The following is a 144179-nucleotide window of genomic DNA, read 5'->3' as shown; positions in this document are numbered from 1 at the left end:
TGACAAAGCACAGGATGACAGTGTCTCAAGTCAGCCTTCCAACATGGAGGGCATGTAGATAAAGTGAAGGGAAAGACAGAAGTTGGAATAAAGACCTGAAAAATGTAATATTGGAAGAAGCTTTGTGGATATCTGGAGTTGAATCATTCTCTTTTATTCATACAAAAACACAGTGAATAAAACATTGCTAAAGAATACTTGACCAAGTAGTAGGAAACTTGAATTAGAAGGCCAGCCTTCCTCCTGACTGTTGTGTAAATAGAGTAAAATCAACTGGAATTATCTGTTCTCAATCTTGTCTACAACATCAAGGGATTAGACAAAGACTTTTCTGCCTTTGTGATTCTATGTTGATCTATGCCTACGTGGAAGAGTAAATCTTTAGACTTTTATCATCAATAACATTCCGTACTTGAGAATCTACTCTAAGATCACTCCCTTGGATAAAATGGTCAATTCTCACCAATGCTACCTCATCAAAGGCTGTTATCCCACACTGATTTATTATTTCTCATTGTACTTATGGCAATCTGAAAAAATATATATATTTTTTATTATTTCCCTCAGTAGAATGTAGGCTTCACGAGGGCAGGAATTTTGTGTCTTTTTCACTTGCACATTTCTAGCAACCAACAATAGTGCCTCACAGATAGTAGGCTCAAACTTGTTGAATTAGTTATTGTTTAATTATGAAGACACTTGATATGTCAGCTTTCCTACTGAGATGCATGCCTACCTACTTAGAACCCATTTTCAAGTCAAGTAGATTCTAAGAACATTTCTTACTTGTAATTTAAATATCATCCATATCCTGATTTAGAGGCATTTTGTTAAGACAATGTCATTTTAATCACGTTTCTCACTAAAAGAAAAAAAGAATAAAATAAATTAGTTATGTTATTGTACTGCTCTCATTGCTTCAAACTATTTTTAAAGGCTCTTTTTTTTTTAAACAAAGATTCATTTATTTATTTGAGAGAGAGAGAGCAAACAGGGGGAGGGACAGAGGGAGAGAATCTCAAGCAGACTCCCTGCTGAGCTCGAAGACCAACTCAGGGCTCAATCTCACCACCCTGAGATCATGACCTGAACAGAAATCAAAAGTCTGACGCTTAACCTACTGAGCTATCCAGGGTCCCCTCAAACTATTTTTTTAAATTTGCTAATCTTTAAAAAAATGTATCTGTTTAAATGAGTTGACATGAGGTGGAAAACCAGGTTGAATATCCTTGATAATCTAATGACATAATATATTATTTTGGGGGATGTTTAAGATAGTGAATAAGGAATTGCTTTTAACCAACTACTTATATTCACATTTTTCTTCCCTCAGGGAAACACCAGTTTATTGATTTTGATAATTAATCTGAATTAACAGATGTCTTCTTCATTAATTGTAATAACATTATCATTTTTTAATATGTCTTCAGCTGTTGAAATGGAATCGATTTTTTAAACTTTCCAATAGCATGACCAAAAAACTAAATAAAATAGAAGTATACAAACAAAAATAAAAATTGGGGCAGACAATAGAGTTTATGGTCAAGCGTATTAAGTTCTGAACTGTGTAATTTGAATCCAGTCTGACACTAACTCATGATCTTAGATGAGTTGTTTAACTGCTAGGAACTTGACTTTCACCACATGTAAAAACTGCGTTAATAGTAGTACCAACCATTTGGACTATTAAAAGCTAAAAGAGATAACAGTTGGAAAGCATTTATCACAGTATCTGGCAGGCAGTAAATTTTCACTAAATCTTTGCTATTATTACCATTTTAAACTTCAATTGGCTAAACATCTTTATCAAAGTATCTTTTGGTAAGTGTAAGTCTTTTAATCAATATCCCACATGGGTTTACCAAGAATCTACTAAGCTAGCAATATCATAAATATTCATTATGTTGCTGATATAGCCTATCTTAGGGTCATTCCCTAGAAACAGAGCCCAGGCAAAAGCAGATGTGCTAATGTTTTATTGAGGAATGCTATCCAGAAACATAGGCATGAGGGAAAAAGGGTGGGAGATCAAATACAAGTGATGCTGGACAGAGTTTCCTGATGAGCTGATTGCTCATTTTCACAAGATATCTTCAGTATGCATTTATGAAGCTACTTAGTCTCTAAACAGGATTTTTATGATGGAGAAAGAGAGTAAAATTTATCTACAAGCCCTTTCATTGTTCAAAACTTGCCCCAAGGGCATTATCAACACTTGTAAGTTGCACACGCTTGGGTTCCCAGTGGATACCCTAGTATCTTGCTCCTCAGATAGGGAAGCCACAGGCTAGAGCAAGAGGTGTTCAGTGAGGAGGGTGAGCTGATGTTTTAGGGGCGTGCCCCTCAACAACATGAGGAAATAGGGAGCAGCTACCACAGTAAGCTTATAGAAGCAGGGATGCCTCCCATCAGACATCAAGGCAAGTGCATGGAATTGGAACGGTGAGTAAACTGACTCTGATATACACTGCAGCTAAAGGAGCTCAGAGTTAAGGGAAATAGGACTGAGAATTCCTAGACAAATCAAATCATATCTCTTTCTCTTCTAAATTAGTTGGGTCTGGGGTATATCAAGTGTCTCTGAATATCTAAAGCACTCACAAACAACTCTATATGAGCATCTCTGTTAGACTCCAAGAAACCTGGTACTGTAATTGATCTTCAGGTTTTTTCAAATGCCATTTCATTCTCTGGCGAGTAAATGAGCAAAAAAGTCAAACACCAACCAAAAAAAAAAAAAATTAACTGAAACAATAACAGTGCAGTTGAAAAACATGCTACACATGAAGAAAAGAACCTCATCAATTGTTTTCAAAAGCTATGCTAAACATTGCTCATATTAAATAATTTGTAGACAAAAGTTTATTTACGGCTCCTGTACAAGTTAATATTTGGCATATATTTTACCCAGATACTATGACCTCAAGATACAAACCAGAGCGATTTTGGGGTACATCATATAACTAAAACTTATTTACTCTACCTCAAAGAAAATGTAAAATAATGGGAAAGCTTTGAGAAGTATTCTGGTTAACTTTGAATGAAAAAAGAAGTTGGGGTGAAAAATATGAAGATTTTTAGAAGATGATGCTTAGCCCAGAGGGATTCTGCCTTAATCTGTTAGATCAGCTTCAACCAAAGGTAGATAAGTTGCCACTGTAGTAAGGTAAGTTTGACCATAAAATAGACAAAAATAACATCAGTTTTAGAAATTAGAAAGACTTGGGGCGCCTGGGTGGCTCAGTCGTTAAGCATCTGCCTTCGGCTCAGGTCATGATCTCAGGGTCCTGGGATCGAGCCCCGCATCGGCCTCCCTGCTCGGCGGGAAGCCTGCTTCTCCCTCTCCCACTCCCCCTGCTTGTGTTCCCTCTCTTGCTGTGTCTCTCTCTGTCAAATAAATAAAATCTTTAAAAAAAAAAAAAAAAGAAATTAGAAAGACTTAAAGGGACAGTGATAGACTAGGTCATTTGGAGTAGTTCTCTGCTATGTATTAGAAAAGGTGAACAAAACGTATAAAACATCTTCTTTAAGGCATAGGGGAGCTAACCTATTAGTGAAAAGTTGCTAGTTTGGGATCTTGAGGTACAAAAGAGAACCAGAAAAGTGTGCCCAGCTTTGTAACCACTTTTCACCTTTTCTTTTTTTTTTTTTTAATTTGAAAGAGGAAGAATGAGAGAGTGAGTGGTGCCTTTGATAGAACAGAAACAGTCCAGAGTCTGCCAAAGGGAGTTCCCAGTTCAGTCCCTTACCTTGGGCTGGAACTCTGGAGGACTGTTCATTCAGATGGTAAGGGTGAAGGACAAGGATAACAATGAAGTGTAGTGCACAGCACTTGTAGGAACTACAGCTCAGCTTAAAATCATCTCAATACATGAAGTTGGATTAAGATGATCCCCAATCTCACTCATGCACCCAGATGCTTGGAAATCCTCTCTGGAAATTATAACACTGTCTTCTTTTCTAGAATATTTTTAAGGGAAATCTGTAAACACATTATCTGGGGGTGAAGGTTCGGGGGAAAGCAGACATAGAAAAGTAATGCTACTGAAAAATAGCAAAAACAAACAGTAGAAACAGACAAACAGGAACTCCAAATTTGGAGTTAATACTCTGCTCAAGGACATAAAAGATAAGGGTTTAAACTTTAGCAAAGAGCTGAAATCTATTTCTTAAAATAGAAATTCCAGAACAATCAAAAAACTAATTACCAAAACTAAAATCTCAATGAACAGGTCTTACAATAAATTAAAAATAATTGAAGAGAGAATTAGCAAACAGATACAGGTCAGAAGAAAATGATCAGAATGAAGCATGTTGAGACCAAAGAATGAAAAATACAGGAAAGAAAATAAGAATTTTACAAAGATAGAGTGTAAAAGCCTAACATAGAGATGCTTGGGTGGCTCAGTCAGTTAAGCGTCTGACTTGATTTCGGCTCAGGTCATGATCTCAGGGTTGCGAGATTGAGCCCTGCCTAGGGCCCTGCACTAAGCATGGAGCCTGCAAAAGATTCTGTCTCTCCCTCGCCCTCTGTTTCTCTCCCCTTCCCCTCCCACTGCTCACATATGCACGCCCTCTCTCTCTTTCTCAAAAAAAAGCCTAACATAAATATAATGGGGATCCCAAAAGAACAGAAAGAAAATGGAATAGCAGTTATATTTAAAGAGAAAATGGCTAAGGGCTTAAGGGTGCCTGGGTGGCAGAGTCGGTTAAGTGTCTGACTCTTGGTTTCAGCTCACGTTGTGATCTCAGGGTCATAAGATCAAGTCCCATGTCAGGCTCTGCTTAAGGGGAGTCTGCTTAAGAGTCTCTTCTCCATCTGCCCCTCCCCCACCATGCAGTGCTCTCTCTAAAATAAGTAAATAAATCTTTTTAAAAAAATAAAGAGAAAATGGCTGAGAATGAAACCAAATTGATGGAAAAAAGCCACATACTCAAGAAGACATATAAAGCACAAGTAGAAAAGACTAAAAAGAAATCAACACCTGCTCACATTATGGTTACACTGGTGTTGAAAACCATGCTGAAAACCAATCCAAAGAGAAAATCAACAGCAATTAACAGAAAAAAGATCAGAATACTTTCATACAGACAATAGTTAGACTGACATCTGACTCCTCAACACAAACAACATAAGCAAAAATTAAAACAAAACCCAAAAAAGATCCAGAAAGCTATATATATTTAAAGCTATATTGAAAGTATTTAAATAAAATAATGATTTAAGTTAGAATTATATGCATAGCAAAAATATCCTCCAAAAACCAAGACGAAATTAATATATTTTTTCAGAGAAAAAAAAACTGAGAGAATTCACCTCCAGCAGACTTGCATTTAAAATATTTTTGGGGCTGAATGAAATTTATCCCTAAGGGAACTCAGAAATTTAAGGAATAATAAAAAATATGGTAGATATGTGTGTGAATCTAAATAAATAAAGTATCTGATAAAAGACTTCTACAGCGAAGGTCTCTGTGATGTTGCTATCCAAGGACTGGAACATAAAGGTATATATCAATTTCAAATGTGCCTCCAAGCTAGCATGCCATAATTATAAGTTCAGCTTTCTCACTTTATAGCTCTGCTGTATAATATGGTAGCGACTAGCCACATGTGGCTATTGAGCAGCGGAAATATGGCTAGTCTAAATTAAGATATGTTGTAAATATGAAGGACACATTGGATTTAAGGAACTTAATTTTTTTAAATATATAAATATTTTATTAATACTTCCTACTGATTAAATATTAGAATAATATTATGGATGTATTGGGTTAAGTAAAATCATATTAAAATTAATTTCATCTGCTTTTTTTTTTTTTTACTTGTTCTAATGTAGCTATTAGACTACTACAAATTTAAAAATTACATATAGGGCTCTCGTTCTATTTTTATTGGATGGTGCTCCCTTAGAGCATGAATTCCATTACCTCAAAATGGAAAGTTCCATGTTTGATATCCACCCTCTGAAATCACTGAATCACTGAAATCATATAGAGTTTATTAACAGCAGAAACAATAGTAATTCACCAACACTACGTCTTCTTCTCTTTAAGATGGTTTCTTAAATTTAATTATCGCTTTGAGAGTTACGTCTGTCCTTCAAACAAAAGTCCTTTAAAAACTAGATCTACTTTTAAGGATATAGTTGGACATTAAAATGCAGATTTTCAATTGTAGGAGCAGCCTTGCACTCCACACATTCTCACCATGGAATCACTTTCCTGGTACAAGCTTGTCATATCAGTGCAAGTGGAAGTTGAAGTACCTCTGGAATTATAAAACATTCAATTACCAGAAAAGGCAGTTATGGCATAGAGATGGTTCATGTTTGTTATTTATTACAGTACCTCGGTAAATACTTCAAGGTTTTGACTCGTGACCAGCACTGTGAACAGCACATGGGAAATGAAATGACACACCAAGACCAGCCCATACACTGTGAATGTGAATGTCCACGAGCAGACATACATGATGATACCACAGAGCACAGAGAGACACTAGGCAGAAAGCATGACGTGGATGTACGTCGGTATATGTGATATGTATATGCCGAATTCTCCCCCTCTTGAGCCCAAAGGGACATTTACTGTGCTCTTCCTCCAGAATATTCAGTAACCAGATATTTGGAAGACAAAATTTGTTCTGTGACATTATCTTTTATCTTCGTTCCAGTTCCTGGTACCTTGTGGGTCAGTGTGCCTGAGATAAAGAAGTGATGCTATAGAAACTGTACCAACTATTTGTGAGAACAAAGTAATTCAACACTTCTTTCTCCTCCCAAACATGAAGCCAAGAATAGGATCCAGTTGGTACATTGCCACCTAAACCTGGTACAGGAAGACGTGGCGAGGGGATAAATACTTGAGAAAATACTTTTAAGGTGTCCACAAATTAACCCCTTGAAGTATTCCAATGTCATTTCTTCAGATTATCAGCCCTAATATTTATGCTTCTATTTTGTATATTAAGGTCCTTCACACCCTCACTCATGCCAGCCATTCCAGCATCATCTCACGCTACTCTCACGCATGCCCTTCGCACTCCAGAAAGACCAACTTTCTTATACTTTCCTCAACATGCCGTCTTCTTTCCCACTTACACTTCTTCCCACATGCTTTCACTTCTATCTGGAGGGTTCTTCCTCACTTCCTCTGGTTGCTTAATTCTATTTATTCTTTATAACAAAGCTTATATGTCACACCTCAGTGAACCTTCGCCTCCTAAAAAAATGATTTGTGAAATCCAGTTTAAAACATTTTCAGACCAGTCTGTGAAAAACATGGGAAAATAATGTAATTTAATCTAGAGCAATTTCAAGGATTTCATTAACAATTACTCACATGTAACGATTGTGTAAAAACTTAGACTCTACACACACATACATATCTGTGAAGAGATAACGTACTTTTGTAACTGCCGTCTGCAGACAGTATGAGGAATTCTACATACGTAGGTGCACATCAATATATGCACATGCAATATTTATGTTAACCAAAAAGAAAATGTTGCCACTGTATTTGCAATGTTTTGGAAACAAAATCATCTTTTAATAGTAACTGGAGATACATGAACCGGTATTTTGTTGTTAGAATATTTCCTCACCAAAATGACTAAAAAATGTTAGCTTATGATGAAAAAATAAACTACACGATATGCAAAGGGATACCAAATTACAATTTCAACTTCAGTCAAGACAACAAAAACATGTTTCTCTTCAAATTTAATTTCCACGAGAAACTATTCTAAATTAAAACCTTCCAGTGCAGTGTCCTTCCATTTTTTGCATTTTTACTACCTAAAGATCAAACAGTTTGACACAGCAAAAATTCTGGTAAGTTAGGAAGAAATGCTGATTGGTTTGTTGGCTGGTGGCCGGGGGAATGTTATGACCGAGTAATTATGTGTTCTGGACAGATGCATTAACCAGGCTTGGGGCTGGAGCCACTGGATATTATTTTAGTCATGAGGCTAGAGGAACTGAATCATTTTCAAAGCGTTGGCTGGCTGACATTGCCTTACTGATGCCTGTTCCAATGACTCTTTGGCAGTAACTTCCAACGCTGCACTTATGACATGGTAAACAAAAACTACATTAAAGGTTTGCTTTTTAATCATGACGGAGTTCAACATTTCCACTAAGCTCTCTTGCTATTCATCAAGTCACATTGAAGGCTATTGCAGATTTTCATAGTCCCGTCTTCCGACCGATGAATTGTAGCAACCTAACAGGCAGAGAGGCTTGAATTTTTTTACAGCGATGAAAAGGCACATGATCAAAAATCAAAATGACAATACATCTTTACAATTGCTCTTAACTAGCAAATAAACTGAAAGTTGACAGTGTCTCTTACCTTTTACCGAGGACTTATTTCAATTCATAAAATGCCATGCTTTATAAAGTATGCATGTTTAATGATCAGATAAAAATACACATGATAATAAAATAATACAGTCGGCAAGATGGCTTTTGTCCAGGAAGACAGTAAGTCGCATAATAATCAATTGGTTAGCTTCAGGTAACTTTTCCTTTTGTGCCATTTAGACTTGAAGTTTTACTTTGACATCCGGTATTAATCATAAATTTAATAATAATTTAATTGGAACCATGCTTAGTTATTGCAAATATTTTTATACTGGTTATTAAAAAACCTAAATAATCATTTTAATATGGTTTAAAATAAAAGCATTCTTACTCTTGTAATGCTTTTGAACTATGAGGGTACAGTGACATTTCTCGCAAATGTAGCACTGTTAAAGTTAAATGCAAATAATAAAGTCAAGCTTCAGGACATGGAAGACTTGAATAGTTTTTTCATAACAGCAAAGGATTGATTTTGATGGCTACCAAGGTAGGTGATGGAAAGATAATGAAATTTCTAAGAAAAATACTTTATGAGATGATTATAAATTAGTAATGAAATACGTTAATATGATCGTTAAAATCATTACAACTGTCTTACTATTTTTATTAACAAAGCTCACTATTTTAAAAAATTTAAAAAAAGAATTTTTAATGAGCTCTAAATGCTATTCCCTTGTAGTAAAGAGTTACCGAAAGTCTGAAGGGGTCAGTTAATTGGAAGGCACTTAATGAACTTGTTAGGAAATATGTGGAAAACTCCCTCCTAAACCATCAAGCAGCTCCTAAAACAATAGAAACTGACACTTTATGCAATGTGAAAGAACAATCTACTGAGAGGAAACCTTAAAATATATCTGAAAAGCAAAAGCTTAATAAATGAGACCACAATGGTAAAAATGATGGAAAATGTCTTTCCCAGACAATGGGGAATGCAGAAACAGGAGAAAATCAGGGGGAAAAGGAGGCAGAGCAGAAATAACAATTTACTCGTCTTCAGGCAACATTGTGTCATGTTTTAAGAAGTGGTTGTTTATGATTCCACAATACAGGATATATTGAAATTCACTATGTTAAGAATTGTTAACCAATCTAAATAGATCAAAATATTGAAATATATAATAAAATATATTGATACTATATTATAATTATACTGTAATGAGACATTTTAGCCCATTAGAATTTAACACATAAACTATATAGAAAACTATAACAGAAAAGAAAGCTTTGACAGGAAAAGTATGTGCTGTATTTCAACACTGAAGACACACTGTAAAAACCTCTCATTTTAAATTTCTCTTTTTTCCTTTGCACTTGGGACTCAGATATTTTCACAAAATAATTTTTTTCTTACTTTAATCATTTTAACAAACTTACTTTGCTCTAAATCGTTACTAATTCCACTAATAGCATTCCCTGGTGGAACTAATTTATTGCCATTTAAACCAATGGATAAATGAATGGAATACGAATTCATGCTATTTCATCCTATGTGGTGTATTTAATTCCTTTCTGAAAAACAAGAAATTACAATAGTTGATAGTGTTTTTAGGTTGTAAAATTAAAATATTTAATGCAACATCTGCCAATAACGTATTTACAAAATATCATGAAGAAATAAATTTTTCTAAATAAATGGATTTGTTTTTGTTTACAAATTCTAGCATTCAGTGTTCGTTTCACTCCCTTATCTTCCCCCATGCATTGTTTTCATTCAGTATATATATATATATATGTATATATATATATATATCAGTTATAATAATTCCCTGTTTAAATGTAAGAAATTCTAGGACTCATTTTCTCCAAATGTTTTCATAAGCTGCATTTTGATTTTTGAAAACAATTCTATTCAATCAGATGTTCATTTTACTGAAGTACCAAAAAAAAAAAAAAAAAAAGGTGGAAGGGAAAAAAAAAAGTCTTTGAATGAGAAACGTGTAAAATAAGGTGAAAATATTGAAAGGTATTTTGTTACCATAAGGTGTAGTAAGTGTGAATTTAGCGTGGAGTGGCCTACATTAAATACAGACACGTGTACAAGATTTTCAATGATGGACCTAATGAGAATACATTTCAAGCAAGCTTAAAAACAAGAGTACAAACAAAAGAATGCAGGTTAATGTGAAATGATCCTCCACTAATGATTTTCTTAAAAAAAAAAAAAAGAAGAAGAAAGAAACTTTCTATAAACCCTGAACAAGGCAGAAAAGACGCACAGACACACATCTGTCAAATGTTTGCTGCTTTATAGTTACTGCTTTAAGAAAGGATGTGAGTTATGAAGTGAGTCCTTTTGTAAACATTCTAATAAAGTCTGGGTACGATATACAAGACATCAGAGCCCTTCAAGCTGCTGCTCTCTAAATAATACTACGAATTATGAGAGTCTCCAAGTTCCTTGTATAAATTGCTACACCGACTCAAAACGCTAGGCTGCTTTGCCATTTTGTAAGTCCTTTTAGAAAAACCTCTGTTACTCCTCCACTTTGCAGAGAGGTGGGGAATCTATATTCTGTAAGATACCCATGCTTTTTGGAGGAAGGAGCCAGTACATTCAACTGATGAGCCCTGATTTTGTTTTTCCTCCTAAAATCTCAAATCATTAGCTCCATGAGGGTACCAGGGATGGCATGAGCAAGAGCACATTCTAAGCGTTCATTCTTAAGAAAGACATCGGTGAAGGGGACACAGAAAAGCCAATTCACCTCTGATCACTTTATCAACTGTTATCTTTAAAATCTAAAATGAAGACAATAGATTTTAGTAGAAAATCGTAGAACAAACAGTAGAATGTCTCCTCTTGTTCTCCCCTGTCTTTTCTCCTAAATATTTTTGAATCCAGTGATTTAAATACTTTGTGATTAACTTCCACAAAGACTGTTTAAATAACTTAAATTCCTTCCTGTCTTCAGACTGTAGCATTGCTACTTCGACCCTACTCCTAGGGAATCCTCCTGACTTTTAATAGCTTATTTTCATTATTCCATTCTAAACTGAAACCAACTCCTGAAAAGGGAAATGTTAAAAATCCTAGAAATGTATTCCACTGGTTAAAGAAAAAAATATTTTTGCTTGGTTTCTAAAGATACTTAAATAGAAGGAAAATGTTACTATCGTGCGAAAATCTGAAGCTAAGTAAAAAAATAAACGTAACTCAAATTAACAAGTTGCTGTCAGAGTACTGATTGTTACCAAGCTTCAATTGTTTAATGACTATTTACAGTGTTACCAGTTGGGAGCAACAAAGAAATACAAACAAAATGACAGAAAAAAATAAATTAAAACCCAAAACCTAACAGTATAGATTATGTGTATTGGCTCATGTAGAGTGGGGAACTATAATCAACTTCTTAAGACTCTCTGATTAGTGTTTACTATTATCTCCTAAGGATTTATGTCCCTTAAATTTAATATTAAATTTAGTCTGTGAATCTAACATCAGGAATTTATTTTATTTTTCTACAATACGAATCACTTAAGGACAAGAGTGGCTACTGCAAAATCAGACGTGAAAAAAAGAAAAATAGAGCAAAGCGTTTGAGATAATAAAAGTTAAAAAGATATTTTAATTCTTACTTGCCTCTCTGCTTACAACACCCAGCAAACCCTGGGACTCTCACCCTCCTTAACTGATGCTATATAATATTTATGCATGCATGACAACAAAATATGTTTCAATAAAAATATATTTGAACTAGCAGAGCAAAATTGCTTTAAGCTTTTGATCTGTCTCATAGCTCACATCTCTGAAAGTCTTTTCCTTTCAACAGTTACATTCAAAAAGTCAAAGATATACAGCTGACGATTCAAGCTGAATGACACCACGATAAACTATGGTTTCTCCTGAAGATAAAATACATCATAAATCGGCGCAACACTTACCTCATTTTAAATATTACTGTCTCCTTTTATCAGGTAACACTAGATGACCTCCCCTTACCTCCCTTCTTCCCATATTTTACATGGGATTTTAATTCTATACAATGATCACAACCAGAATTTTTTTTTAATTAAAATTGGATATATGGCTTTAAAGGCTTAGGTTATCTGATAGATTTAATTTAAGAAAAATAATGAGGACAGACTGACTTCTGATGCCCTGTATAACATGGCAATAATGGAATTATATCTATTTTTAAACTGCAATAACTTTTTATACTTAGCTGCAGTTTATCACATGATATAAAATGATAGGCAACACGGTTTCATAAAAATGGAAATGCATTCACAACTAAATGGCACAGAGATATTTTCCAGGGAGTGTATGACAACATAATGTGTAGCTTTTACTCATTAAAATATCTATGCATGAACTACAGCGGCCCCCATCAACACTGTATTTCCAGTGAACTGCTTGATTTATACCGCCCAGCATCTAGCCAGAAGTTACTCTTTTTCTGGATACTCAAATCTGGATTACACTCCCCAAACTATTAAACGCGTTAAATGTCCTAGTATAAATCCTGATTATCATCTGCACAGCTTTGGATGCCTTCATCTTCCCTGGCCTGTTGAGAGGCAGGCTTTCTTCTTTGGCTGAAGTAAAGAGGAAGAAGGGGTTCGCTGGTCAGGGGAGCAGATGTCAGGGAGGTGCCCCCGGGCAGCAGACGGCCAGTAACCTGGCTGCCTGTCTGTCCTTTTCCTTCAAGGTCTGCCCCAGAGCCAACACCAGTGTGGCCCTTCCAGATACATCAGTCTTGTCTATCACGGGGGAACATCAGTCACCAAGGCTTTCTCCCATTTCACAGTTGCTTTTCTTGGAAACTGGGGCTGGGAATAGAAACCTGTGGACTCAGCCTCCTGACTCGGGCCCCCAAATCACTCCATCTTCTGAGTTCTTATCCTTCCAAGATACCTCAGACAGAAGCCACCTAATGCACTCCTAACCCTATCCTTTCATTGGCGGCGGGGGGGGGGGGGGGAACCTTGCCACCATACTGTGACAATTATATCTCGCAAATTTAGGGAGGTTCCCAAGCCAGCTGAAAATCTCTTTATGGACTCAATCCATCCTTTTTAAAAATTATTCTTTTTTACTATACCAAGACTGCCTACTATGTGAGAGGTTTACAGACATGAGTAAATAATAGAACTTATTTTCATATAATATGAGAAAAGAAATAAAATGCCTCTTATACAATCCTATTGATTTTAAAAGTTCCCACTTAGGGCATGTTTTGTGAGGGTTTTCAATTAGTGGTAAAAGATTTGTGCTGACATATACCAAACCATTTCACCACCCCAGGCTCTGTGGACGTACGCCTTCCATTCACCAGACCTCTGCCTTGAGTTGACATGGGGTTAATAGTGCGGTCTAGAACCCTGAAACAGAATGAAGCCAGTTCATCTCAGCATACTCCCCCAATGGCGATTCCAAACCCATATTCCTGAAGCTCCGACTATACTCAAAGGGTGAAGTACCCAGGCTTGAATACTGTCTGCTTTCTTCCTCCCAACCTCTAAACAGTATTCCCTCTATACTACAGTTTTCTTTTCTCCCTTCTTGCTGCAAAAAAAAAACATGTCCTTCTTTTCCACAAGTAAACTGCTCCACCTGGGCTTCATTCCCTCTCCTTTCACCTCCCCAAGGACTTTGCCTCATCAATTACCTGCTCTTGTCCTCATCATGGACTCTTTCCAATCTGCCTTCAAAGACACATGGATCCAGTTGGAAAAAAAAAAGAAAAAAAATCACTTCATGTGTCCCTACCACTTTCTTCCAGCTATTTTTCCATTTCTATCCTTCTTTTCATTGCTGTAAACATCCCCAGCACCCAGTCCTCTCCTTCTGTGACAGATAAGCCACTCATCTTAATTTCCTGTTTCATGTTTATATTCACAAGAGATCTATAAAGCCCATAGAGGCAGAGATTAAGTCGTCTTATTCCAGACTGTATCCTCAATGCCTAATACGTTTGCTGACACATAGTAAACATTCAAACAATACTGATTATACAGGATTATTTAATTTTAATAAGTGTTTCCTTTTTTTCTTACCACTTTCACCATTACTCGTACCCCTCTATTCTCACGAAAATGTACACTCATCAAAGATATATGGTCTATACTTTCTCAATAACTACTTACAAATCAGTAAATAAAATAACATTTCCTTAGCCCTCATTCTTAAGAATCAGATGCTGATGAGGACACTCTCTTTGGGGACCCTCTGGCTCTCTCCTCTCTCCTCACACTCCAATCACTGTGACTTTGTCCCAGTCTCTTTGCTTTGACCTTTACAAACTAACCCTAACACTTACACCCCAGCCTCCTTGCCTGGAATGTTATATTAGACTCCAATATCTCCCATCTCAGTTCACACAAAACATTAATCAGAGACCTGTTCAAAAAATGTCCAAAGCTTTTTGCTGTTTATATTATTAAGTCTAAGCTCCTCATCTTGGCATTCAAGGACCTTCATAATCTGCACCTTAATCTTTCGCCATAGTCTGCCTGATCTACCTACCAAGACCACAAGAGTCTTACATTTTCCTCCTCAGGGCTTCTGCTTAATGGAATGCTTCCTCCTCATTTCAGTCTATTCAAATAGTATCCATCTATTAATATGCAGGCCAGATTACTATTTCTTCATTAAGGCCCAACAAAAAATTCCAAGTATAATGGTGTCCACTTGAACCATTATTTCAGAAATTGACCATGAGCTTACTTACTTTCTTTTATTTTGTTAGTTTTGATACAGTTTTGTAATACATTCTTGGTGTTCAAAAAGCAAGGGGTGCAAAAGCATATTTAAAAAAAAGATGTCTCTCTCCCAACCCCATCCTTCAGCCAGCTAGGTTTCCTCTTGGAAACAACCACTGTTATCAGCTTCTTGTGTATCCTTCTAGAGATATTTTATTAGAAGCAAATAAAATGTACTGCCTTTTAATATGCTTAGCATTTTGTACCAAGCAAATATGTAGCTATTTATCTCCTTTATAGTTATTTAAGATTTTAAGTACTTACATATTATCTTCCCACTTATGGAGACTGTGTGCCTTGGCTTCTTTATAGAAATGTCTGTCACACAAACATTCCTTGATTGATTGTGCAATTCTTTCTTTCAAGTTTGGGATAGACTATTCAATGGTAAGACTGGATCTCCACCACCTTCCTCCTCAATTAAGAAGGATAAAAAAGTAAGAAGTGGGTTTTTTCAAACACTTCCTCCCCAAACACAGCCATTAAAGGAAAATTAAAGCATGACTAATCACATATGCAGATGTGCATTGTTTTACTGCAAAAGTTTAATGTGTTCCAGATACAAGCACATATTACCATATTTCCTTTGGTTCTGATACATCTGCTGATACAAAGATTAACAGAATCACTGATTTGTAATGGATGATTCTGTTTCATTTTAGAAATCTCCCATTCCTACAGCAGTCCAAGTTCACTGAAGGTACGTTTGCACTCAAATTTTTGTTTCATCATTGTATCCACCCCATTTCACGTTGCACATATTAGAAATGACAATAGAGCCCACCCACCTTGTTACTGCTTTCTAAATGCCCTACAGCTCCTATTATTTTCAACATGTATACCAAACTGGGAAAAAAATAAAGTCCCCAAATACTTTCTATATAAAGCTATAAAATAATACTTAGGGGTCAAGGACTGGATTCAAAGTAAGTTTCATTCATAACTAAACATTATACTTAGCAATACTAATTCAAAGCATTACCCAGTACATAATATTTCTAATCAAATGGTTTGCTGGGTCAGTAGAAAGTCAAAGCAGATAAGGAAGGATCCTTCAAAATCTATTAAAGGGTCTTAACTGTCAAACTGGCTGGATCAAACTAATTAGGTAGGTACCACGTATCCCCCTTAGTTCACACTATACAAAACAGAACTTTAATGTATACTCCACACATACTCCTTCAATTGGCATATTTCTAACTAATCTTGTATTTAAATCAATGTTCAAGGTTTAAATATTAATTATAAAGGCCCAAATTTTCTTAGGAAATAGTATCTTGAACCAATAAGTAAAATTCTAGTTTTAAAAAGTTTATCTAAATTATTTTATCCATATCAGCACCGATGCTTTTAAAAATTTGCATTGCTTTCCTCAGAACGCTCTGGAAAATACTAGTATTTTAGTCTTAAGAATTTAGTAACTCATTAAATCACCAAAACTGCAATAGAGTCCTGGTGTATGCTATTTTTCTCAATGGCATATTTCCTTCCCAACTAAACATACACATACAAAGTTATCATAAGCTTACTTTTATTTCTATGGGCCTCTCAGCTAGAAGAGTTTCACAAGTATAAAATTTGTAGCAAGTTACAAAATCTTCAAGAGTGAGGGAGCTTAAATGGGATTCAATAATTCTGATTCATCACAAAGATGGATTTTATTCTTTATCCTCAATTTTGGTAAATTTTGTTTTGGATTTTATTTCAGACTGTGGGTATATATTATCACCAATGGTTTGAAAATTTACCAGCGAAGAAATTCAGTAAAATGTAACAGTCAAACCTACTGCTCAAGTGAAATGGGAAGACACTGTTAAGGTAGGTTGGAAGCACTTAGTTTTGATAGGCATGATATATAGCTAGGGAAGTAGGTGTACCCAAATAATTATGCTGTCTTTGAAAGAGTGGTCTATTTATAGGTGGACTAGCCAATGAGACTGAGGTAGCAGTTGTCAGATTTCCAGGAAGTAATTAAAGAAGCAGAGATTCTCTCCTTTTTACTGGCTGTTTCTGGATTACATAGAGATTATGAGGAAAGACAAGAAAAGTGACAGGGCAGCCCGAACAGCCTGTCAAACTCTCTACTATGAAAATTGTTTTTCTCCAAGAATAAACTTCCTCATTAACAAACACTTATTGTTTTCATTTTGTACTCTGTGATGGCACTTTTGCACACAAAAATATTTGATTTCTACATTTTAGCCCAAACCCAGGGATGTGTATTCCCCAAAGGACTGGTTCCGTGTTTCACCAGCATTTTGTAATCCTCTTCATCCCCAATTCCTTTGGTTGGTTGCCATCTGGCATTGTGCCTTTGATTTTATGAATAAGGTCCCCAATCGTTTCTGCAGCTGTTATCAGTACAGTCTGACCTGTGGCGAATGGGGATAACAGAAAAATATCTCCACAACTTTCACAGCGTTTCATTCCCGTGGCTCTCTTCCCAGACCTTGCCTTGTGATTTTCTCGTGTACGTTCCTCAACCCAGATGGTGACATTACGAGACCCTTGGTTCAAGGGAGATATAAAAGTGAACCCTTTCCAGTAATCATTGTTTATAAATATATTTATGAATCTATGTATGAATATGGGAATCTATTAATTCTGCACACAATACATACATATATGTGATGGTCCTCACTCATGGCCTCTGATAATGCTTTTTATACAATTTCTCTCTACTTCCAACTGGTTGTTTCTTCTGTCTACAGCGATGTGTACATTTTCCAGATTGGCCTCATGCAAAATAATGATTTTCAAACTGGACTTCCAAGAAGTGAAAGAGACAGAGGTGCTGGGTTGCTACTAGCCTAATTTTGGGGTTATAAATCCATCACCATCTTATCAACCGAGGCAGTTCTTTTTTAATTTCTTTCACCCATTGGACTTCCAAGTAAAATTCCTTTCGGAGAAGGGGTTTTGCTACTAATTTAGAGAGTAACACTCTCTGCTCACTACTAGAGGTGGCTCCGGGCCGTGGAGCCAAAGATAGATAAGAAACTATTGTAGTTGAAAGGGCCTTTATTAGCAACCTCCCCACAAATATCTCTCCTTGTGACAAAGCCGCCTAGAATGTCCACTTCTGGTCCCACCTCTTTTTAAGGCATTGAAAACATCAGTTTTAGGAGAACTATAATAGCCTGGACAGGAGAACACATTAAGCCATCCATTAGCACTTCCATATGAATAAGTTTATCTATCAACTCTTGGTACCTAATGGGGCCTGGAGAAAACCTAGTAAGTTTTGGTGGGGGAGGGGACAGAGGAATGTTTCCTAAGTCACCACTTCAGGGAACTATAAGTTACTCTGTGGCTGGGGAGTGGAGAGGACAAGAAGAAAAGGAATGGAATCCTGAGCAACAGAGGACAGGGAACCCAGGCTCTCGAAGTTGAGGCTTGTGAGTCAAGAGAGTAGGGGGGCTGATGTCTAGTAAAGGGTGGGGGGCACTCCTCACCTGAACCTCCCCTTTGTCAGCAGAGTATCCCACCTTCAGATCAACAGAAATTTTCTTTTCTGGTATGAGTACTTTATTCTTCTGATCATGTCAACAATAAGTATTTTTGTTTTAACTGAAGTTTACTCTAAAAGGCTTCTGTCGTCACCGATACCGATAATAATGCCTAACATATATTCCTCCTGAGTTCTGTTTCTTTCATAAAGTATGTCCATTCTTCCCCAAATTCAGGTAAGAAAGTCGTCAAATCTGTGCACAAAATTTTTTATACACACTGACATTTTGTGCCCCTCTTTTTGCATTGAAAGTTGCTGATAAAGGCTCTTCTAGGGTACAAAGGTAAAAAGTAATGCCATACACTCCCTGATTGTATTCCCCCTCCCTGCGGCAAGGGAGAGGCAGAATATTTATTTAACTTCCACCATCTGTAAAAAGAAGGGAGAAAAAAAGCCTACCGGGTCTAATTTTTACATGACATTAAAGTAAAATGGAGTTAGAGCGATGACTCACTACGGGCAAATTATTACTCCTCATCTTCAGGCCTGCGTTGGAGGAAGTTTCCTTAAAGCATACCTCTGCACACACAGGAATTCCGTGCTTCTGAATGGAGGGTGAGCCTTGTCTAACTCTAAAGCCAAGTTTGCAGGCAGCTTACCTTTACAAAGGGAGAAAGCAACAAGACTGTATGTGATGACTAGTGTGTAAGGTTTCTGTAAATGTCAACTTCGGGAGCGAGTGGGAGCGAAAGGAGAGGTGGCAGGGAATACTAATGAAATGAAACGGGAACTCTGCCGAGGATTTTCTTACCGATTGTCCCCACATTTGTTTATGAAATTTTCAGCTGCACACAGTGATAATGCAACCTAATCCCTTTACAGTTGAAGAGGGGCTTTCACAGGCTTGTCCCCTTTTCTGCAGGCTGTGATGCCTGAACACTCTCGGGGACCAGGAAGCTCTCTGAGGCTGAAGAATAAATAGCCCTCCGGGCCCCCGCGGTCTTCAGGCACCACCTCTCTGGCAGAGGCCACGGCCGGCGCGCCCCCTGGGCGGGAGCTCCCTGCTCTGTAGGAGCGTTCGCGCGCCGCCGCGGTCTCTACTGCATGTGGCGTGGTCCAGGCACAGGGAACAGCTGTGACTTCCCGCAGGTAAGAGCCTTTGTTTTGCACCATCTACTGTCTGTCACGTTCAGAGAAAGCCACACGGAAATGCGAACACCTTTCCAAAGGTCTCAGCGCTACCTAGGACGCAGACATCAATGCCTTGCTGATTTATCCATTCCTTTGATGATCAAATAAAATTAAGCCCAGCTCCCCCGCTGTTTGATGTACGACTCCATCCAGGCTCTTAGGGCTGTCCGAGTCCGGAGGGGTGGGGGGGGGGGCGTCCGCGATGACTCACTCACTCCCCACTTCCCAGTCCCCGCGCCTCTGCGAAGGTACGACGGTCGCTGGTCGCGGCAGGCTTTTCCTGCGCATTCTGTTTCTTGTTCTAAAGCTCTATTTACGCAAATTACTTCTTCCTTTCATTAAGTAACCAGGCTTTATTTTCTTTGCTCTACGTCAACATGCACACATTCAGTGCTGGAGAACCAGTCAACGTTTTGTGTTATTTTTATTTCTGATGAGGCAGGTTCAAATCAAACAGCAAAGTCAGAGAAAATAATCAAACAGGTCGCCGTGCGCTTTTTGTCTTTTTCTTTTTCTTTTTTTTTTTTTTTGTATTCGAGTTTTTCTTGGAGGATCGTTTTTAATTCTCTGCTTCATCAATGGGGCAGTTAAATCAATATCCTTGCGCGCAGCGCGAGGGCAGGAGGCCAGGCCGTAACACTCAGGCCCTGAAAGCTTCCTTGTCCTGGTATTAAAAAGGCAACTTTCCTCCCCACGGAAAGGAGGGGAGGCTTTCAGCTGAGAAAGAGCGAGGGACTGAAAGACCTTCCAGCAAAATCAGTCACTGTCTGCAGAAACCTGGCCAGTTCTGGCTGCCATTGAGAAGCTGCTAATTCTATGTCCCCTGAGGGGAGGAGGAGAGTGAGATCCCAGGTGGGTAGAGGATCCAAACACGGATGCTGATGAAGAGAGAAAATCCCCTCTCTCACTGAGGAAAATGGCCTGCTTTTTGTTTTGAAGTTGGCCTGGGGTCACTGAAGATTCATGGGGCCAAGATTCCTTAGGGGATACTAAAATTATTGAATTGTTGACTCCATGTCTTGAATAATGGCCAACACTAGTTGAGAGTGGCAGGCAGTACCCCTCTCCCCAGCACCTCACACAGGGAAATGGGCTCGGTGAGGGGCAAGAGGTGGAGTGTTACCTGCTCTTTAGTGCATCAGGTACATTGTAGAAAGACTGGGAAGGCAATGTGATTGAAACACACATAATAAAGAAACCTCTTAGGTGACAAGAAGAGAGGATTCAACCGAGTGGCTGGGACTGTGCCTTATGCTTTTATTTAAAACCACATTCTCTCAGGGTCCAACCCAAAGTGAGTTCTAATGTAAACTTAATCCTCCCTGCTAGAGTGGCAGCTCTAGGAAAGGTTTTTGTTCTTTTTTAATTGCTGTGTCCCCATCGCCTAGACCAGTAGGCTTTCAATAACTACTTGTTAATTGAATGATAGAACATTATAAGTCCTCCCCGCCTACACACAGGCCTACACATACACACCACGACCACCACCACCACCACCACCACCACCAGTGAACAAAGGGATTTGCAAATCAAGACTAGTGAAAGAAAGGACTGGCTACCCAGGAGAATAAATTCTGACTCAACAACATCTCTACCTTCTCTTTATAATAAAGAGAAGCAAAATCACACGTGGGATGCGGAGGGGAATGAGTGCTTCTAAAGATCCTTCCTTGGGTTCTTAGATCCTGCGAACTGGGAGCTCAGACGGAAGGCGGCATAAACATCAGCTTTGTAAAATTAGACTTATAAACGCAAAACTGCAGAACTTTCAAACTACTGTCTAAGTAAAAGAAATCTACTCATTCAAAATACAGCTGATAAATGGGTTTTGGGAACGGCTCTAGTGAAGGAATTGTTGATCTTGCACCTTCCGGTTGGGACTCATTCGGCTTCCCTCCTCGGGGTGCTTACGTAAAGGGAATGCCCCGTGGCGAACTTCCGCGTTCTCTGGGTCACCCGCAGACCAGACTAGACAGTGGGCTCTCTCACCGCAGCCCCATAGGAGATGCGGGGGTTTGGTGCCGGCGGCCCCGTCCACGCCCCCACCCCCCGCCGGGTGATCACACCCCCGTCCTGGCTACTGACGGAGGCCACGTGCAGCTCAGCTGCCATAATGTGTATAAAAGAATCTCGGCCAGACGTTGGTTTCCTCTGTTCTTGGAATGCTTTTGGCAGATCCTCCACGGTTTCCAGGTCTCTTGGGAGGCTGAACATACATTTTCTTTATATCCGACTAGATTCCAAAGTGTTAACTAGATTGTGAACTTCCTACTACCTAGGGTCCTCCCAGCCGAGCGCTCGTCCTTTCCAGCCGTCGGGGAGCAGGAGCGTGCGCTCTGGCAAACGGCCGCCTTTCCCATGGTCCGCGGGCCCAACCTCTTTCAGAACTAGGGCGGTTCAAAGCGCCCCTAGGTTGTGTGCTGCCTGACACTGAAGAGGCTGGTCTGGACAAATTAAGAGATGCCACGGACACCAGCTTTGACCGTCCCCAGGAGGGCCGGCTCCTTGGGGGCGCGCTTATGTCGCAGCGCGTCCAGGCTTCCGGACCGTGGTCTCGCCTTTTTTAGAGCCAACAAAAGCAACAAAAGCATCCCTTCATTGGATTTCAACCCTTCTACCGATGGGGAGAGGAGCGGGTGAAGCAGGGCCCGAGTTGAGGGTGGGGGGACTGGGGGAGAGGAGTCGGAAAATGGGAGAACGCGTCTGCTGACCTTGGGATATTCGCCTTCGGTATTAATCGGGAGAGAAGTTGGGTGGTTTCGGCCCCGCAACTCACAACTCACTGGGTCAGGCTGATCCTGGAGCTAGTTACGGGTGTTAAACTGGTACGCGGGTGGGGCAATTCATTAGGCAAGAAATGGATTAGTTGTTTATTATCTATAAACATTCCAACCACAGCAACCAATCATAAAACCGCGGAAGGGCCTATAAAGTCAAGCGGTGGCGAAGCCTCCGTGTGGGCAGTGAGGGTTTTGCAATTGTTCTAGTGGTAAAGGGTCGGTTAGAGAAGGAGAGAGAAAGCAGAAGAGGGTGAGAGTCAACCATATAAAGCGATTTGTCGGGGAAATAATTTCCCAGATTAAGAGTCACGATTTCTCAAAGTTGAATGGGGTGGGGGGAAAACTGGGGTGCCTTGGAAGCGGATGATGAGAGAAAGGAAGAAATGAGGAGTAGCGGGGCAACAGTGGGTCATTAGTGAGGTTGATACCAGCCATAAAAGCTATTGATTAAGTGGGGGCAGCAATTTCGTCTTTGGTTCTTGGTGAAATACTTAATCACCAACCATGAAAGCAGCCTCATAATATTTTAGGGAGGGAAAACAAGTATAAAACTGGCATCTTTCGGGCAGGAATTCCCTTTTGAGTATGGGTGAAATGCTTTTTAATTCTCATTTGGGATAAAACATTTTCTAACAGGAGTTATTCTCAAACAGTTAAATACTGTTTTAAAATACGAAGTCTGGTTGTCGTTGCTGTGAACCAATTAGCTATTTTATTTCTTTAGGTATTTTCTTAAAACAAGCCTAAACTTTCATTGTTTCTTTGATATTTTAATATATTAAGAACAATAATCCAATATTTATACTGGCTGCCAAAGGACTAATTCAGTACTGTTGTCAATTTGATTCAGAACCTATTGCTTAGAAATCAACTTTTTGGTAAATATATTGGTTTGGAAACTTTTTAGGAATAAGTCTTAGAAGATAGTGACATTCACACACATCAAAGGTTTCCTATTTCTCAGATTTTAAAAACATTTTTATTGAAGTATAACAATTCCCAAAGGGATACAAATCATAAGTAATGGGCTTGGAAAATATTTTTTAAAAATACTTCTCATGTAACTGCCTAAATAAAAAAAAGGGGAGGCGGGCAAGGGGGGATTACCAGTACCTCAGAGGTCCCCCTCATTTTAAAAAAAATCCATTTATCAGATTTTTATTTGGGGATATGTTGTTTTTAAATTGTTGCTTATCAAATGCTCAGATTTCTTTTCAGTTCCAGTATTGTGGATTTTTTTTTTTCCCCCTGGGGATTATTTTATGGAAAATAAAAATAAAGTGCTTTGAGCTTTCCTGTGTTGAGGAGGGAACAAAAACAGGCTCTAAATTCATTTTCCCCCCTCTGGCAACAGGCACCCCTTCCCCCAGCTTTTCTTAGTCCACGCTGAGAGACATAACAAACAAACGATTACATGTCGAAAAACACATCTGAAAACAGAAAGGTCACGTTACTACCGAGTCCTGGGGAACATTAATCTGGTGTTTGGAAAACAGTTGACAGTTGAAGGCTGAGGTTTCTCTTTTCTACTCTTGCACTGGGAGGCGGAGACAGAGACAGAGACAGAGAGACAGAGAGAATTTGAATGTGAAGAACAAGGAAGAGACCACTACCTTTGTGGCCTCTTCAGAAATAAATGCTTTGGGAGCTACCAACATTCTAACCGAGATTTTTAAAAATAAACAAATAAAGGAGACTGGACAAAGAGAGAATCCGAAATGGGTCGTGTTCTCCTCTACTCAAAGCGTGGAGGGGTGTGTGTGTGTTTTCCTAAAATAATTAATGTGAATAGTGAGAAATAATCATGATAACGTCAAGCCCTGAACGCCTGAGGGTGCCGTTTGCTGGACGAAAACCAGTCCCTTTTCACATAGCTACGAGAAGGTGAAAGTTGATTGCCTGCCCACTTGCCTCACTGCAGCATTTCTCTAAGCCCGCGCCCACCCTCCCCGACCCTCATTTCCCCTAGTCCTCCGGCTGGGCGCGGAATTCCTTCCCAGACAGAGATGGGTGCCGGTAACCCTTCGCCCACAGGCCCAAGAGTCCGGGAGGTGCCCTGGGTGTCTAGCACCCAGATATCTGTCTGAGATTGCCTGACATTCCTCTTATCTGAATTTGTGAGGTAGAAGAAGAAAAGATCTCAAGTACAATCGTGGGACGGTAACTGGAGATATCACAATGAAAATTATCCTGATAATTTGCCATGACGGTAACTAGTGAATCCTTCTTCACAGGCATCCTTAGATCTGTCATCTCTAAAACAGAATGAATTGGAGAGGCGGGACGGTGGAGGGGGTCACGCAGTGAGAGCGGGAATCAAGAGACTTAGGATCAAGCAGCAGTTTTATTACAGCTTTGTGTGTCCTTGAAAACGTTACTTCAATCTTGCACAAAATGAGATCTGATGATGTGCTCTTGCGTGCTCTGATTGTTGAACAATCATCTGGCCATCGCGAGCAGACGCGATCTATTGCTAGAACCTTCTCCCCCAGCGCCTTTTGCGTGTCTGTGCAAAGCGCGTATTTGGAGCCAAGGTGACAGGGCTGGAAAGATTGGGGGCAAAACTCTGGGTCCGGAAATTTCGCGCGGAGCGCCCGGCAGTTAACGTGCCTCGGGCCGGGGTGGCCAGGGCATGCGCGATTGCTCTGCACCCTCCATCCGGGCTGACAGTGATTTATGCGCTGGTGACACAAGTCGGCCGTAAACCTGGATCGTTAGACTGTATTTGGGAGCTGCGGCGGAGTTAACGCAGGACTGCTCAGCCCAGGGGAAGGATACTTCAACCTACACACCTTTCCCCAACCTCTCCACCCGGTGCTCTACAGTTCCAGGGCGAGGAGATTGCAGCTTTTCCTGCTGGTCGGATTCAATTTCAAACCCCTCGGTTAACTGAAAGTATATCCATTCCTAGACCTGTCTGGCCCGCGGGCCCCTAGGCTGGTGGGGGGGAGGGGGGGTTCCTGGAGGCCGCGCGCCCGCAGAGCTCCGCGCGCAGGCGGCAGAGAAGCCACCGCGCGTCCAAGTTCCGCACGCGGTCGGTGGGAACCGAACGCCCTAGAGTTCAATGCGGATTGCCTTGATAGCTGGGTGGGGGACGGGCCGTCTGCCTTGGGAAAGAGTTATCCCTGTTCATTTATTTTAAGACGTGAACTTCTCCAGAACCCACCAGCGACTGCGCCCATAGCCCCAGCGCCAGGCAAGCGGCCAAACTGCGCTCTCGAAGAAGGAGAGAAACTGGTTCCATCCGGTTACAAATATCCTTTTTTTGTTTTTTTTTAAGCAATCAGATCCTGAAGCCCTTCTCTCACCATTCACAATTCTCAGCAGGCTGCCTCCCCCAAGCTTGAGCCGCTCGAGCAGACGCCTCCGCCGGGCAGGCCTCGGGTGAAGGCCACGAGAACTCTAACATGGACAGTGAACGCTGAGTCGACCTTTCCAGGTTCCTTCCTCTTTGTTTCTCAGCCCAGCAGTTCAAAAATTCATTTTATAACTATCGCCAAACAAAAACACACAACTAAGAAAGATGCCTAAGAATTAAACTGGCACCAATGTTTTGGATTTTCTCTTGGAGACGGACACGGAGGGACTCTCCCTCCCCCTCTGCAGTTCGCGCTACTTCTTCCAACTTTCGGATCGACTTGGTTCGCGAAAGCTACGCGGACGTGGCCTTGAAACGGTTTGGGACGCAGCAGGTTTCTGCCATTCCCTTTAGTGTTAAGCCCCCGGACCCCATCTCCACCCCCACCCCCGCCATGGGAGCAGAGACGCGGGAAAAGCTGCCAGACTCCGGGCACCAGGCCCGGCGGTAGGAAGACCATGAGATAAGGAAGGCTTTAAGTGCTCCTCGGAGATAAGGTCCCAGAATCTTGGAGGTATTTGGCCGTGCTTCCCTCCCTACTTGCCTCTTGTTTCTATCGCCCCGTTCCCGCCCACTTCCCCTCACACACTCCCCCTCCCACACACCTGTAGGCAGAACCAGTGGCTTGGAGAGTTAGTTGCACAAGACGTGCATCCCCTCGCCACCCCCACCCCACCCCCACCATCAGAATCTTCTAAGGCCACACAATCCGCTTAGGTCTGGTGGAGGTCAATTAAGAGGCTAAGAAGATCTATCAACGGTTCGGCGCAAAAAAGATGGAAAGGCGACAACCCTCCCTTCTTCATAAATATTACTCCAATTGTGTCAAAGACTTTAAGTGATTTTTTTATTCCGTTTGGAACCTCCGGTAGTACACTGAAGATGCAGAAAAAGATTGGGTATGGTTTGTGCAAGTCACACTCCAACACACCGTTAAAGTGAAAGGAAAAAGGAACTTTAAAGTTTTTAGAAGGACACACGTAACATTTAAGATAACTATATACAAGATGCTCACATAATTTTTATGAGTTATATGAATAGTTACAATGATGAAATTACATTTTTTATGTATTTAATAACATTTATTTTAGTCGTTTGCACAGATTTCCTACATTGATGATGCTTGGTTATAAAACTTTATTTTGCAGAAAAAATACTGCTTCCCTATAAAGTTATAACACCATGGCAGCAAATAGTATATTGGACTTTTAAACATACACGGTTATCTTGAAATGAAATGTTTTGACTGCCTGGCACATACACAAATCACTAAAAACTTGATTATATTTTAGAAATTATTATAATACATTCTCCTCAATGAAATAAAAATTTACCCCACTTAAACCAAGAAAAAACAACTAACTCTTTGGGTTAAACAATCTTTTCTTCTTAGTTCCTAGACGTGGATTGGCAAGTAATAAATGAATATTTGCAAGAAATCACTAAAAATCAAGATTAAAATGCTGTATAATCTTCCTTGTAAAACATAACTTACATACATTTCATATCTGACCATATGAAACTCATTTATAAATTTTACACTTTTATGGAATATAATTGTGTTATATTTATTTTGCAGCAGAAAGGAAAGCCTTATTGTTTAGTTTAAGCAAATACTATAATATCACTTCTGTTGGTTTACTTTTACTTTTAAAAACCTCCCTCCCAAAAGAGGGATGCTTTTGTTTAAACAGCAAATTTCATCGAAATATAAAATCTAAAGAAATTAATTATTTGAAAGTATTTTGAAAACTTTAGAGATTATATCTGTTGGGTTTTTCTCTTCTCTCTGTCTCTCTGTCTTTCATAATTTAGAAGTGTGAATAATTGGGTGACCTTCACTGTCTTTTCCCTTGACCTTTCCAGGTTCCTTCCCATTTGTTTCTCAACCCAGCAGGTCAAAGATTCATTTTATAACTGTCTCCAAACAAAAACACACAACTAAGAAAGACTGCATTTAGTTAGGAATCCTGCACGTTAGGCAAGAAAATTAATTTTGAAACTCCTACTTATTTAAAAAGTTACATATCCTTGTGAGGTGAGTAAACTAAATGTAGAATTTCTTTTTAGTCACAATGGTAGAGCAAATATAAGCGGTACTATATTGTTGCTGTTAAAAGGCAAAACCTCTCAGCCTGTAAAAATCACCCACCTACCTTCTACTGATGTTTAAAAAAATGTCCGTTGAATTCTTTGGACAGGCTCTCTATACAATCTGTGTCCTCAATAGCTTTTATCATAAATATTAATACTGAAATTCTAGAGGTAGCTTTATTCCAATTAAAGAGAGCTTATGAACTGCACAAGCATAAAAGGAAAAGACATCTTTCCTATATACTCACACCCTAAACTTCCTATCCCCAATGTAGCAGGAATAATCCTTTTATTCCATTAAAATGGTCACTAACCTTTTAATGATAAAAGAATGTTTTAGTCTTTTACCTGCAGGAGTCTTGTCAGTGTAACAGGAACTGAAATTGGGACCTGGCCATGTTGTCTATTACAGTCCAGGGCTCTGTACTGTTTTGCCTTCATGAAGGCTGAAGTAACAATGTCTGACTATTGCCTCCTGGGACCCTTAGGAAAATAAGATAGATAGCTGGTTCAAATACATGCGATAGACCTTGACCTGGGATATAGCTGAGAAAAGCAAAAGATTCCACATATATTAAAAAATAATTAAAATGTTATTCTAAACTTTGTTTTTCTTGTGCATGTTATTTATGTGCATATGAATGTTATACTCAATTACACAGATATGTGAGAAATGATTGTACTTACAAAAATGTTACTTAAGCCTTTTTTTTCTCAGAAGGGCAAAAATACCTTAGAAAGCAATTGCATTGTAACTTCCATTTTCAAAGTCTTTGATACTTGAGTATTTTAATTCATAAGTTATATCTTTATCATTCTAAAAAAATTTAGGCTTCTTCAAAGCTGTTATTCTAACATGTCTTGTGTGGTAGGCTATGTATGTAAGGTTGCATTTCCTATTGACTGGGTCAGAATAAAACCATTGCTCTGGATATAATATTTATTTGGATGTGTGTGCATATTTGTTTAAAACTATGAACCCTGGAGAGTTTTAATTCTATGCAACATAAATGAGTTTTATATAAGGAATATAGAGTTTCAGCTAAAAAAAGATTTGTATCCTAACAATATATTATTGTGTTAGGATATTGTCAGTCTAAGATCAGCTTGATTTGAAAACAAAATGATTAAGTTCTTTTAATGAACTACTAACATACTGCCATATGTTATATGTATACATATTTTGCTGTTTTAGAATGGAATATAATCCTCCTGAGAAAGAAATTTGAGGTAGATTACCTAATGATTTTTTTCTGGTCCAAATTTTAAGATGTTAAAACATAGGCATATGTTTTGCTGTTTAAAATATTTCCAAAAGAAAGTCTCAAAATCAAAATGATATTAGGGGAATACTCTATTTAAAAATTCTGATCATTAAAAATAAATAAATAAATAAAAATTATGATCATTATTCTGTTTTTTAAAAGCACCAGCCTTTATGCCAGGAGAAATATATTTAAGAGTCACTAACACTTTAGGCTCATTGAAGTAGAAACATGGAATGTTATTTTGAAAAAGAAATAACATATATATATGTATATATTCATATGTATACATATGTATTCTTTTTAAAAAGAGAGCTAGAAGGGCTTCATAATTTGGGGGAGCAGAAAAAGGGAATAGCAAACATCACAGCCCAAAGCAAGAAGAAAGCCAGCCATGGTTTTTAGACAAGAAAGAAAGGGCATTTTCCAGGCTAGATTTAGTTTTATTTGGAGCAGTTGGGGTGAAAGAGAGGTAGGTTCTCACCATCTAAAAATTAAATTTTCTGGATTATCTGTCTACATAGAACAATGATGACATCTCCTGTTCCTAATGAGCTATGTAGATATATCTCTAACTCAACAACATAGAACCCACCACTTACTTTGGAAATAATTTGGAACTTTCCATTTAGTTAGGAAGCACATTTAGCCAATATCATACTGTAACTATATTTTTGATTACATTCTCCATAAGAATAGTCTTTAAATGAAGTTACCTCCAATTATTTATTGATTATCCACCAAGTACCAGGCACTGTTCTAGGAGCACCAATGAACAAAACAAACAAAAATCCTTGCCTTAAGTTGTTGGGCCATTCCTTTCTGAAGAGTAGGGAAATCAAGGGGGTGCGGGGGAGTCCTGTAGTTTTCATGTTGTCCACTAGGTGGCAAAGTGTGAAAAACTGACCACTTGGAGCAAAATTTGGTGCAAAGAATAACCTATTTCTATGAAAATTTCCACCATATTTTGCTTAAAATGTCTCTTTTTGAGCATTGCAGCTAATAGCTAATGGTAAGAATACATTCTGTTTTCAGTTTACAAAGCATTCCTGGCTAGGGGCTCATTATTTCAAGGAAAGAATACAGCCAGCTGCATTCCACAGAAGTCTGTCTACAAGATCCCCTAGCTTATTTTAAGAAATTTTGCTTTTTTCCTTCCCATATTTCTCTGTACTCTCAGGTGTGTGAATTATAGAAATTTATCTAAGGGTCTGAGCATAAGGTCCCTCAAACCTTTGGGTCAATTTTATTCAAATTTACAGAGATAAATTTAGGTATCACACTGTGATTTCAAATTTGGGGAGTTATCATCCAAAACCTTAACATATTGGAATAACATCCATGTCTATAAGCAGTCAAACACATATGCCAATGTATACATACATGCAATCATGCATATGTTTTGTTTTCAGAGACCCCTTAAATGAGACTCACACTCATCATGAAGAAATAAAATAACTTCATTTAATCAGATCTCTTCTTTGGGATAAAATGACGATATTATTCCCAAGTGAAATTGGACTTTTATTCATCTTTATATCTCCTAAAGAGATAAAAATAATTTTCTTATTAGAAAAAATGGTTTATACACCATGTAGAAATACTTCTAGTGTTGTTTAAACATAGAGTTGGAGGTTTTCCTGTGCTTATTTACTACATGAAGTTAGAATCTTTGTTTCCAGATGAGTGTTCTTTAAATATGAAAGCGAGATGTTAAAGTATTTGTCTATGTGAAGATGCTCTCTCCTACACACAAGGTAAGTCTCTGTCTTCTTTTCCTAAGGATGGAATTAGTAGAACGTTAACATATTAATATGCACAACTGAAAATTTTCTCATTACATTTTCCCTTTGGCCATGGTAATTCTCGATACATTTGAAATGCATGGATCACACTTTGGGCATGAGGTTTGACAACAGTTGCAAATAATCAAAAAAAGAGAGAGAGAGAGAGAATATTTTAATACATAAATTAGAAATATGGGTGAGTTTTCTGGGAGATGTAATTGTTTTAGAGTTATCTGAATTCTAGGGTAACTATTGTTTGATGGAAAGTGAAAACATTTATGTGGAGCTTAGCGCTTTCAATACACAATTGGGCACCAAGGGGGCCCTCCAGTGTAGTTGATTTGTAATAACTTTATTGACTGATAACAATGATTACTTCATGCAGAAATCGTTTGTATAAAATTTATTTGTAGCTCTTAATGTAGTCAAGACAAGGTGTGGCATGGTATTCCTAGTGAAGGATCTATTCTTTTTTTAAATATATATTAAAAAAAAGTGGGGAGCCTGATGTGGAACTCGATCCCAGGACCTGAGCCAAAGGCAGATGCTTAACCGACTGAGACATCCAGGGGCCCCACAATGTATTCTTAATATAATTTTAATTGTAAGAGAATTTCTCTGCATGAACAGAAGAAGGAACAATTACAAGGGATTCAGGTATATAAAGTGCTCTTAAACTGAAGATGGCAGCTAGTTGTTATTCCTACTGACAGCGAAATAAGAAAAATCTTCAAAGTTAAGCAGAGGGAGACTTGGGGAACTTATGTTAGAAAAAAGTGGAAGAATTTTAAGGAAATTAGAGTTAAAAGTATGGAGTGGATTATAATGGGAGCTCATGGAATCTCCTTCTCTTCAGGTCTTAACCAGTAGAATTTTATATCAATAATCTGAGTTTGATTTTATTTATTTATTTATTTATTTATTTATTTATTTATTTATTTTTTGTTCTCTACCTCTCTTCCTTCTCCCTCGACCCCTCATTACTTCTGCTCTGGATGTTAAGACCTCAGAATACAGCTTTTAGTGGTTTTAAAGTAATCCCATTATAAAATTCTTTAATGAATTTAGTATAATGAAATTGTATTCTGGGTTGCATTCATTTTAGGCTTTTTTTATGGACTTACTGTTTGGGTTTTTTCTTAACCAGAATTTTACTTTTATAATATAATAATAAGCAGAGTAAAACTTTAAACTAAAATTTTTAAAAACCACAAAATCCCCAATAAATCAAAATTTTCATTCAACCATATTTTCTACTTATGTCTTTCAGTACACAAACATCTTTTTTTCACAGTTGTAATTACGTATACAATTTGTAGGGGTTTCTTTTTAGTTAACATTTTATCATAAAGAGTTCCCTAATTCTTAGCTAGTTTTTATATTTTTCTAATTGATAAACTCCTTTGGATTTCTTCTCTAAACATACTCCTTCCCAATGTTCCACATCTCAAGTGAATGGCACCATCATCTACCCAGTTTTTAAAGCCAAAACCTTAGCAGCATCCAGTTCTTAAGATCCCTCTGGCCGCCATCCTTTTCCAAGCCTCCTTGGCTTTCGTTTGTCCAATCTCAGAAGCCTGAGAAAACTGGTCTCCTTACTTCCATTCTTGCTCCAGCCAGTTATCCATTCCTCACGCAGCAGTCAAAGCATTATTTCAAAAACATAAATTGCACCACATCACTCCCCTATTTAAATCCTTCTGTACCTTTCCACGACACTTGAATAAGATCCAAATGCCTTACCACCACCTACCAGGCCAGGCAAGATAGGACCTCTGCCTTCTTCTCAAAACCCGCCTTCCTTCCTGAATGAATCCGCTCGTTCATTCACTCCTGCATGCGTTCTCCAAATCTTTATTGATGTTTTCTTGTTTAAGGTGCTTGGAATAGACAAGTGAATGAAACGGTGTCTTGTTTTCTGAAGCTTACATTCTATTGTACATGAATGCTTGTGCCTCATAGCTTTTGTATTTGCTGCTCCCTCTGCTTTGGAATATTCTTGTGCAGATCTTCTCAGCGATGGTTGTGTTTAGACAGATACAGAGAGGCATGTTCATATATATTACTAGAGCCAGTATGTGGTGACCTCTGAAGTCACGTTTATCTTCTGAGTGTACTTGTGAAGGCAAATGACTTGAAGAATACAAAGCCCTTAGCAGAGTAATTGTGATAGAGCAGTAAGATAAAAGTTCTCTGTAATTTTGATTTCGTCATCAGTATTGTCAGTTAAATATTTCCTCAATCATCCCGGAGATTTCTGAGACTCAGTTCCTTATAGTGTTGACCAAACTACAAAATGAGCTTCTCTACAAGAATCCTAAGTCACAAAATACATTTCCAAGATGCTGAGAGGCTATTTCCTTCCAGAGCCGGGGCTCTGCTGTGCAGCATGGTACAAATATCCCCAGCCTAATGGTATGGTTTTTACCATGGATGCCAATTGGAAAATAATTTAGAGATGTTCTTGATTGGAAACAAATTTTGACACTTTGGTGCATTACATTCACAATGTTTCCACTGAAAAGTGTTTAAACTTTTATTATTGCATTTATCACGTTGTATTATAGTCATGGGTAGGGTGACCATACTTCCTAGTTTATGCCTGGTGTCTTGAAGTACCATCTGGTTTAGCATTTTAGTACTCTCAAAAGTGTCCTGGTTTAGACAATAAACTCTGTAGTCCCCCAAGTTATGAGGCAGGTGCCTGGCTGGAGAGGCTGAGGAGCACTGGGGTGGTCCCGAGCCGAGTGTGGGCCTGCTGGAGAAATTGGTGAGGCTGGTGAGGCAGAGATGTCTGGCCGATTTGCACGCTGAGAAGGGCTTTGGGGGGAAAGTTAGCCTCTGGTGGCTAAAGGCAGAAGCAGTGCAGGAGTCAGGAGGGCCTCAAAGACTGTGGCTAAGTCCCCGTGAGGGGGGGACTCCTCCTCCTCCCCCCCCACCACGTTTCTGCTAAGAAGACACTTATTCTAAGACAGTGAGGACTGCAGAGAACAGAACCATTCTGGCTCTGTGAGAGCTTGCAGTTATAAATGTATTAGCGGGCAGTATCCTGATGAAGAAATGAGGGCAATGAGACATAACGTAGGAGAAGCTTTGTAACCCTTAACCACAGTGAGGTGTGAAAACAATTAACCAGAGTTTCTAGGCATTCTGAGAAATATTCAGGTGGGGGGTAGGGGCAGATTTGCATGGGTCTTAGTTAACAGGGCAAGATTTAATTTGCTTTAGGATAATTTTAGTTTTGAGTATTCCAATTATAGGATCAATTACAGTCTATCAACTTACAAAGAATAGTTGATAAGTAGAACACCTCATGTCCAAGAGGAATATTTTCTGAACAGACAGTACCTTGGTTATTTAGTTCTAAAATTGTACTGTGAAAGATTTTTAAATTGAAACAGGATGAACTTTTTATATCCAAGCCATGTTAGAAATTTTTGGATATGTGGTTTGAGAAGACTTATCAATGTGTTCATTCAACAACTATTTCTTTAGACCCTACAATTTTTCATGCACTGTGCTAATTAGTCATGACAATATACGTATCTCCTCTGCTATTTCTTCTACATTTTTATGCTAAGGACTCTCCCAAAATGTTATCTCAGCTTTCATCTCTAATCTTTGCATTATTATACATTTCTAAACTAACTGCTGAATAATATTCATGTAATTGTCCTTTACATCTAACTGAAAAAAGGGAGCTCATTCTCTCCTTCTAATCACCACCTTACACTCAACCCAAGCAAACTTGCCCTTCAGTTGTGTCCCTCTATTGTGTTGTAATGGCAACATTGTCTTCAGACTATTTGGAGTAATTTTTAACCCCTTCCTCTTTATATCCAACAGCCCATAGTTTGCCAAGACGGTTTACTTCCAAAATATCTTCCGGATCTTTCCTCCATTTCCACGCCCGGTATTGATGCTGAAGGTCAAGCTTTCCATATTTTGCTTGTGTAAGTACAGGGGCCTCTTCACTGATTTCCTTGAATGCACTACATTCTGTTGCATTTCGACTTCATGTTTTAGATGGGCTTTAGAAAGATCTTCCTGAGTCACAGATCAGAAATGACAGCATTCTTCATGAAACTTTCCAATTGCCTACACAACTAAAGTACCAACTCTATTTCAGCTTACTTTCTCCAATCTATATTTTCTGGTCATCTCTTCCACTAACTCATTGCTCACACCTTATCCTCCAGTTCTAGCAGATTAGGGACCATTCCACGCCCCTCCTCGGTGCTGTTGCCATGCCTTAGATCACGCACGCTGTTCCCCCGAACCAGTAATACACCTATTGAAATAATATTCATCCTTCACAATCAGCTGGTGAGTGTTTTGTTTTTGTTTTGTTTTTTAAAGATTATTTATTTATTTATTTGTCAGAGAGAGAGAGAGAGAGAGCACAGCAGGGGAAGCGGCAGGCAGAGGGAGAAGCAGGCTCCGCTGAGCAAGGAGCCTGATACGGGGCTTGATCCCAGGACCCTGGGATCATGACCTGAGCTGAAGGCAACTGCTTAACCGACTGAGCCACCAAGGCACCCCTCAGCTAGTTGAGTGTTAATTGTTCACTCTTTCTAAGATGCTGGTTGTCTTTTTCTTTATTAAGATCTTTTAGCACATTTTCTTATGCTGTTCATTAAGGTTAGTAATATACAAAATGTACTTTGGGAGTCAGCCTCTCTTGATCCCTATAGATGTTCATGTCAGCCTCCAAAAGTCACATAACTTCTCCAGACCTCTGCAAAATTGTGGTGTTATATATAAAGTATTATAGAACTGTATGGATTATGGTTGCCTTCCTCCCACTGAAACCTTTGATAGTAAGGGACAATTTTCTTCCTTTTTGTCTCTTCATAGCCCCTGATTAATTCCTTCTTCCCAAAAAATGAGCCATCTTTAAATGCTTATTTGAATACTTAAGTTAAAACATCACTATATTGTAAAAAAAAAAAAAAAAAGTCCTAAATTTATGCCATGTTATAGGTACTTGGGGGGTATAGTGAACTTGAATATGTGAGAAATGAGATTTCCCTTAAATAGTGAGAAAAGCACAAAATGCATGAGAATGGCTTTAGGGAGCAGGCCATGCCTGTAATGTGATCTACTATATTAAGGTTTTAAAGAAATTAATGTAATAATAATTGAAAGCCTTAGAAAATAAATTCTACACTTGAAACTAATATTACACTGTGTGTTAACTAACTGACATTTAAATAAAAACTTGGGGAAAAAAAGGATTAGAAACGCTTTGAGTCAATGAAAAGGGAAACCGGTGAGGAGGGGAAAGGCAAAGCATTGTTTCACTTAACGGTATAAAATAAAAAGAAATATGGGGCGCCTGGGTGGCTCAGTCGGTTAAGCGTCTGCCTTCCACTCAGGTCACGATCCCAGAGTCCTGGGATCGAGCCCCAAGTCAGGCTCCCTGCTCAGTGGGGAGTCTGCTTCTCCCTCTGCCCTTCCTCCTGCTCATGCTCTTTCTCTCTTTTTCAAAAATAAATAAATCTTTAAAAAAAATAAAAAGAAATATGAAGCCAAATCCTGGCCATACCTAGTGCAAAGGGACTTCGGCTATCAAACTCTAAATGTGCAAAAATCATCTCTATTGAGAGTGTGATGCATTTGGTTATGCTGTTTGATACAAAATATAAACATGCTGTTTGATTCTGGTAACTTCCCTTGCTCTGACTCCATGATTATCCATCGACTTTCTGAAGGCTGGTAAAGACTGAGGATGTACTGATCACACTCAGTAAGTTATTGTAACATAACCTTCAGTTCTAGATTTAAAAATCAATGCCGTGAAAAACACACTGCTTAAGGGCTATTGACAAAACCAGATTTTGAGGCTGAGAACCAGACCCAGAACCAACAAATTCATCATGGTAATAAATGCTACCCTGGGAACAGTGTTCCAAGGGCATTGGATTTCACCTAATCTAAACTGAGCTTGGCCTCACTCAAGAGAGTTTCATTTTTCTGGCTTATTATTGACAATGGCCATAATCTTTTTGGGGTGGCATTTTGGAAAATACTATGCATTATTTTCTTTGTTCCAAGATTAACTAAGGGAAGGAGAAAATATGTATATTTATTTTGAGTTACGTAGTAAAAACAAGTATCTCCAAAGTAAAATAAAATGAGTAACTGAATCCCTTCATAAACATGATTACCTACATTGAATACTGCAGTCCATTTTTGGGGGAGGGGGAACATGTAACGAAGCAGCTAGATTGCAACACTAAAATTGATACTTATTAAAAATAGTGTGTATAATTTTTGAGAGTTTTAGAGATACAATCAACGATTTGATGGCCTCAGGATGGAAAATGACATTTGCCTTGACAGAAACTCACTGCAAGGCAATGTGATGGTTGAGGATGAGCTGGTATATACCCAGAGCTACTCTATTTTGCTCCTTTTATTGTCCTCTCAGTAAGAGCAGTGGCCTTGATCAACTTTTCTAGACGTTTCCACTTTCCTGTGCTTTTCACAGGCTGTCTCCAGCAGAAGCACAAGCAGATTCATTGGAAGTCTGGTCCTGGTAGAGGGTCTGTCTCCTTGGGTTGCATACATTCACCGTTCAGAATGGTAGAGTGAACAAAACATGAACAAAGAAATTGTTTAACATGAAAGCATTCTTTGTTCATGTTTTGTTTGGATAAAAATTGGCAAATATTCGTTCTCTTAAACTTCTACAAAGGTAGTCTTCAGATGTCTTATCATATCCTCAAACCTTCACTACCATTTTGTTGGAAGAAATTCCTTTTGCCTGAACTCTTTCAGACAGGCTTTTAAAGAAGATGATCAACACTGGTATCGTTTTCTTTTGCAGTTTTACACCAAAGCCAGAAACACATATTGCTTTAACCATCCATAACTAACCATATTCAGTAATTTGGTTTTAGCTAATCACATTGATTAGTTTTAAACTTAAGTGCACAAATAAGCATAAAAGGGTGTGTTAAGTCAGATCACCTTTCAGCTTAATTTAAAAACTTGATAATAAAACTGGGTCATGCTGATGGCTAAGACGTGTTTTCAAAAGTGAAAAATGATTTCACTTTCTAAGAATGCTTCACCTTAATTCTTAAAAAAAAAAAAAGCAGAAAGTAACCTGAGATCCTTGAATCCTCGTTTATTTTAACTTTTAAAATAAATTAGGGAGGAGAGACATTAGTAAAGATTTTGGCTTTACATAGTTTCCTTTGGAAAGCATCAACAACTTAAATATTTTTTCTTTTTTTTTTTTTTGCCACTGAAATATTTAAAAAGTGATTAGCTACTTGCAAAGAGAGTGAAAACATTATCTTAGGTATGTGTATCCCCGAAACTTACATATTTCTGATTCAGACCTTTAAACTGTCGATACCCAGGAGACAATGCCATTGACATGTACCTGGCACTACTTCTGCCAGTTAATTTTCTCCCCGGAGAGTGGTTTTGGGCGACAGAGTGGCGTCCGGGCTCCCTGGGTTGTTGCACTGACAAACTGCAGTGGTGGTAAAGTCAAGGAGCCTGACAAAATCTCATTAATCATTTTAAATTAAATCCAACCTTCCTGTCCAACCGCGCCAAGAAGAAAGACATTTTTTTTTTTTTTTAACAAATGAAAATTTCCTCAGTAAAGACTTGGTATCTTTCTCTTGTTGGTCTTTAATTCGATGAGACAAAAATAATATAAAACAATCCACTTTTTGAGGCTTGAAAACAAAACATTTGTCCAGAAATGATTTAACAGATTAACCAAGTGTCTTTTAAAAATAAAACAAATTTTGAATAAAAATACACGGAAACATTCTGAGGGGAAACTATACTGGTTAATTTAGGGACACCATTTATCTTTATTTTCTGAATAGTTCGGGGAATTTACTTGGTTCTATCTAAAATATATGATCCTTAATAATATTTGAAAGAGGAAATAAGATCATTATCCATATCTTGGTATATTTTACTCTAGTGTCTGTTTTCCGATCAGGTTTTTGCAGTGTTTTACATAGTAATTGTAACGTGTGTGTACGTGCACACATACACATATATACATATATGCATAATTTCATATCCTTTTGGCTTTCATCATGATTTGTAACTGCTTTCCCGTATTATTTATAAACATCATAGCTTCGCGGTAATACATGATAAGGATGTCTTTTGGTCTACTTTCTGGTACATAGTGTGTACTCAAATATCTGCTAGTTATTTGTTTGTACAGCCCCAAGTTTTGGGCATTCCAGTTATATCCTTTTTTTTTTTTTTTTTTAAATACCTTGGATTAAAAACAATTGCAAAACTAATGATGTAAGTACTGCCTTTTGCCTATTCTGGATTATTTCCTTAGGTTGGCTTCTCACAGTGGACATATTCAGTTATGAATGCTTAAAAAGAAACTAGGCAGTTAGCAGTATGATATTTAAGAAGTTCATTTTAAACACAGGAAAACAGACTCAAATTACAATAAACAAGTTGTTATCTTAAATGTTAAGAGTTCTGAATAAGCTTACTCTCATCAAGCACCATATTAATCATATTGTAAAAAATGTAAGTAAAAGATCAATTTAAGATCAACTTAAACTCTTGAAATTAAAAAAAAAGACAGTCTTAAAGTAGTGATTCATCCAAATATTTAAAATCAGAAGTCCTCTAGAGACGAATTCATATCAAGAATAATACACACGTTGAATTTGTTTTTAAATATTTTTAAGAAGTTAAATCTAATATGTGCCAATTTATAAATTGTGTACAACTGAAAGCTCCAAATATATTTTTAAAAAATGGACACAGTAAAGCCATCTTCCTATGTGCTTATGTACAAACTAAACCAGATCTAAAATAATTCAGTTGGCCAAGGTCTATGTTAGGTACTGAGGGAGATATAAGAATAAAATTTCTACCTGAAAGAATTGGAACAGTTACCCTGGAGAGGAATGAATCTAAGAGGACTTTGAAGGGCGAATAACATTTCAACAGGTAAATGTGAGGGAGAGGTTACAAGCTTTCCAAAAAAAAAAAAGAAAAAAGAAAAAAAGAAAAATTAATGGAAGGATGAAAATACAGGGTTCATTGAGATTATGGAGTATTAGTTTTAACAAATGTACTTAGGGAAAATCCTGCTGATGATAAATCTGGAGAACTCAAAGTTTTTGAGCACTTTTTTTCTTTGCCTTTTCTTAAAAAGAAAACTAAACAAACCTGTATATTAGAAAACATAACTGGTAATTGTGTATAAGAAAAATGCACTAGAAGTACCCAGTTGGTATGGTTATGTTCTGGCCTTGAAATAGCACAGCCCTTCGTCCTTCGTGGGGATGGAAGGTGTAGACAGGCCTGAGTTGCGATGGACCGTAAGTACCCTTGTGGGTTTCAGTAGAGCTCAGATTACGCACTGGGTAAGAGAATATTTGGTCAGACAATATAAAAGCCATTAGCACTACTGTAACTAAAGTACTCAGCCTTAAGTGGAAAAGGTAGTCTCAAAGAAGCTTGAGTGTAGATGGGAAAAAAACTACTTGTTGAGCTGCACCAAATGCAAGCTCAGCCAGCATCCTTCTTGAAACTCCACTTCTCTAGCTCTCAGGACCCCATTCTTCTCCGGTCCTTCTATAGTCTTCACAAACTCTCTTTTTCTCTACCAAAACCTAAAATGCTGTGTTTCCCAAACATTTCTTTTTACTTAACAAACTTCCTAGAGCAGCTTTCTCCAGTGCTTCACTTAACAAAACACCTTTTAAATACTAATAAGACCCCCAAAGTTACATATCCAGCGCTGATTTTTTCTAGCCTTATTCTCTAGCTGCAACCAATGTTCTATTGATACTTTCAAATTAAAAATATCCGAAAGTTGGGATCTTATTTGTTCCATATCACTCCACTGGTTGCTTCTCTTAGTAGCTACCTTTGATAGTAGGACAACCAGATCCTTACATCAAACACCTTACTTCAAAATCATTAAATCCCATCAATTTTCAGTTTTTGTTTTTCATTCGTTCCTCCTCTCTAAGTCCTCTGCCACTTACCTAGTTCAGGCCTTATAATAGAAAGGCAGTCTTTGAAAGCTTTGCTAAATAAGCTATATTTGAGGTGGATCTTAGATGATGAGCAGGGGAACTTTAGATCTAGAAAGGAGAGCAGGATATCACAGGAAGACCAGCTTGTACAAGTCAAAGACAGATCAGATCACATTTGAGGAATGCTGGAGATGAGGCTTTAAAGGAAGATAAGCTGAGGCCAGATTGTATAACCTTTTTTGTTTGTTTTTAAAAATTTATTTATTTCAGAGAGAGAGTGTGTGTGCACGGGTGGGGAGGGGCAGAGGAAGAGGGGAAGCAGACTCCCTGCTGAGCATGCAGCCTGACTCGGGGCTCAATTCCAGGACTCTGAGATCATGACCTGAGCCGAAATCAAGAGTCAGATGCTCAACCAAGCCACCCAGGTGCCCCCAGATTGTACAGCCTTAAATGCCATGCTAAGGAGGCTTAATTTTGTAGAAAGGGAGCTATTGAGGACTTTAAACAGATGTGTCAAAAGGAGCTTGTGTTTTAGAAAGATAAATTTGTTTTATCAGAAAGAAGGTCCACTAGTTCCAAACTTCAGGCATTTGGAAACATGTGGGGACATTATTTATACGTCACAATAACTGAGGGATGCTACTGGCATCTAGCAAGCAAAATCCAGGCATCCTGATGTCCTCTACTGTAGGGAGCGGTCTCCCCACAATGAACATCCTTCCCCAAAAGCCAGTGGGACCTCCACTGGAAAACACTGAATTTCTAATTAAGCATTCAGTAAATGTTTATGATGATGGGGTTTTAAAAAATAAACATTTAAATTTATACACACCTAGTTTTTAAAATGCCAGGAATAAATCCCGATTCAGTAAGCTTAGAAAGTAGTAAAAAGAATACTGCCCAATTAAAGAGGGTTCTACTTCAGATCCTTGAACAGATAAAACCACAAACACTGGACAAAGTATAGAAATGGAAAGCAACCCAATAAAGGCTGACCCAATAATATTTTTCAGGCTGACACTGAAGAGAATACTTGGAAGAAAAAGCTAGAGAGTTGGATGAATTTCCCATTTTATAGTTTTTGCCTGAGGGCAGCCCCCAGTCTGCATCACTGGAGCCTTTAGTTTTACTGACTTGAAGAACCATAGAGCAGAGTCTGGGGGCAATAGTAGCTGCAAGAAAATGAAGAAAGAAATAATGGCAAGAAAAGAAGAGTGAGCACCCTAATTTCTGTGTATGAACTGTGCCCCAAACTCTGGCTTCTCTCTGAGGTATGTACACACAGAAAAGATTCCAGGTTAAAGAAGTGAACTGACATTTGAGCTACTTCAGGGCAGCAAGAGATTGCAACTGAGTTCTGCCAGTTAACTTCCAGCTTTAAAAAGAAAAAAAAAAAGTCTTTGGAGAAACTATCATAATACAGGGTTTCTACATATTTTACTTGCTGTGTCTAGGACGAAGTCTAAATTACTAACATATGAAGAAACAGGAAAATATAATCTATTCTCAAAAGAAGAGACAATCGAAGAAGATGAAATGAGCAGATAAAGACTTAAAGCAGTATTTAACTATGTTCAAGGTTGTAAGGGAAAATGTGCTTACAGTAAATGAAGATAGGAAATCTCAGCAGCACAGAAATATAAATTATAAAAATGAAGGAATTTCTAGAATCAAAAAGTATAGTAATTAAAAAATTTCATTGAATGAGCTTAAAAGAAGAACAATTACAGAAGAGTAATGTCCTAGAACAGAGATCAAGAGAAATAATCCAACTGAAGAAAAGAGGAAAAAAAGATTAAAAAAAAAAAAAAAGATCTGTAAGATGATATCAAAAGTTTTAGCACATGTGTAAAAGAGACTGAAAAATATCTGACAAAAGAAAACTGTCAGAGGAAAATGGGATTTTATACACACAGGGAGAAAACAATTTGAATATACCGACTTCTTACTGGAAACAATGGAGGCCAGAAAACAGTGGAGGAGTATCTTTAAAGTGTGAAAGGGGGGAAGAAACTGTCAATGCAGAATTATATATGCAGCAAAAGTACTCTTCAAAAAGGAAAACAAAATAAAGACATTTTCATGTAAAAGGAAACTAGGATAATTAATTGCTAGCAGACCTGAACTGTCATAGATGTTAATATTTTTCAGGCTGACATGAATGATACTACAAGGAAACTGGGATTTTCAGAAAGGAATAAAAGCATTAGAAGTGATAATGTGGGTCAATATAAACGAGGGTTTTTTCCCCCTTGTTTAAAGTCTATACAACTACTCAAAGCAAATTATTACCGTGTGGAGTTTGTAATGTATGCTATCTGTAACTCATATGACAACTATAAAATAACAAACGGAGGAAGTGGGTAAACACTCCTGTATGGTTACAAGGCTTCTATATTTTATGTGAAGTGGTACAAATATTAACTGTAAATAGGTTGTATCAAGTCGTATATCTTGATATGGGCTTGGTTTACTCAAGTGTATGTATTTATTAAGATTCATCGATTAGTATACTTCACATTTATGTATTTCACTGAATGCAAATTTTACCTATACAGAAAAAAACATTTAAAAAAGTGGATCTCTAGCTAACAATATACAAGTTGAATTCTATAGGAAGAAAGAGTATTCTGAGGTCCGAAACCTGTGTTACCTGTATTAAAACAATAAGATAGGTTGACTGATGGACAGAGGGATGGATAAATATGAGCTAAAGTGAATGCAGTAATATTTTAATTGTAAAATCTACATAGTGGTTATATACGTATTCTCTGTAAAATATTTTAATTTTTATATGTTTGAAAATTTTCATAAGAAAATGTTAAAAAAAAGAATACTGCCAATCTACATTTATAATCAGGTCAGGGTGAAAAAAATAAAACAGGAAAAAGGGGGAAAACTGAAATGGAGCGCTGTGAATTGTGTAAGACTGTTGAATCACAGACCTGTACCTCTGAAACAAATAATACATTACATATTAAAAAGAAAAAAAAAGAAGAAGATAGCAGGAAGGGAAGAATGAAAGGGGAGGAAATAGGAGGGGGAAACGAACCATGAGAGACTATGGACTCTGAGAAACAAACTGAGGGTTCTAGAGGGCAGGGGGGTGGGGGATGGGTTAGCCTGGTGATGGGTATTAAAGAGGGCACGTATTGAATGGAGCACTGGGTGTTATGCGCAAACAATGAATCATGGAACACTACATCAAAAACTAATGATGTAATGTATGGTGATTAACATAACATAGTAATAAAAAATAAAATAAAAAAAAAAGAAGGAAAGAAAAGAGTAAAGCTAAAACAGGGGTAGAAAGAACCCAATGGTAAGGGAGAGATAGGGATAGAAAAAAAAAAAAAGAAAAAAGAAAAGGAGATAGAGAGGGCAAGATGCCTGCCATTCATGGGAAAACAGAAACGATAAAATGTTATCATTACTGTTGGTCTTCTGAAACTTTCCAATAAATTAGTTTTGAAGTTAAAAATTACAAAGAAGCATTTTGTCATGGAATTCAAAATTATGCACATGTGAAAATTTAGGTATTTTCCTCAAGATCTGAGAACTTGTTTACTTCCAGGCTAAAAGTCCCTTTGACTTCTGAAATTGTCTGATTATCTTATGTCTTGTCATTGAAAATTCTATAGGATATCACTTGTAGTTATATTACCAACCACTATTTACTTAGGACCAGATCTGGAAAGAAGCTGGGACTGTGCACTTCCAGGAAAAAGTTTCTAATCCTCCAAGTTCCACCCCCTAAACTAGCAGCTCTACTCATCACATAGTGTCTCATTTCAAAGCTGATGCTTTTCGCTTAGCAGTATTCCCAAGAAACTTCTGACTTACCATATAAATGTACTGTTCTTTATCATTTCAGTGCTAAGTGTTTCATAATTAAATAATTGTTAATTAAGCTATGCTTTCTACATTTGCTCTCCAAGGAGCAGTATTTTTCCTTTTGTTACCAATCATGTAACATCTATGAAGGCAGGGCCCACGTCTAGGTATCGCTACTACCTAGCACAGTGTCTAGTACACTGAAGGTCCTTGGTAAATATTTTTGAATGAATGAATAAAGAAAATTTGTTCATTCACAATACTCCTTTCTCAACTGATTCTAAACAGAAATTTTCAAGTTAAAAGAGAATGGTAAATTTTGACTAATTACAAGAGATACAAGTTTTAATAACATTCTGTTCCTAGGTGTGGGAATCCTAGATTTTAACATATTTTGCTATCTCAAATAGTTTAAAGGACTTATTGAGAAATGACTAACCCAGAACTTTTAAAAATGGAAAGTCAAGTGATGAATTTATATTATAAAAATAAGTGCCTGTTTTGCTTATTACTAGTAATAAATTAATATTCTTTTCAAAGTTCAAAGGAAAGAGAAACTGGTATTGGTTTTTATCCAAGTCAGATCCAACTTTTATGAAGACAGTCATAAGCTCAGATCAGAATCAAATAAATTTCAGAACTCAGTTTGAGAGAAAAAGGAAAGGCTTTAGTTAAAATCTTTACAATAAAATAATTATGATTATAAATCTCTTTAGTTAAATATGTACACATTAAATGGTATTTTAAAAAAGAATGAAAATGAGTAGTTTTTCAAGCAAATCTAATGCACAAATATACCATCGTTAGAGTGTAATGTCAGTGTAACATTCTTAAACGGCTGTGTGAGACAATGGCTCTGCTTTGTGCAAAACATGATAAGCAAAATTAAGAAAAATTCTGCAAAATTATGTAGTTCCCCAAGGAAATTACTAAAAAAGAAAATAGTAAAAGAAAAAGAAGGTATACACTCGAGCTTGATTGTATACAGAGGCTAGAATGACCAGCACTAATGTAACCCCCATATCTGCTAAATAAGTCCTTGGGTAACTTCAGTTTGAAGGTAAGAGTTGAAGTCCTAGCAATTGTGCTTTTATGCAGCCACATGGCCAATAAGGTAGATGTTGTCATAAAGGTGCCCTACAAAATCTTCACTAATGTTTTGAGCAGCACGACGGGTATTTCGAATAAATTCTCTTTTTGACATTTTATTCTTCACATGAGGGCTAGTGAGGTCAATGGAAAGTAGAATCAAAGAGTAGCACAGGACATAGACAGCATCTGGAATTAAAAAGAAACACCTCAAATTATTAGGTGGTTTGAAAAATGTGGTCCCAAAGGCATTATCTAATGCAAAAATTTTCATAATTTAAAGAAATTGAGATTCGATCATAACTAAACAGAGAATGGCCAACTCATCCCAGTTTGCCTGGGCCTCTTCCAGTTTTAGCACTGAAAATCCCGTGTCCTGCGGAACTCTTCAGTCCTGGACAAATAGGGATGGTTGATCATCCTAACTGACCACCAATTCGTGAGTATTTCCTTCAACTCATAAAGCATTTTAGAATAATTTAGGAATTTATAGTGAAAGCTCATTCTAAATATAAAAATTTCAGAATTGGCTTTATTTTCATCTTTGCTTTCAAATGTGATACTCCCACTCAACTATCCATAAAATACACCTGTACTGTTAGTATATTTATCTTCCCATTCAAAAAAAAAAAAAAAAAAAAACCCAAAAACCCACATATATATTTACATAGAATGTTTTTTATAAAAATCTAATTGGAAAATATTTAATGACAAAGACATATATTAACAGTCCTTGAAAATAAAATGTAAACAACTTATAAGATTATTAAATTAATATTCTTGTTTGAGATATGTATTTTTAAGGTCCATGGAATTTACGTATGAATTTCAGAAGTAAATTTTTAGGGAAAAGATTGCTAAACCTGAGCAGCATGCAACAACAACAACAAAATGTCTTTATATTTGCCCAAAGCAATACCTGATGTTTACTATCAAAATAGTAACAAACCTCAAGATACTTATTATTATATGCTACAACTACTTGCTACTACTATGGGGTTTTTATTTCAGAATCCTGCAGTCTTAATAAAGCAAAGTCAAATATTATGTTTTATAAAAGCATTTTCAACAAATTTCATATGATGGGTAAATGTTTTGTAACCACCACTAAATCAACACAATATAATTTTTGAGATGAAGAGATAAGTAAAGCTCTGTCAAATGAAAAAATACATAGAATACTCACGTTATATTGCACGTACATAGATATATACTCATACACACAAATTATAAAAATTAGTTGTATTAAAAATAAATTTTTTAGTAGAAAAATTCTAGGTGTTACCTATGTAATATGTGGACTATGAAAAGCTTTAAAAATAATTTCTCAAGTTTTTAGTTAAATTAGTAATATCCAATTCTCAATCAAGAATAATTTTAATAAATTTATAGCTAAGTCTAACTTTCTTCCTAAAACAGTGTTTACTACATATAAATGACAGCTATGATAAACTATTCTAAGCTCACATAAATGTTGTATTCTATAGAATTAGTCATTGCTGTAAGTAGTAAGAGAAGTATTTGTAATTACTGAAAGCACGTTTCCCCGTGGTGAGAAAAAAATGTCTCATATACTACTATTTTTACCTGGAGGTGGGAAGGGGGCTGGAAGGAATTCACTATATATATTCTTACCAGGACTAAGGCCAAGTTCTCGCATTAAATCGGGGTTACAAGCACAGAATCTATGTGAGAACTTTGTTATGAGAGTTTCAAGATACTCCCCACGCTCTTCAGGGGCATGGATATGACGAAAAAATTCTCTCAGTGCATTGGGCAAAAATTGATTTCTAAAATTATGCAACGTTACAAGGTCATCCAAGACATCCCTCCTAGTGGAAAAAGAAAAAGACACAGCTTTAGTTAACATTTCTCTACTAAAAAATGATAAGGACTCAAATTATGTTTTGGATGAAAATACTTTATTATTGATTCTCAGATCAGCTAATCCTACAAAGTATACATAATCCTTAAAATTAAAAAATCCAACTCTGATTATTTAAGACATTAAATAATTTTTAAATTTTTTGTGAATAGGTTATAACAAAGCAAGGTGAAACTAGTAATTCTAATTATAAAATGAAGAAAAAATAAATTTTGCAATATTAAAAGTGTCAGCTTCTTTTCAAGTGTTTTTTTGGCTAAATTCAAATAGCAACAGAATTCTTTGTTTTTAACTCTGAAAATAAGAGTTTTCACTTTCCACAGCAATCCACACCACCAGAGGTAACAACTATTTATGTAGACTTTAAAAAGTGTCAACATATAGTATATGTTTTTCCTAGTATTTGCTTTTCTTATTTCATATGGTATATTGTGAACAGCTTTCTATGTCTTTACACACAGATCTAAATCATTCTTTTTAATGACTCAACAGTATTCCGTCTTATGGAGGTAACAATTCTACTTATGTACATTTGGATTATTTACAATTATATAAATATTTGTGTAAGTATATGTGTATGTGTATACATATTTTTTATCAATGGCAATCTAATCAATAGTCATCGTTTGTAATACTATGCTTCAATTCTTGCTGAACTCAACCATGATTATATGATCATATCTTTAATTTCTATCAATTGTTGGCGGCTGGCCGGTTAGCTCAGTTGGTTAGAGCGTGGTGCTGATAATTTCTATCAATTGTTTATGGTAGGGATAGGCAAATTATAGCTAGTGTGCCAAATATGGCCCACTCCCTATTTTTGTAAATAAAATTTTATTAGAACACAGCCATACTCATTTGTTTACATACTGTTTGTCTGCCTTCAGGCTACAATGGTAGTTATAAATAGCTGTGAGAAAAATTTCTCAACTAGATGACTGCTATGTGGTATAGTTTTAAAAGTAAAGCTTAACTCATTAAAAGCATTACTTAACTCATTTCTGATGAAAACTTAAATTTTTTTTTTACCTTTCATCAAGATAGATTCTCAGTTTTTTCCAATTTAGTGTTCTTGTACAGAAGATAAACTTTGCTATTTCCTTTGGTGAATCATCTAGGATACCCTTGGACATAAAGTAGTTCACTCCCTAAGACAGAAAGACAAGTCTACATAAATAAAGTCAGTCTTTATTTATAAATTTTAACAATTAGGCGATAGCGGAACAATAGCCATAAATTCTGTCCAGCATTAATAGACTTTTTATAGCTTTAACATGCAAAATACAAGCTAGAACTTGAGCTGAAACTATTACTTGTGGTTGATAGTTTACATGCAATGAAAAGTAGGAAATTCAAAGTTAAAACTCCTAAGGAAATCCTAATTCAATTTTCTGGCTCATGTCAGTTAAAACTAACTATGTAGAAATATGGCTTATATGGTGCTGGTGGTTGGCAGGGGGAGGGGAAACTACTATGTAGACTTTAAAATAAGCCTTGTACCAAACACTTCCATTGCCTAATAGAAAACTTGATCTCTTAGACATATTCTAATACACTATTCAAGGAAAAAGCTTCTTGAGGAAAAAAAGATTCTCCAAATCAAATATCAACAATTTTATTCTGTAAAGAAAAATAATTAAATTATTTAACTTAAAGTAAAGTAGGCACAGTTCCAGGTGGGTTTATGGTCTGTACACACTTTGGCTTTAAGCATCACTACATTCAATAAGAATTTAGCTTCAATATATAGTGAGGCAAAATATAATAAGACAAAACAATTTCAGTGTTTTTTCATAGGATTTATCTTTGAATTTCCTTCTCCCTGCATGCAAAGTTTTCCAGAGAAGCATTATCCACAGTTTGTACCTATTTTAGATTTAAATCAACAACAACAAAACATCAACAAAAAAATTGAACACTGAAACCAACGTTTTCTCATGTATATGGAGGTCACATTCAAATAAATACCTTATGTGGATTTGAATGTGCAGTTATTGAAATAAAAGGCAGGTGTGTTTATTTCAACTCGTAGTTATCCAGATACATGCGTTCCCATGAATACTTATGTCTGGATAATAGCACACTGTGTGTAGTTAATTAGTAGAGAAAATGATGTATTATATACACGCAACATACTGTTTTCACACATAAATTCCTTCAGCATTTCTTCCCTTTTACAAACACATATAGTACTCAGAAATATTGCACTCATTAAGAATTCAAAAAGTTGGAAGAATTTTTATGAAAGACTCTTCAAGATAAAAAAGTCTCATAAAATTTTTGTATTAAAAAATTTAAAAAAGCAATTTGGTACCATGAGGTAATGCCTTTGAAAGGTTATAATTATCTGTAAATTATAATTCAAAGATAAGATTTTTTAACATAAAACTAATTTTATGAGCCATGAGGATAATGTCCTAAAGACAATGTTATCAGTTTCTCATGTGAATCTTAATAGTACAAAAGCAGTACTAAAGCACTGGATTAAAAAATGTGTCTGAGAAGAGCAGAATGTGATAATATGAAATGTTCTTGTCAACTCAATTGTAAGCTGTATTTCAGACTGCATCCTGGATAAAAGGTTAGGAAATGTAACATGTTCAAGATGGAAAGCCAAAGAATTTGTTTGGAATGAGGCTCTCAGCAACTGAGGGGGCAGGAACTAAAGAAACAGTAATCCTTGTTCCATCCTTTCCTCCATTAGTTTGAATAATCGAGAGTTGACTGTATGTTTTAATTCATCTACTTAGTAAAAATTGTCAGGTTTGATTTTTTCCAAAATTCCTCCATTTAAAAGAATAACAATATTTCAGAAGCATTTGCAGCACTCAATTTTAAATCTAAGCTATTCAAACCCCAAGGAATGTCAACTAAATATTATTTAATAGGTTCTTTATCTATACCTACTTGTAAATCAATATTTAAGAGATGTAAAACTAAATCTAATCAATTTTTAAAATTATACAAAATAGTAAAAAAACACTAAATGATCCATTAAATAGTACATAATTCTCTAATTATATGACATATGCATTTTAATATCATTTGATGCTCCTTAGTTACAAATTAGCATTGGTATTTGCCTCATGTAAGCATTCCTAAAATATGTTGTTGATAATTTCCTTTTTTAAGGAATACATGTTTTAAGAATTTAATCTCTCGCCTACTTTGAAGACTCCATAATCAATCATATACAGAGGAGTAAGCAAGAACACAAACAGCTTTAAACCCAGTCCTGAAAACGAGGAACACAGCTTGAAATTAGCCAACTCTGTTGGTTTTATGAGGAAAGGAGGCATTAGCTTTCATGTCTGGGATTTCTCTGGAAAGGAAGATTACTTCAGAAGGGCTGTCAAAGTGATGGGTCGAGGGGTGTGAAATAGGAAAAGGCATGAAATCAGATTATAATTTTCTTCAATAAGCAAGCTGACAATCGTCCGAATTCCTATCTTGTTAGGTAAGCAATGAACTACTAAAGAAAACATAGTATGAGATTGGTTGAATAACTCTACATTTGTTTAATAATTGGTATAAGTTTTCATTTTTAATATAGTTTTAGAAGAATGGTACAGAGAGATGCCCAGGCCACATAGCATGTGACTAATCAGGACTAGAGCTCTCAGCAGAGTGAGAGTAAGCATGTAGTGTCTCACAGACAAAGGAAATCATGAACATTAATATTAGTCTATGCTAACATAGTTTCCAGAAAAAGGGAAGGCAGTAGCTCACTATTGTCCACATAATTCACTACAAAAGTGTCAGATTCTGGATGGCAGATTTTGTGGGGCATATTGACAAACTAGAATTTATCTGCATAAAGGAAATCAGGACCTGATTAGATTGTTGAAGGGTCAATCCCTGTTAGATAAGGAAGACTTGAAGGATGTACTGATATTAGGGCTAAAGAAGATACTTAGGAAAGAAGATTAAGACTTTAAGACATCTGAAAAGCTTTATCATAAGGAAAAAGAACAGACATTGTGTGTGGTTTTAGTGAAGATCTTAAGCTGATGAAAACTATAGAACTTCTTCCCAGAATAATGCACATACACATTTTTTAAATATGCATTAAGTGCCTGAAGCCCATCTAAGGACTGCAGGTTAGGAATCCCTATTCTAGATGATGTAGGAGTATGGCTTCTGAGTGTCCGTAATAGGGAGGGAGGTTAGTGCCATGTAAGGAAGGCTACACTTGCAATTACAGCTGAGTTGTTCAAGGCCAATGGTTTGTCATTTGCCTGATTCAAATTTTCTTTTTTTTTACATTTCCAAAATAAACCTAATCTTCAAATTATTACTACTTAAGTTTATTTGATTGCTTAATCCATATACATGTTAACTCCATTATGCAAACTCTACACGGTTCAACTTGCAGAATTATCTGAATTGTTACCACCATAGTGTAGTTCCTTTTCTTTCACATGGGAATAATTCTAAGACATTTTTGTCATGTGACTTGAAGATAAATCATGATGGTGTCAGTCCTATAATGAATTGGCTCCATAGCATAAAGGGAAGTTTTTGTCATCTGGAAGAAGACTATTGACCAAAATGGATTTCATTAAAAAAAAAAATAGTTCTAAAGGAAAGTTATATTGGGATAAATGAAATTCGTATCATGAAAATTGATTTGGTATATATATTATGATTCATATTTCTCTCATAAGAGTAAATAATATTCATATTACAAATCCTAAATTCCTTACTAATGTGATTTCTTTTAAGAGAGAGAGAGAGAGGGAGGGCATGTGCCTGAGCATGGGTGGGGTAGAGAGAGAATCAAGCAAGCTCCACGCTCAGTGCATACTAGGGGCTTGACCTCACAACCCTGAGATCATGACCTGAGCCGTGATCAATAGTCAGATGCTTAACCAACTGAGCCACCCACGTGCCCCAGAAAGAGATATTCTTATAAATAATCATAAATATTAGTTTGGGAAAAAAATCTAAAATTTTAAAATCCACTCTATAACTAGACAAATGGGTTAGTCTTTCTAGCTGCTAACAGGATAGGTGCCCCAGTACTGTGATTTTTAAAAGAAGTATCCATTTAACTTCAGATTTAAATATAAAGATGAACACCCAAAGACTAGTTTGTAAAGTAGATATATGTATATCTGTGCATATGTGTGTATATATGTATAGATAGGTATGTAGGTACGTATCTGCTTTATTTTTTTTTTTAAAGATTTTATTTATTTATTTGACAGAGAGAGACACAGCAAGAGAGGGAACACAAGCAGGGGGAGTGGGAGAGGGAGAAGCAGGCTTCCTGCTGAGCAGGGAGCCCGATGCGGGACTTGATACCAGGACCCTGGGATCATGACCTGACCTGAAGGCAGACGCTTAATGACTGAGCCACCCAGGCACCCCTGTATCTGCTTTAAAAGCATTTCTGAAACATTGAGTCAAAACAAATATATTAAAATTATCTACATCTTCATTTAAAATGTATTAAGTGCAAGGGATATATGCAAGGTATTTAGTGACAGACACTGAGAAGTATAAAACATTTTTGCTCTAAGAAAATCTAAAGTTTATCTGGGGAGATGAGACAGGGACACAAGTAGAATACGCATATGTGACAAATCAACGACACAAGGCAGTTAAATAGGGCCTAAATGAACAGGTATGAAAAATAAGCATTTCAGTAGTTCAGTGGAAGGAAAAATCACTGTGAGACAGGACATTTAGATAAGTTTTTCTGGAATATCTACTTTGAAAGAATCATAGTGGTTTAAATAGCTCAGAATGAGGGGAACACTGGAGATGAATATTTTAGTCAATGTTGTATTATATAAGCAAAAGCATTATAAGATAAAAAATCAGGCAATTTTCAGGAAAATAGGGGAACTATCTTGGGTTTGAGAGCCAAGTCTGGAACTAGACTATAACAGGAATAGCAGTGAATGTTAAGGTAAGGAGTTTATCTTCTCCCTTATATGTAATTGGAAGCCTCTGAAGGCTTTTTAACATAATGAAGCAATGGCCTGATATATATATTTGACAGTAATATAAAGAGAAATAATAAAAGGGAAATTAGACAGTAGGCTACTATAGTTGTCCAGGCTTAAAGCAACAGAAATGCAAAGGAAATAATCTATCCTAAAAACATATGAAAAACCCCACATATGCTACGTATGTATATGAAAATATGAAGCAAGAGCACATTTTACCATGCTGGCTATCATGCCAAGGAATAATGAAAAGTGAAAGATTAAGTTAACTGATGTTTCTGGCTTAGACGAAAAGGGAAATGACTGACAGGGGGGAAAACTCACAGGTTATAGAGGGTGTTGATTTAAAGAAAACAGTAATGAGTTTGGACTTCAAAATGTTGACCTTCAGGTGATGATAGATAAAACTAGAAAGGCAAAATAGGCAGCTGACAATGTAATAAGATATAAAAAAACAAGTGCGGGTTGAAGGTACAGACTAAGGATCCTGAATAAGAAGAATCGGTAAAGGAGTAAGCAGAGATGGAAGAATGGAGGGACAGAATAATGTCCCAGAGGCTAAAAGTCTTTGAACTGTAAAGAAAAGGGTATACAATGCAATTATCTAGTATAGTTGAAAGAGCATAATTTTTACAAGGACCAAATCATGGCTGTGTGATTTTGTGAACATAATTTACTCAAACTTTCCAAACCTTAGTTTCTTAATCAGTAAAAATCTTATTTAAGTGGCTACTGTGAAGTTATGAAAGTGTCTAGCATGGAACATGGCTAGTTTCCTTTTTCCTTTAGGTAGCTCAAGGAGATGAAAATGGGAAAGAAGGTAATGGATTTGGTGACTGGGAGAAAAGAAAGTAGTGCCTTTCAAGGGGTCTCTTTCCACAGAGTGATGGGGACTCAAGTCTAGGAAGAAAGCTAAGGAATGAGCTCAAGGTAAGGAAACTGATAGCCCAGTTGCTTGAAAAATTTATTAGTACAAAGGAGGGAAAAATATTAAAGAACATTAGAGGTCAAAAAGAGAAACAACTGTTTTTTCAAGACAATTCTGACCCATGCACATCAGAAGACGCAAGAAAGAAAATCAACAGGGAGAGGAAAAGATTGACAAAGGAACAATAAGAGATAATGAGAGCAGCAAGGTAGACAAAGGGGAGCAGGGGAAAGACTGAAAATACAAGTGGAATTAGAACTCGTCACACTCTGGCCAGGGTACAGACACTCTCCACTGCAGGCAAGGAGAAACCCTGCAGAGGACTGCCCTGAGGGATAGAGCAGCCAAAACACAGTGGCGGAGTGCACACAGCATACACCAGAGACACTTCCTGAAGCGCCAAGCCCTGGAGAGTATATGATCTCTTCTTTATAAAGCCATCACTCTCAGGAGCAGGAAACATAACTGGCCTTCCCAACACAAAGACAGAGACCTAGACAAAATGCTAAGATGGAGAAATTCATCCCAAAAGAAAGAACAAGAAAAGGTCACGGCCAGGGATCTAATCAAATCAGATAAGTAATATGCCTGATCCAAACTTTAAAGCAACAATCATAAGGATACTATCTGGGCTTGAGAAACGCATAGAAGACACCAAGGGAGTCTCTTACTGCAGGGATAAAAGAGCTTAAAACCAATCAGGCCAAAATGAAAAATGCAATAACCGAGACTTGAAGCCAACTGGATGAAATGACCACAAGGATGGAAGAAGCAGAGGAACGAATTAAGTGATATAGAAGATAGAATTATGGAAACTAATGAAGCTGATCAAAAGAGGGAAGGAAAAATCTTGGATCATGAACGTAGACTTAAGGAGTTCGTAATGCTTTCTGAGACTGGAGGACAGGACAGTAGTGCTGGTTCAGAGATAGGTATATTAAGAAACTGATAAAGGCAGAAAAGAGAGTGCATATTGATTTTCTTCTTAGGGTGCATAAACCATCTAGGAAGAGTTGGAAAAGAGCTGAATTGGATCCCACAGTGAAGTGGTAAAGATTTCTATCAACAATGGGAATCTACTAGGAATAAATTCCTATTCCCCGTTCTTAAATTCCACATATGCTACATTGGGAATCCACTAGGAATAAACAAAAGGAGTGCCAAGCAGCAGGGAGAACCCAGGTGATGTTAATGTAAATTCATCCCATCTCATTTTAAGTTTTCTTTAATAGAACAGATGTTTGCAGTAATTAAAAAAAATTAAGAAATTTTGTAAGGTAGACTCCATAGAGTATGTTACTAAAAACTTATGCAAACAATAGCCCCAAGACTTACACAATCAAATTAGAGTGGTGAACTGTTTTGATGTAATTTGTTTAGGAGGGAAACAAATAATTCAAGAAATCATGAAAGGATGGCTTACACCAATATTAAGAAGTAATTTATTTTTTATTTTTATTTTTATTTTTTTTTAAGATTTTATTTATTTATTTGACAGAGACAGAGATAGCGAGAGCAGGAACACAAGCAGGGGGAGTGGGAGAGGGAGAAGCAGGCTTCCCGCGGAGCAGGGAGCCCGATGTGGGACTCGATCCCAGGACCCAGGGATCATGACCCAAGCTGAAGGCAGATGCTTATATGACTGAGCCACCCAGGCACCCAAGAAGGAATTTAGAATGAAGAAAAAAATGTTTTGGATAAAGAAGATGTGGTGTATATATATACAATGGAATATTACTCAGCCATAAAAAAAAAAATGGAATCTTACCATCTGCAATGACATGGATGGACCTAGAGGGTATTATGCTAAGCAAGGTAAGTCATTCAGAGAAAGACAATTATCATATGATTTCACTCAGATGTGGAATTAAAGAAACAAAACAGAGGATCAGAGGGGAAGGGTGGGAAAAATAAAATAAGAAATCAGAGAGAGAGACAAACTCTAAGAGACTCCTAACTATAGGAAACAAACTGAGGGCTGCTGGAGGGGAGTGGGGGGCTGGGTGATGGACATTAAGGAGGGCACGTGATGTAATGAGAACTGGGTGTTATATACAACTTATGAATCATTAAATTACCTCTGAAACTAATGCTACACTATATGTTAATTAATTGATTTAAACTTAAAAAATAAAAAGAAGAAATGTATTAGGTGTTAGTCATGTATTTTTTTATTATTGTAAGAATGGCCCTTTTCACACAATTCATGTTTTAAGATACATCCACTTTGTTTCATTTCTTCTATTACATCAATACCCACATTTTCTCTCCCCTTTTAATAAAGCCTTATTTCTTTGATTCAAGTCATTATTATCCACAGTGTGGTTCAAAAGCAAAATCTACCATACATATGTTCAGGACCAGAAATTATACAGGTAGCAAAGTGAATTCTAGAAAACTAGGTATGCAAAACCAAATGAAAAAGAAGCAACTGTTGTTGCAAACCTAAAACTGACTTAAAAAATATACATTCTTAATTAAAAAAAAAAAACCCACTAACCACTGTTACTGAAAGTACTGGCTATTGGCACAGACAGTTGGCAGAAACATTATGTAGCCGTTTGTATCTATAACAGAAATCACTATGAAAACAAAATTGGTGGTACCCTTGTTTTCCTACAGAACAGAATAATAAAGATATTTAGAAAAAAACTTGGTTTAACTAATTTTGTTCAAATTTGCCTTTGTACACAATGTGAAATCCAGAACCATGGTTATACTATTTTTCAGGAAATGAATCTATCCTTAGAGCATTATATAATAGAAAGCAAACTGGACACTACATTTTTAAAGGACATTTGAAGACTTTTAAAATAATAATCCTTAAATTTTAACAATAAATATTTATAAAACAGAGTTCAATCTAGATTTCTACCTTTTCTTTCAGTGAGAAGTAATACAATAATATTCAAATAAGTATTTTAGCCACAGTGAAATGAACAACTGAAATGTCATCTTTTCACATTAAAAAATGTAAAAATTAAGAGACACAAAAAATGTTATGGATATTTGTTTTCTGGATAGTAGAAAATAATTAGACCATCACAGAGAGGGCAGCCTTCTATAGGTCAAATGGAGCGTTCTCATTGTCTTGTTTGAAAATAGCACCGATGGTGATACTATTTCTTCTTTTTTTATAGTGCTTTCAGAATCACTTAAGCAAAATGTAAAATCTATTAATTTTTGTTCAGTCGGCAGTTGTCACTCTCCCTATTTAATCAGAGAATATGTATTCTACAGTTAAGGGAAAAAAACACATAGAAGTTGAACAGGTGAAATCCATTTGGGGATATATATACTGTGCAAGTAATAAATTAACACCTTCTTTTTAGTTGCAGCAAAGTAAATGCAGAAGATTATTTAATGAGCAAGTTGTAAGACTAAGTATGGAAGTTTTTGTTCTGTCCTTTCATTTCATTTCATTCTACCCACTAACTTTTGCAGGGTTTTCTTCTGTAAATTTCTATACCACTCTTCTCTGTTGTAACACTGACCTTCAGCATAGACTTTAGAAATGTCACACATTGCTTTTTTTTCATGCTAATTTAAGCTGTTTATACATAGTATAATTGTTATTCCTAATCTAGTCACTAGAGTCCAAGACTAAAGTAAAAACTATGCCAAGGCTTTTAAAGTTGTCCTATATAAAGAGATTATAAGATTGACCAGAAACATTCTCCTCTTATGAGGTGCCTATAAGTAGGCTATTTATTCAATGGAAGCCTCTGTGTGACGTAGTTATAATTAAGAGGAAAGGACATCATGAAAATTGGGACAGAAATGTGAAGATGATTTTGATGTCAGTTTGAAATCTGACCTGCAGATTCCAGTCTTGCCTGTTCCCTAGGAAGAACAGAGAGCACACACTGTCCATGCTTATGTGGGGGAAGTGACAGTTGTGAAGAGACGTGCTGATATACTGCCGCCAATTCCTTCTTTTTTTGTTTTTGTTTTTTTTTTTTTGATTAATAGATTTTATTTACTAGAGCAGTTTTCAGTTTTGCAGAAAGAGTGAACAAAAGTATAGACAGTTCCCATTTTGGCTCTACCCCCCCAATTTGTCCATCCCATTCAGTTTCCCCTATTATAAACATCTTGCATTGGTGCATTGGTCAGTCAATTCCTTCTTACACCGTTACTGAAAGTAGTCAGAATTAAACATTCTGGAGGATAATGAAGAATCATACTATTCAGTTTTGAGTATGAAATACGGAATGAAGTCAGCTCATTTACAGACCTTGTTTGAAGTGGCAAGGATTTCAGCTTTCCAAAAGAATTTTCCATACATCAGGGTGTACAATGTAGATGAACTGCTAAGAATAGTCACACATACACCCTAAATTATTTTTAGCCAGAAGATGTCAATGGGAAATCTCGCATACAGGAGGGATAGTTCAAAGAAAATCTAAAGAAAAATGGAAAATCTTTCTAATGGAGTCCAGGGGAAATGCAGGAGAAATGTAAGAAGATCATTGTGCTTCTTTTTCATAGGAGAGAAAGCAATGACATCAGACAAAATCACATAAATGTCATTATCTAGGTTTTAAATAACAAATAAAAGTTAGTTCCTATTAGTTAATTTTAATAGACTCAAACAGAAGAAGAGTCACACTTTGACTTCTAATAGTCCCCAAAAGTGTCACTCTGCTGACTGGGATAGATCAAGAAGATGATAAGATGAAGAACATGAAGGTAATTCTTAATGATAAATTACTACTACTAATATTATTGACAAGTTGCTGGTAGCTAAAGCAAGCTTCTTGGAAAGGCCCCTTCTTCTCTAAACTGTCTGTAAATTAGAAAAAGAAAGCATTCTAGTCAAAGTCTGGAAATAAAACTCTATTAGGTTAAGGTACAATTAAAAATAATTCAAACTAATGAGAAAGTGACACATTTGAATATAATATTGGCTAATACAGAATTTCTGCTTGTAAAAATCACATGCAAATAGATTTAAATGAACAACTTTGCTTTGATAAATAAAAATTAGTTTTCTCATATAACCTAGATTCTAAAATGTACATTTGTAAATATAGTTTAACAGCTCTGAAACAATTTTGAAATAAACAACATTAAGAAAAACTCCAAATCTTAATGGTAGACAAACAGAGAAGCAAGCTGGGATTTAAATAGTAGTTTCACTGCTAGCACATGTGTATACTCATTCATGTAATTAAAGTATCTGTTCATCCTACCACCATCAGCCACGACGCAGGTTTGAATTTGAACGTAGTTTTGGAAACCTAATTACTGTTTAAAATGTCCTCAAAAAGATTATACTAAGCATCACCACTGACACAAAAAGTTATATGCAAAAGATTGTTCATCACATGCTAGAAAATGAAATTAAAGGCAAAGGGTATCATCATTTAAAGCTAGCAGATGTTGGTGTGACTGATACATACATTATGAAGGAACATTACTCAGGTGTCAAATATTTACCTACAGGAATCCAAAAGTTCCAAGAGAGGATGAAGCCCAACGCCTACAGCAGTGCTTGGCTCTTGATAGTCTAAGTTGTTATAGTTGTACCTCTAGTATAAATATAAAGCTACATTTTGGGGAGTACTTAGAGGCACTAACAATATGTTAGTGTGAATATTAATTCATAATATTTAGTGTGAATGTTAGTGTGTTAGTGTTAGTGTGTTAGTGTGAATGTTAGTTCATATTCGCACTAACATATTGTGTATCACAAATATTATTGTCCCCATTTTTATAGATGGGGAAACTGAAGCCCAGAAGTTAAATAATTTACAAGGTCTAAGTCATATAATTAGTAAGTGGAGAGATACTTAATAAATACTTGTTGAATGCATGTTTAAGTCTGTACAAAGCCTCCAGGTGGCTTTCAAGAGAAGCTATTGACTTTTAAGGATTATATAATTAAACTAAGGGGTAAAAAATGAACAGAACAGAACCACAACAAAAACCTATGAGTTGGATCAAAACTCTAGTATACTTTGAAATGCCTCAAATTATAAATTCTCAAAACTTGGAGTCACCAGTACAAACAATAAAAAGCAACAGGTCAGTCTGATGTTATCTTTACCTGCTAATGGCCAAAAGTGGTTCACAAAGATCTTAATATTTTTATTATAAGAAGGCATCTTCAAAATCTTTATGACATGAGAGAAAATGTTATATAATATTAGGGATATATGTATACTACAGTTAGTGGGTAAAAAATTTGTATTTAATGTAGTGTTTCCTACATACTTCCATATTTCAAAAGCTGCAGTTAATCTGATGGATGCTTGACAACTGATGACATCCAAGAACTGAGGAAATATTTTTCAGATTTCTGATAAAGAATTCATCTTTTACAGTGACATTCACTGTGACATTGGTATTTGCAATTGCTACATTCAGACAAGATGTGTAGGAGAGAAAACTACCTTGGACATTAAAATTGAGAACTTAGGTCTAGAAAGTGCTGTCAAGTTTCACTGAAACTGTGGTCACATCAGATAACAAAGAACATGGACGTATTAAGATGGTCAGGATATGGTAAGGAAATAAAAGGCAAACAGATTTTTCTTTGAAATGTACTTAGAATATTAACACAATATTGTAAACTCACCAGGTATCTTTATCTAAATTGGCAACAAAAGTAAAATTCAAGCAAAGAAAAAATCTTGGTCATTTCAGCCCTGCACATTTTTAAAATTTGTAGTATGGGTGGCTGTGGTGCTCAAATATTCCAACTTTATTCTTTCTTATAGTTGAAAGTCCTAGATTAATACATTGTCCACTAATTTCTGTTTATATTTACCCTAGATAATTCACACTAAATGAGATAACAGTATCTCCCATGATGTACGAGGGAAAACAAAAGCAAAATGCATCAGATGGCTTGACTGATGAATAAGCTATACAATATTCTCGGTCTGAATCTCTTTTTCAATTAGATTAAGACAAAAGAGGGCCTGGGAATTTGTTTCCCTTTGAAGCTTCTAAAAGGTTTGCCCTGAGTCCACATACTTCTGTGGAGTCATTGTATTGGAATGACTCGGTGACAAGGGAAGGGGAGGGTAGTCAAGATCTATTATGGTCAGGGCAGTATGAAGAGCAGGCAGAAGTTGATCTGAAAGACACAGGATAAAGTTACCTACTTAAACATAAAATTAACACATGATGGATCAAATTAAAAAGAGATAAGATATATCCACACACACCCATACACCTACCATGTTGCCCTCAAAAAAGTGAATGGCCTCCAGTTTGGTATGACCTGACTGTTGTAACCAGACTGAAAATATTAAATTATGTAGCCAGAGGATAATATTCAGTGTCTGAGAGGCATAGTTTTTCACTTTGACTCTAATACTAATCAAGGGAAGGGGTTTTGCCAATTAACTTGAGTATTTTAGCTCTTTCGGGTAAATAATTCCAATAGAGAAGAAAGCTTTTTAAGCTATACACAGTGAGGGATTCCTCTTAGCATCAACTAGCTCCTTTGCTCTGACTAGATTCTCATCAGCAAATTGGGGATAAAATTACTTTGCTAATGAAAATTAGCACTGTTCTTATAAAAAATAATTTGTGTTCAGGATTACATATCAAATTCTTAATGAGTTTGGGTAATAATGATGATGGTGATGATGATGCATCAGGATGCTCTTGACTGCAAACAACAGGAACCCTATTCAAGAAAGTAAAGGGATTTTATTTTCTTACATAACAAGAAATTTCAAAGTATTTTGGCTCCAGGCATGTTAGGCTCATGGACCCAATTCTTTCTTCCCAATGTTCTACCTGCCCTGTGTTATTAATAGCCCTCATGGGTGCAAGATGGCTGCATCTGTTCCCATCATTATATGCTCATACATTAGTCCCAGAAGTATACACATGTACGCATGTGTACGCATACACATAGATACTCACAGTACTACCTTCTTTTGTCTCTTTCTGAAACTTAAAATTTTCTCTGCACATGTTCCTCCAATCTTACAGGTCAGAACTGGATTGCATGGATGCTAAGCCAAGAGGAATAATATTAGCATGATTATCTTGGAATAAACTGTGTAGAACTCCTGAGGCTGGGAATGGAGCTACCCTTTCAGCTGTTTGAAGTTCTTTATCTAGTGAGTAGCTAAGTGATGTGATTTAAACCCTGCCCATACAGGGCTACGTGACTTTTTTTTAAATTACTTCTATGATAGGATATAGTGGTATTAGAAGTACCTCGAAGACATCTCCTGAGTTCCACTTCTATCCTTCTGTTTTCCCCACTTTGTTACTTCGTTACTTCAACCACAGCATAATTACTGACACTCATCCATTGTGTGCCCCCCCCCTTTTTTTTTTGGTCATTTTTGCTCAGTGGCAGGAGGACCTAAAACCACAAGTAGGGAGTCTCAGCAACCAATCTGAATTGTTGTGCCACTTATCAATATTCCTCCTTTGGGTACTAAGGCTTCTAAACCAGTACAGCCCAGAAATAAGAGAAGCAGAAAAACAAATTTTCTAAGTGGCTCACTAGTCAAACTAGAGTTGCAGACGCTTGGGCCTGCCTCAAAGCCATTTCACTCTTTTCATTGCTTTTAGCATGTCAGTCACAGTTGCTAAATCATGATAACTCTAAGCCAATCTGGTAATCCCTTCTATTCTGTTCTCAATAGGTCTAGGAATGGTCATGTGATTCAGTCTGTCCATTAGAAATCAGAAGTAGTGCACTGAAGGCTCCAGAAAAGATATTTACTTCCTAATAAGCATAAGGAATTCGAGGAGAGTTTCTTTGTTTTGCCCCCTATCTTTGTGCTGAGGATACTTTCATATGAGGATGTGATATTTTGAGTGGTGGTGGCCAACTTACTATCAAAAGAAGGCAGAAGTCAACACACCTTGAGAGTCTTTGATGAGATCAGTCTATCACTGAAATAACTCTGGGATACCCACCTCTGTGTCTCTTTGGAGGTAAATAAATATATATGGTTAAGCCACTATTAAACTGTCTGATCGTTCCAGCCCAAACACCCTATGTGATACATACAGGGAAAAGTGGGCAGTACATTTGCCAAACTTAAAAGCATCTTAATGGCCTGTCAGCCTTCGCTGAAAATACCCGTGTTGCAAGAGATAACAGTTAGTATGAGAATGAGATATCAAGGATGAAATGATAAATGAGCTGTATAAATTATTTGATATGAATACTTGTATCAATGTCTAAAGGTAATTATTTGAATTCAATATTTCTATCAGATTTTATTTTACAAAGTAACATTTTCCTTAACAAATTAGATGATAATCAAAATATAGAACATTCATAAATCTCTCAGTCTTTCAAGGTACAACTCTCAGTTTTAATTTTTTTAAAATACTATCAGACAAAAGGAAAGAGAACAAATATAAATTCATAGACTTTCAAAAGAAAAAGGATTACTGGTAAAATAGACATCAGATAACTGTCAGTGAAGAAGACGGTAGTCAAGCTAGCTGTCTATCCATTTAGGAACACATTTATTTACACATAGTTAAGATACAGATAATCCATACTAGCATATCACAGAACGTGTCCCCTGGAATGTTACTTTACCAAAGGAAAAAACAAAAGAAAAAGACACTGTCAAATAAATTTAACACTTTATCAAATAAATTTGAATGATACTACATACAACACATACAATGTGCATCAGTGTATTAAAGACTTTGAAAAGTTATTCTTTAAATAAGCCAACTAATCATAACCTATCATGGTCAAATTTATTAGACTTGGGAACTCCTTTGACTATGTCCTTTATCCTGTGGAATAATTATTCCAAAGAACACATTTGGAAAATGATTATCTGTACATTCTGATGATACCAATCAGGGTTTTCTATCCCTAGGAATAAAAGTAAAAGTTTTTTTCATCACTGTTGCTATGCTATGAAGTAATGGTAATGAACATTTTGCTGCTGTATACTGGAGCAGAAAGTCAGTAAGATTTAATATCTGAGTATAAACTCCTGAGGTCCTTTTTAAAATGGAGAACTACAAATTTCCCATTTATATTTTAGCTGGTCCAACAACAAAAAGATTACAGTATCACAAAAATAAATTGTTTATGCATTTCCATCTAAAATGTGTGCACAGGTCCAATTTAAAATATTTCTCATAATAGATTCTATCCCAGATCAATCTAATAATTATGCATAAAATTGTATGCATGTATGGGGGTCTTTCTTTATGAAGGCAAGAAAATTGTGCTTATATAGTTAAAGACTGCTTTTACTGACCCACATGGGAATATTATTATTTTTTTAAAGATTTATTTGTTTATTTGAGAGAGAGAGAGCACACGAACACGGTGCGGGGGTGGGGCAGAGGAAGACTCTCCAGCAGACTCCCTGCTGAGGGGCTCAATCCCATAGAGCCTGAGATCATGACCTGAGCTGAAACCAAGAGTCCGATGCTCAACTGACTGAGCCACCCAGGCCTCCCAAGAATATTATTCAATAACATTTTTTTAAACATATTTACACAAACAAAAATAAAACCTATAACATATTGAAATTAAACCATGTCTTGTCCCAATTTTTTAGACTCCAAGTTTAAAAATAACTAAGTCGAGAAAATGTTTAATACTAAATGGAGTTCAGGGAATATAGCTAGTCGGTTGAGAAGTTAAATTACTTTATTACAATACGGCTAGCAGAATAAAATCAACACACGTAAGTTGTACATGCAGGGGAAATACAGCCTAACGTAAAGAGATGGTTTTTAGCACATTCCTCGACTAGAATGTGGTCACCTGCCACAAAGTACACAAGCTCATGCACAAGATCAAGACTTGACATACAGCTGAGATCACAAGATCATGCAGATAACAACAGCGTGCTAGAGAATCGTACCACAAGCTGTGCGGAAGTTCTCCCCCACCCCATGAGCCATTGCCAGCAGCCGCTGTGGAGCTTGGTTACCCATATCCGTGACATGAACGGTGTCCTTTGGAGAATCTTGTTCCCTGTGGCTGTAAGTATTCTCATTTTTATAATATTTTAATGATGCTTGCTATCAAAATGATAAGTACAGAACTAGAAATTATGGAAAAGTAGACTTTTTATAATACTGAACAATTATACACATCTGACCTCAGGTAGTTACAATAAATGACACTTACATTTACACATATCATCAAAACTAATTTACTTCTCAGGCTTAAATGGACCCAAAATAACACATCTGATGATAGTGCTTCAATGGGGTGGGGTGGAAATATCAACCTCCAAAAAGTACTTCCTGATTTCTAGTGCTCAAAAATCTTGGCAAGAGTCATTCTAAGACCTGGCTAAAGTATGACTCATACAGATAAGTTCTATATAAAAACATCTATTAGGATAACTCTTTCAATTACATGATTTAATTCTGAAGGCTTGACTTGGATAAACAACCAAGTTGCTATTATTTATATTAGTCAATGAAATAAAATATAGAATATAGTTGTTAAAATACTTTCCCTCATTTCTCTGCATCTACAAGTATTTATTTCAATGTCCTTCTTTGCGTATTTATAACCTAGGTGCATTCTGGTAAAGATAGGATTCTATTTTGCTATCAGATCACACTTGCTAAGCTACTGATGTTCATAAAAGCATAGAATCAGAATTCTGGAACCACAAGTCACTCTGAAAGGTTCAGTTCTATGCCTCTTGACAGCACTGTGTGCCCCTTTCAGAATAGTGAATTCAACACTTCTGGAATGCTCTAGGATATCTTTAAGTTAGGCAAGGGAGTGAGTAAGAAGAAAATACAGCCAACTCTCAGTAACAATGGAAGGTAGGATGGATAAGTAAAATCTGAAAATCTAAAAATCTTATTTTAATTAATAACTTCAATCCCCTCTCTTAGAAAACATTCAAGTTAAAAATTTTTTTAAAAGTTTTGTTAGATAAGAAGAGGTCTTTTAATTTTATCTTTTTTCTCTGCCCACCCCTCCAAACACAGTAGAGGAGGTGTAACAAGAAGTCTATAGTCTGATATGTGTAGCAAAGATGGAAACATATTTTGACATCTAGCTTTTCCAATTTAGACATTTAAAACTATCCATATCATATTCTAGTATAAGAGGGCCTATCTGTGGTTTCATCTTTGCATAAAAATGATGGCTTTATAATTTGTTTTAAAAACTGGTACTCTTTTAGCAAGGAATGACTACTTACCATAATCAATATCAGCAGTTACATCCAACTTTTCTGACTTGGTAAATCTACAACTCAGTACTTACCAAGTTATACTTTCCTTAGAATGTAACATTTGTAAGTGATATGAATTAAAGATGACAGTTTTGCTCATTATCAGTATAATTCATGACAGGAACCAGAATGCCTTGATAAATTGGGCATAATAAGACTGGGGCTTGTAATAGCTGCCTTTCCTTATGTATCTAAAGTAATATACTGTACTAGGTTCTCCAGTAATCATCATTAGACTAATGCAATTTATGTATCTTATTATAAAGTTATTATGAAGTTTGTCATATGAACTGTTTTAATTAGCTACAAGCAATGTCAAATTCTAATAAACAGAATAATGAAGTCTTTGAAACCATGCCATTCTTCAAACATGTAAGTGTAGAAGAATCTCTTGTACAGAGTAGCTATGCCGTAGTGCAAGATCAAAGTGACACGCTTACTGTTGCTATATATTTAGAAGGAACAGAACTTGGATTTGACCAAAAATAAAGTAAAAACAAGTGTATTTTATAATAAAATGCATCAGAAAAAACTTACAATCAAGGGATAAGTTACAAAACCTAAATCTGACAGTTTATTCATTTGCCTTCTAAATTAAGTATCAGTCCTCTATTCAATCTGAACATCAAAACTCTTATTAAACAGTAGTGAGAGAACAAATTTCTTAGTTTAAATATTTATACCAGGCTTTATAATATATATATTTTGTTATATTTGTGGGGCTAAGGCTTAACTGATAATGGATGGTATATCAGTAAAGCTTTGCAATGGTGTTATATTTCTTCACTGTATACAAGGAAAAGTTAAGAAATCATATGTAATAAGTAAAAATCAATTTAATTTTTAAAATGTCATTTGTATTACATGCATATTTTTAAAATCAGTATTTGTTTAATATTCAAATATTTTACATGGGGGAAACAGGTTTTTAATTATAACATAGCAAAAGTTAAGATATTTAAAAAAAATATTTGACTGCATAATTTAAATAGTCCTTAATACCTCTACAACAAATGAAAAAAAGTTGGTTTTTGAAAATTAAATTAAAATAACTGCCAGTTAAATTTTTCCACAGAAAAGAATTCACCTAGAAGTAGTAGTTCTAAGTGCTGTATTAGGTTTCTAAGAATAAGCCTAGCAGACATTTAAACATTTCTGAGGAAAAAAAAAAAACATTTCTGAGAATCTGTACCTTTCTAGGATATATATAAAAATGAGAATAGGGAAAATAAAATAGTGAAAGAATGGTCTTCATATTTTGATTTTTTGATAAAATTATTCAGTTTTATGACAATCTATAAGCAGTTCCTAGGGCAACATGGACTGTTAAAGGCATTACGAAGACAACATTTTATGTATCACAAATGAACAATGTCCTCTGTGATTGTCTCTGATAAAAGTAGCATCGTTACTAAATAGAAAAATAAAACAGGAAGAAAATGCTGCAGATAAAATTTGATGACCATATTCTGTGCTCTCCACATACAATGTAGTCATATTTTAATCAGGTCCAGTAGAGGACTGCATATATGTCATGGAAGCTGCCACACAACATGAGCAGGTGGAAAGATTTAAAATGTGAGCTGGTAAGGTAAAGAGAAATGACTGTTATATAGCATTAACTTTACTTAGCGGGCTTCTCAGTGATTTCTTCATTGAAAAGGAATATTCAACGACTTGTTACTTTACTTGCAAGTTTATTATAACAGAAAACTGCAGTAAGATAGTAACAAAGTTCAACTATTTCAAATATTCACATTCTTCACTTACCTCCTCTGGGTTAGCATTAAAGGTGAGGCTGCCTTCATCCAGCTGCATATACAATTTTCTGAAAGAAAATCCTAGAGGTGGGTTCTTATTATATATGGAACAGTGACCCCAAGTGGATTTACATAACCTATAAAAGATAAAATCAGACAAGAAAACATTACTATATTTAATTTCCTAAGTTAAACATGTATACACATGATAAAATAGTAACATGAAATTTATAGCTCAAAAGTTGAAAATGTTTAATTCCGTACTTGTTTTTTATTTGTTTACTAGAGTATGATCGACAAATGCTTTCAATTTAGCAATTCTGATAGTACTTAATAAACACGAGTTGAAGATTAATAATATTCATGAGTACTATTTGAAGTTAAATAGAAAATATTACTAATAATAAATAGAAAATATTACTAATATAACTAATAATACTAATAATAATTACTAATATTACTAATAAGTTAAATAGAAAATATTACTAATAATATTACTACTAATAATAGCAATGATAGCTATTAACGTATAACATTTACCCAGTGCTTACTAGATGTTAGGCACTATTTAAAACATTATACTAGTATTAACTTGCTTTTAATCTTTACAACAATGCTATGATGTTGGTGCTGAAGATAAAGAGACACAGACACAGTAAAAGATAAAAGAGTTGACCTGAACCCAAGGAGTCTTACTCCAGAACTAGAAATCTTAACCAAGAAGCTAAACAGGATTAAGTAACTATGATCTATTGCAAAGTAAAGTTGAATGGGGGCAAAGATTGCTAGGTAGGGGGAGAACTTTTTTTTTTTTTTTAACAATATACATATTGATAACAGGCAAAATAAACATAGAAATTATGCTATTAACTTCAGGACATACATCAAAAGCTGCATATGACATTAAGAGTAGCTGTTTTAAGATGCTGCTTCAAAACACTGTTTTTTTTTTTTTTTACCATCACAGTGATACATGATTGTTTAAAAATTCTGTGAAACCTAAAATGCTAATAGTTCATATAAAACATACTGAAATCAGAGGGGGAGATGAACCATGAGAGACTATGGACTCTGAGAAACAAACTGAGGGTTCTAGAGGGGAGGGGGGTGGGAGGATGGGTTAGCCTGGTGATGGGTATTAAAGAGGGCACGTACTGAATGGAGCACTGGGTGTCATACGCAAACAATGAATCATGGAGCACTACATCAAAAACTAATGATGTAATGTATGGGGATTAACATAATAAAAAAAATACTGATTTTTGCAGTTTGGGATAGTTGTGTCCAACTCTCTACAAAGGCATTAGCTACTGGTTATTATTTGAAAGCTAAAGTTTTATCTCATTTTATCTTATTATAATGCCTAGAAATTCTGGATCATTAGACCATAGATCATTAAATATAAGTGCATTACTCTAGAGATACAGAGAATACTGCAATTATATTTTAGTACACTTTTAATGACTATCTCAAAATTATCTGATTTGTGTGTTCACAAACACCTACTTGTAGTGATACTAAAATAGTTTCATTTTCTGATATTAATTATTGATTTTTGACTCAAATTTCATGTCACACACATACAGTGTATAGGGTAACAAGAAAGTTACTGTCTCAGCCTGTAACATCAAAAACTGTGAGGATAGTGGGTAAAATATGTAATTTAATGAGAATATCTTCTTAATATTTATATCCTTGCATTATTTTTACCAACCAAATGAAATCCCTGATTCTAAAATAGTGGGTTTAGGAGTTTGTTTAGAAAATTATCAGTATTTTAGCAGAACCTTCAGTCCTCCTATAGCTTTTGACTTTTATTACTGAGCTATGTGAAAATAACAGAACTTCTCAACATTAAAAAGTATTTGACACATCTAAAGTTAAAATAAAAACTAAGCTGGCCTTCCATTTAAAATAGAAGCAATTTATCACTAAGGAAAAAAAAAAACAAGTGTCATAAAAATAGGCATAATTATGTGGTAACAATAAGGGAAGCATTTCTTTCAGAAATACACACCCAGATTTAAATCCCAGATAAAGAGGACATTCTGATTGAGTTCAGATAACTTAGAAATAAACTTTTTTTCTCAGAGTTCAAATATAGGATTACAAATTAAGTTTTCTGGTAATACTAAAATGCAGAAATTTTAAATAAATAATGAGCCAGTGTTAAAGTATTTTTATTTCTTCTTTTACCAATTAAGAAATTAATAACCATAAACACTACTAAGTTCCTCTCACTTTCACAGTACCTTCACTATAACAAGACAATGAGAGAGTAACAGGGTCATGCTTATGATTTTTATTTATTTAGATGTTGAGAAATTAACTATATATTTAATACTGTAATTCTGTAGCATCAGAAAGCCTGCATTAGAAATATTATTGTTGGTAATACATTTTTACTAAAGTTTGGTTATTTGGATAATTTATGAATTCTCTCAATTAGATTTTCATTTAGAAATTATTTAAAGTCACAAAAAGACCTTTGTTTTTAGACATGTTTTAAATCACTAGAAATGAGATTTAAATAAACCTTAGATACTACAAAGTTCAAGATCCAAAGATTCTTCTAAGTTTGGTAACATATTTACAACTCAAGTATATGATGCTATTTAAGGAGTACCTGAAGTTACATGGATTCTATTCCAAACATTCCTAAATTTATAGGTTAAATTTAAACTGATAGAATCGCTGCAACAATTTCTATAGTCTACTTTCACTTCAGCAGGCAGATTATCTCCTTGCATTCTACTATTTTCCTACTTCATTGATGAAATGTTGGTTAGAAAAAATAAAAAGTAGATGAAACATTCACCACAGTTTATATTAACAAGCACCTCTGTGATAGAAGTATATAAATTAGTAAGCACACAATCTTCACTTGGGAAGCACAAACTACCAGGGGTGTGAACACTTTAAGTTTTGGATTATAAATTCTCACTTGTATGTTTTTTTAAATATTTTATTATTTTTTTAGGTAATCTCTACATCTAATGTGCGGCTCGAACTTACAACCCTGAGATCAAGAGTTAGTTGCATGCTCTACCGACTGAGGCAGGCAGGCACCCCAACAACTTGTATTTCTAGAATAAACTGGCACCTCTTCATTGGTAACTCCTCTTCTAACTGTAAAGTCATTTTCCTTTATACTGTCCTTCTTTTCCCAATATCAAATTTGACTGTGATGATGACTCATTATCTTTCCGGGTTTTAATAAAGAACAAGTCAAAATACAAACCAAGGTTAAAAAGAAATACATCATAATACATTTATATACATATACATGATATATATATTATATATATTATATATATCATGTATATTATATATATCATGTATATATATATTATAAAAATAACATTTAAGCATGATTGTGTTTAGAGATATCTGAATTAAAGATGTTACGATGAACTTACCCTTGCCAGAGAAGTTCATCATTTGCAAGGTCCTGCCAAACACATGAAGCTAAGCAGAGGTCAGTTGCATTCAGGTAGGACAAGATGGTAAAGCTTAGCTCAGGGGGCAACATTTCCAAATTAATGAATCCTTCTTGTTCTTTAGATTTCCGTGCCTTCAAAAGATGATATATATCAATGCCTCCTTGGACTTGTTTACGATGACTGGTGTTAGAAATGTTGTTGGCAGCCATCCTCCTGCTCTGCTCTCTGCTGAGGTAGCCTTGCTCACTATAACCTTCTTGCTGTAGCTGCTGGTTTCTGGCCACTCTCCACAGCCCCTGACCCATCTGCAAGCCTGGGAGAAAGCCAGAATGTAGTAAGGTCAACTGTGACACGAAGCATTAATTTACCAGAATTAACATTCCTCATTAAAGTACATTAAAAGGAGTGGTATAGGGCGCCTGGGTGGCTCAGCTGGTTAAGCGACTGCCTTCAGCTCAGGTCATGATCCTGGGGTCCCTGGATCGAGTCCCGCATCGAGTCCCACATCGGGCTCCCTGCTCGGCAGGGAGTCTGCTTCTCCCTCTGACCCTCCCGACCCTCCCCCCCTCATGTGCTCTCTCTCTCAGTCTCTCTCTCTCAAATAAATAAATAAAATCTTTAAAAAAAAAAAAAAAGGAGTGGTATATTACAAAGAATAGCTGGAACATCCTAAGTACAAAACTTGGACAGAGAAAGTTGCAGAAATCTTTGATTTGATCATCACCTTTATCCCAGTTTGCTAACTACTTTTAGAGTCCACAGGTGACATAATCATTTTTCACATGGTAAGATTTAAAAGTTACTGATGTCCTAAAGACTCTTACAAGTTATAATTATGTGGACTTATGGGCCAGTATTAAATACAGCTCTGATCAGAGCACAGGACTTTAGTTAAAAGGCCTCTAGACCCTGCTTTTTATCACAACTCAGGCTAAGCTAAGCTAGCCCCTTTTAACCAAACTCCCAGATGCATAACAGCTGTGAAACAGGCTTTTCCTTTAATTCTTGCCAGTCTACACTTAAGTTGTAGACTGTAATAAAATGTAACATAGGCCCTGAAGTCTAATTCAGAAACCTTATAAATTAGACACCTAGAACTCCATGATAAATAGCTTAGTAATGACTATTTGGTTTTGTTGTTGCTTTAAATAAAAATCATAATTTAGACTAATTTTCCAGTTCTTCTCCATATAGCCCTGTGGATTCCTCAGAGGTACCTGTGAAAAGGTAGAAAAGAGCATACTCCAGTCTCCTCTACCTTCATTTGACCTCCAACCAGAGCGGCTCTACATTTATCTGTTAAGAAATGTTGGACTGCCTAGTATAGAAATATTAGGAAACTACTGGCCTAGACTTCCTATTTGATCTTGGCTTTTTTTTTTTTTAAAGGATTTTATTTATTTATTTGACAGAGAGAGAGAGAGACGGCGTGAGAGGGAACACAAGCAGGGGGAGCGGGAGAGGGAGAAGCAGGCTTCCCACTGAGCAGGGAGCCTGATGCAGGGCTCGATCCCAGGACCCTGGGATCATGACCTGAGCCGAAGGCAGACGCTTAACGACTGAGCCACCCAGGTGCCCCTGATCTTGGCTTTAAAATAAGTAACTTTTCCTAGGCAAATAAATTCATAGAGAAACATGAAATCAGGAAGAGCTATTAACTAATATAGATACTTCCATGATCTCTTTTCCAAACAAAATATTCTTGTTTTATAAATCTGAGTTGACTATTAATATGTGTGTGCATGTAATTTAAAAATGGGGGGATTGATTTTCATATAAAATCATTAAAATAAATTTCATAGCATGGGCTATCTATAAAATAGTTTTAATTAACTGTTTATAATGAGAACTAACAAAAAAAGAAAGGAAAAAAAAACTCCAGAGGTGACTAGAAATTTTAAAAAATTATTAGGAATTTCAAAGAATGTCAAAGATGTATTTTTTCAGTATTCAAAAAGGTATGTTCCACATGTATATTTACTGAGCTATTGGCTATTATTTGGATAATGACCACTGTAACGGGTTACTTGTTTATCAGAACAGAAAAACAGTCCAGGATAATTTTTCACTCTTCTTTACAGTGAACTGCTTGGAATCCCAAGAGCTTAAGGTATAAAGGGATGGGGAGTTCAAAGAGAAGGAACATATTAATAGTTTTTAAATGTGGGGAAATTAATTTTTTACAAAGAAACCACAAAAAATAATCTTTTATCCCTAAAATACACACCACAATAATGGTAGCAGTTCTTAAATTAGTGATTAGGCTATAATAGTTAAATTTGTATTTTTAATATAGGATATTAAAAGATTGAAAAGACAAGACACAGAGCCAGAGAAAATATGTGCAAAACACTTATCTGACAAAGGACTGGAATCTAAAATATACAAAGAACTTTTAAAATTCAACAATAAGAAAACAACCCACTTAAAAATTTGCAAAAGATCAACAGATGTCTCACCAAAAAATATTTATAGGTAGTAAATAAACATATGAAAAGACACTCCACATCATGTGTTATTCTACAATCTCAAATCAAAACAACGAGATAATAAATACTACACATATATTAGAATGCTTGAAATCCAAAACACTGACAACACCAAGTGCAGGCAAAGGTGTGGGAATGCAAAATGGTACAGTCACTTCGGAAAACAGTTTGGCAGTTTGTTTTACCATATGATCTGGCATTTGTGATCCCTGGTATTTACCCAAATAAGTTGAAAACTTAGTCCACATAAAAATCTGTACACAAATGTTTGTAACATCTTTATTCTAATTACCAAAACTTGTAAGCAACCAAGATATTCTTCAATAGGTCAATGGATAAACTGTGGTACATACATACAGTGAAATATTGAGAACTAAAAGAACTGAGCTATGAAGCCATGAAAAGACATGGAGGAAACTTAAAATGCATATTACTAAGAGAAAGAAAATGATCTAAAAAGGCTACATAATGTATGATTCCAATTATTTGACATTCTGGAAGAGGCAAACTATAGAGAGAGTAAAAATGATTAACAGAAAAAATAAAGATTATCAACAAAAATTTGTAAGGAATTTTAAGTTTGCTAAATGTTTAAACAAAGCCATATCATATTACAACGTAAGTATGATTGACACAAATTTAACATTTTAAGATTCAAAATCATAAAGAAAGCTATCTTATTTCCATCATGGCTATCTCCCTGTTTATCATAGCAAGAAAATATCTAGAAGTACATTGCTTGCTAAGGTCATTTAGCATATCTTGTCCTTTTTTTGATGATCAGATTTATTTTTCTCTTTTGTTTTTGTACCACTAAAGGTAAATAATACAACATGGTAACTATAATGTTTGAAGTCTCAAGATTTAAAGCATTTAATATCAATTTCTGTGTATTTCCCCTGCAGCATCTTTCTGGCTAAGCAGCTGTTAAGCAGCTGTTGTTATTCTCAGGGATGTTGCTAGGGAACACAGAATCAGGGTGATTTCCCTAGGCTCTGGACTTTAATGGGGAATCACTTAAATTGAGCACTGGATAATGTGATTCAGAAAGCATCCGGTAGGTAGAAAGAGGTAAAGCTAGCAGCTGGCTCTTGGAGGGGGAAAAAAAAACTTGATGGAGAGGGTGGAAGTTTGAGGTTCATGTACACATAATTCAGAGAAAGGAAACTGCATTTTCTGTTCTCCTACTGATGAATAATACAACAAATTGCCCTTTTGGAATGTACCTTTCCCTTGAAAGCAGTTCTTCATACTGGGCAAAAACAGAGTATGATAAACCTCTTGAGGAAGATTAATATCATAAATTTATGCTTTGGGGAAAGGAAAGGGTGTTTATAGAGTTCCATCCCCATCCTCCTTAGGGTAACAGTGATGTGAAATGTGGGTGGAACTGTCAGAAAAGTGATAAAACTCTCAAAACGACATGATATCCATTGCAGAAGCTGTAGAGTAAGTCATGGAGGGAGCACAATGTTGTGGACTCTGAAATCGAACAGACTTGAGTTTAAATTCTGACTCCACTGGTTATTACTTACAAGATCTTGGGGGAATTCGACTATTCTAAGCTTTAGTTTCTTCATATGTAATGTGATAATTTGCATATTACATAATAATGTCTATAGTTCAAAAGGTTGTTATATTGGGAATGAGATAATGCATGTAAGTTCATTCCACAGCTACAAAAATATTAGCTATTTGTTGTGACAAGATCATATTTTCATAAAATGAAAATGAGAAGAACTTGGTAAAATTTAATGATACTTCAGTTGTGCAGATGTTATGCCTGCTGAATAAACTCATTTGTTCATATTGATACACACAATTCTTCATCTCCTTTAGTTACTTGGTATTTCAGCCATGGTTATTCTTTTGCTCATAAATGCAATTCTTTTATAATTGATGGCCAAACCAACCAAACAAACAAACCCCAACCTGAAAAACAAAAAAGCCTGTATTATGTTTCACAAAAAATTTAAAACCTCAGCATGTATTATGATAGTGCCAATAACAATGACATGAAACAGATTCTTGTGTTATTATTAGTAGTAATGGGTCAACATCTGGCTCTACAAGATACAAAATATGGCAGAGTTTCATGCTGGGCTCTTACATGATTTCAAAATTCTTTAAAATAGGTGTTTGAATCAAAATCTGACTTCAAAGTATACAATCTTCAGATTTCTTATTAAAGTTTTAATAAAATCTTAGTATAAAGATTTTCAAAATTAAAACATAACATTATAAAAGTTACAGTACTCTGTCATTTGTGCCAGGAATTCAGCCCAAAAAATACCAAGCTGCATAGTGGAATCATTGAATATACAGAGTTTCAAATTGAAAAAAATTAAACACAAAAGTATTTTTTTGTATTTGAAATGAATAGTTTTGTTGTAAATATGGATTTTTGTGATGAAATCACTGCTGATAATTTGTTCACTCAAAACAGGCTGAGGAATATAGATACTTCTAGGAAACAATGCTCTTGTAAGAGCATAGTTAGTCTATGTCATGTACAAATAAAAGAAATATGGTCAATTCTTGTAATTCCTGGTAGTTATGCTCTATAAAGTCACTACAGTGAATTAGCCAATACTGAACCACTGTTCCTAGGAGATACGCGGCGTTAGGTTCCTGCAAGCTCCTGGCTACATTTTTGCCAACTGATCAATACATAATCTTGTTTTATGAGTGTTTCTGTTTAAAGACACCTTGTTTAATATACACTATTGATTCATTATCACTGAACTCACCAAAGCTGATCAGAGCTCATCTAACACAGGCATTTTCTCTCTAAAGAACCATCACACTTAGGTTCTTGCACTTAGGATGCTACACAGCACTTCAGCAGTAAGCGTGGGGCCATTTTAAACAGTGAAATCATCAACAAAAAAGCACAAACATGTAAAAAATGTGCCACTAAATAGATTACAAAAAGGACACTTGTTCACTATATGAGAGCTAAAACAAGAGAGCAGAACATTGCCTTATTTGACCTTACGTGGGAAGAGCATGTCAGCGACACAAATTTTCTGCAGGTCTGTGCATGTCTGAGAATGACTGTGAAAGTGCCAAAAGTGTTGATTTGGGGGATAAACATAAATTTTAGTGAGCAGAAGACTTCACAAATACAAAATCTGCAAATAAGAAAGATTGACTGTAATTAATACAATTTAAAATGCCCGATGCCTTTTCCTCCAAATTTGAATTTATTTTGTTTAAAGTTTATCATGTTCAGAGGATTTATAAAATTCTAAGGACCTTTAAAATGAAAGCAAAGATATTTTCTCTTGGTCTCCAAAGTTAGAAACAGTGCTTCACTATTTCTCAGCTGATGGAAATAATTAAAATTTCATAATTCTGTAGGTTACAGAGGAGAAATTATTCCAACAAAAATTCCATATAAGATTTCAAAGTTGAAATTCCTCCTTCCAGAGAAGAGAAAAAATTATGGGGGAAAAAAAAAACCAAGGCAATTAGGATGCTATATTTTCTTATTTTTCAGAATGATAATGATTGATAATTATAAACAAAGATTTAGATACTATTTGTAAGTTTAAATTTACATTTTATGGAGAATGAGTAATGTAAAATAAAATAAATCTCAGAACTCCTTTTTAAGTTGGATGAAGAATCTCAAAGCAATGGCCAAACATGCAAATGAATATTATTCAAGAATTTCTATTTTCCTGGAATTATGCAAACATGCCTATCAATTTAATTAATTTCGATAATTTTCATACAGTAGTCAAGTAATGCTCCCTATGTCTCAGAGCTATTACATTCTGTTTTTGTGTAAGGGCCAAATATTTATGTTCAATTCTGTACTGCTTGCACAAGTACTCATGTATGTAAGTGCATGTATATGTAAATGTCTCACATGGATAGAAGACTCAAAAGCCTGGCACTCCTGGTTATGGGATGGGTAACTCAACTGAACAGCTCTGAACAATCAGTGACAGTGTGGATAAATATGTCACATTAGGTGAACAAGACAGCTATTACTTTAATCTCATGCATAAGGAATTTCGTATTTTTGTTTATTATCTTACATTTCAAATTTAACATTGTGTTCCTAAAGTCTTATGCTACCATGGAACAGTAGCTAGGATAACATAAATGGAAATTAACATGACTTTAGGAACATTCCAGCACTTTTCAAAAATAAACAGTCTTGGAAAAATATCAATAAGAATGAATAAAGCTTCTTGCTTAGCTAAAGGTCCATTTATGGAACAAACAGCCACTATCACCTCTAAATGATCTGTCTCACCTCTACCTGACAATATTTTAGGCCTGTTACATCCAGGATTATTATGCATATACGCTGCTTTTCCTTCTGAAAAAGCTCTTTCAGTATTACATAGCTTGATTTTAATAGTCTTAAACTATAAAATTATTTTGATTCATGCTAACATGATTTCAGGAATAGGTCTTAATCCAGGACCAGGATAAATATATATAGTACGGTACCATCTCATTAACATGATTTGTGAGATATCAATTAGATAGTACTAAGTAAAAGAAATATTCTAACTTGGTTTGGGGCAAATCTTTTATAGTCAACTCCTAACTTCTTGTTAAAATTTTAAGATTGAGCACATATTGGGCGCCTGGGTGGCTCAGTCGTTAAGCGTCTGCCTTCGGCTCAGGTCATGATCCCAGGATCCTGGGATCGAGTCCCGCATCGGGCTCCCTGCTCGGCGGGAAGCCTGCTTCTCCCTCTCCCACTCCCCCTGCTTGTGTTCCTGCTCTCGCTATCTCTCTCTCTGTCAAATAAATAAATAAAATCTTTAAAAAAAAAAAAAAAAGATTGAGCACATATATTTAATCATCTTTCCTTCTTATTACAATGAGAGAAAAGAAATTTTAAAAAAGGGAAAACTTAAGCCTAAAAGAGAGGGAAAATAGGCTGGTGAGTGGACAAAACATTTCAACAGATTTCTGTAACATGAAAGTGGAAGGAGTAGTGGTTACTAATGAAGCCAAGAAGAAGAAGGAGAAAGTATGGAATAGTGCAGAGAGTTAAGCAGAAACTTATGTACCTTGCAGAACCCTCAGAAAGCTTTTGGGGTTCAAAAACAAGAGTGTAAGTATGGAAATAATTGAGCGTAAAATGAGAAACAAAAATCAAGGGATTACTGGGTCACTGCTTCCATCTTTACACAATAATGAAAAAGATTAGCCCTTTTACAATCTTTATGAAAATTAAATAAAATAATATGGGACAACAGACCATAAGCTATCCCTCAACACACATGCATCAAGTGTCTAGAATGATGAGGCATATACTCTAACCCCTTTCCCTCATCCAGGTTGAATGAAGAAGGTTTTCCTCTAAAGAAATTGAACCCTAGAGAAAAGACTCCCCGACTCTCCTTCTCTTCTAACATTTATAAGTGGCCCAGCATAATTGCTATCAAACCAACCATCCCAGAGCAAGGGCCACAGCTCTATACAGGTGCATGCACCTACAAATCAACATGTTATTGTCTCAAAGATCCAATGTTCAATCATTAAAGTGTGGCTGAAGCATTTGCACAATGATTGCTTGGCTTATTTTTTTGCTGATTTCATCCAGTGACTCTTTGGCAAAAGTTAACAAGTTAATTTTAATCTTAATCTAATAAACAAAATCATAAACTCTACATATTACATATTTTTGAGAGTTTGCTTAGAGAAGGAACCAACTGAAGCTTTGTAACATATAAATATGGCAAAAAGATACATCCTTCTCCCAACTTTAATCTTTCCAGTCTACTTGGGACCCCCTCAAGGGCTACCAAGAAAATACTAAGACAGTGCTTCTTAAATGCAGATTACGAATGTCCAGTGAGCTGAAGAAAATCAAAACAAAACAAAACAAAAGCAATTAGATAATGTCAAAAGGGATGTTAGGAGCTATTGTGAAAAAGCTCCTACTGGTCAAACCTAGGACAATTTGAGCATCAAAATAAAAATAAGGACAGTAATAGATTATAATCCATCAAAAAAAAAAAAAAAGGATCCATGAGTTCACCCTGATGATCAATAAATACATAAAGGAGAAAAGAAAGGTCTCCTTTACAGTAAAATGTCAACTAATAAATGTAAAAGGAATAATGGGTTAGAAGAATCATTTTATAATCGTTGTGGGAAAAATAATTCTGGCAAAAATTATGAGTGGATGCTGGATCTGGAATCTGATAAAGAATGGAATATTTACAGCATCTCCAAGTATCTTCTCACATACTACTCATTGATTACCAAAATTATGAAGATAGTTTTTAACCAAATGATCAAAATTAACATTTATCAGTAAGAGACAAATGGACTACATGTGCCTCTGGCCATGATACCCTGAGAAGGGCACATCATCAATTATGCAGTATTCCAGCCAAACATGTATATGTAAGCTGAATCTAAACATGAGGCCTAATCAGAGGAATGAACCCAAATGGAGTCTGTAAAATGACAGAATTTATCTTCAAAAATGCTGTGAAGCCAAAGAAAAGCTGAGGAAAAGTTCAAGGACATTTTTGGGATAATTGAAAACTAGACCTATGGGATGAAGATTGGATAAAATATTGTATCAATGTTAAATTTCCTGAATTTGATAACTGTACAGTGGCTGTATGGCAGTATATTCTTGTTCTTAGGAAACACACTGAAGTGTTAGGGCATAATATACGCAACCTGGTCTCAAATGGTTCAGAATAGTAACATCTATCTCTCTATAGAGAGAGTGATAAAGCAATGTTGGAAAAATTTTCAAATTGATGAATATGGGTAAAGAGTATATACTAGCTATTTACATTATTCTTACAACTTTTCTGTAAACAGAAATCTGGTGTGGAATCCAGGCTTGTGAATTTGAAAAAATTTTTTGTTAGATGTGCACGTAGTTCCAAACTACCGCTCGAGGGTTTAGTGTAATACACACTGAAAACCATCACTAAGGAAATAAATGCCCAGCATTATGGCTTAAGAGAAGTAGGAGACTCCTATCAAAGAAAATATCAAAATAGCAAGAATTATTTTTGCCATTTTTGATCAAAATTTTTAAAGGATGGAGGAAATTTTTTTAAAGAAAGTTGGAAAAAAATACCCCTTTTAACTCTTTCTGTGTTCATATTTAAGGCTTGGAATTCCTGGCTGTGTTCCCTCCTGTACATATTATGTATATAATATCTAATAAAAGATATTAATAATATTGTTTTTGTACTATAAACCACCATTTAATACTTTCTCTGTGCTAAGCACTCCATTAAAGCTTTATATGTGATCTCATTTTAATCCTCACAACAACCCTAATAGGTAGAAGTTATTATTCTAATTTTATACCTTAGGACACTGTGATCCAGAGAGGTTAAGCAACTTTGCCTGAGATCTCCTAGCTGGCAAATGTAAAATTTAGGATTCAAACTTAGGTCTGAGTCCAAAGACTTTATTCTTAACCACCAAATCTTATGCCCAGAACTGTTAGAGCCCACAGATGGCAAAGGCAATCTACCATCTGTTTCTTCATCACTGGCTCTCATCTCTTCCGTCACTGCTTATTACCTCCATTGTTGTCCCCAGCTGCAGCTTCTCTTCTCATAGGCTTTGATGTGAAAAAAGATCTGGCTCAAACTCGAACACAGAATCTGATTCACATACAGTCTGTGGTCTTCATTTTCCTCATCAGTAAAATAATGGATAGTTCTTTCTTTAAAGATTGATTTATTTGTGTTGTGGGGGGGCAGGGGGAGAGAGAGAATCTCAAGCAGGCTCCATGCCCAGCACAGAGGCCCACACGGGGTGGATCTCATGACCCATGGGATCATGACCTGAGCCAAAACCAAGAGATGGATGCTTAACCGACTGAGCCATCCAGGTGTCCCAATAATGGATAATTCTTATCCCATGGGACTTAGAGTGTATAACATTTAGAGAACCTAGCCCACAGCAGGTAATTTATAATAACAGGTAGTTTTGTATTCATCTCGCAACCCTCTTTAAATGATAATCTTACGTTGCTTTTTCCATTTCAGAGTACACCCAATTATTTTGGATTTAATTACCTGAGTCATTATAGTCTTGCTTCTAAATTTCATTAATTTAAGATCTGTGAAGTTTGGGGAGAGGCCATTTACCTTTGCTAGTAGAAAAAATTAGTAAATATATAAAGTAAGAAGCAGCAGCTAACTTGGCCTACATTTACATACTATATATAAAAAAAAAAGTTTGGCAAGTAAGGTCAAGTACTTAGTCATCAGTCAGTGATAACAGAGATACCTTTTTGTCTTAAGTCCTAGTACTTAAGTACTACCATCATCTTTATCACAATCGTTTCTAGAAATGAAAACGTCAAGACTTCATGGGAAGATTCAACATGTCAAAGTTCCTTTTGGCAGTATCACAAAATAAATCTGTCAATAAGAGGAAATTTCTACTATAGATCTTTACAACAACAGTAATTTAAATTTTAAAGTGCTTTGTGAATAGCATGTTAATTTTTTAGATCTTTAAAATCAATGTTACAATTGTTGAGATTCATATTTTAAGCATATTAATTATAGAATACTAATATTTACTCAAACATGTTCATTAAGACAATCCTTTTGGAACTCACCTATCATATTGTGCTTTTAAGTTTTTTAATTTATTAAAAGAAATAAAAATTTTAAAAATGTATATACACACAGACTTTGTTTTATTGTGTTTTGCTTTACTATACTTCACAGATAGTGAGTTTAACAAATTGCAGGTTTGAGGCAAACTCGCATCAAGCAAGTGTATCAGTGCCATTTTCCCAACAGTATTTGTCACTTTGTGTCACATTTTGGTAATTCTCCCAATACAAACTTTTTCATTATCGTATTTGTGATGGTGGTCTGTGATCAGTGATCATGACTCACCAAAAGCTCAGGTGATGGTTAGCATCTTTTAGCAATAAAGTATTTTCTAATTAAGGTATGTACACTTTTTAGATATAATACTATTGCACACTTACAGAGTATAGAGTGATCAACTTTTTTATGCATTGAGAAACCAAAAAATTCATTTGATTTGCTTTACTGTGATACTCAGTTTATTGTGACGGTCTGGAACCAAACCCTCAATATCTCCTAGGTATGCCTGTATAGAGGTAGTCCTTGCTTTGTACAGTATTGTGCTAACTATTAATAGTGACCATGAGACCATGCAAGGCAAGGCCACATCTCTAATATGCTCGTTTCAGTTAACATAGTAACATGCAAAGTAAAAACTGACTATAAGTACTAAGACGAGGAATTGATTCCACACAATAGGCTACATGGATAAATCCGTACCAAACAGTGCCTTAGATCTATAAAGTGCTCAGTAAATGTTTGTTGAGTGAACAAATGGATGAATGATGAACAATGATAAAAAAACTGATTTAGATGAACCTCGACCTAAACTTCACATATCTTTTAAAAATTAAATGAAATTGCATCATGGCCTTAAATGTAAAGCATAAAATTGTAAAACCTTTTCTAATTTTTTCTAAAATTCATAGAAGGGAATTTTAAGGATCTAGGACTGGGCAAAGAGTTCTCATACTTGACATCAAAAACATGATCCATAAAAGTAAAAACTGACAAGGTGTACCTCTATAATCAAAAACTTTCTCTTTGAAAAACCATGTGAAGATGAAAACACAAACTATGTACAGACTGATAGAAAATATCTGAAAGCCTCATATCTGACAAAGGACTAGTATCTAGCTTACATAAACCTCATATCTGACAAAGGACTAGTATCTAGCTTATATAAACCTCATATCTGACAAAGGACTAGTATCTAGCTTACATAAACAAAACAATGCTCAAAAATCAAGTAAAGAAATCAAAAATTTCAATTAAGGGGACACAAGACATGAACAGATATTTCACCAAAGAGGATATAATAAATGGCACATAAGCATGTGGTAACATGTTCACCATCATTACCCAGGAGGGAAGCGGGTCTAATTGTAAAAAGGTAGCACGAGGGATCCCTGTGGTGTCCAACCTGTTCAGTATCTTATGTGTGGTGCCAGGTATGTGAACCTGTGCAGAATTTCACATACCCATTTACACATGGGAGTAAAAATAAAACTGGGGGAATATGAATAAAAAAGATGAACTGTATTAATGTCAACATCTGAGTTGTGATAGTACATTACAGTTTTGCAAAATGTTACCATCCATGGAAACTAGGTAGAGTACAAGAGATCTCTCTGTGTATTTCTTGAAACTGCATGTGCATCCACAATAACCTCAAAAAAGGGGGAACAAAATTGTACACTTAAAATGGGGGAATTTTATGGTATGGGAATCATACCTGAATAAACTGCTTTAAAAAAAGAATCAGGGGTGCCTGGGTGGCTCAGTCGGTTGAGCGCTGACACTTGCTTTCAGCTCAGGTCATGATCTCAGGGTCCTGAGAGCCAGGTAGGGCTCTGCGGCTCAGCTGGGAGTCTACTTAAGGTTCTCTCTCCCTTTCCCTCCGCCCCTTCCCCTGCTCGTGCTCGCTCTCTCTCTAAAATAAACAAATCTTTAAAAAATTTTTAAAAATTAAAAAATTAAAAAAAATAAAAACCCAGGAATCCTCTCTGACTTCATGGAATTTACCATATAGGTCAAAAGAAGACATGATCAAGGAATACAAATCCTTAAGGATACAAATCCTATGTTTTAACTATTTACATAGGCTGTATCAATAATTGGGTAAAGGTATAAATGCTAAAGAATTGGTATTTGTGTGCCTTCCCCTTGATCTCATAAAAATGTAAATGCAAAATACATTAAAGAGAAAATTCATAAAGTTACCTCATTAAAAATCAAAGTACATAAACTAATGTAAATTTGGATTGCTTCAAATAATCATTTCTAACATATAGAAATGATTTTATTTATTAAAAATATTTAAAAAATCAGAGTTTGTTTAAATCTCCTAAAGTCTTATATATCCTGGTTTCTATTAAAATAACAGCAACATTAATAATAATAACTTCTATTGTGCATCGATGTAATAATTATTTGGAAGAGTCTATTTTTAAAAATAGGTATTCAGGCCTCTTTGACTTTTAAAATTTATTTCTAGTTTTATTATGCTGAGATTAGGGAATGTAGGCTATATGATGTCTGCTTGAGAAAAATGTGTAAGTTTTCTTGACACTGCTACTCTGGAGGGTGAATTTAAAGTTACAGCTCCAATTATGCCATATGCTGTGTGACCTTAGATAGTTCAAGCAAGGTCTGTGAGCTTCTGATTCCTATAAAATGGGGGGAAATTACTCCTGTCTATTTTACAGGATTGCTGTAAGTCTTAACTGAGATAACATATCTAAAAGCATCTTTTAATTAGTAAAGCAGTATGTAGGTCCTGACTCAACTTTTTTTCCTAATGCCAAAATCCAAGAAACAGCAATACTTTTCTGACATGATTTTGGAGGTAGTATTTTCATTTTTAAGAAGTGAAATACAATTTTAGACAAAATTAATCTGAGGGTATAACATAGCACAATGATACTTCCACCTAAAGTCAGTGTAAATTAATCAACAACTATACTAGTCAGCAATTTATTAAAGTTTATAAGAACCATAACACTTTTTTTTTTTAAGATTTTATTTATTTATTTGACAGAGAGAGACACAGCGAGAGAGGGAACACAAGCAGGGGGAGTGGGAGATGGAGAAGCAGGCTTCCCGCCAAGCAGGGAGTCCGATGCGAGGCTGGATCCCAGGACCCTGGGATCATGACCTGAGCAGAAGGCAGATGCTTAACGACTGAGCCACACAGGCGCCCCAGAACCATAACACTTTTTTTAACCAGTAGATGGCTATGTTTCTAAAATAGATAGTACTTTTGACTGTATTTGTAATGTCTTGTTCTCTTTTCAAGAGTAGAGTATTTCCACAAAAACATGAGATAGGATTTATTAATAGCTGTTGGTATATCTAGTATAAAGCTTATCTGTAAACCGTGAAGCAACTTTAATCAAAATGTCTCTAGGTAACAAATTAAACATCAAATAAAATACTATTCTATAAGAAAAAGGTAACTGCACTAGTGCTTTTAGTAATTCCATGGCACCAAGCATTCAAAGAGCACATGCTGTGGAGATGACTCTACGTAATAAAGAATGGTTTACATACCACTTAAGTAGAAAATACACTTGGAAGATGGGAAAAATAGAAATGAGTCTGTGGGATCAAAAAAGCATTCTTGTTTAAATACTTTTGTTTGAAGCAAACCACTTCCATAAGTCTCTTCCTGAGCAAACACTGTTAAATCACTGGTATGGGAGGATTGACAAATAGCTGTGCCACCAGAGAATTTTGAGAAAATCAGATCCTTAATATTGTTCACAACTTTATTTTTGAGGTTTTAAAATGTAGACATTAGGAGCGGGTGTAGCCTAATGACAAACTGGGTGGCTCAGTTGGTTAAGCGACTGCCTTCGGCTCAGGTCATGATCCTGGAGTCCCTGGATCGAGTCCCGCATCGGGCTCCCTGCTCAGCAGGGAGCCTGCTTCTCCCTCTGACCCTCCCCCCTCTCATGTGCTCTCTCTCTCTCATTCTCTCTGTCTCAAATAAATAAATAAAATCTTTAAATAAAAAAAAAAAAATAAAATAAAAAAAAAATAAAATAACTCATTATAAAAAGTTAGTTTTCTTCAGTAATTCCTAAACATCTGAAGAGTGGAATTTAGAAATAAGAAATTTCTTATCTCAGATAAAGATCTAAAATGTGTGCCAGAAGTGTTATGTCTAAAATGCTGATTTTATTAAGACTTAAAGATAAGAAAATTCACTTACTTTTACCTTTTTAGAGATTTTCAATATTTTTCAATTAGAAAGTAACAACTAGATTGATTATTTTAGGTTCTAAAAATCTTTAAATGATGTGATATTACTCAATGACATAAGAACATGAGAAATTCTGTGAGAAAATATTTTCCACAATACATTTAGAATCAAATGGGCAGTCCAGCATTTATTTCTCTACTTCCAAAAGAACAGACCACCAAAGTAGTTTAGAACACACTAGGTGGAGAAATTAAAAAAAAGAGAAAAAAAGGGAAAAGAAAAAAACATGATAACCAATCACACCCCTAAAACTGAATGGCAACAACTGTAGAGAAAGAAGGAAGGGTAAGCCCACAAGGAGGTCTTTCTAAGGAGAAAAGGGAAATAGCTAAGTACTAAGAGGTCACAAGGTACATTAAACACATAAAAAAAACCCTACTCATTAAATTTAAAGATCTGGTCCTGCAAGAGCAGTTTGTGTTACTAAAAAGCATACCATTTGTACGTTTTTTTTTTTTTTTTTTTAATTCAGAAAGATTTATAATATTACTTTCTGAAGTTTTTTTCCAGTTCTTTAATTTGATTCTATAATGAGTGTTACCAAATGGAATTTAAACAAATGCAAAAATTAAAATGTGTCATTTAAATGTAATCAAATAAGCTGAGAATTTTAGTCTTATTTATTTTGCGGGGGCTTGTTTTGCAACAAATGCGCCCACTGTTTTAATCTTTAAATAAAATAAATTTATCATACTTCTCACCTGCTTTAACTTTTAAAGTAAAAACAATTATACTTCTTACCAGCATTATTGTTACTTACACTGGTTCTTACTTAATTGCACTATTTACTCAAACCCCTGGTAATCAACAACTGCCACAGCAGCATATCTCAACCCACCTCCTTGGGGCACACCACACTCCATGCTCACTAAAGAAAATGGCCATCCCTATGAGAATTGAGGAATTAAAAAACAAAGCAAAACAAAAACTGTAATTCTCACTGAATAGCTTTTAGACAAATAAAACAAGATATTAAAATATTGAGGGAGGCCTGAATATAAGGAAAGTCAGAAATGAGATGAGAAAATATCTAGTAATGAAAAGAGACAGACACAAAACCTAGATTTGATTCAGGTTCCTTCTCTTTATTAACCGTATTGAAAAAGTCACTTAAATTTCTATGTCTCAGTTTCCTCACCTGTAAAACAAGGGTTTTGAACCTAACAATCAATCCCTAAGGTCTCTTTTAACTGTAAAGTTCTATGATTCTATAAAAATTAAATGAGAAAAAAAAAATCCTAAAAATAAATAAGTAAAATGAAGAGGTGATGCAGGGGTGTATGTGTGTGTATGTGTGTGTGTGTGTGTGTGTGTGTGTGTATAAGCATCTGTTCTTTCTGTCTCTTTTTCCCTATGTTCATGACTAAACCTAATGCCTAAACTTGAAACCACAGATATCTTTTATCATCTCTATGTCACTAAAGTATTTGTCCCAAATACAATGTAAACTTATTCAAGTCAGGATGTTTTAGTTTTATTACAGAATATATACCAATAAATTTGTCAAAAAAACAAAATGAGAAAAAAAGAAACAGGGAATACAAATTCCTAGAAGTAGATATATTTCATTAAAGTTGTTTTAAAATAGTAAAATAATTCAATGAGAAAGCAATGAGTTAGATGTATGTTTCACAGACTTCAGTATTAATGATTCTGATGCATTAATCACAGGCCAGAAAAAGGATTAACCTCCGTTTCCAAATTTGAATCAAAATGTAGAAAAAACAGTTGTATATAGCACTTGGATAAGTAGTAAACTAAAATCATAAGTTTGAATGACTAACTTCAATGCACTGTGATCAAAGAAGATAATCTCTCAGTAAATCAATGGTTTTATATTGTTAAAAGAGGAAAATGTCTTTTAATCTACACAAAAGCACAGTAAACACAAAAATTCCCTATTAAACTGATCATATATAATAAATTATAATGTGTGTTTTAGCTTATTTAGCAGTTTTATCATAAGGTATTGTGGATGGAAGTGTTTCAACTGTGTTATTTTCTCAAGCATCTGTTTAAAATTTTGCAAATATATAAGGGCCCAAAATCACATTCGTTAACTGGCTGTAACCTATAAATGAAATATGTAAACCTGACAGGGAATCTCAATTTAAAAGCCAAACTTATAATTTGAGAATTGACACATGCAGGCTGGTGTTAAGCACTTAAGTTATAAAAGATAAACCTGAATAATACTTTACTAACAGGTAAGGCTTTACAACATCTTTCAAACCTGGAAGAAGCATATGAAGTTTTACTGTAGATCACAGCCAAAATAGTGTCACAACAAGCCCTGAAAGCCTGTACCTTTAGTTTGTAAGGTTCTGTGATTCCCTGACAAAAGCTATGCTGATGATGGACAGCCAGGTAATGCTGATTTAAGGCGGTACGTGCCACCTAAGAATAATGATGAAAACAGACATGAAAAACACATGTCTATTCTAAGATATACCTCTTCCATCCTTACTTGGTCTCACACCAACATAAAGACTGCCACTGACTTGCATTCTTTCTATACTAGAAAAGCATTACCTCTAGCTTTTCTAACCTCTTTCCTCCTTAAGAGCTATCTTTGCTCATGTTAATTTTGGTACAGTGTCAACCATATAAAATGGCAATGGGTAAGGAATACACAATCTCCACTTGTGATATGCTTTGCTCATGTAGACCCTAAAAATACAAACATTCCTCTCATGCACATAATCCCTCATGAGGCATAATTTCCAAGGAAAATAGTAAACCCCTCTTCAGATAATTAGTAGGGGGAAAAAAAGACAAAAAACAAAAACTTTTTTCCAGGAGAGATAATGCTTGCACAAACTTATTTCTTTACAAGTTGGCATTGCTTCTTGTCTGACTACATTTCTCTTTGATGCATTTTTGATCAGTTATTCCTATCTAGTAACTCTTAAAAGTTATCAGCCAAGCTGGGTTAGGCAGTCTAGAGGATAGCCCCCAAAGACTTCTGGTTGGATTTACTACTCACTTCTAATACAATGGCAGTAGTGGTGAGATACCACTTCTGAGATTAGGTTATAAGAGACTATGGACAGTCTTGGGTACTCTCTATTGCTCACCCTATGGGAAAGCAGCTACCACACTGTGTGAAAAGCCCATGTGTGGAGAACCTAGGCCTACCAACCACCATATGAGTGTACTTGGAAGCAGATCCTCCTACCCCCCAGTGAAGCCTTCAGATGAGATCACAGCCCCCAACTGTAGCTTGACTACAAACTCATGAAAGACCTTGGGTCAGAGGCTCTTTGCTAAGCTGTAACCAAATTTCTGACCTACAGAAACTGTGAGATAATAAACATTTGTTGGTTTAAGCTGCTAAATTTTGGAGTAATTTGTTACCCAGCAATTGATAACTAACACAGTACCTCAGACAAATTATCAAATTAACTGGCTAAAAATGGGAAGTTTCCTACTCAACTGGAAAAAGAGAATAAAATTTTTCCTTCATTCTCAGATCTGCTCAATTTTGTAAGCCATTTTCTTAGGGGGTAAAAACCCTCCTATCTCATAAATATGGTTACCATACTCCAAATATTAAAAGGACAAGGAAAGCAGAAATGAAAAACATAAATTAGCTTCACTTTGCAGTAATAAAGATCATCATATACTGATTTGGAGAGAAACATCTAGGATCCTTGAAAATAAAAATTCAATTTGTTAAAATAAGTAGACTCAGTTATTAAATTACTAACTATATACAGAACCTAAAAATAAAAACAAAAAATTTCAATGAGGATTCGAATTTATGTAACTTCATCTAATATTTAATTGGAACACCCGACATAGAAGAGAGCAGAGACCAGTTACAAAGAAACAAACAAGAGACAAATTAAGAATTTGCCAAATTTCTAACACAAGTTTGATGGCTGAAGCACCTGGCAAAGCCATCATGTCCTTAAGTAAAAGTGTTTGCATTCATATTACTGAAAAGTAAGTAAAGAACTGAAAACTGCCTATGCATCAAGAAAACACTCTACTTGAAAAGCAACACTTGGGCTAGAAAAGAGTAATCTTTGCCATTTCTCGTCTTTATTTCATAACGAGGCTAAGACACCACCTGGGGTCCCAAGTTAACCTATATACTCCATGGCCTAGAAACACAAGGAACACACCTACTCCCGCCTCCTGATACAGATTCCACATTTTAACAAGCCATTACAGCTGTCACTCAAAGTGCTCTGCGCTGCCATTGGTCCCAAAGTCTTGCTGGTTGGCAAGTTTCTGCCAACTGGCAAACACCGGTTGTCTTTATTTTCGAGAAGAAAAGTAAGGGTATGCAGAGAAAAGAGGCAAGAGCTCTGAAATCTCTTGTACCTGAGCGACCTGCGATCCCCACCGCCGCCGCGACGAATCGGCCTCTGGGCGGGGACTTTTAGTAAAAAAAAAAAAAAGGCTCAGCCAGGAACTGGTGCCCAGGCCATGGAGAAGCCGGTTCAAACTTTTACTTGTTCACGCCGGTGGAGGTATCAGCAGTGAGAATACCAGAAGCAGCACAGGATCCCTCTGAACTGAGCGCACGTCAAGCTGCAGCAGCCAGAGCTGCCGACTGTCCGACTTTTGACGTTTCCTATTGTTGCCGGAAGTGACGTTAGGGTTCTAAGCCTTAGAGAAGAAGCATTTTTATTTCCGGTGTTTACGATTCGCTATAGATTCCCTGTTTCTCACATAGCACCCCGAGCCACTCTAAACATCAACACTAGACAAACTTTTATTCTGCAATTTGGGATCGGACTGGCCGTTGAAAAACCTCTCCGCAGAGTCAGTCTCCACAGTGGTCTGGACAAACGTGGTGTGGAATCTGCAGCGAGGAATCGTGAAGCACCGAGGAGCCGGCAGCTTGTAAGGTCTTCCCGCGGCGCGTGGCGGGCTTCGACCCACTGTTTAAATACAAACGGTCGACTCGAGGGGTGCGCGCAGGTGCAAGCGTCCGGTCGCAGTGACTCGCTGCTGAAGGCTGGGTCCCGGTGGCTATCTCTGGTCGCATATGCTACCTCCCCCTCTCCCTGCTGTGCGGGGCCAGAGGCCTTCGGGGCCCTCTTCTTTGCTTGGCGGCTGCTGGGGAGGCTGGTGAGAGTGCGCCCCAGATTAAGCAGGGGAAGCCTCTCCCCGCTGCCCTTACCGAGACCACGGGCGGGAGCGAATGACCAGGTCTGCCTTTTCATCCTTTTAAATCAAATGGAGGGAGGGGAGTCCTAGATATGCCTTGCCTATATACCCAGCTGGTACAGCCTTATGATAAACAGCGAAATAAGAAGAATCGTGGCAGCGAATTCTCTCAGTTTAGGGGTACGGTTGGGAAGTTACAGACTGATTCCTTCAGTTGGAACCTATGAGCTAAGGAAAGATCCTACTCCGAAACGCTGACTAGAAGAAAGGGGTGAAAGTAGTGAGTTTTCCTTGCTTGCCTTTCCTTGGGTTTCCGTACTTCTCTACCTTCTAGACAACTTACTTTTTTTCCCCCTCGCTGCGAAAAAAATCAATCTTGGCATTTTGATTCCGAAATTATAGGTACACAGGACTATTTTTCTAAAATTATCCACGAATATTTTGTATTTGTGAGCAGTTTTAGGTGAACACAGCAGTCCTACTGAGCTCTATTCTTGTCCCGTACCCCCCTTTTCTCCCCAATTTTCTGTGTTTTCCCTTTTACAGACCTTTCTATCTCTTAGAGCAGTATTTCCGCTAATATCTTTTGAGAAAATTTCATAAACTTAATTTTACCTCATATCTACTCTATTTTTGATACACGGTTTTTAGATAATATGTAGTGTTGCAAGATACGTCACAAACTCTTAGCCATGGACCGTAATAATTAAAGTCAGTGTACTTGTTTCATTCTGAAGAAGAATCACTCTCAGTTCAATGGCATTCCATTCAGAGGCATCGTTTAAGACCTCTAATCGCAATGAGATTGAGCTAGATTAAAAATCATAAACTGCTCCTGTATACCTTTTTCACTACGTCTCCCCCAATAAGTTTAGTTGAACAGGTCTGACTTGCAGAGAGAACTCCAGAGAGGATGCTAGGAAGCAGTATTGAGTCCATCTTAATGGTTGAAACTATGCTACAAGCGGAGTAATGACTCCTTTCTCTTAATTTCTTTTGATAAGGGTTAAAAGTGAAAACATTAATCATTTTTAAAATATAAATTATTTTTTCATTTCTTAAAGTACTGTGCTAAAATGTGCATAACTTGTAGATTGTCTTCTTTTAATGTCTTAGTGTTTTTCACTTTTATAGTAGATTTAGCAAAGTCTTTCATGAAAATGTAGAACAGTAGCTGTCATTTTTTGTATAATTCTCACTTTTATTTATCCCTTTATTTTTTCTATCCTGTTTTATTATCTCCTTCACCTACAGATCCACCCTGTACTTGTATCTTACTCTTCTTCAAAATACTTATTCTGCTGGTACTGAAGAGGATGTGTTCCAAGGACATACTTTGTTGTCAGAAAGTCCATTATCAGAGGTAGAAATAATATGAGACATTGATATATGTTTCAGAACTTCAGGGAAAGGAAAGATACCATAAAGTGTTAAATAAAACAAAATTACATGTACTAGAAACATGGAATATACATTTGGAAGAATTAAACAAAGTTTGTGGAGGGAGATACAATTTATATTAAAGTTATAGAATGTCTTAGGAGGAAAAGGTACCCTAGAAGAATCATATTAAGATAGGTGGGTCTGGAACTTAATACAATACTACATTGGCCAGTGGCAGTACCTAAGAATACATTTTTTTGCAGTTACAACCAGATTAGTTCCCACTTCATCTTTCGCAGGAAAGTAAAGGCTGGTCTTGGGAAGTCCTTTCTTACTGCTTCCCTATGTCCATCTCTCCCCTAGTCATCCTAAAAGATGTTAAATAAGGCTTATTCTCTTGGCCAATATTTTGTATAACGTGATTTCAGGATCACTTCCTCTTTTTCTAGTTATCTCCCATTTGGCAGTACCTGAAATTCCCTCTGCCTAAAAATGTAAATATTTAGAAGTAATTGATTAATGGAAAAATACTAAAATCTGTGCATGAATATATAAATTATACTCAATAACCTGTTCTTTACCATGTTGCTAAAGGAGAGGAGTCTTGGAACAGGAAGATACTGTGTTCCTAAAGAGGGGGGGAAAGCAGAATTCAGTAGCTAGGGGCTTAAAATAGCCTACTAAATTTAGGATTTTGCAAATTGCTGACCTTATTACCTCTAGTTATGCATAAATACAGAGAAAGTGTGTAAGGAGTTATTTTGTATCCTGGGCAACTACTAGAATGTTGACTGGGGGAAAAGATTATACTAACTCTACCTGATTTATGAATTGTTCTGTTTTGTTTTTAATGTCAATGACTTCATTTTAAAGGAGCTTCGTTCCCAGAGGATTCATTATTCAAGGTATTTTTACATATTTTCCTTCTATGAAGTGTCCATGAACAGTTACAAATAGATCTCTTTTAAGTATGTTATTGGGCTTTGCCTTACTGATTGACTAGACTTACAGTTTAGAAGCCTTTTAGCTCTTTCTAGCAAAGATTCTTAACCATTTATTTACCTGTCAGTATTTATTATATGAACCTCTTTGGGGAATAATCTCGAGAATTTAATAAAAGACCTACACCATACAATGAGTCATTTAAAAATATAATGCCATGGTATTTTCTTTGGAATTTAAAAAATGAACTATTTTATTTAAAATCTCAAATATTGTTCCTGTCTTTTGGTGCACATGTACATACCATACTCTGTTTCGTACATATATTCTCTGGAGTTGTATTCCTATTTCCTAGGCCCTTTATATGTTAGCTTTAGTAGATAACGCCATAAAGTTTTCTAAAGTAATTGTACTAATTTACCCTTCCAGAGCATTGTGTGAGTTTCACATTTTGGGTTTACTTTGGAATTTCCTAATGATAAATAAGATTGAATGTCTTTTCACTTGCTTACTCTTCCGTAAAGTTCTTGTTCAGGTCTCTTTCCCGTTTTCTATTGTTTTTCCTTTTCTTATTGCTTTGAAGGAAATTCTTTACATATTCTAGATATGAATCTTTTTGTTGGTTTTATAGATCAACAGCATCATTTTCTCTCAGTGGTTTATCTTTCCACTCTCTTGAAGGTGTCTTTTGATGAACAGAGTTGCTAATTCTAATGTGGTTCATTTTAACAGTCATAAGGTAAGAAATCTTTCTCTACCTGAAGATCAAAGATATTCTCCTCTATGATCTCCAGCAAGCCTGGTTGTCTTACATTTTATGTTTAGGTCTTCAATAAACCTGGAATTAATTTGGTAAAAGATGTGAGGTACCATTTACATCAAGGGGTGAAGATTTATTTATTGTATCTGGATATTAAGTTGACATGGTACCATTTATTGAAAAACACCATCCTTTCTCCAGGGCTACTCAGCGTCAACTTTGTCATAAATCTAGCGTCAATATATGCATGGTCTTTTTCTGGACTCTTCTGTTCCATTGTTCTATTTGTACATATTTTCACTAATTCCAAATGTAACTTTATAATGAGTCTTGATATCCAGTGGTTAAATCTTCCAATTTTGATTTTTATCAAGATTGTGTTAGTTATCCTTTATCTTTTGCATTTCTGGATACATTTTTGAATCAGCCTGTCAATTTCCATCAAAAAAAAAAAAACCTTGAGAGATTTTTTTTGGGGGGGGTGGGGGGAATTCATTGAATCTGTGGATCAATTTTTTGAGTCTTCCAATTCTTAAACAAGTTGTATACTTTTTCTATTTAGGGCTTCTTTAATACATCTCAATAAAGTTTTAGGGTTTTTTGTTTTGAGGTCTTATACATCTTTTTTAGATTTATTCACATGTTTATGATACTTTTGAGGCTACTTGGTTTATACATAGAAAGTTTGTTTTAAAAATTATATAATTACTTGAGGGATACAGAGAAATACAACTGGTTTTTATGTACTGGCCTTCTACCCAGCAGCAACCTTGCTAAATTCACTTATTTCTTTTGGGCTCTTATATACAATTACGTCATCTGTGAATTAGGACAATTTTATTTTTTCCTTTTTAGTGTTTATTCCTTTTATTTCTTCTTCTTGCATTTTTGTACTGTCTATGACCTTGTAGTACAATGTTGAAGAGAAATGATGAGGGAACAAGATTCATTCCCAGTCTCAGGAACAAAGCTTCTGTTATTTTGAAGTATGATGTTTGCAGTAGGTTTTTTTTTTTTTTTTGTAGATATCCTTCATCAAATGTACACAGTTCCCTTCTATTTCTAATGTCCTAAGAATTATATTACGAATGAATGTTGAATTTTATGAAATGTATTGAAATGATAACATTTTCTCCTTTATTTGTTAATACACTGAATTATAGTAATTCATTTTTTGTTTTGCTTATACTTTGGATTATAATCCAATAGTATTAAATTAACTTTGTTGTTCAGGTAGTTTTGCCTTTGACCATTGGGAACTGTTTCATTTGTCTTCTATGTCCTATTGACATACCCCATCACTTTGGGATTGGTTTGTGTGTATACTTTCTCACTTTCTGGAACTATCTAATACTTCAGGCTCATCTTGTATATGTTCTGTTCCAGTCTTAGAATTTAACCATTTCTACAGGGAGTCCTGGTTTCTTTTATTGGAGAACATTATACACACTAAGATCTGAATGTGAGGTGTGCTCTTTACTGCTGAGGTGTTGTTGCTTTTAATCACTTTCAGCTGGCAGAGAAAGGAAATACATGTATACTAGCTGTCTATATACACATATCTATAAATCCTTCAGTATATAACTATCTTTATCTATATTAAACTGAACATGACTTCATCCTGGAATTTTCTAACTCTGATCGATTAGGCAGGCATGGCTCATTCTAGTCTCCTCTCCTTACTGGTCTATAAATTCTCACTCTAGCAGTAAGAAACTTCGACTTCTGTTCTGCCATATGTTTACTTAATTGTTCAATTCCAGTGTGTATGCATAGAAGTATCAGAATTAATTAATTCATAAGTACCTGGGAAACAACTTTATAAACTAGGGTACAGTGTTCATATGCAAGTATATTGCACTCATTGACAAAGTTACTTAGCGCCTTGTCCACCCATCAGCTTCTATGAGGTGGTTTTACACACTGGTAGTACAGTTAGATTCTGTTGTCACAGTCTGCAGTCTGTCCTGGGGTTTCCCAGCTTCTAAATGGTTTTTTTAAAGGTTGCATACCTTAGGGTTCTCTTTGTGCTATCCAGTTTTATGGGTTTTGACAAATGCATACTGTCATGTATCTACCACTGCAGTATCATACAGAATACTTTCACTACCCTAAAAGATTTCCCTACATTTACTTATTCAACCCTCTCTTCTCCTTCCCTCTGAGTCCTTGTTTAACCAGTGATCTCTTGTTGTTTTCACTGTCACTACAGTTTTGCTTTTCCAGAATGTCATATAATTAAAATCATACAGTATGTAGCCTTTTCAGACTGGTTTCTTTCACTTAGGAAGATGCAATAAGGTCCATCCATGTCTTTTTGTTGCTGCTCATTTTCTTGTTGCTGACTAAATATCCTGTTGTATGGATGTACCACGATTTTTTTCATCCATTCACCTATTGAAGGACATTTTGGTTGCTTTCACTTTTTGACGATATGAATAGAGCTGCTATAAACATTCGTGTGCAAGATAGTATATGTACATACCTTGTTAGCATGATTGCTGATTGTATGGTAAGACTGTTTAGGTTTGTATCTGCTAAACTGTCCTGCAAAATGATTATACCATTTACATTTCTTCCAGCAATAAGTAAGAGTTTCTGCTGTTCCATATCCCATATATTTGGTATCATCAGTTTTTTGGATTCTAGCCATTATAATAGGTCTGTAGTGGTATCTCTCTCTCTTTTTTTAAATTTGCAATCACCTAATGATATGTAATACTGAGCATCTTATATGATTGTTGTCATCTGTATGTCTTTTTTGGTGAGATGAATGTTCAGATGTTTTGCCTATTTCTTAATTGGCTGGGTTTTTTGTTGTTTTTTTTTCTTTTATAAGAGTTCTTTGTCTATTTTGGGAACAAGTCTTTTATTCAATGTGTTTTGTAAATATTCTCTCCCAGTCTGTGAACTATCTTTTCATTCTTTTAACGGTGTCTTTTTAGAAAAGAAGTTTTAAATTTTAATGATGTACAACTTATTTAAAAATTTATTGATTGTGCTCTGATATTATCTAAAAACTCATTGGTAAACCTGGGGATGCAGAGAGGTAGTTGCCTAGCTGAACAAAATATGTGGGAGGGGGTGAGGGGGGAGGGAAATTAAAAATCTAGGGTTTAGTAGCTCCTTACATGGACTTTCGAATAATCATCCTTATTTCAGCCCCCTTGGTCTTACCCCTTAGCCTTTCATAAGCATTAAGGGCCCCTCATTTCTGAACTTATCTTGCTGCTGTTTGTTTCCTCTTAAATGGGCAGATAAAATTAGCCTGTCTCTGCTCTGCTAGGTTGGTTTTCACTTATTCATCTGCTTTCCATCTTCCAAACTTTTGTTGATACTTCTCCTGTCATGTGGAATCCCCTCTAATTCATTTTGCCCTGGTGAGTATATATGGTTTTTAATCATTTACTTTCATTTTACTGATGTTTAAAACAGAAGAAATAAAGATAACATGTACTTAATCCACCATATTTTACAAGCTAAATCCTAAATTTTTTTTAACTCATCTATTTTTATTTTTTAAGCAAAGCATCTTTTTGGCAACTATGAGGTCAAAGCCCTGGGAATAATGACTAAATCTGTAATAAATTCCTTTGTCTCCATTTTTTTACTGAGTTTATTATGTAACCATTATAAGCATCTAAAATAGTCATTGATGGAGATTATTTCAGGTTGATTTCTCTTCCCAAATGGTACTTTGTTCAGAATAAACAATTTGGGAGAATATCATGAGACACATTGTAAGAATATGAACATAAGGCAAACATTTTTTTTTGTAAGGAAAGTATTTGGGGGAAGAAGCATATCTTATATTTGGGAATATACTGTAGATAGACGATCGTACTAGACCAGTAGGGAAGATAAGTTAGCACAGAAATAGCTAAGATAAGATAAATATGTTTAGTGCCTGTAAGAGATGTGAACAAAATAAAGATTCAGAAATAGACTTAACCAGTGTTTTATGGATTTTTATTTTTAGGTGAAAAATTAGATTATTTCAAAAGCTGGAGCTGAATGTAATGTTAAATAATGGCAACAGGCGACTTAAAAAGAAGCTTACGGAACCTAGAACAAGTGCTTCGCTCACTAAATTATCCTCAAGAGGTGGATTGTGTTGGGTAAGCTCTGTATCACACTTACTTGTTTTCTTTTTGATAATTATTTGAGGTAAGATTTAACAGTGGGGGTGTATCTAAATAGAGACAAATTTTACCTGGGTTGTTTTAAAATTTTCCTTGAAATGATTAAAATAATTTAGAAGGCAGGGAATTACAGGAGTTTTTTTATAAGTATGAATCAATGAAAAATTCTAACTCGAGGTTTAAAACACCTTTTAGTAGAATCACAATATACATCTGTACAAGATATGGTTTCTATACAACTTTTTAACTCATTAAAGTATAATGGATCTCATTAATTATATAATTTGCTACCCTCTCACATTCAGTTAGATGGTATTTTTGATGTGGAAGATTCTAGTTAATGGGCTTCTTATGACAACTTACACCATGTGCAAAGATTGTTATTAAGCTAACTCATTTGATAGACCCCACTTGAACCTTTCACTGTAGTTTTCACTTTCCAAATAGGACTGACTTGCTTGTAGTATGTAGCAACATGCATTTCTTCTGTATTCATGCTAATCTAAATATGGTACCCTTCTCATCTTCTATCCCTTAATATTTTTTTTTCTTCTTACCTGGGATTATTCATTGAAAGTATTCCCCACTAGAATATAAGCTGAAGACTGGTACTTTGTTTTGTTCATTGCAATATCCTCACATCTAGAATTGTGCCTGGCACATGTTAGTAGCTAACTAGACATTTATTCAATGAGTAAGCATCAAGGGACAAGTCCAGATTAGCTATATGTTCAAGTAGTAGAGTAAAACTTGGTTAAACAGTAAAAAAAGAGAATCCTGGAATAATGTGCGTGACATGTAAGAGTGGATGTTCTAGGGATGTGCTTTACATATACGTGTGGATGGACTGTAGGGAGATCTGTAACCCCAAGGGATGGCAAAATGAAAGGATAGTGAGGACCGTGGGAGAAACCTGAGCTCTAATGACCGATTCCAGGCCTTCTGTGTGAGAATCAGAAGGTGCTCCACAGCATGTACCAATCATCCTGCTTGCTTACAACAGGGACATCTCTACTTTCTTGTCTTGCTGGGACTTAACCAGTTTGAATAGCCACATTTTCTTCTTACTACTTGAAGCATCATTTTAAGATACATTCTGGATAGGAATACTTGGAAAATATACCGATTATTCTCCTGTCTTTTGAGTTTGGAATCTAAACATTTGATTTTCTAACTGAAGAGTATCATTAAGAACAGTAATTTTCAGACTATTTCACAACGTAGCACTCTGCAGGGTCTATTGAAATAAGTAACACTACTTGCTGCTGCTTATTCAGGTTACCCCCCTCACCCACATACACACTCCCCCCACACATATTTTGATTGTTATATTTCTTATCCATTTTTAACCTTTTTTCAGCATCTCCCTTTTGTGTCAGTGTGCCAGTTTATAATATCTGTTTTATTACTATTTCTAATCAAAGTCCCTAGAAACTAGATAATCAAGATTTTTAAATTAAAACAAGAGGTATTAAATGTAGACCCCAGCTGTCTTCTAGTCAGAATGTGCATAAAATGGACAGATTTTGCTGTTCAAAAGTATTGTTTTCATTTCCTGTTTTGAATTAATGGACAAGGTTGCCAGAGCAGTTTTCTCACTGGGTAGAGTATTACTGTACCCATAAATATAGAAGAAACAATTTATATTTGTCCTTAAATAAAATGTAATTCTAGCATTATATACTTGTTCTCTGCCTTTTAAAAAAAAATTGGGGTGAGGATGGGGAAATTTATGTATGTCTTGAATTTTGTGGAAAACAAATGTTTTCTGTAAGTGCATTTTTATGTCAGTTGAACACGTATAACTGGCTAATTGAACAAATACCTCCTTGCTTTGTTGTGGGAGAATCAGTGAAGGTACTTCACATTGAGAAAATAAGGTCCATATGTGCAGACAAGTAGAAAACAGTACAGGACAGAGCATGAGGCACCAGACACTGAATGCCCTGAGACTCATTCTGTAAGAGATCAGTGTGGATCAGAAAATTGAGGATGGCTTCCTGGAAGGCTTGAGATTTGCCAAATTATTTATTTATTTATTTTGAGAGTTCTTTTTTTTTTTTTAAAGATTTTATTTATTTGTCAGAGAGAGAGCACAAACAGGGGGAGCGGCAGGCTCCCCACTGAGTAGGGAAGCTGATGCGGGACTCGATCCCAGGACCCTGGGATCATGACCTGAGCCAAAGGCAGACGCTTAACTGACTGAGCCACCCAGGCGTCCCTTGCCAAATAATTTATAAGAGTGAATAACAGGCAGAAAAGAATGGGATACCTTTCTAGACTGGAGGAATTAGCATACTCCACTAAGACACAGATTTCTACTGAACTTGATACAAGTGGAAGATTGCAAACTGATCAGCCCAGTTACCATAGATGCCTTTTCCAGCCCTATTTTCCCCTCTGTAACGTAGAATTCATGATATTTTACCTTCACAGGTTTATTGTAAAGAGCAAATGAGGTAATGTAAAAAGGGTTTGCAAAACCATAAAGTGTACTCAAGCACTATAAGGTGGTACATTTGTTTAGAGAAAATGGACTGATCAAATAAGGCTAAGCTTTGGAAATTCAAATACTGTGGTGAATAGACTGTACTGTTACAAAGAGCTAACTGTTTTAGAAAATAAACTGTTATTTCATAGTAATTTGGCTATACTGAGTTAGAGTAGGGGATGGAATCTAGAGGGTTTTATCTCCTAATTATTTGGCTGGAGTGTTAATTTACAAAATTATTGACACCATATTTTATATTGCCTTTCTTATCTAACTTTGTGTAATTATGCTCATTAAATATCTTTTTCTTTTTCTCCCAAACAGTTTGGTAAAGGGAGATACAGCAGCATCCTTGCCCATCATTAGCTATTCCCTTACCTCATATTCACCTTACGTAGCAGAACTTCTGATGGAATCCAATATAGAGCTCATAGCGAAGAATGACTTGCGCTTTATAGATACCGTCTATAAGGTATTTTTGAATTTATGAAATAATTTCAGAAGTCATTGAATGATTTTTAAGAGTAATGTTTTATAATAACCCCTTATATATGTGCAACACATATAGTTGACAGTATTTTCATATGCATTTCTCATTTAGATGCAGTCCCTATTATAATCAAGATAATTTAAGCTCCCTTTATGTTTTATAATCTAATAAGTGGCAGTTGGTAAAAAAGTCATTGGTTACCATTTGCTCTTTTTATATCAAATTTCAGTATAATTTGGCATGTTGGCAGAAGTTAGAAATGTGACTTTGAGTAGTTTGTGGTTTATAGAATTGTGATTAATTTAATTAGAGGGAACTAAAACTTTGAGATTTTATGTTCCTTGAGGTCTGGGACCATGTCTTATATCTACTTCAGTATCTACATTTGTACTCTGTGTATACTGAACTTCATCTCATAAGATTAAAGAATACCTCCAGATTATCGTTAATTTTTACTCAAGCACTGGTTTTCTCACTGTTAAAATAGTAAAACCCATTTATCAAATCAGTTTTTTTTTTAAGTAGTGAATTACATTTGATGAAATGGGAGCTTTTATGTGTATAGAGTCTGTTTAATCTTCCCTCTCTTTGCCTCCAACCCCAGCAAGCTTCCATGGAAACCTAAGAAGCACTTCTAAGAAATCCTAGGATTTTATAATATAGGCTTTGAAAATTGCTGGTCTAGTTAGTCTATTTCTCTCATTTACAAAAGAGACATTGAAACTCAGAGGACTACTGACTTATGTAATAAATCATGTCGTGTAAGAATTAAATAAATTGGGCGCCTGGGTGGCTCAGTTGGTTAAGCGACTGCCTTCAGCTCAGGTCATGATCCTGGAGTCCCGGGATCGAGTCCCGCATCGGGCTCCCTGCTTGGCAGGGAGTCTGCTTCTCCCTCTGACCCTCCTCCCTCTCATGCTCTCTGTCTCTCATTCTCTCTCTCTCAAATAAATAAATAAAATCTTTAAAAAAAAAAAAAATTAAATAAATTATGGTTTTCTGACATCTGGTATGGTATTCTTTATTATCTAGTAAGTTAAGGATTTTTTCTAGTACCAATGAGGATGTTTGAACTTTTTGATCATTGGCTATATTTTTTCATCTCCTTAGACAGCCATCTATTCTCTGCTACTTCCTACCTAGCTGTTTTCTACGTGAATACCTCTCCTACCTGGTCATGACTCACACCACTCCTATGAATCTCTTTAGTGCCTTTAATCTGCTGGCATGATCCTCCTTCTCCTCTCAGAGATGTTATTACGTTCCTGAGCAGGTGGCCATTTATCATTTTGGATTTTGATCTATTCCCTCGTTATAGCTTCTTCGTGATCAATTTAATTATAAACCAATCTTGACAAAAAAGCAGTTTCTCCAATGTGGATTTGCAGAATGGAAAATCCAAATTATTTGTGATATTTTGAATTGTGTGATGAAAAAGCACAAGGAATTGAGTGGTCTTGAGAAGGTAATTTTATTAATTGGTTTTAACTTATTCCAAGTGGCCCAGCATTTTAACATATAAAGTCAATACCCTAGATAGCAGACTAACACAGAAATACAATTACTGCATTGTTCACAGATTTGGGTAACCATATACCTGATGTTTCTTTTAAATACTGGTCACTTGTTTTCACACATTTGTGACTTTGAGCTACTAGTCCTAAGCTAACAGTTCAAACATAACACATTTTCCTCACTTCTTAGTTTTCAAAAGACATGTCTCATTAGATTCTTATCATTTGGCAGTTGTATTTCATATATGAAAATTTAAATAATATAATTTAAATATGTCAGCTTTCACGTAAAATTAGTCTTAATACTTTTTTTTTTTAAGATTCCATCACAACAAAGAAAGAAAATCAGTTCTGTTAAGTCAGAACCTTCTTCAAGCACTGAGAAAACATCTACAGAACCTGTTGGCATTGACATCACTGGCAGGTTTATGACTTCAGGAAAGGTAAGAAAATACAAAGAAAATGTGTCAGTGCTAAGAATTATCTACCTAATTAATGTACAAGTTTACTTTTCTGACTAGTAGCTAGTAAAACATTTTAGTCAGATATAGCATAAGGATTTTTAACAATGTATACTATATTATCTGGTGGACAGTCCTCACATTATAAGAAGATAGAGATGTAAAATTGAACAATTTTTCTCTTTATGTTTCTAATCCCTACTTCTGCCTCACTTCCCAGGTAGAATGCAGTGATTTGGAAACGCTGTATTATGTGGTCTTGACATGTACTCTTAATTATGTATCTAGTCTTTCTAAAACATGGGAATGTATGAAGAGCATTCCATTAGCTATAGTGATAGGGTATATTATCCAGTGATTGCTAGTCCTTAAACCTATAATCTGGTTTTGGGGTAGGTTTTTGAATATTTTCTCTTTGTTAATAAATATCTTACCTACCCTGTCTCCTTGGAATACTAGTGGCTGAATGAGTCCAGTGCATTTAGAGATAGCGTTTCTATCTCCAAGAGACATTGAGGGCAAAATATTACTTTATAACAATTAGTATATTTTCAGCTGTGTTCCACTTTGGGCAAACCATTTCTGAGATCAAAGGATAGAATATCAGATAAATAAGGTGTCATTAGATAAAAGATATGAATAGTTTCTGGCTGAAGTAAAATCTAGAGAACTATTTCTCCCCAGTCCAAACTGCATGAGTTGTATTAATAGAATCTGTTAAAGAGATACTTTTATGCGCTTATAAAAAAGTTAACATTTTACTGAAGGGAAAATGTTAATTACTTTTTTTTTAATATAACTGTTTTGCTGCAGGTAATAAGAGCAATAAGAAAAGGAATTAAGGGGCGCCTGGGTGGCTCAGTTGGTTGAGTGACTGCCTTCGGCTCAGGTCATGATCCTGGAGTCCTGGGATCGAGTCCCACATCGGGCTCCCTGCTCAGCAGGGAGTCTGCTTCTCCCGCTCCCCCCTCTTGTGCTCTCTCTCTCTCTCTCTCTCTCAAATAAATAAATATAATCTTTAAAAAAAAAAAAAAAAAAAAAGAAAAGGAATTAAAAGATACATGGTTTCTGAATAAGTGCCCATACTTCTTGTACACTTGAATCTCTAACTTACCTAACTTGTTAGTTTTACACAATTTTATTTTCTAATTTCTAAGTGGTTTATATACAGTATCCTTCCCCAACTCGAATTTATATAAACAGGAATTTTCTTATACTGCTTTTTTGTAACCTTCCTGTGCTTAGCACAGGCATTGTAAGCACTTACTAAATATGAGCTATTATTATAACTAATATAATATATTAGTTGTATAATATATATTATAATATACAGTATTATATAATATATTAGTTATAATAATTATTATAACTAGTATAACTAAATATTATTTATATGCTAAATATATTTTTCAATCTTCTATTTCAATTTTGGTGCTGAGTAATAATCTAAATTGTCCTATTAAGGTGCAAAATTTCAAGGCATTAAACTTTTTATTTTTTTAAGATTTTTTTATTTATCTGAGAGAAAGAGAGAATGAGAGAGAGAGAGTGGGTGGGAGGGGGGAGGGATAGAAGGAGCAGCAGACTGCCCACTGAGCAGGGAACCCGACGTGGGACTCGATCCCAGGACCCTGAGGATCATGACCTGAGCCGAAGGCAGGCACTTAAGGACTGAGCCACCCAGGCACCCTAAACTTGTTTTTAGTTTTCTTAAAACAAGTATTCTTTGTTATTAATCAAAATTTAATCAATGACACCAGATCTTTTCAGAAATTTGAGTGACTTTTAAAAGTATTCCAACTTATGGGGCGCCTGGGTGGCTCAGTTAAGAAACTGCCTTCGGCTTGGGTCATGATCTCAGGGTCCTGGGATCGAGCCCCACATTGGGCTCCCTGCTCAGCGGGAAGCCTGCTTCTCCCTCTCCCCTCCCCCTGCTTGTGTTCCCTCTCTCGCTGTCTCTCTGTCAAGTAAATAAATAAAATCTTAAAAAATAAATAAAGTATTCCAACTTAGAAAAGTTGGAATCAGTACTTTATAGGCAGAGATTGAGTCAGTACTAAAGCCAATGGTCTCTTTTCCCAGTGCCTCCTATAGAGTGTGATTTGTGAATTCTGTCTTACATTATATGACATATTTATAGTGCATATGCAGTCTGTCTATGGTAAAGGAAGTAGGCAGAGAAGAGTCTTGTGTGAATGCATGGTTTGACCTCATGCCTTACTCTTAGGACTTTCCCTTTGTTATTATTAAGTTTGAATTATTAGCTGAAGGTCTAATATCTTCTGGCTTTTTTATTAGAAAAAAAATTGTAATGGGTCCTCCTCACAGAGCCAGTTCTTGATTATATGTTAATTATGTGGCAACCTATTATGAAATGTTCCAAACATTTATAAAAGTACTCATTCCCGGGGTGCCTGGGTGGCTCAGTTGGTTAAGCATCTGCCTTGGGCTCGGGTCATGATTTCAGGGTTCTGGGATCGAGCCCCGCATCGGGCTCCCTGCTCAGCGGGGAGACTGCTTCTCCCCCTGTCTGCTGCTCCCCCTGCTTGTGCTCTCTCTCGCTCTCTCTCTCTCTGTCAAATAAATAAATAAATAAATAATCTTTAAAAAAAACGTACCTGTTCTCACTATCAGCAGTGTATCAACCCCTTCTTAATCTTGTTTCATCTGTATTGTAACCACTTTTCTAGCATCTTTCCCCCCAAATCTGAAACAATAGGAATCAAATCCCAGACATCATTGCATAGGTATTTCAATTTTTCTAGTACATAAGAATGCTTTAAAAATCAGAACAACAATTTCATCACAGAAAATATTAGTAATAGTAATAACAGTTTAATCAATAGGGTTTGATATATACCTTAATATGTTATTTAAACTTTGGTAAATCTTAAAGGGAAGATGGATATTTCTTCTGCAAAGTTACTATGTCTATGTTTAAAATAGTTGTATGAGGAAACCATTAAGCAGCTCTGACATATTTTTCTCTATGCAGAAAAAAGCTGTGGTGATCCGTCACCTGTATAACGAAGATGGTGTTAACATTCCTGAAGATACGATAAGTACCGTAACAGATGTTAGTGGAACATTTGATGTGTGTGACTTAAAGACGACCGAAATAAAGATTCCTGAAGTAAAGTTCCCTGAAATCAAGTCTGAACAACAAGTAAGAATTTTGGACTTCTTTAACAGATGCCAGTATTTCTTTGATGTACATGATTACTTCAGCATCTAAACTTTGGAATGTCTCTAGCCTTTTGAATTATTTATCATAATACAATACCTTTGTTACCATTATTTAAGAATAAATAAGTGTACTGTATAGGATTCAATGGATATTATTTGCTGCTTATGTTTAGGGTACTGGGCCAGGTGTTATGGGTAAGAAAAAGATGGATAAGAGATAGTACTTTGCTTCAGGGAATTTACAGTCTGGTGAGAGATGGAGGTACACTTCTTTGTACAGTGAGGGTTCTCTACTCTCTATTCCCTTCATTAATGAATGGAAAAACTACATTCCTGCCATTTCATTTTCCTTTTTGGGCCCTTGCCATCCCTTTCTCACTCTTAGAATACTTTTTCTGTTACTTTATTGCCACGGACCCTATTAGAGTGTCTAGTCTGTACTGCTCCTGCTAAACATTTTCTGTCTGTCTTCTGTTTCTTGTCACTTCTGTACATCACAGTATACAGTTGTCCCTTATAAAAACTACCACGTGGTCATGAAGGTTATTTTCTTTTTATAGCAAACTGAACAGTCTCAATGCACTGTCATTTCTTTGTCACTCCCTCTTAGCTTTGTGCTAGGGGCTATTAACAAAAAAGTTAGTGACAGTTTTCTCATACCACCAGGTGTTGTTCTAAGAGCTTTATGCAAATTAATCCTCATAAGAACCGCATAAAGTAGGTACTGGGGTTTTTTTGGGGTTTTTTTGTTTGTTTTTTTAATATATAAGGAAATTGAGACACCAAGGTCATACACCTCAGATGAGGTAGTTTTAGGGTCCAAGCATTCTGCTTCTCTACAGATCACACTCAACTCTCACGGTATACTGCCTGTTGTTAACTACTGAAATAACACAGTGCAGTGAAAATGGGGATACATTGAGTTTTAAAGGAATTTCAGCTCGTGTAATATAATTTTTAACCTCTCTATTCGTTTTAGGATATTAAAATTAATCCTGAGATTACTGCACTACAGACTATGCTTGCTCAATGCCAAGAAAAGCTTCAGAAACTGACGTTGGTAGAGAGTAGATTAGACTCTTTGGAAGAAAAAATGAAAGGAAGAGTGATGGTAAATGAAAAAACGTGGACTAATCTTCTAAGTCGTGTCACTCTTCTTGAAACAGAAATGCTTTTGTCTAAAAAGGTATTATCTTTCCTTAACATTTATAGGATATCTCAGATACAATCAAGTTTTCATTCATTGTTAAGTGTATATTCTTTTAGAAAAGCTAATTAAGATAATATTAAGGTAGTGGGAAAATGTTTAGTTGAAATGAGGTCCTATTTAGATCCAGCCTATTTTATTGCTGTTGTGGTTATTGTTTTTCCCTTTATCAACTAAGATAACCTGGCAAAACTCTCTAGGTTCAGCTTTTAGAGCTCTTAATACTTGAACAGTTCTGAACATTTAAAATAAGGTAAGATAATGTTTGATTTTTATGAGAAGCTTGAAGTTATATTCTTTAATAGCACAAATGGCCTATTTTTATAGGGAAAAGAAAAGATGGACAGGAAAAATTAAAATCATGACTTCCTGTTTTCACTCATTTACTTTGATCAAATTATAAATTTCATAGAAACGGTTAACCAAATTTGCCATGGCCTTGTCAGATCTAAGAAATTTGTTTTTTTATTTACTTAGGATTTCAATTTCTGGTTCAATTAAAAATGTTTAAACATTCATCATGTCATCTTTATATTTATGCTTAACAATAAGAATATAAAACGAGTACATTTTTCTTTTCATTTTATTCTAAATACTAATCTGTATTATTCCAGAATAATGAATATATAGACTTTAGTGAAACAAATGAAGACTATGAATCTAGTAATGACATGGATATTCTGAATCCTGGTAAGTTCTAATATTATGGCAGTGGTATTGGTGGTATGATAAGGAGTTTTCAGGATGATGACTTATATAGGTATTTGATCATTTTAATATTCCAAAGCCTTATTTTTTAGAAACTGCAGAACCCCTGAACAAAGACAGTATTGAACTTACAGAGTACTGAAGCCTAGGATTGCTAAAAAAGCCAGCTTACATATCTTACATGACATAGTGGTTCGGGCACTAAATTTATTAGACTACACATTTCAGATTTGGTAAAATGTTTCCTCTTTGCATTTATCATTCATTCATTTATTCAACAAATTCTAAAGCTTAACTCTGAGGTCCTTGAGATCAAGATCTTACCTTGTGTTCTGTCTAGCAGACAGAAATTAGGCCTGTATTTCTATCCAATATCTGTATATAATGGAGCTCAATTTTTTATATAGTGAAAGAATATTGAATGCCTCCTATTTGCAAAACCTTGCCTTTTCCTGGGATGCCTGGGTGGCTCAGTCTGTTAAGCATCTACCTTTGGCTCAGGTCATGATCCCAGGATCCTGGGATCAAATCTTGCATGGGGCTCCTTGCTCAGCAGGGAGCCTGCTTCTCTCTATTGCTGCCGCTCTCCCTGCTTGTGCTCTCTCTCTTTCTCTGACAATAAATAAAATCTTAAAAAACAAAACAAAACTTGCCTTTTCCAACTTTGCTTTTGCATTTTCATGGTTATAATTTTATTAACATTATTACAGAACATACCTATAACCCATTTAGCTAACACATATACAAGTTTAAGCTACTGTGCTAGGATTTAGACTGATGAGCAGATAGGCTACCATCTGAAATGGGTTTATAGATTATGAACAAGGTAAATGTCTGGTCTCAAAGTTTATAGTCCAACTGTGATCAATTAAAAGAGTCAAGTTTATATATAAATTCTTACACTTTGCACCTTACATATACATGCTACATGGAAGCAGAGTTTGATCTCACTTGGAAGTTGAGAGCAGTAATTCACCAACCTGACTTTAGGACTGTATTAAGTTGGGAATGGTTTTTGTGAAGTCCGTGATTTCTTTTCCTTTTATCAGAAATGTGTTTCCATGGGGGCCTGTAAGGCATCTCTGTGCCTTGGTAAAAAATCAGTGAGAAGAGGCTTTTATTGTAAGGATTGGGTTTATGTTGGGTGATTTTGGAGACAGTTTATTAAAGAAGTGATGGTTCTTCTAGTTTGGGTGCTATCAGGAAGCAGGAACAGTTTGATGACCGATAAGAATGAAAAAGGAGCTGAAATTTTCAGTGGAAAAGAAGCAGCACTCATGTTAGTTGGGAGAGCTGGTCATTTGTGTGTTTACTGCTTACATGGTGTCCCTGTCCATATTCATACATGACGGTGGTCTTATTTTGTTTCATCACGGTAATGAAGTGACCTCATATGATGTTCATTTTTTATGAAATTTTTTGTGTTCAATTACAGTTCAGTAATTGTTAATTACTAGATAGGGCATGATTTAATAGCAGCATGTTTTATCTGTGATGTTTATAATTGATTGAGTTGTAGGAAAAATTTGCCATCATTTTGTTGAATGAATGGTATCAGCATACTGGAACTGGAAATTTTTTCAATTCTTTAGGAAAAAAGAAATCGGTAAACTCTGAATTTTATTTATTTTTTTTTTATTTTTTATTTTTTTTAAAGATTTTATTTATTTATTTGACAGAGAGAGAGATAGCTAGAGCAGGAACACAAGCAGGGGGAGTGGGAGAGGGAGAAGCAGGCTTCCTGCCAAGCAGGGAGCCCGATGTGGGACTCGATCCCAGGACACTGGGATCATGACCTGAGCCGAAGGCAGACGCTTAACGACTGAGCCACCCAGGCACCCTAAACTCTGAATTTTAATCATTGTTTTTTCCATACACTTTAACTTAGGATAGAATGTTTCTTGATTTTTAAAAAGTATAGTCAGTGTTAGTAATAGTTACCACCACTTTAAGAAAGGAATATACCTGAGTCAGTAGCTTATACTTAAAACTTATGAACTTGTCTATTTATTCAATTGATTGCTGTGATAAAGGTAATAGTACCTTTTGTCATTTTTACTGGCCTACTTTTAACATCTAGATCTCTATGTCTAGGTCGTTATCTTAAAAGAATAAAAATTGGGGCACCTGGGTGGCTCAGTCGTTAAGCGTCTGCCTTCCACTCAGGTCATGATCCCAGGGTCCTGGGATCAAGCCCCGCATCGGGCTCCCTGCTCCGCGGGAAGCCTGCTTCTCCCTCTCCCACTCCCCCTGCTTGTGTTCCCTCTCTCGCTGTGTCTCTCTCTGTCAAATAAATAAATAAAATCTTTAAAAAAAAAAAAAGAATAAAAATTTATCTGGATCTATACCTGTAGCCATTTCATAGTAAAATGTCTGTTTTTCTTCAATTTATACATAAAATTTTTAGATATGACTCCACTGTGAAAGGAAGATAACCTAAAAATGAATTTCTCCACAGATAGAAAAAGCAAAGAGGAGAGGCAAACAAGTATTCCTCTATCCTCTGGCTATAGTACAGTGTCATCAGATTCAACTCCTAGAACCTCAACTGGTAGTTACTGTGGTTTGAAAGAGAATTCAGAGGTAAGAAAAACTGGCAACTGTTTAGATGATTTCCTTTCTAAGGTCAGGAGAACAAGCAAGCATTAGATTTAGTTGGAGATGCCATTGGCAAGAAAAATAGCAAAACTATAAATCTTAATCTCTCGTAAAAATTCTTTATGATAAGTAAATAGTACTTAATGCAGTGTTTTAGAGTGTGTTTTACATGTTCAAGGTCCATCTTTGATGATGGTTTACTTTGAGAAATCACCTAAATTTGTTGCTTTTTAAATTAAAGGAAACAACAATCCAGAAAATGGAAAGGATGAAAAAAATGTAAGTAACAGAAAGGGGCAACAGAAATTCATTTCTCTATAGGGAATTGTATTGGATTACAGTATATATAGAAAGTGCATATGTGTTTTAAACCTTAAAGGTCTCTCAATCAGGTGTGGAATTTCCTTCAGGACTCTAGTGGATAATAAATCCACCTACAGTTATGTGTTTGTGAGATGAGTCACTGTTTTGGTTTCCAACAAGTGATGTAAAACATTGTTAATGGAATTAATTGTGGGATTAAACAGTGCAGAGATATTTTTGGTTGAAAGTTAAGAGTATTATCTACTTTTGATTATTGATTTAGCAAAATAATATATGTCGGTGGATGGTTTGGAGACATTTTAAGTATTATTAAAATACTGCCAGTCTTTCAGACAGTTATTGGTAAAGCACTACTAAAAATGATACTTGTATCTTGTACAAATGTGAAACGACAAATGATTAAAGAGCAATGAAAAGGAAATATGAAATGAACTTGCATAAGTAATATTATACGCAGGCTACTACTTTAATGAACTATATTGTTTTGAAATTTCATAGTTATTAAAATAACTTACACTCTAAGAATTAAAGACTCATAATTGACTTTGGTTGCTATTTCTCCCCTCTGGCCATAATATCTACTTAAGTTATTATTTATACCTATAGATAAATACTGAAATTTATTTTAGGTTCAAAAGCATAATTTCAGCCACTTAAATCCTATGCCTCATTATGAACTTTTTTTTTTACTTAATATTATTTGTTGTATTGCAGGTTTGAAGAAACCGCAGAGTTACTGAAATGTCCAAATCACCAGTTATAGAATTTTCTGCGTGAACTTCTCTAGGCCTTTGGCTACTGTACATGTTGTATATTTTAAGAATTCTCTATAAATTTTAATATACTGCAATATTTTTATGAAGAATTTGAATTCCATTTGGTATATGAGTTTTTTCAATATTGAATAAATACTTATTTTTATGCTATGATTACACTTCTTTACTCTGTTTTACTTTTTTAAGGAAAACTTATGTGCCAGTACATTTCTTTTACAGAGTGAAGTCATTACAGCACTGTATTTTTGTGTTGACATTTGTTGGCAGTGTGCTAAGTAATATGTTTTTTAAAGTACAGACTTGTGGACCATGGTTTACATCCTGTTGGAAACATTCCAACTGGGACTTGTGTATTGTACCCAGGAGGCTCTCATGCACACCATCTTGCCATCTGTACTGACTAATATGTTGTAATGAAAAGGCAAAAATGCTCATTGAAAATTAAATAAAAATACAATTTTATGTTTAATCAGAAAGGAGTAATACATTTTCAGTTAACACTGAAAAGAGTGAGGGTATGATTTTCTTTTTGTATTTAGCAACAGGTCAGAAAGTTCACCATGAAAAATGTGTTGAGTATTTTAGTGCTCTATTCCATAACACATTTTAAGACCGGCAGCACAGACACAGATGGTGGCCATCCAATATTACAAGATACACAGTATGGTTTTTGTTTTCTTTTAAGTGATGGGAAGTTATATATTTTTCTAGAGAGAGAAAAGGTCTTAGATGAAGTTAAATCAAGAGAAAAATGAAATTCACTTTCAATTACTAGATATGTTACTAGACAAATGATCTTTTTTTTAACTTTATACATGAAAAATATAATAATAACCCTGGGTAATCTTTAAGAAAATTGATTATTTGGAAGGAAAAAAGGTTTTTTTTCTTTTTTATTATTATGTAGATCATCTGATTGTATTTTATTATCTGTTTATATTCTATGTGTAATTTGATATTGTCACACGAAACTAACATTAAAAGTTAATGTTAAATTCTGTGTAGAAATGAGGCATTTTTAGTATTGTAACACGTTTAGTCATTAGACTTTAAAATTTATGAATTTTTAAAGTTAGCATACAAGCTTAAATTTAGTAGAATTTCAGTAAATATTTCTAGAATTAATGAACCCACTTAGGTTTTTTTTCATTAGAAAAAATATGAAAATCAAGATATTAACAGTTATAAAAGAAAAATCTGTTAACTTCTAAAATATCTGTACCAGCATGGAATTATAGCACCACCTTGTGGTTCATATACCAGTATTTTACCTTTTATTAAAACAAGTGATTTCCCATAAAACTTACTTTATATTTTCAATTTAAGAAAAGAAACATTTTTCAAGTTTTCTTGTGCAACACAGAAGAAAAAGTAAGTCTGCTTTTTCTCTTTGTGTCTTTCTTCCCTCCCTCTCTTTGTTTTATATAGCATACGTATGCAGTTGACCCTTGTACAACACAGGTGTGAACGGCCCAGAACTGTGCAGGTCCACTTGTACATGGATTTTTTTTACAGCACAGTACTGCAAATGTATTTTCTCTTCCTTATGATTCTTTTTTTTTTTTTTTTTTTAAAGATTTGAGAGAGAGAGAGAGAGCACTGAGAGAGTGAGAGGGAGAAGCAAACTCCCTGCTGAGCAGGAAGCCAATGTAAGACTTGATCTCAGGACCCTGGGACCATGACCTGAGCCGAAGGCAGACACTTAAATGACTGAGCCACCCAGGTTCCCTCTTCCTTATGATTTTATTAATAACATTTTCTTTTCTCTAGCTTACTTTATTGTAAGAATACTATGTATGGGGCGCCTGGGTGGCTCAGTCAGTTAAGCGTCTGCTTCAACTCAGGTCATAATCCTGGGGTCCTGGGATCGAGGCCCACATGGAGGCCCACATGAGGCTCCCTGCTCAGTGGGGGCTCTGCTTCTTCTCCCTCTGCCTCCTACCCCCTGCTCATGCTCTTTCTCTCTTTCAAATAAATAAATAAAATCTTAAAAAAAATAATACAGTATGTGGTACATACAATTAAAAAATGTGTTACATCAACTTCATGTCATCGGAAAGGATTCTGGTCAACAGTAGGCTATTAGTAGTTAAGTTTTTGGGGAGTCCAAAGTTATATGCAGATTTGACTGCATAGACAGTAGGCTCCTCAACACCTGTGTTGTTCAAGGGTCAACTATACATACAATTAGATGATTTGAAACTTCTTCAATCCTAATTTACATATAGCATGCAAAATATTAAGTAGCTATTGAAAATATAGTAAAAGTTATATTAAGTGGAAATTTGGAATTTTTAAAATATGTTTATGTAACAACTTAAAACAAGAGTAAATCAACTCATAATATTATACATTTACACTTACAAAGAATATACTACCCTGACAACATAATCTTTGCAGAAAACAAAGCTATATTGATTTTATTAAAGAAAGAGCCAAATTATTTCTTAATTCTTTTAGAAATAGTAGAAAAGTTTTCTCTCAGATAATTTGGTAAGTAGCTTGTACCTTAAAACCCCTTTTGATTAACTTGAGGGTCTTGAGAAAGTGAGAGAGGGGAATCCTGGAGAGATTATTTGGAGCTAAATAATTTGTTATTAAACCCTTAATTAATTGGAATTTTCACTAACTCCATCATCCCCTTAATTCTCCCATAACCTGGATAAAAGTTATTTATTATACTACCAACAAAGGCATCTGCAGCTTGTGCTGCCCTATCTGTACTATACTTTGTGAATAGGTCTGGATAAAGATTATATAGGAACGCTATAAAGAACGTATAAGGTAAAATATTAGAACAGATTAAAGAAAAGTAACATCAACAATGTGAAAATCCTAGATAAAGATAAGGATTAATAAGTTGGAAAAAGTAGCTCTTTATTTTTTTTTATTCTAGCATTTTTAACATAATGTACATGGAATAAATATATTCACTAAAAAATAAAACTTAAAAGACTTTGGAACAGCATTTTATACCATTCGTTACGCACAGCTTTATATAATTGACAGGCACTTGGGGAAGCATTAAAAATTAAAGGACCTTGTCAATTTTACAAACTACAACACTTTTGGAGCTCAAGTAACAACATTATACCTTTAATTTTTACTTTTTAACAATCCCGAGGTTCATCTCTCCTCTTTCTTTCAAACTGAAAGTTGTAGAGGGATGAAGAGGTGGAGTAGTGTGAAACTTTAAAGTTAAACTACAAAATTAAAACTTTAATTGTTGTGTCACTTGAGTTTTAATGTTTCTAGTGAAAATGGCAGGTTTCTTATACTATTCACAGAGAGAAGGAAGCTGGAAAACCAGTACTGACAACAGTAGCAACACTGAGAACATTTTTTTGGGGGTGGTGGTCGTGAAAATTTATATCAATTTCATAATTTGTATTATAGTTAATAGTTGTAGGAATGGGTGCTATATATTATGTATGCCTTATTTTTCTCTCTGAAGCCAACTAAATCACTCAGAATATTGTAATTTGATTTTTTTTAAAAAGTGTTTTAAATGCAAAATGTTCAACTCAACATTTTAAAATATAGAACAGAGGACTTAAGTATCCCAAATGTATAAATTATTTGAATTTTATATTATGGATAGGTGGTAAGAAAAAACAGAAAATCAGTATTAATTACCCAAGAAGGTTGAACAGTGGGACTTAGATGGGAAAGCTAAATATCGTGGAATAAGTCCTAATTTGTAGATCCAATCATTCAGTTAACTGAAGTTGGTGTGTACTACTTGGATATGAATCAATTTATGGAATCATTGGGTATAGCTCTTCAATTTCTTTGGTATTGAAATCCTGAAAGACACTAATGGATATGCACTAGAACTATTCTATACCTGTTTTTTTAAATGTCTTTTGATCGTCCCTATGGATGGAACCATAGGTCTCTCATCTACTACTGCTTTTCGCTTTTGTGATATATCAGTAAAATTTACCCCGACTAGGTTCCTTCTTTCTGGGTCCTCACTAGGTCGTGTTTCTACTTCTTTAGTTATTTTGCTGCCTCTGAAACTAACTTCTGAGATTCTCTAAGAATGTATCCTTGTTAGGATATTTATGAAAAAGTTTTAAAATAAAATATGGACTGGTTAATGATTGTTATAAATGTAAAACTACTCATTCAAATTAAAATGGTGCCAGGATTGATCGATCATTTTTAGGCACATTACTACTGACTCACTTTCCATTTCTCTCATCCCCCGCTTGGGTGAAGAAATATGTATTAGCTTCTCTAAAACCTAATTCATGTGGTTGGTTTTGTGTTTGTTTTACAAAGTGCCAGTTGCTATCAGGAACACAATACAGAATCTCACTCAGCCAGAGATTACTACTCCTAATCTCCCTCTGCAAGTCCTACCCTTTATTCTATTTTACCCGTTAATCTCTTTTCCCACTGCCACTGCATTCCCACTTCCATTTTTTATTTGCACTGTTCACTGATCTCTCTGCTATAGTCTTGCCTCCTTTAACGTAGCCACACTGCTAGGAAAGTGTGTTTTTTGAAGTGTTCCTTTGATTATGCTATGCTGCTGCTTAATATTAAAAGTTTCTCTTATTCCTACTGAGCAAAGCCCAAACTTCTTACCCTGGACAGTGAAGATCTTTTTCTTTAAAGTCTCATCTGCATTTCCAGAGTCCTCATCTACAATTCTACTGTCTGTATACAAAGTATTCTCTTTAGTCCTGCTTTTGCACACTATTTCTTTTGCTGAGAATGATTTTCCCTCCATTTGGCTTATCTTCTAAGACACTGTACCTTCCTTAAAAAGGCCTTTCTCAACTACAGAAGCCAAGTTATATGCTCCTCTTTGTTGCTTTAATGCCATGTTGATACTTTTGATTTTTACACCAATTTCATAGTTATTATTTGTTTATGACTTTAATCTCTATTGGCTCTGTCTTTTGGTTTTCAGTCTTTCTTCCAATGTTTATTTCCCCCTAGTGCCTAGCATTTGATTATTTGCTTGTTTATTCATTACAAACTAAGTCATTATTTGTTGAATGAATGAATACCAAATCATAATGAAATTATAATCAAGGTTTCCAGATAAGTAAGATTTTATCAAGTTCAAAGTTGCAGTCTGGTCAGTCATGCTATATCCTTTCAATGGAAGGAATGTATTGAGGGAAGAAAGATCTAATCAGCATGTGTCATGAGCACTGGGTGTTACATGCAACTAATGAATCATTGAACACTACATCAAAAACTAATGACGTACTCAGTGGCTAACTGAACATAATAAAAAAAATAAAATGACATCTTCAAAATAAAAATAATCAACATGTGTTCTAGAAAAGGGTCATCATACTTTGTTGGTAAGTTAATGAATGATTTAGACTCAAAGTTGATAGACGTGTTTACTGGGTCTCCATCGGTGTGCCTAGGCACTGGCCATAGGCAGAGAACAAGATAAAGATGGTTCTTGTTCTCACTGAGCTAAAAGCTGAGCAGGAAAAGACAAATAAGTAATAACATCTAGTAAGTACTTAAAAAGGAAGTATGATGAGTCTGACTAATCTGGGGGGGAGAGAAGTCTTCTTAAGAAGTGCTGTTAATCTGTGCTGTTAATGTAAGTCCTAGCAGATGAATGAGGGATAGCCAGGGAAGGTTTAAGCAAAAGGGCTGGCATAAACCAGGTCTTGAGAGGAAGGTCATTTGAAGGAAATTCACTAGGACTAGCATGCATTGTGTGTAGGTGGGAGGAGGGTGGTGAGAGGTCATACAGGCTCCAGGGGCAGTTTGTATTTAGTGGAAAAGGTAAGCAGCAGAATATCTAACCAGATTTGAGTTTTTGAAGCATTTATTTTAGTGCTCTATTCTGGAGAATGAGTAAGAGGTGGCAAGGCTAGAGGCAGAGAAACCGGTTTAGGTGGCCATTACAGTAATCTACCAAAGAGATAGTAAGGATGCCTCGGTTTATGAGGACATTGGAGCTGGAGGGAAATAATGGGATTGAGAAAATGTAGTTCTCATTTAAGACTTAAATTGGATTTAAATTGATCTTGTTTAAGGACTATCTGCAATTATCTGCATGGGGGGTGATACTACATTAATAATTGGTCTACAATTTTGCCTAATTGGTCCTGAACTGGAATCTTAAACATATAAAATCTTCAACCATTCACACCATCTGTGAATCAGATTTGCACTGCACCAAGAACCCAAAGTAATTTGTAGGGACCTTAAATTTGAGGAGCACTAGTTTCCACTTACATACCTCTTGCTTTATTATCATAATCAACATTTGAATCTAAGCTTTCAAATTCTGATTCTTTTGAATTGCTTTCATCTAAATGCAACTTTTTATAACCCATGTTCAATATCTTGGGTTCTTTCGCCTTTCAAATGGATAGTTTAGGGTCTTGAATGCATTTAATTATTTTTTTCTTTACCCAGTTGAATTATGTGTAAGAGTTAAAACATTCTTTTTCCAAAATTAGGTGTAAAGTTTGTACAAATTAATGTTTGGTGTCTCATCAGAAATGATTCTTCACTAAACATGCATAGGTCATACCAATATGTTCTGTCTTTGAAATATCTGTGTATGTTGAGAAATTTCCCAGTTTTTTTACCTTAATTGTATTGCCCAAAGTGTAAGGAGCAATCCTCCTCTGCATACATACTAACTTTTCAGTATTATGTCCCAGAGTCAACTTCTTGAATATATGGAAAATGATTTTGGGAGTCCGTATTTTACATTTAAATTAAAAATCAGTGATAAATGGTCTTACTAACTTTTCAAAAAAACCATTTGTTATGTACAATCCAATTTGAGAAGTGTTAAAATGAGAGAGGAAAAAAATGCATCTTATATTTAAGAAAATAATATTTAGGAAGCAGTATCAATAGGTGGATTGGGTTTGAGTAGAGAGGAAAGGAAGGCAGGAACCATGAAGCATTCATCAACTTACCCAATCAGTATGTCATCTTCTTAGTAAGTGATTCTTACTAGTTTAGAATCACTTGTGTTTTCAAATTCTGATTATTGTTAGTCTGTTGACATTCAAACTAGAAAACTAAAAATGCCACCACAGTTGAAGACTTGAATGAACGTTAAGAAAAAAAAATCAAAGTGTTAAAATTTAAAAGCATTTCAGTATTCCATTTATCTTTTTCTAAATTTTGCAACATTTTTTGAATCATTTTCCCTCACCCTTTGTGCTTTTTCAGTTTTTGAATGTGCTGGACTTTCCATGACCTTATACTGTTCCATCTACCTGAAATGCTCCTTATTTCCCCAGTCTTTGTTTCTTTTTCTTTCTTCTCTTTAAGATTTTATTAGAGAGAGAGAGAGGAGGAGAGCAAAAGCAGGAGGAAGGGGATGATGAGGGGGAGAGGCAGAGGGACAGGCAGACTCCCTGCTGAGAACGGAGCCTGCCATGGGGCTCAGATCCCAGGACCCTGGGGTCATGACCTGAGCTGAAGTCAGACGCTTAACTGACGGAGCCACCAGGGCGCCCCCCAACCCAAGTCTTTGTTTCTTATCCTCTCTGCCACTTCTAGGGAACTTCTACTTACCCCATGGTTTCAGATTAAACATAACTTCCTCCAGGTAACATTCCCTAAGTCCCTAGCATGCTTTAGGCTTCCCATTACATACTATTAAAGCACCCTGTGATTTTTCTTCATTTCAATTTGTACGTTATTAAAGCCATTATTCACAATTGTTGCATAAGGTCTGTCCTCCCTATTATACTGTAAGCTCTGTGTGAGAAACATGCTGAGCTTTGTTTCCTGATGGACCCTCCACACTTAGTATGTGCCTGCTATGAAGGACATCTCGGTTCATTTTGTGGTTTGATAAATGAACATTTAGACCCCCTCTAACCCCCATGTTACTATATGATTAAAATTATATAGACAACTTTTACTGATTTCTAAATTCAACATCTTAAACTAATTTCTATTTAAAATCACCTGTTTATTTAGCTATTATATTTCTGTATCCGGTAATGTATTTAAATGTGAGATATAGTATGTAGCATTAATTGCCAAGTTGGTAACTTCTAAAATCATTCTCCATATTTTAAGCATTGATATTTTTTTAGCCCAAGTAGAAGTTTCTCCCATTAAAAAAGGTGAGGAAATTTTGCACAAAATACATAGGTTTCATTTAAAGCACTAAAAGCCAGTGAATTTTGAGAGAAAATGAGATTTCTGCTTGTAGCAATATGATAGACAAGATATTTAAAAAATTTTTAAAAACTCCTGCAACAAGTCATCAAATATTCAATAGAAAACACAATAAATACCACAGGAAATGAGAAGAAATTCCTACAGGACAAATCTCCAACTTGCCTAAAACAGCAGCCGCCCTGAGGTAGTTTGCTGATAGTAGAATCCTAAGGCCTTGAAGATTTGTTCCCCTCATGTGTTTTCGTCAGTCTTATTATGGAATAATTTAAATACAATCACATTCACCAACCTAGGCTCTGACAAATGTATACATTCCTGTAACCATCACCCTAATCAACATACAGCAGAACATGCGTCTTTGAAATTACTCCTCTCCCTCCATCCTTGGTCCCTAGCAACCACTAAATTTGTATTTTGTCATTTTAATTTTGCCATTTCTAGAATTTCATGTAAATGTAACCCTATAGTATTTGGCTTTTGAGAATCATCCATATTGTGTGTATTAGTACTTCATTCCCTTAATATTGCTGAGTAGTTATTTTATTATGTGGAAATACCACAATTTCTGTATTGTGCCATTAGTTGATGGTTATTTCCAGTTTGAGGATATTATGAATAAGGCTGTTTGAACATTTGAATACAAGTCTTTGTTTGAATACACATTTTCATTTCTCTTGGATAAATAGCTAAGAATGATAGCTGAGTCACATGACAAAGTTATGTTTAACTTTCTGAGAAATTGCTAAACTGTTTTCCAAAATGGCTGTTCCATTTTACTTTCCCCACCAGCAATTTATGAATTCCATTTCTCTGCATCCTCACCAACACTTGGTTTTATCAACATTTTAGTGGGTGCGTGCGATGAGAGACTGAATGTAAGGCTGAAATTATGTGCTGTCTTGACATCTGGTAAAATAGGGAGGGCCTCACATGGCCTCACATGGCCTGACCATAAATGGCCCTCCGCACTCTGCTGCCACGGATGGGATTCTCCAGCCAAACCACCCTCCTTACCCGGGGGACCAGGCACATTTCCTGCTTGTTCCTGAGTAGCAGGTTCCGGTTTCATGCCAGACAGTTATTCAGAGAAGCCAATCACATCCTTATGTAGCAACCAGGGGGCACCTCATAATGCTATGAAGCTTACCTCCCACAGCCCCTAATTTCTCACTGTTTCCAAGTGTTACTCCCAGGTGGCCCTGCATGGCATGCAGTGTCCTTCCCCCACAGGCTGTGAGCACATGTAACTTAAACTGCTGATCCCACCTATCCTGTGTTCGGTGTCATATGTTGGGCGATCTCCACTACGTTAGGGTGGTAATCTTTCCCTCAACAGTGCAGTGAATAGGACCTGATTAAAGCTGTGCATAATGGTGTCTCGTGGTAATTCTAGTTCACGTTCCTCTAAGATGTTGAGCATTATATACTTACTTGCTATCTGTATATCTTCTTTGGTGAAGTTTGGTTCAAAGCTGTTCCCTATATTTTTTTAAAGATTTATTTATTTGAGAGAGAGAGAGCACAAGTGGGAGGGGCAGAGGGGGCGGAGAGAGAATCTGAAGCCGACTGTGTTGAGAACGGAGCCCCACATGAGGCTTGATCTCAGGACCCTGAGATCCCCATGTGAGCCAAAACCAAGAGCCGGACACTTAATCCACTGTACCACCAAGGTGCCCCATGTTCCCTGTGTTAATTAGGGTCATCTTCTGAGTGAGCTGTAAGAGACCTTTGTCAAGTACATGTTTTGTAAAGATTTCTCCCAATCTCGCTTCTCATTCATTTCCTTAGCTGTATTTTAAAGAGCAGAAGTTCTAAATTTTAACATCCAATTGGTCTATGTATTAATTATTAAGAGAAGGGTGGGTTGAAATCTCCAACTATAATTTTGTAGTTGGAGGCTACAAAAAAATTTAGTTCTCTAATGTATTGGGAATCTTATTAGATATATAAATATTTTGACTATTTCCTCATGACAAATTGACTATCATTATGAAATGGCCCTGCTTATCTAGTAATATCCTCTTCTGAAATCTACTTTGACATTAATATAGCCACTCCAGCCTTCTTTTAGGAAGTATTATTATAGTAATTATTTCCCATCTTTTAAAGTATCTGTGGGTGTATTTAAAGTGGACTTCCTGAAGGTAGTATATAATTTGGTCTTGCTCTTTCATCTAATCTGAAAATCTCTGGAGTGTTTGGGTCATTTACATTTAATTCGATTATGGATATGGTTGTGTTTAAAATCTACCACCTTCTTGTTTTCTGTTTCCCATTTGGTCTTAGTTCCTCTTTTGTTGTTGTTCTGGCTGCTTTTCCTGCATTATTTTGAACTAAATGAATTTTTTTATGTTTCTATTTTATCTCTTTCATCGGCTTATTATAAGTATACTTCTTTTGGTTTTGGTGGTTGCCCTAAGGTTTGCAGTATAAATCTTTGACTTGTTACAGGCTATCTCCAAATAATATTACACTAATTCAAGTAGTACAAGAACATTATAACATACTTCCATTCCCTCTCAAGCTTTTTGTTATATATTTTACCTCTACATGTGTGGTATAAACCCCACAAAACATTGTCATTAATTGTGCTTTAGTCATTCTTTTTTTTTTTTTTTTTTTAAAGATTTTATTTGGGGGGGAGAGAGAGGGAGAGCAAGCATGAGCCGGGATGAGGGAGGAGGACAGAGGAGAGGGAGAAGCAGACTCTCCGCTGAGCAGGGAGCCCCATGTGGGACTCGATCCCAGGACCCTGGGATCATGACCTGAGCCGAAGGCAGACGCTTAACCGACTGAGCCACCCAGGCGCCCCAGTCATTCTTTCTTTTTTAAAGAGGTTTAGAGGCATCTGGGTGGCTCAGTCGGTTAAGCGTTTGCCTTTGGTTCAGGTCATGATCTCAGGGTCCTGGGATCAAGCCCCGGGGTTGGGCTCCTTGCTCAGCGGGCAGCCTTCTTCTAACTCCCTCTGCTGCTTCCCCTGCTTGTGTGCTCTCTCTCTCTCTCTCAAATAAATAAATAAAATAAAGAGGTTTAAATAATTCTTTTTAAAGTCATGTATATCTGTGTATTTGCCATTTCTGGTATTTATTCCTTTATGTAGAGCCACATTTTCTCCTGGTATCATTTTTCTTCTGCCTGAAGGGGCTTCTTTAACTTCTCACTAGTTTGCTAGTGATGAATTCTGAAAAAGTCTTTCACTTTCATTTTCAAAAGGTGTTAAAAAAAGATGTTTTTGCTGGGTATACAATTTTAGGTGAACAGGTTTGTTATTCTTCCTTTCAGGAATTTAAAAATGCCTCTTTACTGTTGTTTGGTTTGCATTATTTCTGATGAGAAGTCTGTCATTTTTGTCTTTGTTCCTTTACAGAAATCTTACTCTGCTTTTTTAAGATTTCTCTTTATCACTGATTTTTAGCAATGAGAAGGGCTATGTAGAAAAACCAAAATCAATTAGATAAATTTTTATAATTAATAAAATTTGGTGGATTTGGGTGTATTATATCTATACAAAAATCACTTTTATTTCTATAGAGGAGCCATGAATGGAGATTTTCATATATATATGTATATATTTATATATATGTACATATATGTGAAAGGAATAGAAAATGTGCATAGGTACAAATGTAATAAAAAGATGTGTGAACCTCATGTAGGAAATAAAACTTATGTAAAGTAAAAACAAAGAAAACCTAAATTAATGGAGAGACCTACCATCTTCATGCTAGGAATACTCAATAAAGATTGTCCATTCTCACCCAGTTTATAGTTTCTTCACAATTAATTCCAACCGAAATCTTTAGTATTTTCCTCCAGAACTTAAGATCATAGAGATTAAGAAAGAAAAAGTCCCCAAAGAAAACTAAGACAATTTTGAGGAAAAATGGAGTGTGGCTTTTATAAAACTGTAGTAATTATAACAGTAATTAGAATTCTTAAACAATTGTAGTAGTTCAGGGCAGTTAGGCTATTCGAGCAGAGAGCCCCCAAATAGGCTGTATGTGTAGAATAAGATCTAGAACAAATATTGCATTACTGATTAGTGGGAAAAGGATGGATTATTCAGTAAATAGTTGTAGGAATACATGGCTATCAATATAGGGGGAAATGCAGTCAAAGCCTCTTTTTACACCATTCAATCATTTTCAGGTAGATCAAAGACATAAATATGAAAATAAAAAAGTAAGGTCTGTAAACACCAGTATCAACATCATCTTTGAGCTATAGCTGCATTTTAAGAATATGCCTATTAAAGTTGGAGAAACACTGATATAAAAGATTGTCTTTATGACCTTGGGGTAGGGAAATAGTTCTTGAAACCAAAAATGCACAAGCCATTGAAAACAGAAAACAAATTTGACATTAGTACTAAATACTTGAATTACTGCCTGGAAAGATGGGGGCTTCCTGAAGCATTGGTAGTTCACACAGAGGGTAGCCCTGCAAATATGTCAGACTGGAAGCTACTTGACCATATTTTCAGCATCCTGCATCTATTACACAAATAGCTTAACTTATACTGGCTTCACTACAAAAGGGAATTTATTACCTCATTGATTTGATGAGTAAAGGAAACCATGGATGTGCAGAGGCCCAGAAATCTCACCAAGGAAGGAAAAACAGCTAAGTTGTAGCCAAGTGGGAATTCCAATCCTGAACACTGTAAGAACCGGGTGCTGGAGCTAAGGCCAGTGTGCACCCCCATCGTGTGCATGAAGAAGATGCGGCTCGTGACTGCCCAACCCGCACCCCACCAATCCATCCAAAGTCCAGGTGTGTGTACTGAGGGACAACCGTCTGGACCTGTCTGAGAAAATGCCAATGTTAAAAGGGTTTAACAGCTCTAAAACCAACACCTTTGTATCAGATAATTTAGATGTTCGTATGGACAAAACACAGGGTCAACAAGAGGCATGTCCTAGCAGTTATGGCTTGGTCGTCCAGCCTGACCAACTCCAGAGAGCTGTTCAGCTGCTTTATAAGAACTGGAGATGGTCTCCTTTTCCACATGCAACCTGGAAAGCCTTTCAGCCTCAACTGGCAAAAGATTTCAACCTGCCAGTCATGGAGAAGGGCCAGATCATTCCACATCCACGTTTTCTACACTGTCCTGATCCACATTTTCTGCTCTGCCGGCCATGGTTTCCCCCAATAGAGTCATTTAGAAAGTGGTGCCAGTGCTCACATTCCTTCTTTGATGTTATTCATATCCACAGTGAAGCCAATGAGATTGAGAAGGGGAGCTGGCAGTCTGGATGCCAAGGTACAAGGTCAGGTGTGATGTCACACTGGCTGAAGCCCTCAATTTCCATACCTGTGGGGCCGAACAATCGCAGTGGCCCTTGTTGGAGGCAGACAAAGCCTGAGATCAAGGCCACCTTCTGAGCACCCATCCCACGCCAGCATATTTTCCCACCTTTTCCTTCCTGATGGCATTGGTCGAGGGTTTCTGAGGCAAGTAGTTCAACCACTGAGCCTTGGTTTCTTCCCCCAGACAGAGAAATTTACCTCAGGGCCCTGGTTCTCAAACTGGGCACCATGGAACTTTGGGAGGTTCCAGAAGTTACTGCAGGGATTTGGTAGAAAACAAAAAAGTTCCAAGAGGAACCCCAGGGTCTCTGAGCACATATCCCGCATGACTCTCAGCTGATACTTATTCATGGTATTCATAGTAGCATTGCATGAAATTGTTAAAAAAAAAATGGTGGTAATCCCTGGTGAGAAGTGTGACTGGAGAGGTAGAATTTTGTATATCATCGTAAGGAGCATTACCTTGTGAAACAACGGGAAGCCATGGGGACCAGAATTTCATTTTACAAAGATTCCTGGGGTGGAGGGTGAGTTTTAGAAGGGGAATTAGAAGATGACAAAGGTAGAGGTACAGGACTGGTTAGGGAGCTGTTACGCTGTCCAGGAGACACACAGGCTTACAGCAAAGAAATAGTATTGGAGACAAAAGGGAGATAGAAAAGAGAAATACTGAGGAAATAGAATCAAAGAATGGTTGACTAGTGGGCTAAGGAAAAGAAAGGATGTTTCTATCTCAAATGGATGATAGTCATCAAAGAATGTTGATATTAGTCCTGTGGAAAGGCACTTTTAGGGGCGCCTGGGTGGCTCGGTCGGTTAAGCGTCTGCCTTCGGCTCAGGTCATGATCCCACGGTCCTAGGATTGAGCCCCGCATCCGCCTCTCCACTCAGCCAGAAGTCTACTTCTCTCTCTCCCTCTGTGATCTCTCTCGCTTTCACTCTCAGATAAATAAAATCTTAAGAAAAGAAAGTCACTTTTAAAAAGCCATGCCTTCAAATGGGTCCAATAGGATAAATAATCTCCCACCTACAATTCCAGATAATTAAATAAACATACTGATTTGTTGGTCTTGTTTATATACAATTGATCTAAATTTAGTGCAATGTCTACCCCAAAGAATGATTTAGTTTCTGCATAAGTCGTAATTTTCTGGCAGTAGTTTCATAAAGTTCTCCCACGGGACGCAAATACAATGGGTTTTCTTAGTACTACCTAAGACAGTTTCTGATACGTCATGGGACTATCCCTGTCTTCTCTGCTCTTCCAATCATAGGAAAATGCAGGCTTTGTGGATTTGTCCATCTGGGACTTATTTTCAAGTCGAAAAACATTTTACATTGTTCACTTTGGTCATGGAGTTGAAGACCATAGAATTAGTTGTTTTGGTTGTTTTCCCTGAAAAGTGAGGAAGTATAACAATTATTAACATAAAATAATCTATGTAATTGTGATAGATATAGTGGACACTTATTTGCTGTGCACTCTCAATACTTTTTGGGGACTTCACCCAAATTTCCTAATGGGCAACAATGCCTTCCCTTTCTGAGGTGCGTAGTTTTAAGCGACATGAATTCAGGTGTGGGTCTACTTACATTATAACTCATTCTACTTATTCTCAGATACTGTTTGACAGATGAGCAGGTAACCCAACTGTGGACAAGGAGTTTGGTTTGTTTTATTTTGTTGTTTTGTTTTAAGGAGTTTGGTCTTTTTGAGAAAGAGAAACCTCTTTCCTTTTCCACGTTAGCTACCAGGAGAGACTCCCTCTTACTCTGTACAACGCAGTATGAGGATTCAAATTTGGAGCTGATAGTTATTTGTGCCTGAGTGAAAAGCTGCCATGTGAACCCAAAGAAGAAGCCAGTATCTTAAAGGGCACAATGGTAAAAAACAGTATTTGAATTGCTGGAAGAAGCTTCTTCCAAAGCCAGATCTACCTATGGACTTTTCATTTGTGTGAACTAAAATACCACCGTTATTATTAGAGACTGTATGGGTATCATGATGTATCCAGAAAATTGTGTGTAATTTTTAGGAAAAGGCATCTTTTTTTTTTTTTTTTAAGATTTTATTTATTTGTTTGAGAGAGAGAGAGACAGAGCACAAGCCAGATGGAGGGGCAGAGGGAGAAGAAGCAGACTCCCTGCTGAGCAGGGAGCCCTACCCGGTGCTTGATCCCAGGACCCTGGGATCATGACCTGAGCTGAAGGCAGATGCTTAACTGACTGAGCCACCCAGGTGGCCCAGCCCTTATTTCTTTAACTATGAGTTTTAACTATAACACTTTGAAACATGCAAAAGCTATCATACTGTTATTATTACACAACTCAAGCCAGTTGAATTCTACATAGATGGTATCAATTGCTCTTGACTTCTTTGGACCAAAGTATCATTTAACATTTCATAAATGAAAGTGGCTTTTTAAATCTGAAGTTACGTAGAAAAATTTATGACAAACCACTATCATTTAAGACTGGAATGTGGGCGCCTGGGTGGCTCAGTCGTTGGGCGTCTGCCTTCGGCTCAGGTCATGGTTCCCGGGTCCTGGGATGGAGCCCCGTCTCGGGCTCCCTGCTCAGCGGGAAGCCTGCTTCTCCCTCTCCAACTCCCGCTGCTTCTGTTCCCTCTCGCTGTGTCTCTCTCCATCAAGTGAATAAATAAAATCTTAAAAAAAAAAAAAGACTGGAATGTAAAGAGTATTGGCAATTATATACTTTCCGATTTCATTAGGAAGGTGAATCAGGATGAACAGGAAAATACCCAGGAAAGTGCTTTGCTCGAACACACAAAAATTACACATTTTAACAAGGGTTAATCACAAGAATTTTCAAAAAAGTTGTTAGCCTTTTGCCTCACGGTACAGTTTTAGTTGATTGTTTAAGTTGTAAAAGCTGAAGTTGAAGGAGACCTGTTTAATTGTTTTGGTATATCTTCAAAGTTATGAAATGGTCAATGTTAAAATATATTTGGTGGTTTAACAATAATATTTTGCTTTCAGGATAATGTTCTCACACTTTATAGCTTTGAGCATGTACTTTACTCATGGGAACTAAAAACGTTATGCTGTGAGAAACTGAAGGGAAAAAGTTCAAAAGGTATTTCATGAGATTCTTTTTTGATTTTTTTGTTTTGTTTTTAGGTTTAAAAAAAGGATAAGACTGTTTGGATTATGTTGTTCTGATATTGTAAAAAAAAAAAGTTAATGAATATATGTTAACCTTCAGGTTATCAACATTCTTGCTTAAGATAGATTTATGGTAAAAATAGACTACTGAACTGTCCTGTTAAATTTTTAAAGATGAGTTTGGAGGAGTTACAAATAACATCCTCTACCCTTAGGTCAAAAAGAATATGTAAACTTGAATTTTTTAGATAAGAGTACTTGTTTTAGCTTTAACTTTCATACTTCCTATAAAATGACTATATAAGAATATACAATCTTTTCTTATTCTGAATATATATATATCACATGTTCATTTTTCAACATGTTAAAAAGACCATTTTCACTTGACAGTTTTTAAAAGTACAAAGAGCAAATTTGTACTAAATTCATAACAAAGAAATAACCTTTGTTAATGTTTTGGTGTATCTATTTTTTTAATTTTTTATCTATGTGTATTTATGTGATTGTATGGGTTATTAAAAATAAATGTTATATTTTAGATGTAACTTATTTTCATGAAACTCAAGGGCTTTTCCTACATTAAATATGTTTTCAAATGCACAATCTGGATTTTAGTAGCTACAAAATATTCTCTTTAAAAAGTTGAACATTTAACCTTCAACATGCCAGGTACGACGCCATAATCTTTTAAATAATTTTCTCTTGGCATATTTTGCTGATTTATAAAGTTCCTAAAAACAGTAAGTGCCATGATAAACACTTCTACATGGAGCTCTTTGATGATATGTATTATTTCCTTAGGAAGTATTTTCAGGGTAACAGTGTCTAAGGTAATTGGTATCTATTTCTGACTTTATGTCTATAAGTTATACTCGTCTATAGGAGTTTCAGTTTAAGTGGAAACCCACCATTCATTATGGAACTTTCCTTGGCCTTCCTCCTGTGTTAAACCTTTATTTCTTGGATCCCATGTCTTTTTTTCCTTGCCATACTCTCGCGTTTTTGTTTTTTTTATTATTAACATATAATGTATTATTTGTTTCAGGGGTACAGGTCTGTGATTCATCAGTCTTACACAATTCACAGCGCTCACCATAGCACATACCCTCCCCAATGTCTATCACCCAGCCACCCCATCCCTCCCACCCCCCACCACTCCAGCAACCCTCAGCTTAATCCTGAGATTAAGAGTGTCTTATGGTTTGTCTCCCTCTCTGGTGTTTTTGTGGAGCTCCTTTACTAAGTCTAGAGGCTCTCCAGAATCTGCCTGAAAAGCTTGCTCCCTTCAGAGCTCCAGCTCTCCAAATAGGTACACCCCATCCTATGGCTTTTTTATTCCTCCTGGACAGGTAACACTGTTCATCTGATTTCCATTTGCCAGATATAAACCTCTGCTGATAACCCTTCACCCATTCTCTTCATGTGGGTTTATAGCTTTATTGTCGTGGTAAATGGGAGCTATAGAGGGTAGAAAAAAATATATGATTTCTTAAAATAGAAGACCTGCTTCATTAACTTAAATATTTGTAACAACTTTAGAGGAAAAATATACAAAGTTGGTACAAGACAACTAGAGAAAAATTCAAAGTTACAGAGGTACCAAAGTAGCCCATCCTTACTTTCCTCTCACTGCTTATTAGGTCTAGACGTTAAGTGTTATATGTATATATCCAGAATAGCAGAAAGGGCAAAAACATTGGCTAAGCACGGTGAGAATTAACACATAGGTTAACAATGAAAGCAGCAGAAGGAGCTGGGCAGGAAAATGTTTGTTTTAGGATTGGTAGCCACACTAAGGTCAGAGTGTTCCACATAAGCTGGAGGGATAAGAAAATAAATGAAGTCCTTTGTATCTAAGCTCGCTAAGATGTGATTATACATTCCAAATTGAACCATGCCATTCATTTCAGTGGAACAGGAAAAAGGTGTGACAATGGAAAGAAAGGAAGATAATGGGGACAGCATTTGCTTTCTCTTTGAACATGCAACATTGGCAACACTTTAGATTCATTGTGTTAATTGCATCAACCACATCTTATAAACCAGTTCCATAGGCTGGCGGTATCTTATAGGCCTGGGTTGCATTTATTGATAACTCAAATTGTTAACATATACTTTTTTCACATCCTTTCAATCAAACAAAATTCACTTTTATTTTTATGACCATATTTAAGACAGAAAATATCTCCCCAAGTGGTCTGGGTCTCAAAATGACAGATTTTATGTGCTTCACATTTGAATGGCCAAAGATTGCAAGTAATGTATGCATTAATCACAACACTTACTGTTCAGGTTCAGATGTTTGTTCAATACACAGGGCTAGAATCAGAGGTGCCTTAAAGAGAAAATTATTCAGGTTGAACATATCCATAAATTCTGGCTCCAGCAATCTATTTTTGGTGGAATAAATGCCATTTTGTTTCTAATTGGAGGGAACGCTTAGGATTGAACCTATTGCCTTCTTGGAATTGAAGTCTAGAACACATGGAGACATTCCTCTCTGAATAATGCATTTGCTAATAGAAACAATGCACCAGGATGTTGAGCCAACACTTCTTGTGGAGGGTAGAGTTCTTTGGAATTTACTGAAAATGGAAAATTGATTACATTGGGCACAGAGGACTTTTTTATTTATAGAAACCCTTTAGATAAGATGTTTAAAAGCCAGAAAAGACTTCACATTTAGGAGTGTTTCAGAAAAACATTGTAATCTATTTTCTTATTTTTAATAGGCATAAAACAGATTGCTATATTGATATTGACAGAAATCAGGTGGTTAATTGAAGATTTAACTTAAAAGGATGAATTGCTCTAACATTGGCTTAGAATTTTTCTTTGCGACGTACAGTTTAACTTTGTGGTCTGGCAAATGCCCAATAGCCATTTATCTAGTATGCATACCTTTCCACAGCTGGATTTTCAAATATGCTTATAAAGTTCATATGACAGAACTATCCTAAAAATAAATATGTCAGCAGGCTTTGCTTTATTGTATGCATTTCTTCTGGATGTAACATAACTAGATACAAACAGAAGACCCTCTAAGACATTCTGCCAGAGCTATTCAAGTATAGCATCGTTTGAGATTGTGGAAGGTGATTTAGAAACACCTGGGTTGAATATTTATATCTATGCCTTAAATCCTAAAAGCCTTGCAGTTTTATAGTCCTTTCGGGAAAAGACAGGAACTACATCAACACTTGTTAGTGTAACAGTTAATGCACTCGCTGCTGAGAAAGACTTTGTAAAAATTTGAAAATTATGCAAAAAAAAAAAAAAGACTAAAAAGGATTAATGCTTGATCAGCATTTGCAGTTTTAAGAATATATTTAAGAAATATCTTTTATAGTTTGGGGCTTGGGGGCATGAAAAGATGTATTGGAATAAAATTCTGAATATTATATTCTGATGAGCATCACTGTTTGCAATAACACTTAATGGAATGCAGCTAAAATTTCCAACTAATGTTGAAACAACAATCAAGATATTCTGCTCAAGCTTGCTCCATGTAGTCCTCTTGGAAACTGTGTTTTTAACCATATCAATTTCACATTCTCCTTCCCCTGCTCCCTCAGGTACATCTGTTTGATTCAACTTGACGCCACATGAGACAAGAAGCTTAATTTGATAGAATATGAGCTGTTAGATCAGTAGGGAGAAGAACCATAAAGTTTCTTCCTCTCTGTACCAACAATGTGTTTACATTTAACAGCCATCATCTAGAAGAGAAGCGTCTTCACCTCTCTTATCAGGAAGAGTCATTTTCAGCCTATATTGCTCATAATGTATTTTTCAAAATGGAAACTTTCATAGGTTATCAGATAATACAGTAGCCCCATGAAGTCCCAGCCTTTTGAAAAAGCCTCTCCCACAAAACAATCTTGATAAAAAATTACAATAGCACTAATCATTGCTAACCTACTTGAGTACTTTGACAGACTACATATCTCATTGAAATCTCAACAATCCAATTTGGTAGATACTTGTGTTATGAGATGTCCATAACAGTTATCCATTGGGATTAACAAACTACCTCCCAAGTTAATGGCTTAAAACTTCAACCCTGAATCTAACTCATGGTTCTGTGGATAGCAATCTGGGGCGGGGGGGTGGGGGGGTGGGTGGCGCTTTGCTAGCTAGCTGGTCCTTGTGAGTCAGAGCATGACTGGTCTATGAAGGCCTTAGCTTAGACACCAGAGCCTCTACAATGTTTCTCATTCTCCAGCCTATAAGCTGGGGCTTGTTCCTGGGTAGTCTCATGGTTCCAAAAGCTCCTGAGTAGAAGCTGTATGATCTCCTGAGGCCCAGGCTTGGAACTAGCACCACCTCATTTCTAGTGTATTCTGTTGGTCAAAGCAAGTCATGAGTCCTACCAGGTTTCAAATATGGTGGTGGGGTGTGTGGTAGGGGGAGATGGACTCCACTTCTTGGAAAGAGATTGTGACTATTTTTGCATTCTACCATTATTTCTGAGACAGAGTTGTCATTACATGCCAAAGATCACTCTCATACACTGCTGGCAGGTATTATATAACCATCTTGGCAGACAGTTTGACTTTTTTTTTTTTTTTGAGTTACTTGTCTTATTATTAAATTGTAAGAATTCTTTATATATTCTGGATACGAGTCTTTCATCTGGCATATGTGTTGTGAATATTTTCTCCCAGTTTTTGGCTTGCCTTTACATTTCTTAATAGCATTTTTTAAAGAGCAAATGTTTTTCATTTTAATGAAGTCCAATTTACCAATGATTTTCTTTCATGTCTTGTGCTTTTGGTGTTCTGTTTAAGAATGAACGAGTAAATGAAACGTGGCTAGAAGAGTCAAAGTGTAGTCATAGAAGCAGAAAGGTACATAGCCTGATGTGCTCCAAGTGTTCTGTTTCAAAACAAATTTTGAATTCTATTTAATAAAATAACCTTACTTGCCTTAACATAAAAATAATGCCTTACATATGAGTGAGTCTATCTGATGCTCTGGGATAAAGATCCACGTTCATTCCCCAGCACAGCCCTGGACACCTTTCGAACACAGGAGCTCTAGGTTGTGAATCAGAACTCAATGGTCCACTTGCCTCAGAACCACAACATCATTCATAATGTGCTCTAGTGTAAATAAAAGTGATAAGGCTACAGTTAAAAGAAGAATTGCTATTGTAATGTCTGTGTGTGTGTGTATTTTATATAGATATGTGTGTGTGTGTGTGTATAAAATGAAATCTGCCTTAATCTTCTCTGACCATTATCTATATTATTAGCTTTCTATGTAGATTCAACTAGTCAACTGCTTAAATATGTCTAAGCTACTAATAAGCCTTCCTGAATGAATAGCAGATGAACAACTGAATATAAATGAAAACAGATGCCTCAAAAAAGAGGATCCCGAATTGTCATCAACTCTTCACGATCACTACATGTGTTCTTTAACAAGCTCATATGCCCACAGCACATTGCCAAAGTTTATTGACTTCTTTCAAAATTTCTGTATGAAATTATGATGATGATCTCATAGAGTTCAGGGTTGCTGACTAAAGAGCACATCTCCCCAGGATATTTTTTCAAAGAAGCTGGTACCCCCAGCAGTGCTGGGGAGGGAGGTGCAGATGCATTTGAGGACAGCACTAGCTTAAGCCCTGCTGTAGGATCTCAAAATCTTCCGAAGTTTGACTCCTTTCACATCTGAAAATCTGGAGTCACTCCATGATCCAGAGACATAAGGCAAGCAAAAAAAATGATACCCACTTACCCTGTATTTAGAATCCACATTCTCATGCCTTTTATATACATATATACATATATATGGTATATACAATTTTAAGATATAAAAATACATATATAATTTTATATTTGACCTATTGAAATATCAATATTCTTCTTATAAACACATACTTGCATAATAAATGTATTCACAATATATAGGATGGGTACTTACACAGCATGAAACACACATAAAATAACATAAAACAATGGGTTCCGCTCCAGAGGTATCTGCCTTAGATTTCATGTCTGTTTAAATGTATGTGTAAAACATGCTTAAGAAGTGATAATAGGTTAGATGGTAAACAATTGAATATGGCAGCTAGGACTAAGGTATGTTACTGAGTTTTTAAATCCTCGTTGGACAAATCCTAGAACACAGAAAATTCATTTTATACCTTCTTCCTACACACACACGCATCAGATGGATTTAGCTACTTAAATAATCGCATGGGTCTATTACTCTGATCCCACCTATGTCTCTTTGTCCCTTTTCCCCACAGTTTTTCTGACAAAAACTGTGGATTTTTTTTTTTTAAACTGTTGGTTTTCAAAGACAGCTTAGGAGAGGGAGACATATTCAGATACATATGCAGAGAGCTGTGGGAACCCACACATACGGGGTTGTGAGCAGCACTGGTGATATTAGTGCATAGAAACCAATGTAAGTGTTAGAATCTAGGCCTATTATAACAACGGCTAAAATTATGGCTTATTTTGATAGAAACATGTCCAGCTCAAAATCTAATTTCAGGCAGCTCTTCACTAAGCAGAATCACACTATCTTATCTGTGCTTTTTGTGTACTTACTTTTTTCTGACTGTTCTAATTGATCAAGGCACAAGACTTCTCTGAAAACTCAATGACTTTAAAAGCAGTAGTTTTAAAATTAGGTATACTTGGAATTGTCCTTAATTCTGAAGGAATGAGCAGCATTGACATAAATGGCCAGCTTTTTAAATTTTTTTAAATTTTTATTTTTTAAAGATTTTATTTATTTATTTGACAGAGAGAGACACAGCGAGAGAGGGAACACAAGCAGGGGGAGTGGGAGAGGGAGAAGCAGGCTCCCCGCTGAGCAGGGAGCCCGATGCGGGGCTCGATCCCAGGACCCTGGGATCCTGACCTGAGCCGAAGGCAGATGCTTAACGACTGAGCCACCCAGGCGCCTCTGGCCACAGCTTTTTTTTAAAGATTACTATTTACCTTTTTTCCCCCAGTTTGAACTATAACAAATAATTCCACCTCCCAAAGACAACTTCTTCTAGAACAAGTCCTCTTCTAGGCTTTTTTTTTTTTTGGATGCATTTTTACATAACCGTGACCATTCTCCATATAGTTCATATCCTGCATTTCAGACTTTTATGTTTTTTTCTATATTACCAAAATTTCATGCATATAACTTAAAAACCCATCCAGTGACTGTACCATAATTACTTTAATCTCATAAAACTGCACACTTAAATTTGCCATTATAAAAATGCTCTAGTGAGCATCTTACTTAATTTCAGATTATTTCTTTTACTTAAGAGTATCAGTCAGGGTTCAACCAGAGAAACAGAACCAGTAGGAGATATATGTTAAGAGACTTACTCTAAGAAACTGGCTCACCTGCTTGTGGCGGGTGACTAGGCAAGTGGGGAATCCATAGGACAGGCTGTCAGGAAGGGCAAGCTGGAACTCTCTGGAATGGGCTGAAACTGCCACCCGCAAGCAAAATTTCGCCTTCTGGGAAGACTCTTCTGCTTTCGGGTCCTTTTAACTGAATAAGGCCCACTCAAATGATCTTATAATCTCTTTACTTAGAGGCAGTTGATTAGGGCCTTTAATCATATCTAAAAAATACCTTCACAGCAACACCTAGATAAGTGGTTCTGAGTAACTGGGAGCCACAGCTTAGCCAAGCTGACACATCAAAGACCATCGGATTCAGTTTTCCAAAGTAGAATTACTGAGTAAAGGGGGATTAAAATTGAAAAAAAAGAAGATAACTATATTCATATTTCTTTCCTAAGGGGTCATCATGATTTGTCTATGCTTTCCAACTCTATCCCTGCCTTTTTTGGAGGTAGGTAGCAGATTACGGACCCTACTACACAATGAATCAGTAACTTGGGAGTGCCCCTAAAATAAAACACTTGGGAGTGCCCCTAAAATAAAAAAGTACCAGTGTCTCAAGATAAGAACATCACTTCCTGGCAACAAGTAATGAAGGACCCTGCTTTCCCAGGACATTTTGTCTGCCTTCTCCATGTCAACATGCAGCCCCCTGAGCACCGAGTGAGTCTGCCTGAGTAATGGCCCAGATATATTTATAGGTGGGATATAAATTACTAAGTATTGTTTACTCTTTATAGGAACTGTCTTAGGCATTTGGGGGGCGGGGAGGACATAGAAGTATTAATCCTGTCCTCAAAAAGCCTCAAGACAGTAATTTTCAAACAAATACTTGATATTATATTCATAGTAAGGTTCATTTTTATATATTTCTCTGGGAAATGAGGTTAACACATGTCTTTAAAATCTACATAACCATAAATAAAAGGCAGACTTTCTGTGGCCCTCGCTGTTTCAGTAGATATGTGTGAAGGTCCAGATTGTTTTATCTTTGAAAATAAAGGCAGAGGTTTAGTGGAGTGATTAATTGGAGGGATTTGGGGATGAGAATTTATTTAGCTGAATTCTTAGTTCTACCATGCACTACTTTTTAAAAGCTGGACAAATAATCTCCCTAAGCCTCAATTTTCTCATTTATAAAAGGGAGATAATCTTGTCTTTCTTGTGTGGTTGTATGAGCATTAAATGAGCCAAGAAAGGTAAAATGTGTGGTATACATGCTGACATGTGATGTGTATGTGTGTGTATGAGGAACCCCCCACCCCCAACCCTGGCCCCATACTTTCTGTCTTCTTTCTGTCTTCCACCCCTCATCCCAACGTCTCAAGCAGTTTAGGGGCAGGACAGAAAGTGAAACTAGTTTGCAAATCATTCTGTCTTTTAGTTCTTCAAAGCCGCAAACTTTCAGAGAATTTACGTTTTGCAGGAAGCAGGAAAATGGTGGGGTGTCATTTGAAGAGAGTGCCTTGAAAAAACCATAAAGGAACTCCTCCAGAGTACACAGAGGGTCCCCAAAGCTGAGGGAGGGGGCTTATGGACCCTGAGAAAAGAGGGGTCTGCCTCCTCCTCCATGCCAGTGCCGGGAAGCTGGCAAGACTCCCCAAGGGGATGGGCAGTGCAGGGCTTCTGGCAGAGGGTAGAGGGGTGAGCTTAAGCAGGCTCACAGTACAGTCGCTGAGGTCTGCCAAAGCTGAAGGAGCCACGCTGATAAGGTCAAGACATAACTCTGGTAATTGCAAGGATGGTTGCAGATGACCAGAAGCCCTGATGTCATTTCATGTGACCCCAGAACCAGAGCACAAGTCGGGGCTGGGCAGGGACAGACTCTCAGAAGGACTAAGTTTCACAGCAGCCCAATGGGATAGGGCCGAGAAACTGAAATGAAGTTGATTTATAAAAAAAATAAAGGAGTCAGGTGCAACTTAACTTTAAATCTAGATTCACATCCAACACTTACTCAAAAAGTGTCAGTAATGACAACTATTTAGCTATTACTATTATGGAAGAAAGTAGAAAAAGGAAATCTTTGGCAGACATCTCTTAATACTTCCTGCCTACTTATGGGCTCTGCTGGATCGGTTATATCTAATTTCAAGAGTTTTGGATGTTTCTTTCCACTGGCATTTGCCTCCAGATATGCTAAAATCCCTTTCCTACCTTCAAATGACCACCAACAATTTCTCTTGATCTGATCATTCCATCAAGTTCCTCTGTCCACCATTTTCTTTGATGTCATAGTTCTTAAGAGTGCAGTCACATTTGATGTGCCCATTTTCTTAACTCCTATACACTCCCCAACTGACTATAGCTTGGCTTATCTTCTCTTCATTGAGGAAAACTATTTTTTTATGGAAGACAATGGCCTCTGGCTAAATCTAAAGTTTTTTTTTTTGTTCTGTATCCTATTTAACCTCTGAGTAACATTTGACACTGTATGTCACTCCCATATGTCACAAATTTTTGATTTTTTAAAGACTTTTTAAAAGCGGTTTTAGGTTTACAACAAAACTGAGAGGGAAGTACAGAGATTTCCCACATATTCCCTGCCACCCCCTACCATGCGCAGCCTCCCCCAATATCAACATCACTCACTGGAATGGTACTTTTTTTACTAAGGATGAACCTACATTGACTCATCATAACCACCCAAAGTCCATAGATTACCTTAGGATTCACTCTTGGTGTTGGATATTCTATGGGTCGGACAAAAGCATAGTGACATATAACCATCATTTATAATATCAACGTGTTTTCGCCGCACTAAAGAGGATTTGTATTTTAATCCAGCACTGTACGGGGATGTTTTTTAAAAGTATCCATAAAGCAATATTTCTAGAAATAGAAGTCACACTACTGCTCCTTCTTGAGACCTGCTCCAGTGTTTTATATTGGATCCTTCAGTTGATGTCCCTCTTAAGTGCCTATTCTCCTGAGCAAAGTCTTACTTTGTCATTCCTCATTTCTTTCTTTTTCTCAACTCTCAAATCCAAGAGGATGCCAAATCCCATTCCTTCTACCTAAGACATCTTTCTTAGCCATTTTTCTCCTTTCCAGTTTCTACCAGGTAGAAAGCTCTCACTTATCTCTCAATTAGAATATTTAATAATCCTTAGTTTATTTTCCTGTTACCAGACTTCCACACACTAGTGATATCTCACACTATAAACCAAAGCCAATGATTTCCATGTCTTTCCCATAAAGTTCTCCATCAACTCTCATTACCGCCTCTCAACTGCCCTCAGGATGAAATTAGATTCTCTTCCTCTACCTCACAGGGTGGTCCCTGGAGCCGCAGAATTAACACTCCAGGGAACTTGTTAGTAAGGCAAAATGTTTGGCCCCACCCCGACCCTATGGAAGGCACAACCCTTTAGTCCAGTGATCTGTGATTTAGCCAGCCCTCCTCCAAGTGATTCTGATTCTGAGCCGCTGCCTCAGACGGAGAGGAGAAGAACCTTTTTGTTCTGGTTACTACCAGGCTTTGAAGCCTGCCCTGAATTTATATTTCTCACGCCCTCCGTGCTCTTCTCTCATTGACCTTGCTCATCCTGCAAATGCCAGACTTCAGGACTGTTCTTCGTGACTGGAATCCCACACTTGCATTTTCTTTCTTTTTCTTTCTTTCTTTCTTTCTTTCTTTCTTTCTTTCTTTCTTTCTTTCTTTCTTTCTTTCTTTTTCTTTCTTTCTTTCTTTCTTTCTTTCTTTCTTTCTTTCTTTCTTTCTTTCTTTCTTTCTTTCTTTCTTTCTGATCTTATTTATTTGAGAGAGAGCGAGCGAGCGAGAGAGAGCAAGAGCATGGGGAGGGGTGGAGGGAGGGAGAAGCAGAATCCCCACTGAGCAGGGAGCCCCCATGTGAGGCTCGATCCGGGGACCCTGGGATTATGACCTGAGCCAAAGGCAGCCACTTAACTGATTGAGCCACCCAGGCGCCCCCACTGCCCCCCAACTTGCACTTTCTTGTTTTTCTTGGCAAATTGTTGTTATTTCTTCAATATCCATCTCAAATACTGTGAGAATCCTGACTTCCTTCAAGAAATGTACTTGCCCTGTCCTGCATGAACATTCTGTTCCCATGTCTGTAATAGCATTTGCCAGGCTACATTTTAAGTGGTCCGTCTGTCTCCCTATCTATAATAATTTCCTCCAAAGACTGAATTCCTCATGTATGCAGACTAAGTTCTATACATCTTTGTACCCCTAGTGGCCTAGCTTGCTGTTTTCTGTTTTTCTCTTTTTCTTTGTTTGCTTCCTCTTTCCACAGAGGATTTAAGACAGTTGGACAAATATTTTTGAAATGAAACATTTATACTCAGCGCCATAGCAGTAATTGAGAAGCTTGGCAACTATTATGACTGTGTAAAGGTCTTCATCGTGTATCAGACTAACTGGTTGCCTGTGGCTCTTTTGTCCACCTGCGTGCATAAAATGACAGTAATTATTTGAGAGGTAGACTGATTCCCCTTATGCTCTTACCATATGTTATTTCTATTCCCACTTTATCCAGGGGTCCCGGTGGGTCTCTTTATACAACTTCCTACGTGACCCCAAGATTCTGACAACAAGGCTATAATATTTCCCAGGTGATTTCTCTCCACTGTCCAAAATCCTATTGCTTTAGGATCAGTGATTTCAATTCCCTCTCCTGTTTGTTCGTAAAATCTGGCTGCCCTTCTCAGGTAAAAGAACACCGTGAGTGTGAAGAGAAGGAATTGAGCAAATGAGACCTCCGTGCTACCACCTCAGGGGCTGGACTTGGTCTGATGGCCTCTTTCACTAAAATACAGCCCTCTGTTCTCATATTTATTTCATGAAGATGGACATTAAAAAAAAAAAAAAGACAACGTTACTCCAGGTGTGAAAATATATTACAAAAAACAGGAGCTATTTGCTATTTGCAGATGAGTTGCAGTAGGTCCTCTATTTCTATGGACTCAGCGGAGTGTCTTCATGTTTCCAGAGCTTGATGTAAATTACTGCATCAGAGCCCCAAATTCAATTCAATAGCTTAAAAACCTAATGCAGTTTCAACTGGTAATTGTGCTTTCACAAAGAGAATCATGCGCCTTGTTTCTGAGAAATGAGATTAAAAAATTAAGTCAATAGAGTATTTTAATTACCGGTAAAACAAGTTGGAACCTTTTTTGATGAATACCTAACAAAACAAAACCAACTAATAATTCTTAAGTAACCTTCTTATTTCATCAGTGGGCATTTGACATTCCTTGATTACTTCCACAGATTCATTTTATATGAGACGGAGGAAGCCGCATCTTGCAAAGCCAGAAACCGCATGACTTCTTAAGTGTAATTATCATTGTCATTGAAAGTGACAGATTTTTGACAAAACTCAGTGTTCGCCCTGAACTATTGTAGCAGTTTATTTTCCAACAAAAACTCGACACAGTGCTTAATGTAGATATTCAGTTCATGTGCTAAATCTCGTAAACCCCTAACTGTTCAATTTACTTCATATGGGGAAAACTCAGGGTCAACCTGGAGCAGTTTCTTACAGAAAAGAAACAGAGCTGCTACAACACTCTGAACTCCAGGTACGCGAAAGACATAAAATTGATGGGTTTCTGATGTTCCATTTCAAGATAATAACAGTGGATCTATTCTTAAAGAAATACATAAAACTAAAGCTTTTTGAGTCAGAGCGTCTATGAGGAAGCTACATTTGGAGACCAGTTGCTTGAGGTGCGATATGCTGCCCATATGTTTCAATCTGCCGTAATGGGGCACTCGAGGCCACATCATACGACGCTTTTTCTCCTGCAGGCTCTGAAGGATCATCTTCATTCCTGTGTCAAAGGCACAAGAACCCCATCCTACAACACATCTCTTCACTTGAACTCCTTGGCTGCTCCCAAGGGCCAGAAGTCGTTAACCAGTTACTACAAATTTGCCTTCACTGAGCATATCCAAATGTTTGGCCCAAATTTTGCCTATCATGTCGGTGTATCTCTTATGATTGTTCAGGGACAGGAGATTGATCAGCCTTTCCGTACTTTAAAAAAATTAGAGGTAGAGACTGGGCTGATTGTAAAATTGTCTGTGTAGAAGGAAAAAGTGTAGCAGTTTGTCTTCTACCAGAGAAGTCCTAGGAAGGAGAATTTCGCCTTATAGCATGTTGGCTTTTCCAGCATTGGAAAGAGGCAAACTCAATGACGTACAAATTCAACATCAGAATCTTGTTCTGATTTGCTCCTTCCCAGTTGTCCTCTCAGAGGGGTTCCCTGAACACCGAGGGGAGCGCTGGCTGAGCCTCCCGGGGAGGCAGTGATGTTTGCAGGGTGAGCTCTCCTTGTGTGCTGTGAGAAGCTGTGTGTGAAAGTTCTAACCAACAGCCTTTCTGTTTTCATCACCTCTCTGCAACCCTTTCGATGTAGCTCAGAAAACTAGGCAGATAAGAAAGCCGCTTGGGATCTTGTTTGCAGGGAATGTGACAGTGCATCTGAGTGGCCAAGGTGTCGGCCAGGTGCCCTGTGGAATGATAGAGAAAGTACCCAGCATTATCTGAAGGGACTTAATAACCACACTCACCGTCATGGGACCAACTACTTTGACTATTAGGATAAATTACAGAGGGAAACCGAGGAACTTCTTTCAATTTGATAATTATTCATTCATTATTTCACAAATATTTTTGAAAAAACTATTAATTGTGCTAAAGATTAGAGTCTGGCAGAGGAAGATGTCTAAACCTATTAAGTGCACTAGGAAG

The 144179-nt window shown here is 36.1% G+C and overlaps 2 protein-coding genes across 7 annotated transcripts; one reads left to right on the top strand and one right to left on the bottom strand.

Moving 5' to 3' along the window:
- Positions 1–44270: 44270 nt before the first annotated feature.
- FBXO8 (F-box protein 8) lies at positions 44271–92069 on the bottom strand. Its single transcript, XM_032389014.1, has 6 exons — positions 91725–92069; positions 72043–72379; positions 68634–68760; positions 48832–48950; positions 47553–47749; positions 44271–46106 (listed from the first exon to the last, which is right to left on the bottom strand). The coding sequence occupies exons 2-6, from the start codon at positions 72369–72371 to the stop codon at positions 45919–45921; spliced, it is 960 nt and encodes a 319-aa protein (XP_032244905.1). The 5' UTR covers positions 72372–72379; positions 91725–92069; the 3' UTR covers positions 44271–45918.
- A 208-nt stretch (positions 92070–92277) lies between these two features.
- CEP44 (centrosomal protein 44) lies at positions 92278–114358 on the top strand. 6 transcript variants are annotated; one of them, XM_032389009.1, is made up of 15 exons: positions 92477–92558; positions 93771–93879; positions 94773–94804; positions 98184–98262; positions 98888–98981; positions 99581–99719; positions 102559–102706; positions 104043–104189; positions 104559–104681; positions 107695–107865; positions 108865–109071; positions 109707–109782; positions 112259–112383; positions 112640–112677; positions 113437–114358. In XM_032389009.1, the coding sequence occupies exons 6-15, from the start codon at positions 99631–99633 to the stop codon at positions 113483–113485; spliced, it is 1173 nt and encodes a 390-aa protein (XP_032244900.1). In that variant the 5' UTR covers positions 92477–92558; positions 93771–93879; positions 94773–94804; positions 98184–98262; positions 98888–98981; positions 99581–99630; the 3' UTR covers positions 113486–114358. The 6 variants fall into 6 exon arrangements, with proteins under 6 accessions (XP_032244903.1, XP_032244900.1, XP_032244899.1 ...); XM_032389008.1 differs by lacking the exon at positions 98184–98262; XM_032389011.1 differs by lacking the exons at positions 98184–98262; positions 98888–98981 and having other exon boundaries at positions 99593–99719.
- Positions 114359–144179: the final 29821 nt, after the last annotated feature.

The sequence above is a fragment of the Phoca vitulina genome, unplaced genomic scaffold (genome assembly GCF_004348235.1).
Source record: "Phoca vitulina isolate PV1807 unplaced genomic scaffold, GSC_HSeal_1.0 scaffold53, whole genome shotgun sequence".
NCBI classification, from domain to species: Eukaryota; Metazoa; Chordata; class Mammalia; order Carnivora; family Phocidae; genus Phoca; species Phoca vitulina.
The sequence above is the reverse complement of the archived record's forward strand: the minus strand, read 5'-3'. Positions and strand labels throughout refer to the sequence as shown.

Coding starts and splice junctions, on each gene's coding strand:
- FBXO8 (XM_032389014.1), bottom strand. CDS start 72,371: ATGGGTCAGGGGCTGTGGAGAGTGGCCAGAAACCAGCAGCTACAGCAA. Junction 48,951..68,633: donor TTAATGCTAACCCAGAGGAG/GTAAGTGAAGAA, acceptor TTTCTGTCTTAG/GGAGTGAACTACTTTATGTC. Junction 46,107..47,552: donor AGAACTTGGCCTTAGTCCTG/GTAAGAATATAT, acceptor TTTTAATTCCAG/ATGCTGTCTATGTCCTGTGC.
- CEP44 (XM_032389012.1), top strand. CDS start 99,631: ATGGCAACAGGCGACTTAAAAAGAAGCTTACGGAACCTAGAACAAGTG. Junction 99,720..102,558: donor CAAGAGGTGGATTGTGTTGG/GTAAGCTCTGTA, acceptor TCTCCCAAACAG/TTTGGTAAAGGGAGATACAG. Junction 109,783..112,258: donor CATGGATATTCTGAATCCTG/GTAAGTTCTAAT, acceptor ATTTCTCCACAG/ATAGAAAAAGCAAAGAGGAG.